At 53.9% G+C, this 124,152-nt stretch overlaps 7 protein-coding genes across 12 annotated transcripts; 4 read left to right on the plus strand and 3 right to left on the minus strand.

The window, feature by feature from the left end:
• Nucleotides 1-27,482: 27,482 nt before the first annotated feature.
• Nucleotides 27,483-30,060, plus strand: METTL27 (methyltransferase like 27). 2 transcript variants are annotated; one of them, XM_068415740.1, is made up of 6 exons: nucleotides 27,483-27,593; nucleotides 27,682-27,810; nucleotides 27,884-28,019; nucleotides 28,097-28,189; nucleotides 28,612-28,869; nucleotides 29,417-30,060. In XM_068415740.1, exons 1-5 carry the CDS (start codon nucleotides 27,483-27,485, stop codon nucleotides 28,848-28,850), a joined length of 708 nt encoding a protein of 235 aa, XP_068271841.1. In that variant the 3' UTR covers nucleotides 28,851-28,869; nucleotides 29,417-30,060. The 2 variants fall into 2 exon arrangements, with proteins under 2 accessions (XP_068271841.1, XP_068271840.1); XM_068415739.1 differs by having other exon boundaries at nucleotides 28,612-30,060.
• Nucleotides 30,061-30,658: 598 nt separating this feature from the next.
• Nucleotides 30,659-31,303, minus strand: LOC137671902 (claudin-4-like). Its single transcript, XM_068415753.1, has one exon. It carries the CDS (start codon nucleotides 31,301-31,303, stop codon nucleotides 30,659-30,661), a length of 645 nt encoding a protein of 214 aa, XP_068271854.1.
• A 3,037-nt stretch (nucleotides 31,304-34,340) lies between these two features.
• Nucleotides 34,341-34,970, minus strand: LOC137671865 (claudin-4-like). The gene has a single exon (XM_068415687.1). The coding sequence runs from the start codon at nucleotides 34,968-34,970 to the stop codon at nucleotides 34,341-34,343; it is 630 nt and encodes a 209-aa protein (XP_068271788.1).
• Nucleotides 34,971-42,344: 7,374 nt separating this feature from the next.
• Nucleotides 42,345-42,989, plus strand: LOC137671874 (claudin-3-like). Its single transcript, XM_068415697.1, has one exon. The coding sequence runs from the start codon at nucleotides 42,345-42,347 to the stop codon at nucleotides 42,987-42,989; it is 645 nt and encodes a 214-aa protein (XP_068271798.1).
• Nucleotides 42,990-44,420: 1,431 nt separating this feature from the next.
• On the plus strand, nucleotides 44,421-46,995 carry ABHD11 (abhydrolase domain containing 11). 3 transcript variants are annotated; one of them, XM_068415670.1, is made up of 6 exons: nucleotides 44,421-44,506; nucleotides 44,740-44,878; nucleotides 44,968-45,141; nucleotides 45,553-45,723; nucleotides 46,029-46,210; nucleotides 46,506-46,995. In XM_068415670.1, exons 1-6 carry the CDS (start codon nucleotides 44,421-44,423, stop codon nucleotides 46,642-46,644), a joined length of 891 nt encoding a protein of 296 aa, XP_068271771.1. In that variant the 3' UTR covers nucleotides 46,645-46,995. The 3 variants fall into 3 exon arrangements, with proteins under 3 accessions (XP_068271771.1, XP_068271769.1, XP_068271770.1); XM_068415668.1 differs by lacking the exon at nucleotides 44,421-44,506 and having other exon boundaries at nucleotides 44,561-44,878; nucleotides 44,968-45,172; nucleotides 45,557-45,723; XM_068415669.1 differs by lacking the exon at nucleotides 44,421-44,506 and having other exon boundaries at nucleotides 44,561-44,878.
• A 702-nt stretch (nucleotides 46,996-47,697) lies between these two features.
• LOC137671918 (caspase-1-like) lies at nucleotides 47,698-51,857 on the minus strand. Its single transcript, XM_068415787.1, has 9 exons — nucleotides 51,789-51,857; nucleotides 51,055-51,327; nucleotides 50,536-50,654; nucleotides 50,117-50,293; nucleotides 49,681-49,915; nucleotides 49,399-49,551; nucleotides 48,645-48,754; nucleotides 48,177-48,282; nucleotides 47,698-47,894 (listed from the first exon to the last, which is right to left on the minus strand). The coding sequence occupies exons 1-8, from the start codon at nucleotides 51,793-51,795 to the stop codon at nucleotides 48,190-48,192; spliced, it is 1,167 nt and encodes a 388-aa protein (XP_068271888.1). The 5' UTR covers nucleotides 51,796-51,857; the 3' UTR covers nucleotides 47,698-47,894; nucleotides 48,177-48,189.
• Nucleotides 51,858-53,279: 1,422 nt separating this feature from the next.
• On the plus strand, nucleotides 53,280-106,301 carry MTMR4 (myotubularin related protein 4). Of its 3 annotated transcripts, none has more exons than XM_068415736.1 (19): nucleotides 53,280-53,302; nucleotides 73,015-73,088; nucleotides 82,775-82,864; nucleotides 85,334-85,450; nucleotides 86,128-86,210; nucleotides 86,431-86,597; nucleotides 87,961-88,057; nucleotides 94,187-94,300; nucleotides 97,997-98,193; nucleotides 98,464-98,592; nucleotides 98,903-99,014; nucleotides 99,447-99,642; nucleotides 100,122-100,307; nucleotides 100,716-100,886; nucleotides 101,009-101,163; nucleotides 101,511-102,753; nucleotides 103,114-103,224; nucleotides 103,522-103,610; nucleotides 104,022-106,301. In XM_068415736.1, exons 2-19 carry the CDS (start codon nucleotides 73,086-73,088, stop codon nucleotides 104,197-104,199), a joined length of 3,438 nt encoding a protein of 1,145 aa, XP_068271837.1. In that variant the 5' UTR covers nucleotides 53,280-53,302; nucleotides 73,015-73,085; the 3' UTR covers nucleotides 104,200-106,301. The 3 variants fall into 3 exon arrangements, with proteins under 3 accessions (XP_068271837.1, XP_068271838.1, XP_068271836.1); XM_068415737.1 differs by lacking the exon at nucleotides 53,280-53,302 and adding an exon at nucleotides 58,421-58,478; XM_068415735.1 differs by lacking the exon at nucleotides 53,280-53,302 and adding an exon at nucleotides 72,290-72,431.
• Nucleotides 106,302-124,152: the final 17,851 nt, after the last annotated feature.

Genomic DNA, 124,152 nt, shown 5'->3' on the forward strand with positions numbered 1-124,152 from the left:
AAGCACTGGGTGGGCTGGGTCCTCTCCAGCCATGGGAAGACTGGAGCCATGAGGAAAATCCAGGATAGGGCCAGGTGCAGGGAACCCAGCCAGCACAGACCACATCTTCCCCAGGGCCGTGCCTGTTTAGAGGCACATCTCATGGAAAAAGTGACCTGTGCGGCTCCAGGTTTAGTTTCTCACCACACATCTTGTGCGTTTTTCAAGGCTACTTTGATTTTTGATCAGCAGTTGGGAAAAGAGTTACTGAAAACTGTTTCATTGAAGACTGTTTATATTGCACGACTCATTATAACCGAGCATCTGGGTCCTCAGCCTTACCCATGACTCTCTCCGTCTGGCAACAGTTTGGTGGAAGTCACTGCAAGGTCTCTCTCTGGTTCTCCCACTGGGATTTTCTGCAACCATGAGCAGAAGCCCAAGGACAGCAGCAGCATCTCTCTGGGTACCGCCTTGCAGCACCAATTTGGCAGCAGCCAGGGATCCAAACCCTGTGCTGTTCCGTCCCTGGGCAGCTGGGTCCAGACACATCCCGCAGTGCCTTGACACAGTGTTTTCCAACCTTTCCAGCTGCTCATTCCCCACATCCCTCTTCAGCATCAGGAGCGTGTCCCTTAGCACCAGCTCTTGTCTCAGCCCAACCTCTGCTTGCTGCCAGGGGCATCTTAGGGGGCTGGAGGTGGACCAGCAGTGCTTGGTCCTTCTGAGCATCCCATCCCACCCCATCCCGGCTCCGCTTCCTCTGAACACTGCCCATCCCATCCCGCCTGGCAGCCACTGCTGGACAATTTCTCATCCAGAAACAACTCCTGATAGTCGGGGCGACTCCTGGGCAGGCAGAGCTTCCTGCACAGCCCTTGATAGGCATTTGGGCCAGCCAAGGGGCCGTGGGAAGGCAGAAAGCCTGGGACATCCTCTTCCAGGCAGTCGTATCTCCAAGGCTGTTATCCCCCAAGGTCCCCTCATGCAGATAACAGTCTCCTCATCCCATTGCCCAACCCTGCTGCCCCAAAACCACCAAAAGCTTGTTGAGAGGGTCAAGGTCATGGTTCTGCATGTCCCATGTCTGCAGGGTGGATGAACAGCAGGGCAGGGAGGATTTGGGCACGGGCTGCAGGGCTACCTGAGGATGGAGAACAGCTTCAGGAAGGAGGAAGCAGCCCCCCACAGCGCTGGCACAGCCCTGCAGCAAGCACAGGGATTGCCCTGGTGCTTTATCATGCCCCTGGGAGAAGATGTTTGGAGGCACTTCCCATGTTGCCCAAGCACGGTTGTGCATTGCTCTGATGCCTGGACCACCCTCATGCCTGGGACATCCGTTCCCCGTGGGCTTGCACGCTGCCGAAGGAGCCGGGGTGGACAGCGGGCTGCACGCTGAGGTGGTGGGCGGCCAGGAGCCGGCGGTGCCCGGGCAGAGAGGGCAGGTGGGCTGCAGGCAGCCTGCCACATTCTCTGTCCCGGTCTGACCGGGCAGAGGGCCCAGACGGGCAAGGGGGGAAGGCTGCAGGAACTTGATAAAGGGTGTGGAGGGTGGGGAGCCGGGGCTGGCTCCGGGCTGCCCGAGGAGATCCCAGGGTCAGCAGCAGCTGAGGGGCACGAGGAGTCTGGCCTGGGGGGGTCGAAGCACCACAGGGTGAATATAGGATGGGAATAGGCACAAGCCTGCCTGGCCCTGGCAGGGAGGGACCGTGGTGTCCTCACCAAGCAGAGAAGGGGTCCCTGCAGCCTGGGCTGGCTCAGATGCACCTGCCTCGCTCGGGGAGCCGGGGCAGCACCAGCACTTGGGTCTGTGCATGAGAGATGTGAAGACACCAGAGCAGAGCAGTCATGTTCTGCTTGGGCACCACCTGTGCATTCGTTCTGGCCCTCCCTGCTCACAGGAGCCCTGTGTTTTGGAGCTGCAAGGGGCTTTGGCTGGAGCTCAGTGGTCCCTGGGCTGTCTAGGACACCAGAGTCCAAGGCTTCCTCCTGGGCTCCTCTGAATGTGCCCCCAAGATCTTCCCCAGCACCATGCTGCCCATGGCCAACTAGTCCACCAGTAGTTGGGTGTGCTCAGCCCCTCAGTCTGCAGGCAAAGGGACGGTCTGGCACCATCACAGTGCTGCTGTGTGCCTCAGTTTCCCCTGCCATCCTAGACATGGGCAGATGGGACACCAGGGCTTGAATACAGCTTGTGTGGCCCAAGCAGAGCAGGGATGGGGGGTGATGGTCTGAGACCCACAGGGCACCGCAGTGAGTCTGCAGCCAAGGTAGGAACTTGCTGGCACTTGCCTCAGGGGCTTCCCAGCAGGATGCCGCTGGTGGCCACAGCTGCCTGCCAGGACGTGCCTGCTGCTGCACTGCATCACCTCCCATCTCTGCTCCAGCAACTGAAACAACCGGCGCTCTCGGAGCCTGCCCAGCCCCAGCCCCTCGTGTGACCCAGACAGGCCCTGCTGAGAGGGAACAGGGGGTCAAGGGCCACGCAAACATCTGGAGGGAGGTGCAGCCCATCCCGCATCCGTGCAGAGGGGCTCCCCGCGGACAGGCAGCGCTTGGGGGTCAGGGGGGGTCCCCAGGGGCTGTGCCCCCAGCCCCTTGCCGTGTCAGGGGTGGGGTGTGCTGGCAGCATCCCTCAGACACAGCTGGTCCGAGGACTCCCGGCAGCAGCGCACAGCTGGCTCGCTGGCCGCCGGCACATCTGGAGCCGCTCAGGCAGGTCCAGGCAGCTGCCCATGGAGTGCACGGCAGCGAGGGCAGGGCTGCGTGCTGCCACGGTGCCGGGAGGCAGGCCAGGCTTGGGGCAATGGGGGTGCCACCGCACCCCACCACAGCCTCACCAGGACATGCTGCTATCCCCACTTGCTCCCCTGCCCCATCCCTGGGGGATCCCATCCCTTCTCCTCAGCACTGGGACAGCACACGAGGGCTGAGCAGCAGAGATGGGTCAGGGTGCTGTACGGCTCCCATCCAGGATGGACGGGCTGCTCTGCCAGCACCCCCTCGCTGCCCACGGGTTTCTCCTGGAGGGACAGACAGGAGGGATGGACAGGAACAAAGGACATGAGCAGACTGCAGAGGGAAGATGGCAGCAAGGCTTGGCCACAGCTGGCTGGGGAGGGCCAGCCGGAGCAGCCCAGTTGCCCCTTGTCTTGTTGGACCTGAGGGTTAGTATCAGCCATCCCTACGGACCTGGGAGTCCTCCTCACATGCAGCCTGTCTCCTTTGCCTGGGATTCTTGTGTGCTCCCAAGCAAGGAGCCAGAGGATCTCAGGCAGGCTTTGGAGCATCTCCTGGAGATGGTCACCCCATGGTGAGGGGGCACATGGGTGACTGGGGCCACCAGCACAAGGAAAACATATCCCAGACCAACTCCAGCCTAACATCTCCACCAGCAGCCCAGCAGAGAGCCCCAGCACAGCCCTCCTACCCCACCATCCCTCTTCATCCCTTTGGCCAAGACTCGCAGCCAGTCAGGGTCCTCCCATATCAGCTTCCACCAGGGGATGATGCAGCCTCCCAGAGCAGATACCTAGGTAGCCTCCTGGGGGCTTGAGGCTGGGTCTGTCAGCTCTTGTTGTCAGTGCCACGAGCAACGCTTCTGCATAAAACAGGCAAAAGCGCCAGTTACATTGAAATGGGGCACAGATCCAGAGGCGAAATCCATCCCCTCTCCTGGCTTTGCTGCTAAGCAAGCCCAGATCAGCCTGTTCTGCCTCTTGAGCAGATGAGCCAAGCGCCTTTGGTTCCCCCATGCATTTCCCTACCAGGCACCACCAAGTGCTGGCCCAGAGGACAGCTCGGTACAGCCAGTCCACCAGCACCCTGCTCCCCACCACCAGTGCTCACCGTTGGTGAAAGCAGCAGAGCAGAGCACGGCCACCTGAAAAAGGCATTCCCCCCACCCTCTCCAAGGCATGGCTGTCTGCTTTAGAGCAGAGGGGCTCAATCCATGTGGTTTCTCCATGGAAAGGGGCTTGATCCATGTGGTTTCTCCATGCGAGTTTGGCCAATTTCTACCAACCTACGAGCCCTGGGAGGCTCTTGCCTGTGCACGTGGTGGGGTCTGCTCTGCCTACTGCGGCAGCTGGACCACCTCCAGAACATCTGCTGAGCACCAGCCCTTCTCCAGCCAGGGAGGACCCACTGCTGCCCACCAACAAACTGGCTGGGAAGGGGAGAGAGGGAGTGGTGTCCCAGTGCTGGAGTAGAAAACATCATTAATGAAACATCAGTAGCTCATCAGGGGAAAGCAAGGCTATTCTCAATTAATTCAGATCTGGATTAGGCAAGAGAGGTGAGTAACAGCGTGGGCCGGACCCATGTAACATTATTGGCTCAAATAGCCTAAAAAATAAACTAAAAAAAAAAGGAAAAAGAAGAAATACCATATTCAGGTCTGGTTTGTTTATTCAGAAATAGAGAAAATTAAAACATAAGTACTAGGACAAAATATGCCAGCTCTAAATTCTGCCTGAGATGATGATTTTATTAGCAAAGAATCTGGATCTCAAGTTGTGTCTCAAAACAACACAAAACCAGATGCAGAGGTCAATACTCTCATGCCTAATAACAATGCTTTCAGTGACATTCTTAAGGAAGAGATGGACTCATCGGTATTGCAAGAGACTTTTCAAACAAATTTGGACAGCAAAGAAGACAGCAAGATTTCGCTATTAGAATCCGCAATTTAAGTTGAGACAGAGCATAATGAAAGCTCTGTTCCAAATGCAATCCCATGACATCACTAAGACTCAACAATTAACATCAGCTGCTTCCCAAGTAGTTTGAAAAATGGAGATAAAGTCGTAACTCATCAGCTAAAGTCATCCCATAAGAAAAATCAGCGGTATCCTGAAAAAAAAGGGTGCTTGAAGTCTCAACCTAAAGCAGTTCCCAAAGGGAATAACAGCAAAACTAGTAGGAAATAAAAAGTATGTGAAAGTCATACTGCTTGAAACATTCACAACAGAACTAAGACATATTTTTAAAAAAAAATATTCTTGCAGCAGAATCCAGTCCTGTGGGCAAAACACTCTCCACTACCAACCAAAGAAAAGATATCTCGAGGGTCAGCAGGAGCAGATCCCAACTTTTCAGGTTTGGAAGAGACTACCCAGTTCCAGACAATAATTTGGGCATGACAACAGTGTTGTCCACATCAAAAATGCTGAAGATACTCAAAAAACAAAACCTAAAGATTGTCACAGAAAAGGTAAGAGAACCTGCAACAAAAACAAGTACTGGGGGCACTGGGACCAGACGGCATCTGTGTTGTCTTAAAATCTTTTCTTCATTGCACTCGTTATGTGTAAAACTTTCCAAGCAGTCCTGTAAGGGGTGGCTGCAAAGTGACACACGGGAGGTGAGAGCTAACGATGAAGAATGGAGGTTTGGACAGCGAAGAGTCTGGCTAACTGGGTGTCTCCCAACTATTTGAAAAGTTAGGATTGATCGGATGAGAGCTATGACCACTTTGGCAGACACAGGTATATCCCATGGGAACAAAAATTGAGACAGATGAATGAGACACTCCACAGACTGACTTCTCATTGCCCATCGAGGGCAATGGCTCTGCATGGGTATGACACAAGTATCTCCTCCAACTCCTACAGGTGTGAGAGGCACTGCAAGTGCTGTCAGTGGTATCGTAGCTTGCTTTCAGCAAGCCAGGTCTCTAATCCAAAGCTGCAATCTAGACATGGCTCATGTCTGGCAGAGAGTCTCCCAAGAGGACTTCTTGGCTTTGCTTGCTGCTATCTGTCCTGGAGGAAAAGCTGATGAGGCACCACCACAAAAAATGCCACTATCAGTCCCTGCTCTTTACTGGCATTTAAGATCCCACAGCAATATGCCAGCGTTGGAGAAGATATTAAGACCTTTTGCAGTTTGGAATAGACAACTGCAACCATTATAAAGGCGCCCAGTGGGGGTGGGAATGGAGTCTCCAATACCATGGGGAACCCTCTCTTATCTTTAAAGCAAGCTACAAATACATGGCATTTGGTGCTTTAGAGCATGTTTATCAGCAACGCTGATGGTAAAAAGAAGCTTCTTTAACTCTTGAAAGACAAACAGTGGAAAAAACCTGTTTGAGACACTTTGTACTTAGAGCCAAGTTTTATGGCCGCAGTGTGGGAAGGTGAATGACTGAGATGGTTGGATGTATGATGACGAAATAAGCCATCATGACCTGAGGGCAGGTGCTTGCAGCACATTTGCGCCTGAGCAGAAAGTAAAGCACAGAAAAGCACTGAAGTTGTGTTCAGGGACTCTCAGAGAAGGTACAAGGCTGATCCCAGATGCGTGGATAGCAGGAACATAAAAGCAGAGGAAACTGAAGGATGTGGAGGTGAAGTCTGCCGTCTGCACTCATTCAGCTCCTGGGAGCAGAGAGACTTTCACACCCTGCACGGTCCCCTCTGTGGGTTGCTGCAGATGCTGCTTGAGCCCACTGGTCCCCCAAAAGCTGCTGCTCCGGCAGCTCATGCTCTCCTGGCTCCTGCTGACCATCATTTTAGGGTGGCCACAGGAAAGCACGTGTGGTGAGACCATGGGGCAGGCTCCTTTCCCTGCTGAGTCACGCTCGTAATTGTGGGTTTGGTCTGTGGTTTCGGTTTCCTCTCTCATCCTGGGCCCTCATGACTGCAGACAGGAGCTTCCAGCAGCCCTGTGCAGTGAGGAGGGTCCAGCCCCCATGAGACCCTGACCCATCTCTTGCTGCCCATGGATCTCCAGAGGAGTGACTGCAGGTTCTTAGAGAAAACCAAATCACCGTGGAGGCTTGGTCCCCGACTGGTGGCCTGGACTGAAAGACTCAAGCACAGAGGTGAAGACAGTGGTTAGCAGATATTGTGGCTTCTCCTGTGGTGCCCACAGCATGGCAATAAGGGAAGAGCTCATTCAACCAGGGACATGGTCTCTCAGTACTAGGTCCAGGTCTATGGATTCACTGCTCTCCTACTTCCAACCTACAGGCTTGGTTTTGACCATGCCCTCTCTAAGAGGAACATAAAGCCCATAAGAACCTTTTCCCACCTTAAATATACACACATTTTACCTGGGGAGGGAAAGAGAGCACAGAAGATGTGAGATGGCCACTGATGTGGTTGCTTGACTGCCTGGAGGCAACCAGGTGGCTCATGAGCATCCCTGAGTGGGAGCCAGCAGCACGGGATCCGTTACTCAGACCTCTATTATCTCAGTTAAAATATTGACCCACCAGGAGACACCCCCTTGGAAACCTTGTGCATGGAGCAGACATCCACCCCATGAGCTCCTTATCACCGGTAACAAACCGTCCTGCTTCTCCCATCCAGCCCAGCAGCCTGAGCTCCTGATGCTGGCTCCTGCTCCTCCGTGCGTGATCCCTCGAGCTTTGCTGTCATGGGAGGAACCCGCACCCCGAGGATGAGCAGGGACCTCGGAGACGGGCTCTCTGCCTGCACTGCGCTGGGATGCTCTCCCCTCCCTCCAGATCTGCGCATGCATCGCCGCTCTTGCAAAGGGGATTTTCCAGGATAAACACTTGAGATGAACTCATGGAAATCTGTGTCTTGTTAACCCTCGTTAACAGCCGTTGGCAGGAGCCCGGGGACTCGGAGTCCCCACGAAGGGCAGCCTGGGTCAGGGTTTTAGGGACAGCTGCTGGGCACGAAGGGCTGAGCAGGTGACCATGGTGGTGGGGCTGGTGGGGCTGGACATCATGTTCTCCAGTCTCTCAGCCCAATTATCATCACCTCAGAGAATGAGGTCATCGTAGCGGCCAGACAGTCTGGGAAAACACTTTCACAGCTCCAGGAGGATTTCCTTTTTCCTCTTTTCAATTGTTCCTCTGCGCTGCCTCCCTCCGCTCCCCCCTCCCCATCCATGTCCTCAGGCCTCCTTTGCACTTGGGCAGAGGCAGGCTCCTGGATGCTGTGCTCACATTATTCCTTGGGGGAGGCAGAAGGGCCGCATGGGTGCTAGGGGAGACCCCAGGTGCTGCAGTGGGTTCTGCTCTGCCTGTGCTGTTGTGTGGCCGTGGGAAGGAGATGGCTGCAGAGCTGCTCCTGGCTGCCTTTGGTCAGCCCCAACAAGCATGGCCCATCCCTGGGAGTGATGGGGAGTGACAGGGCCAGCAGCTCTGTCCTTATCCTCCTCTTGGTCACCTATTTAGGATAGTGATGTCTGGTCAGCGTGACAGGCAGCAAGACCTCTATATTTCATCACCAAGAATATGGAAATCCTCAAAGATGGAAGTCTTCAGAGTATGTCCTGCAGATGTGCAGGCGGAAAAGTCTGTGTCCCACAGCCACCATCTGATGCTCCACAAAGCATCCAGGGAAAGGAGATCTGCAAATCCACTTTTCCAAAGGAGCTGCCAGACTTGTCCATGGCTCCACCATGGCCCTGAGCTTTTGTACTCACAAACCACTACTGCCTTATCCTTTCTGTACCGCAATGTTTATTCCCATCAGCGCCCACCATCTCTCCTCACCTTGGAAAGTGCTCCCATATGCAGCACCGCTCTCCCCTCGAGCTCGCCGCCTGCCCTCTGCTCAGAGGGAGCGTTCCAGCGAGGGTTTGCCAGGCTGCCGTTAGACATGACCTCAGGCCAGTGTGCAACATGCTCCAGAGGTGCCTGTTTTTCTCTGGGGGGAATCCACAGAACAGCTCAGATGATACAGGGATACAAAAACCCTTCTGATATGTTCAAAGAATTACTGGGCATCTGCAAAGAGAGGGAAAGAAAAACAAACACGCAGATGAAAGGATTCCTGGAACATGACAAAGAGGAAAGAAAAGGAGACAGGGATGAATAAGGCCACCCAGACAGGTCCCAGGCTTTTCTGGGAGCCCACCATCCCCTTGAGGAGAGGTACCTCAGCACCTGCTCTGTGGCCAGACTGTCACCGCCGGCCTGTCCCCTCTGTTCCTCCTCTCTGAAACATGCAGTCAGACAAGCCATTTGGTGCAACTTCATTGGTGAAGAGCTCCTTTCTGCAGAGCAGGGACATTGCTCCTTAACTCCCCAACCTCTGCCCTGACCACTTTGAGCAGTTAATGGTTCTGCAGCTGTTAAATGGGCCTCCTGCCCCTTTTGCATCCTCCCCAAGGAGCTCTTCTTTGCTTTCTCTGCATGGAACATGCAGCCCAGGGCAGACTTTTCTTACTGCCCTTGGCACCAGTCACATCAGATGCATCCATGCATCTTCCAGTCTTCCAAGGCTCACTCTATTGACATTCAGAAGTCTCCCAGATATTGTTCCACAGCTTCTTTTCCCTGCCCCAATATCGAGCACGTAGTTTCATCCATCTGGAAAAAAAAAAGAGGGCAACCTGTGGTCTTCCAGAATTACCAGAGGAGCTGCAGCTAGAGCCCGTTGAAGGAAGATGCTGAGAGCAGTTCACATCCCTCAGGAGGTGTTCAGCACTGGTCTACAAACTCCATGCTGCAGTGCTGAGTTCCCAGGCAGGGATGACACTCCAGTTCCTGTGCTGTGGGAACCCCCATGGTCCTCAGCAAGAAGCAGGGATGGAGCTACAGATCTCTAGGAAAGCCATCTTCAGCAGCCTGAAGTCCTGCTTGCCCTGATGGACCTCCCATCTGCAGCTCTGCATTTCCCCACAGAGCCCAAATGCTGCTGAGGCAGGGATGGGTCTACTTGGTGTCACCTACTCTCAGGTGTCCTTAGTGCTCTTTTAAAGCACTGTCGGTCTCTCAATGAGACCAAAAATGGGAGCTGAAAAGGAGAGGTGAAGCACCAGGAAGCTGTTTGCTATCAGGATTGGTTTTCACCCTGCACTGTCTCGGTGTGTGATCGGACAAGGAGGTGCAGGTGGGATGGATGGGAAGTAGCAGGGAAACAGAGGTCTCCAGGCAAGTGAGGGAGACAGACCCTTTTAGCAGCTTTAGCCTTTGGACAGACAATGGGTCCAGCAGTGAACTGGTCTCCAGGGGATGCTGTGTGGCTGCAAAGCCTTTTTGCAGCTGTCCGTTGGGTGGTATTTGACCTCATGAAGGTGAGACCTCCTGGGGTCCTCCCCTGGGAGCGATGGGATGGGGAGGAATCATTCCTTCACGTGGTGTGCAATATCAGCCCGTGCCAGCACAAGGCACCCTGAGCACACCAGCTTGCGGGGACAGCACCAGGAGAAAGCAGGGCATGGTCGGCAAAAGACACAGACTGAAGCTCAGCGGCTCTTTCTGGGCTGCACAAACATTATTGCTCCTGGGTCCCAGGCTGAGCTCTCGAGTCAGCGAGCGCCAGGACCATTAATAGTGCGGTGACAGTGTTTAAATTGGAGCTGCCACCGCCTCAGACACAATAACTCCTCGTGCCCGAGGAACTGATTAGCAATGGCCCCGGGCTGCATTTTCCATCACCCTCTGCGGAGCGAGTGAGGGATGTGGCGGGAGGGTGAAGGGTGCAAAGTGGACCTCTGGGGCTACGGTCCACCCCGCCATCACCAGGTCCTGCTCTGTAGCTGTGCCCCGTGCCCTCTCCCTCGTGTCCGGCCACTGGAGCCCCTTCTGCAGAGCTTCAGGGCTGCGCTGCGACTTATTGTCGAGTGTTTACTGTCATTGCCGGGGAGACATTAGTTCAGATTATGTCAAAACAAAGTTATTCCAAGCTCAATCCTAGAGAAAAATATTATTGTAAGCACTGATTGGCGAGGGGCGGCGTGTCCACCGCCAGCAATCCCAAAGCCCAGGGGGTGGGGGGAGATAGGATCTTTGTTTTTAAGCCAGGCTCCCAGCCAAGAGCAGCCAAAGCCGAGGTAGAAGGGAGATTTTGTGAGGCAGCCAGCAATTCAGGTCAAAGCTTCATTTTCTCCAGAAAAAAAGAAAAAAAAATCCTTTAAACTGTAAAGAGAAAGTCCTGTTCCAGCCCCAGCCTTGGCCAGAGACCATATGTGCCATATTGTCCAGGAATTGAATGTAAGGAATCCAGATATGCCATGTTATCCAAGAATCACATGTAGGAAATCCAGGAGTGACTTGTTATCTAGGAATCACATGCTGGGAAGCCAGACACAGCCTGTTAGACAGGGATTGTATGCAAGGAATCCAGATGTGGCACATCAGATGGGGGCTGGATGCAAGGAATCCAGATGTGCTGCATTACCCCAGAGCTGGAGGGAAGGATGAGAAACAGGCAAACATGTGCAGGCTGCACCTAGCCTAAAAGTGCAGGTACCCAGCCGGCTCCAGCCTCAGCTCAGAAACAGATGAACAGCAAAAAGCAGCCTCAAAACCAGGGGCCGCAGCAGGGCCAGGCCAGGGACAAGGTAGTAGGGTGGGAGACCTGGTGGCCAGCTTGCAGTAGGGCAGAGAGGAACTGGATGGGGGCGGAGGCAGCTCTGTGGGTTCAGAGACTGGTCCTGGAGATGAGGGTCAGCAGGGAGAGGTGATGGTCCTTCCCACCCACACTGGACAATGGCCCCAGGGCCACCAAAAGAGGTCTAGGAGCAAGAGCGGCCTCGAGGGCAGCTGGCAGAGGGAAGGAGATGCACCAAGGAGAGGAGAAGATGCGAGGGTAGAAATGAGCTTAAAGGGGTGCAAGTAAGGACAGCAAAATGCAGGCAAAGTCTCAGGAGAAATTCCCAGACAGTGAGATAGAGCGGGCAGTGGACACCTCTCCCCGGGGCTGGAAGGGGATGGATGGGAGCTGTGGAGCTGGCTCCCCGGGGAGGACAAGGGGACGGAGCCGAGAGCAGCCCGGCTGGGCAGGGTGCCCGGCCGTGGGAGCCACCTGGCCTGAGCCCTGGGGAGCTGCAAGGGGACATCTGAGCGGGGTGGTCACCGGGAGCACCCCAGGTGCCATCCCAGGCCGGGTGGCAGGTCAGGGATAGCACAGCCCGCTCAGCCAGGGACATGGGCACTGTGGGAGGCTGTGTCCGCACAGGTGAGCCGGCACAGGTACTACCACCACCCCAGCACCCCGGGAGCCCTTTCATGACCCTGGGCAGTCCTGGGGGAAAGGAGACCTTCCCCAAGACGTGTCCCCTGGGACCACCACCTAGTTCGGCTGGAGGGAGATGCCTCTGCAGGGTCACAGTCCCACTCCCAGTCCTTCCCGTGCTGCCAGGACATCTGCCCAGGAGCCGGGCAGAGCTTCAAAGCAACTGGTACCAGCCCCTGGCAGTGGAGGCTCACCTGGAGGGAGCGACAAAAATAGACGCTGAGGGAAGAAGCAGATGAGGAATCACATCCTGAAGGAGAGGGGATGTGGTCAGAGCGACACACCTGAGCCCTGCAGGGCACTGTTGTGGGAAGCTCACAGCACTGGATCGCTGGCTGGCACCGAATCGCCCCAGCACTGGAGCAATGGGACCCTTCCCAATCTCCCCTAGGGATGGGACCAGGAGTGGGAAACTGCAGCTTGTTTCAAGGTTGGATTTGTCTAAATTAGATTTCCAGCCAGTGGACCATAGCATGCATTTGTCAACACTCCCAAAAGCTTCCCCCACCAGGAAACATCTTTATGTGTAAGTACCTATAAAAATGATCATGTCACCTCCCAGGCTTCTCTGAGTGAGTGGGATAAACCCAGCCTCACATCCTGCAGTTCATTTCCCAGCCCGTGGGACCAGGGGTCCGTGATGAGTGGACACCACGTCTGGTTGCACGTCTCTCTCCCTGGGCCATCAAGCCCTGGCTCCTGGCAGGTCTCCAGGCCCTCGGTATTGACCTGTCTTTCCAAGACTTGTTCAATGTCAGTGTCAGCATTTCAGGGACTCTTCCAGCAGCTCATTCCCAGCTCGAGGGTGTAAGTTAACCGGGCCTGTTGGTCCTCGGTTGCACAGCCTCCTCCTTTACAGATGTTAATTTCTTAACCCCTCCAGGGTTGAACATGTCTCTATGCTTTGACCCAAGTGCAGGCTGGAGTCATCTATTGAATACTTAATGGTTTTGCTTGTTACAATCTGGCTCCTTTTGTTCTGCGCAGGGCTGGGATTGTGGGTTGGCTTGGTTTGGTTGTCCTGAATGTATATTTTCAAAGACTTCTCACTGCCATTAGCTAGTGACAGCTTGTTGATTTCTTTGGCTTCCCCTTCCACCATCTGCACACTTTAACGAGCAGTTCTTTACATCGCTGCAGCCCTCCCTTCTCCCCATCCTCCCTGGAGTGCTCCAGCTTCTCCAGCCCATGGGTTGGACCTTGGTTTTCAACACATGCTAGGCTCTGGGCAGAAAGCCTTCTCCATGCAGGAGAAGCTGTCTCCTGCCTGCTCTGCATAAGAGGTGGCAGGACAGATGGGAGCATCCCATGGACCAGATGGGCTCTGCTTGAAATGCTAACCCTGGGTATTTCATTGCCGCACCTATAACCTTCTCCTGGGCTGCAGCAGAGCTGTGTCCGGTTTTCGGGATCTTGAGAAACTGAATTGCACCATTTTGGTGCTCAATAACAACCGACAGGAGTGACAGCCCCTGGATCTCTCCACAGCCAGCATACCAGAGTCCTTCCCAAGGCGGACAAGAGCTTGAGCCACAGCTCTCCTTGTCTGATCACATCTCTCTGGTGGGACAGAGCAGCCCAGACAGGAGACCGGTTGCTCTGCTGGGTCTAAGGGCAGACCCTTTTTGAGGTCTTCTCCAGCTTCCATCACCCTGCAGTTCCAGGAGATGCCACCAAGGTCTCTTTTCTTGTCCGTTGGCCACTCTGCTCCTCACCAGCAGCCTTCCCATCATCTAACTCTGGCTGTTCAGCATGAGTCACCCCTCCAAAATGCATGGTCGAAGCAGAAGAAAGAGGACGAGGAAGAGGAGAAGGCACGCTGCCCTCTCTGAGGCAGCGAAACAGAGTAAACGCTTCAGCCTTCGTCCAGCTTCCTTCCCTCTACCCCAGATGCTGGCCAGGCTCCTGGTTCCCACCTGCTGCATCACTCAGGGCAGAGCGGTCCTCCCCTTCCGGCTACAGGCCACCACGCTTACACATCCAAACCGCCTCTGACAGCTTCTTCCCTGGGAGAATTATTTTGGTCTATGAAATCATGGCTTTTGGGGCACTGTTGGGATGTCCTTGAACGAGTCCCAGTTTTCGCTAACACCTCCCACTCTAAATTTACAGCCCCAGCCCGTCACGCCAGCGATTGTTTCGCGTTTTAGCAAATTGACCTTTCAGATGTCCAAATAAACACTCTGTTCATTGATGTCCAAGGCGAGTGCAGCCACGCTGCTCTCTGGTGCCTACAGATCCCCCGCGCCGGAGCTGGGTAATTAGCCTGTCATTAGCAGAGCAGAGCCTGCTAGCTCATTACCCTGACAGTGTCCAGAGCTTTCCGTAACGACGGTCTCTTATCCGTGATTTTTAGAAACTCTCAAGGAGTTACGTTGCTGGCTGCACATCCGTCACGCCTCTACCAGGCATCTCCAGGGAAAGAGCTCTTTCCCTCCACCAGCCTTTCCTGTAAGCTGCGATCACGTTTCCCCTAAACGACCCTGTCTCTAATTAGAGAAGCTCGGCTCTCCGCGGGGCTGCGTGCGGATGCCAGGGCTACCAGCGCGGCAGCCAGGGCTACCAGCGCGGCAGCGACGGTGCCCGTTCCTCCCCTGCCCCTGGGTTGTGCCGGTGCATCTCCCCACGGCCGCTGTGTGCCCGGGGTCAGGGTGCTCATCAAACCCTTTTATCAGCCATTCCAGGGCTTGAACAACTCCTCCTGGCAACGGCGCTTCATTCATTCCTTATCCTGTTTTCCCTCTCTGTGAGGCAGTAAAATACTTTACCTTTGGGGTTTTTTATTTCGTTATTTGCCACTTTCAGCTCTGCAAACACCCTGAGTCTGGACTAGTCCTTTGCCACGTTATTGGCAGCCCCGGGGACCGAGTCCCTCCCAGCTGCCTTTGTTCCTAAGAGCCGGTTTGTTTGCCGTAACTCACACTATTTCTGGCGGCGGTTTCCCTCGACTGACTGCTGCCACTATATTTGTATCATCGAGTGTTGGGCAATAGCGTGAGGAGACCTCATGTTTCTAAAACCAGCTATTTTTGGGACACGTGCGTAGCGATGCTGTGGCTGAGGTCAGCCATCCAGCCACGTGCACACATTGACCTCCTGGAGACTCCTCTACTCCGTCCCACCTCGTGGGATGTGCTCTGACACCCAGGTGCCCCAAACCTGTGCCAAAGGGCTCAGCCCATCAGCACCAGGTCACTCACAGTGGGGACCATCCAGCAGCAGCTGACCTGGGGTCCTGTGCCCACCAGCCTCCCCTCACGCATGCATATGCTCCACACCAAGCTCCCGGGGCCTCCTTGATCTCCCAGGTGGTGGGATCACTTGCAAGAAGAAAGTTGGCAAGGTTTGAATGCCAAGTTTATAAGGTCTCCCATGCAGCTGGGCACACTTTGCTAGGCATTGGAGATTATGTGGGTTGTGGTCATTTATTGGTCACACAAAGAACTGCTGCTTCAGGAGGAGCCCATCCAGTGCTGTCTGCTGTCTCCCACCCCCACGTTACCCAACAACATGTGTGACTAGTCCATCAGCAGCAATGTGAACCTGGCTCCAAGCACGTTGCATGGACCATTCCCTCTCAACACACCTCCCGTGGTGTCCGGATGCCTCCACAGGGATCAGCCAGGGCAGGGGTATGGTCACCTCCTCCCCTATGGAGACACATCTCCAGCGTGAGGGTCTACATCAGGCCAAGCTTTCTGCACCATGGGAGAGGTCCAGATCCCACCACACCAAAATGGGCACTGCTGAGAGATGTTCCCACAGGCGGAAGGACAGAGGCCATAGCATCCCTTGGATCTTCTTCCCACCCAGGCAGAGGGGATGGGAAAGGCCATTGGCTCCAGCACAATGCTGGTCTCCTCCAGGAGACCCCTTGTCCCACAGGACAGACACTTCACCTTGAAGATCTGCAGTGTGTCACGCTGTCAGACTTGGGACCCTGGAAGGAAGATCCAGAGGACAAGGTGGCAAGGGCTGTCCAGGCTGCTGCTGGCAGCAGACAGAGATGTCCAAGGGGGCTCAGCGATCCCGACAGTGCCCACCTGAGCTCCCTGTGGGTGCGGAGCAGCTCTGCTCTGGGATTCCGTGGCACATCTGACACAGAGAAACCCCTGGTTTTGGAGGGTTTCGGAGGATTTTGGAGACGCCGGCAGCGGCAGCGCAGGCGTCGGTGACTCATGGAGTGAGAACAGGCAGTTCTGTGGGACCGGGGAGCTCAGGGAGACGACAACAACAGTCTGAGATTTATTCCACAAAGCAGCCTGAAAACAAACCCGAGGAATGTTTATTATTTTTCCTATGTGGCAGGGAAATAAAGCACGATTGTCTCTCGCCTGGAAATGCTGGCATCCCCACACACGGCTCCTCCGCTGAGATAGCGTCCGCAGCTGGACCCTCCCAGCCTTGAGTCAGGGCTGCCTCGCCATGGTCCGCGCCGCAGAGGAAGGGAGATTTATGGAGTGACTGAATCCCTGGGATGGAGCCCACTGGGAAAGGTCATCCCGAGCCGCAGGAGCACCTGCCACGGACGTGGCCGCTTGGGTTTTCTTTCCCACCAGCACAGCCCCCAGGCTGGGAGTGATGGATGTGCATCGAGGAAGGATGCCACCACCCCTTCCCCAAAGCTGTCTCACCCCTGACCGGGGGAATGTGCTGGTGGCACAAGAGGGCTGGGACCTGCTGTGGGGCTGCTACATCAGGATGCTTGTGTTGAGTCCACACCTTGCACGCCAGCTGTACCCTCCCTCTGCATCCTCCCAGCCCACAGCCCCACTCCATCCCCTCCCTGGCCCCCCACATCCCTCCACAGGCCAAGCAAGGTAACACTTGGGACATGGTTGGTCAAACAGCACCCACCCCAGCCCAGATCCTCTACAAAGAGCAGCCAGCAGTGCTGGAGTGACTGAGCAAGATGTTAGAGACTATGCAGACCAGGGCATAACCAGTGCTGGTGCCCAGACACCCCACAGACAGCACAGAATCACCCCACACCCCAGCTGGGCTCACTCTACAGCACACCCCATCCAGATGCTCGCTTTTGCTCAGCTAACACACCGCTGCCAAGAGGTGCCAAGCCTTTGCATCCCTTCCTGGGGTGCCATTCCCCAAAGCTGCCTCCTCCCTTTCCCGGGGTCAGGAATAGCAGCGCTGAGGCTGGTAGGAACGGGGTGTGAGTGGGGATGGGGTGCAAACACGGCTGGGAGACGGGCCCTGGGAAGGGAAGGTGTTAGCAGCTCGTCGAGGTGCTGACACATCTTAGTGCAGCCTCACAGGGCACCCAGGCTGGGGAAACAAAGGACAGGCTGCTCCAAAGGGTGGGCTGAAGTCACTAAAAGTTGATGTCGGGAAGATGAGGAATAGACTGGAGTCGTAAAACTCCCAGGTGAGCAGAGCGGAGACCATCAGCCCATCAGCAGCCCCGCTGCCTTATGATGTCCAGAGGTGGGAGAGGATGGAGAGAGGAAGGATGGTGGGCACCGGGCACCCACTGCAGCCTCCCCCAGCTCATGTTCTCCGCACGCCGCCATCCCCTCCACATGCTAGGCTCCCGCTGGCCAGGGGCCTTCGCTGCGATCTGGTCTTGCAAGTTTTTCCAGCTTTGACCTCAGTCCTGCTGCAGAACACGCAGCCTCGGCAGGCTGGGGAGGGCTGGAGCCCGTCCCGCTCCCTGCCCTGTCTCGCAGGGCCCAGCCCTTTACAAATCAAGAATGTTTATTTAAAATAATTGAAAAAAAAAAAAATAAAAGCCCATAACCAACCCTCACATAGAGCTAGGGAAGCCCTGAGACAACAAACGAACATGAGTGTGATAGTCAGCTTCAAAAGGGCAGCAGAACTGGTCTGTGCCTCGTAAAAGAACGAGTATTAGGAAAAGATCCTTAAATACCACAGATAAAAAAAGCAAAAGCATCTGGCGTGGACCGTTTGCAAAGAACTTCTCTTGCCTGAGAAACTTAATTGTTTTGTCAGGAAGAATTACAGGACGAGGCCAATTAGAGCTGGATTTTGGTTCCGTGCCTGGTCTGATGGCCCCAAAGATTAGCACCCACACGCATCTCAGTGTCCCGAGCAGTGTCACACCAGCTCTGGCCCAGCATACGGAGCAATGCCTGGGAACTACGGGGGGGGTACAGAGATGTGTCCTGGTTTGTGTGGTCACCAGCTGCCCTAGGAGGGGGTGCAGGGTCCGTTCCTGAGCCCCGGGGACACTGGGACCAGAGGGGCTGGACTGCTGTTGCACCGAGAGACGTGAGAGCAGCGAAGCAAAGCCCTTGAACCCCAGGATCCCACAGCTGGCCCACGGGGAACATCCTCTGAAGGGTCTGGGCAAGCAAACTGCAGAGAGTGGCCCTGAGAGCTGGAGAGGACAGAGAGGAAAGACGAGTCTGCCTCACGATGGGGCAGCAGGACTGTCCTCAGGGTACAGGCTCATGCTCACAGGCACCATGCCTCTCCCAGGCACCATGTCTGGGAGCAGCCCATCACAACCGGCTCTGGTCCCTGGGAGAGGACATGTGGTTCCATCAACACAGCAATGCTGGTGGCTCAGGACCATCCTGGTGTTGGGTCAGGTGCTGGAGCCAGGAGGAGGGTCACATCCCAGACAAGGACACTGGAAAATCAGCTTTAACCAGAGGCTGCAAACAGCCCAGGGCTCAGTAACGAGGTCAGGGTCCCAGGACATGCTCAGGGAGCAGCCCCCATCCTGCATCTTTTCCACCCCTTTTCTGCAAACCTCCTTTGTGGTTTGCCCCTTCTCTGACAGCCCCCAGTGGTGCCACCTCTGTGCCTTCAGCCCCTCAGGAACGACTGTCACATCGGCAGGGAAGTGTCCCTGGCTGCTATCAGAAAATATAAATGAGTAACTGAGGTTGGAAGGATCCTGTGGAGGCATCCAGTCCAGCCCGACTACCCCCAGCACAGCAGCTCCAACACGATGAGGTTGCTGGGGCCGTGTCCAGCCAAGTTCTGAACATCTCTAATAGCAGATGTCCCACCATCTCTCTGGGCCCTCGTTCCCATGTTTGACCACCCTCACGTGGGAAAAAAATTTCCATCAGGAAAAATTTTAATGACGATTCCCTGTATTGCAACTGGTACCCATGGCCTCTGGTTCTCCTGTTGCACCCCAGCAAGCCGAGGGTACCAGAGCACGTGGGGCAGGGAAGGGTGCAGCCCCCTGCGCCCCTTCCCTGCTGCTCCCCTCATCCTCCTCACCGCCATGGTCCTGCCTCATCACCCTGGCCAGTCTCTTGGCCGAAATGGACCCATGCCCTGATGAGGGTGGCTGGTGGGAACACTTGCCCTCGTGGCAGGTCTGGGTTTGCAGGTGCTGTGCTTCCCGGGGGCTTTGCCCTGCCCACGCTGCAGGGGCTTCGGGCTCGGGGCTTCGGGCTCAGGGCTTCGGGGAGCGCGGGGGTCTGGGAGGGCAGCACGGGAAGTGGAAAAGGGCAGAGTCAGGGCAAGCTTTGGAACAGCCCTCGCTAACGGAGACATCCATTCACGGCAGACAGCGACCCAGTGCGTGAGTGAAACCAGACCCTGGCGGAGAGATAACAGGATAATTACAGTGAAAGTGGAATTCAAACCATGGCTTGCTTGCTCTCAGCCCGGGAAAAGAGCAGACAAAATAACAGAAGACCTACCACACACACACGGCCCCGGGCACTGGGCACTGCCCCAGCGAGCTGGCCTGGGCGGGGGGTTGTGCCCACAGTTGGATGGGGCTGGTGGCACCCAGGGATGCTTTCATGGGGCTCCCTATGGGATCCGACCTCTTCAGAGCACTGCCAGCCTGGGGACTGGGTGAGCATCCCACCCCATCCTGGGGGCTGTGTCTGCTGGCCCTCCTAGGGTGGGGAAAAGAGGGGTCTGATGTGTCAGGGGGCCAGCACCAGTCCTCATCCCCCACCACGCTTTGGAGGCTCAGATGCGGTGGAGGTGGGCAGGCAGGGCAGAGCTGGGCAGGGTGCCTGCAGGAGCACAGGGAGGAACGCTTGCCCAGTGCTGCCCTTCACAGCAGGACTGCAAACAGTGCCCAGGGCCTCGCTTATTAATTAATTAATGGCTGGGATTTTCTTTTGCAAAACCGGCTGCAGTCAGGGGGTCTGAGCCCTGGCAAGACACATCCCTGGTGCTTCACAGCTCTGGCCATGGGGGGTGACCTGAGGCAATTCCCTCTTCCAGGTTGCATCCCATAACTGTAAAAATCGCTGCTGCTCCTTCCGCACAAGCGGGAGGCTGAGGGCCAAGCAGGGGGGAGCCAGGGTGCTGAGCCCCCCTGACAGCAAGGAGCGAGCAGGAGCAAGGGGGTGAGCGGCTGGGGTCTGACAGGGTGGGAGCTGGAGGCACGTGGAGGAAAGACCCTGTCCTGCACCCTGACCTCCAGCACCCAGGGACACAGCCCTGAGCCTGTCTTGGCCGTCCTGTTGCCTCACGCTGGGATGGGTGTCTGGCAGGGCTGTGGGGAAACAGGCTGCTCCCACCCACAGCCCCATCAGAGAGCTCAAAGTACCAGCAACCCCAGTCTCCATCAGATCTCCAGGCCTCGCCCTCTACCACAGTCCCGCTGCTGTGTCTCCACTCCCTCACCAATACCCGTCACCCTTGCAGAGGGCAGTCAGGGACAGCAAACCCACTTTCTGACTTTGCTCCGAGAGGAGCAGAACAACTGCTGTGGGTGCGTTGCTCTGAGCTGTACCTCACCGGTGGTTTTATGTGCTTACGGCACCGTTCAGGTCTGTACATTTGTCTCCACCACAGCGAAGGTCACTTGTGCAGCACATTACGCCCATCCCGGCAGTGACAGGGGTGCATGTTAGTGGTGGGTTTCCCTGCCTGGGCAGGTTTCTGGGCTGGGAAGCACCCGTCACACCAACCTGGGAACAGGGCAGCAATGGGGCTGAAAATTTGGGATCATGGGGTGTGATCCTGGGACATCAGACCCCTGGCACTCTCTTCATGGGACAGAGAACATAAACAGAAAATACATCAGGGAGGGGGGGTCTCTCATCACCCCCGACCCCGCAGGCTCCCAGGGTTGGTAGGAGGCTGCCCCACTCTGCCCACGAGACCCTGCAAGGGGACAGGGCAGCTCCCCGGGGCACTGCCAGCCCCAGACAGCCCTCAGCTCCCCTCTCTGCTGGGTGCAGAAGCACCTTGTCCCGGGATGTGCTGGTCGGGAGGAAGAAAGGAGACCATAAATCACCCCAGCTGGGTCTGGGCCATGACCGTGGCAGCCCCTCCTGCTCCCCTCGCCAAAGGGAACAAGCAGGGCACGGGGGTGCTGGCTGTGCCGCCGCCAGACGCAATCCGTCTGCAATGCTGCTTGTCCAGCCAGGGGGCTGGGCAGCTGCCGTGTGTATTTATATCAAATAAGGGGAAGGGTTGTATTATTTAATGTCTTTTTTTTTGCAGTACAGCAGGAAATAGCTGGGATAGTTACATACCTGGCGAGATGGCCAAGGGACCAGGCGCCAAGAAACATAGAAGATCTGGCATCACCCGGAGCATCTGTGCTGCACGCAGCTTGCGAGCACCCGGGGCTGCGTGTGTATCTGTGTGCCTGACAGGGGGGCGGTGGGTCACGGCGAAGACCCCCACGTATGGCCAACGCTTTGGTGGTGAGCAGCCAGCATGTGCCGGGTGTCCTGAGGTGAAGCACTGAGCTCCATCCGCCACTCTCCAGTGAGTTGCAAACAAGCACACAGAGCCCAGCCACCTTCCCACCTTGGGGCAGGTTGAAACACCTTCCCACATCCCCAGCACCTGGTGTATCTGCTGTCCCACAGCCCAGGAAGGGACCAGGCTCCTCCGCAGCCCATGGGGACCATAAGAGAGAGGTCCAAAGCAGGACCTGCAGAGCCTTTGTGCTTCCTCCCGTCCCAGCCAGGAGCTGGGACACTGCCACACAGAAGTTCACTGCTTCTGCTGCCCACAGCCCACCAAACCCCAGAACAGGACCCAGCATCGGGCTGGTCTCTGCTGTTGGCAGTAGTAGAGGTTGGACTAGAGACCTCCTGAGGTCTCTTCCACCCAGCTTTGCCATTGTTTGTCTCAGAGCCAAGGCACATTAAGCTCTGCCGTCCATCCCGGACACCCTGTGGTGAACCCCAGACCAGACATCCTCCTCCACGACCCACCATGCCAGCCAGAGACTCACTGCTTGCAGACCAGACCTGGTGAAGGTCACCTGGCTGTGGCACCAAGGGGTGACCTCCCTGCCTCAGCCTCATGGCAGGACAGCTCCAGCGGAGAGCAGACATGGTCTTCATTCAAGGGTGTTGAGGATGGGTCTTTGGGAACCACATCTGCACACAGGTTACAGTAGTCCCAGGTGATTCCTGCTCCCTGCTGCCCAGTCTGAAACAGCATCAAACGCCTCCCTGCAGTCAAGGGTCAGACACCTGCCTTTTCACTTGCTGCAGAAGGAGGTCTGCTGCCTTCCCCCTGTGCTGAAAGGTGGGTGCAGTGCCCCAAGGCACCTTGAGTCCCTGTACATCGCCACCAGCAGAGGTGAAGAGCAGAACCACAGGACCCACACAGGGTGACACGCGCTCAAATACTTCCCCAGCTTACAGCAGCTGGCAGTTCACGGACCTCCTGAGCCAGAGCTGAGCCTTTTTATGGGATTATGCCTGGTGGATTGTTCTTCCATGAACTTGAGCTGAACCCACCCTTTGAACCCACGTGAGCTCCTAGTTTACTTGTTCTCAGAGATAATCCACAGACGAGATTTCTTCAGCCAGTGTTCGAAGTGCCAATAAGACAAAAGCCCATCATCAGGCTTTTGAAAATACGGAGTTTATCCAAAGGCCCTTTACCCAAACCTCCAGCCCAGGCTGAGCTCTCAGCCCTGCCGGGAGGACATTGGCTGTGCTCCCCACCCAACGCCAAAGCAGAAAAGGAAAGTAACCAACCAGCCATCCCAGAGCCAGCCATGGTCACACCTCCCCAGGACCACCAGGGACCACCTTCACCTTCCCTGTAGACCCTTGGAAATACATCAGCCATCTCCAGCAGTTCGTGCTGCGTCTGCCCATGCACTCACGTTACCCTCCCTCTAATGATTTAATGTTTCCGCTGTCTGGGCCCCTCCTCCTTGTTCTTGAGATAATTGCAGAGATTTCCATTTTGCCAGATTCCTGGCCTCTCTCTGAACTTACTCCCTTAAAGCTGTTTCTGAAGGACCGGGCGGCTGCCCTGCCGTGTCCTCCCTCGCACGCGCTTCCCGGGAGTTATTACGTAGCGGTTCTCAGCCCGTAGTCTTCGTTTTGCTGCTCTCCCTCCTTCCAAGACATTAATTGCACATCCTCTTCCAGCTGCAACTGTGAGTTAGGATAGACCCACCACTAGACTGCCTACCCAGGTCATTTGGATCAACACGGGTTGGAGAGCGTTCAGACGAGCAGCTCAAGCCAGGAAATCCAAAGATGCAATCCTCCGGCAAAGGGAGGGCAAGACTCAACAGCCAGGAGTGCCTGGTTGACATCGTTTCAACCACAAGAGCACACGTCATCAAGCTCTAGGATGGATGAACCGTCAGTCCATGGTCAGCATCACCCAAACCGTTGTCACCTTCTCAGCCCATTGCTGTCTGCTGGTCAACCCAGACCCAAAGCCACTTCTTTCTCTTATCTTCTGTGCATGCTTTCCCTGAAAATGTTACACAGTCCATGTCTGGTGATTTGGTTCCAGTTGGAATTGGCAAAGCTCAGCTCAGGTTCAGCTCAAGTCAAGAAAATAATAATGGTTTGACCTATTTGGCTCCACTCCCACAATCCTCATTTGGGCAGGATGGGCAGGGGGGGAAGCAATTGAGGGATCCTCCAACCCTCCCACCAAAGGCGAGGTGCTGGGCTCACAGGAAAGCTGGGATTCACAGTGCCCCTGCCAAAGGAAGGCTGGGGCTCCAGGAGGTAATGCATGAGCCTGAGGATAAAATAAATGGGGGTAATTGGGTACAGCAGCCCATCGTCCTTCCTGAATACCTGTAGAGTTGGGTGCTGGTGGAGGGAATTACAAATTGTTTTTTAAGATTCAGATACCCAAATGCCACCTAAGTCCCAGTGTAGGCAGAGCTGAGATGGCTTGACCTCACCAAGTGTCCAGAAGTGCTTTAGGGGATCATCAAGACCTCAGTAGATAAGGTCCAAAATACCCAGAGCTCACCACGCTGTCTGCTTGGGCTACACCCAGCCTCACCAAAAGCACTGAGTCATCTCTTACAAGTCACAAGAAATCCTTTGTTTATTTATGGTCACTAATCTACTCATTAATTCCTGCTCCAGTGAAAGTTTACACCTCATTACTGAGCTGAACTTCACTGACTCCAGCTTCCACTCCCTGGATCTCATCCAGCCTGTCCCTGCTGCCTCCCAGGAGGTGGCAGTCACCTCCCGAGCTACACAGGCAAACCAGGGGAGTCTCAGGGATCAGATCTTGGAGCTGGGCTGAGGCTCACCGGTCCAACCTGGGCAGTCAGGCTGGTGGCAGGGGAGGTGGTTGGGGGGATTTGCACCCATGGGGTTGTGGTCTGCAGCCCTACCTGGAGTTCCAGGGACACGCTTCAGGATTTATACTGCGTGGTAGGGACATGATCAGCAAGTCACACTGCGTGAACGTGGGTGGGAACAGGGAGCTCCTGGGGTGTGCCTGGGGAGGGATGCCGAGTCACAAGGGTGCTGTCCCATGAGGGACACCAATTCACAAGGGTGCTGTCCCACAGGGGTGCTGAGTCACAAGGGTGCTGTCCCACAGGGATGCCGAGTCATGGGGCTGAGGTCTGCTGAGGTGTTCACCATGCGATGGCACTGCCTGTGGGCGTGGGAGAAGGGAGGTGGCAGCGTGGGGTGCCTGGCTGTGGGAAGGGCTGCGGTGGAGGGGAAGTGGGTACGGGACATGATGGGGTGTGACAGAGCAGGCAGGGGTGTGGGTGATGTCCCAACTGCCACCACACATGTTACCCAGGGGTCCGGGACTGGCTGGATGCAGGACCTGCAGGCATGTGAGGAGGCAGATGGCATTGCTAGAGCTGGCAGAGCCCAACCTGGAGGATCCAAACCCAGCCCAGACCTGGTCTTTCCCATTGCCTGTCCCAGTTCAGTGGCAGGTTCGAGGGCAAGGGACCCACCTAAGCTGCCCTTCTACCCCTGTACCATCTTCTCGGTGAGGAAGGTCACACCTGAGGTGTGGGGTGGCCAGCCAAGCCCCTGCCTCAGGGACACACATCCCCCCAGCCCCCCGCTGAGGGGTGATGGGGACACCCAGCCCCAGCTCCAGGCTGTTGGCAGGACAGGGCGACGCACCCCATGCAGCCGGCACAGCCAGGGCACAGCCAGAACCCCCTGTCCCCTGGCAGGGGACAAGGACAGCACCCCAGGGACTGCACCGCAGCAGCAGGACAGCACGTGCCCAAGTGGGAGCCCTCCAGTGCCAGGCCACGTGCCGGGACAAAGTCCAACCTCAGCACTGGCACCGGCCATGGGGAAGCTCCAACCTGCTGCAACCTGCTGCCACCATCACGAGGGTCCCCCCCGTCCCACCGTGGACCCTCAGGGGACAGCCCGGGTCCTCCAACATTGTCATTGGGTCCGGTCCAAACCCCGGCCAGCACATTCGGGACAGGATCCGTGCGGGTCGAGGCTCGGGGTGAGGGGGGGGAAGGCACGACCCAGCTGCAGCCTGGAGGGGCTGAGCGAGGGCAGCAGAGCCAGCGGCAGGGGGACACTGGTGGCTTGTCCTGCCTCTGGTTTATCTCCTAAATGAAGGTCAGGCTCCAATTAGTGGTGGAGACCATGTTGGGAGTGTGAAAGCCGTTATTAGAGGCTCGGCCACGACGCTGTCCGGTGGTCGGGGAAGCAGGTGCAGAGCTCGGGGGGCAGGATGGGACCCGTGCAGGGCTGCAGCAGGGACAAAGTGCCCGTGCGTGGTGGCAGGAGAGGTCGCAGGGCTGCAGCCCCCCGCGGACCCCTCCAGGAGCCGTCCGTGTGTCCTCGGCCTGGGTGGGGATGATCCCTGCTCTTGTGGGTCCCACCCCTCGTCACCCACCCCAGCCCCACACATCCCCTCTGCCACCCCCCGGGGGATGCTCCGAGGATGTCACCTGGGGTGACCCCGGGCTGCTGGGTGCCGGGGGTCCCGCGGGCGGAGGGCTCCCTCTCGAGGCCCCCGGCCCGCACTGCCCAGCCACGGGGCAGGGCCAGCCCCCACGCGTGACCGTGTCTGGGTCCCCATGGGGCTCCTGGAGCAGCTGGGTGGAGGAGAAGCAGCTACCACCGGAGTGGTGGCCAGGAGGACACAGGGACAACGGAGGAGCATCATCAAGCTGCCCGAGCTGCCAAGCGGGAGGTGATGAGAGCCACCAGCACGGCCTCAGGGCAGCCATTAGGGCGCCCTCATTTTCTTTCCATCATTAATTAGCAGTTGGATTTGTTTGGTTCACTCCCGGAAAAAGTCAGAAGCCAAGTGATGGTTCACAACAGTTGAGGGTGGTCCCACAAGGCAGAGCTTGTCCCATGTCCTCCACTACAAACATCAAAGGTTGGTTTAGCAGAAGACAAGAGTCACCGCCGATGCAGCAGAGACTCACCAAGCAATGAGTGTGCGACCTCCCATGGAGAGTACCTCCAGCTGGGGTCCTATCTACCCAAGAGCTAACGAACATCTCTGGTTAATCAGCTGGATACAGCACATTACAAATGCTGGGCACCTGGATCACGCATTCCAGAGAAGGATGACCTGGAGAAGACATCTTACCACCACCCTGTGCATCGTGTTGGCACTCAGTGATGTTTCTGGTCCTGCTTCCCATGAGCAAAACCCAAACTTAATATAGCCAAGATGTTCTTCCTCTTTCCCAGCCCCAAGGGTCCACGCTCTTGTCCTCTGTCCCCAAGCTTGCTGCTACACACCTTGTCCATGGGCAAGGGGCAGCGCAGAATGACCACCCCAAGGGAGTGGTTGGGCAGCTGGAGGTGGGCGGACACGTGAGGACATGAAGGACCTGCCTTGGTGGTGGGTGCCCTCTTCCCCGGGGGCTGGGAGAGCTGCTCAGTGGATGTCACCTGGGGCACTTGGTGCCAGCTCTCCCAGGGCTCTTGGTGTCCCCTCCCTGGGGCACTTGTTGTCACCCCCCCCGGGCACTTGCCCCATCCCTGGACGCTTGGTCACCCCACCGGGGCGCGTGGTCACTCCTTGGGGCACTTGGTGTTGACCACCCCTCCAAGGGCACTTGGTGTCACCCACCCAACACACTTGGTCACCCCCGTGGGGCGCTTGGTGCCACCCCGCAGGGCACTTGGACACCCCTGCGGGGCGCTTGGTCGCACCCGGCCCACTCGGTCCTTCCCCCCCCCCCGGAGCACTTGGTCGCGCCCGGCTCGCCGTTCCCCCAGCGGAGCGGAACGCAGGCGGTGGCGGTGCAGGTCCGGCGGCCAATGGGACCCTGGGGGCGTGGCCGAGGCGGGTGTCCGGAGCCAATAGAGCGTGAAGGGGGCGTATCCGGGGCGGTAGAACGGAGCCAATGGAGCGCTGGCGGCGTGGCCGGGGCGGAGGATGCGGCTGGCGGCGGGGGTGCGGGCGCGGGTGGCGGCGGTGCACGATGGCGGCGGGGGGCTGCCCGCGCGGCTGCGGCTGTACGACGGCTGGGCCGCCCGCTACGAGGAGGTACCGGGGGCACCGCGGGGAACGGAACGGGTGGGCACCGGCACCGGGGCCGTGCCGTTCCGGTCCGCTGACCGCCGTGTCCCCGCAGGATGTGGCGGCGCTGGAGTACCGGGCACCGCACCTGGCCGCCGCTTCGCTCGCCTTCGCCTTCCCCGCGCCGCCCGCCGGGGCGCGGCTGCTCGACGTGGCCTGTGGCACCGGGCTCGTAGCGCGGGAGGTACCGGAGGGGACGGGGCCGGGGAGGGCACGGGGCGGGCCGGGGGGGCTGACGGTGCCGGGTGTCCCCGCAGCTCCACCGCCGCGGGTTCCGCTGCCTGCACGGCGTGGACGGCAGCGCGGGGATGCTGGAGCGGGCGCGGAGCACCGGCCTCTACCGGCAGCTGCGGCGGTGCGTGCTGGGCCGGGAGCCGCTGCCCGCGCCCGCAGGTAACGGGCTGGCACCGGGAGACGGAGGGGGCTGTCACGGAGGGTCCCTCCCGGTGACGCCACGCGTGTCCCCGCAGAGCACTACGACGCCGTGACGGTGGTGGGAGCCCTGGGCGAGGGGCAGGTGCCGACCGCCGCCGTGCCGGAGCTGCTGCGCGTCACCAAGCCGGGTGAGGGGGTGTCCCCGCTGTCCCCTCCCCGCCGGGACCCCCGGGGCGGCAGGACGGGGACACCGGGTCCCAGCGGACGTGGGTCCCCAGCTGGGCGCTGGCCCCATGGCACAGCCAGGACGTGCCCTCGTCCCTGCTGCCAGGTGCGGGCAGGGACATGCGATGGCACCCGGGTCCCTGGCCCTGCTCAAAGGTTCAGGCAGGGGGACACGGCAGGAGGTGGCGGTGGCACTTCTGACACAGCCTGTGTTCAGGTGTGACAGCCTGCCCGTCCCCTCCTGCCCTGCCTGTCCCCTGCCCTGCCAGCTGACCCCTGGCAGGGTCTCACTGCCTCCCTTTGCCCCCCCCCACCCCTTTCTGAGGGGGTGCCATCCCCAGCGGGGGACGCTCGGCATCCGTGTCACCCGTCCCCTCTCCCGCAGGAGGTTTCCTCTGCCTGACGACCAGGAGCAACCCCTCCAACCTGCGGTACAAGGCAGAGCTGGAGGCCGTGCTGGAGATGCTGGAGCAGCAGGGAGCCTGGCAGAAGGTGCTGGCCCAGGAGGTGGAGCGCTGGGAGAAGGCCACCTCCGAGGAGGAGAGCACCCAGGGCACCGGCTACATCTCCGGGGTGGTCTATGTCTATCGGAAATGCCCCGTGCCACCCCTCGAGGAGGGCTGAGAGCTGACATGGCTGGGAGGTGACAACGTTTTTGGAGAGCGTCCCCATTCCCTTCCCTGGCTCCTTCCCCTCGAAGTCTGGGCCCTGGGGACCTTGCCTGCTCCTCAGCATGGGGAGGGTCTCCTGGTTTCACCAGGGTCTCCTGGGCACCACCATTAGCTCTGACATTCAGGTGCTGTCCCTGACACCTCAGCCCTCGCCGTGACATCTCGCAACCTACCTGGCTGTTCAGAGCCATCTCCTGTCCAGGATGTTCCCCCGTTCTCCCCACCATGCGCGTGTTCTCCCCGCCATACCCACCTCTCAGCCCTCATGGTCAAAATCTGGATCCTTCTTCATCCTCCCCACCCCAGACCTCCATGGTCTTTACCTGGGGACTGTTGGAGGTGGGTCCCCATCGCCACATCCTGTGATCCTCATCCTCCCCAGGAGCCCTCCCAAGTGACCATGGTCAATGTCTAGATCCATCTTCCCCACCCCAGACCCCCGTGGTCTTTGCTAGGGGACTGTTGGAGGTGGGTCCCCATCGCCACATCCTGTGGTTCCCCCATCCTCTTCCTTCCCAGGAGCTAACCCAGCACACCCAGAGGCACAGGAGACCTCCACGTCCAAACCAGGAGCAGCTGCGCCAGGGTGACACCCAGCCGGAGCAGCTTTCCAAGCGCCACATCGGCCTTTCATCCCACAACAGCTGCTTTAAAGTCTCTCATTTTCCTACAGCTTTGTAGTTCATGCTCTGGGTGGGAAATGAGGCTGTAAGGGACTTCAGGGACCGCTCCCTGCGCAGGAGCCGCCCGGCATCACCGGCCCAGCCTGCTCCCCCAGCCCCTTCCGTGCTGCCTCCACCTCTCCTCCCTTGGGAAGATTTTTACCCAAATTTCTTGCTGGGATATTTTCTTTTTCCCTTTTCCCCCAGACCTGTTCCTGCTCGTCCCGTTCCCATGGCCTTGGGGAACAGGTTGCTTCCTTCCCTGGCAGGAGGTGGTGGCTGTGGCTGTCCCTGTCCCCCACCCAGGGCATCCCACACCCTCCCCGTGGCTCTTGTAACCCCTCTGCATCGCCCCCCTCCCCTCAGATCATGGGGTCCCTGCACCCATCATTGGTAGCTGCCCTGCTCCCCTCTCCCCCTGTTTGTCCCCAGCACTGTCCCCTGGGCAGTTGGAGTCATGGCTGTCCCCATCCCTGCACTTAACTGTTGAATAAACCCCCCGCCTCCGCTGCCTGCCTGCCGTGCGTTGGTCCCGGAGCCGTGGGGCTGCGGACCCTCTGGGGTGGGCAGGGGAGGGTGGCCAGGAGCCAGGGAGGGGGGATTTGGCCTTTCTCTGGGGTCCCCTCCCAGTCTGTGGGGACCCAAAGGACAGAGCTCTGGGATCCTGGTGTCCCCCCATGCCCCTCTTGGCTCTCAGCACCTCTCCCTGCCTCAGTTTCCCTGCTGGGGGACACGCCAGGGGTGCCCTGGCTGCTGCCACATCCTCGTGGGGACACGGGGACGTGCCAGGCGCTGGGGCAGCAGCCCCCAAACTGGCAGCAGGCTGGCAGGGCATGACACCCCCAGGACATGTCACCGTCCTCCCCGCACCTCTTCGAAAGGAGCCCAGGCAGCCTCGGTGGCACCAAGATGTTTATGGTCCATCGCGAGCGCAGCCCCTGCGCACCGGGGAAGGGGACACGTGGGAGGACCGTGCCGGGGGGTGCAGCCAGCGTGGGGACGGGCAGGAGGAGGCAGCGTGTGGGCAGGGGGGGCAGCGCGTGGAGGCAGGACGGGGACGGCGGCGCTCTCCCTTGGGCTAGCGCCCGGGCGCGGTGGCTCACACATAGTCTTTCATGGGGTAACTCATCGGGGTGCAGGTCTTCACCGCTCTGTACTTTTTGGGGTAGGGGTCCGGCTGGGCCGGGGGTCCTGAGCAGCACAGGAGGCCCCCGCCGCAGAGCTGCAGGGCACTGGAGGCCCAGCCGATGTAGAGGGCGGCCCCCAGCTCTCTCTTGAGGGCCTGGGGCACCATGGGGTTGTAGAAGTTGCTGACGATGCTGTTGGCAGACCAGGAGACAGGGATGAGCAGCATGATGCTGGACAGGACGAAGATGATGCCTGCCACGATGGAGATCCTGGTCTTGGTGCTCTTGTCCTCCACGCAGCGGGTGCAGTCTGCGCCCGACATGGCGGCCAGGAAGGCGAAGGCGGCCGCGAAGATGGAGGTGACCACCAAGGCGCGAGCCACCTGCAGGTCGGAGGTGAGCTCCAGGAGGGAGTCGTAGGCCTTGCACTGCATCTGCCCCGTGCTCTCGTACACGCAGTTCATCCACAGCCCTTCCCAGAAGACCTGGGCCACCACGATGTTGGAGCCGATGAAGGCCGTCACCTTCCACATGGGCAACGCGCAGGTGAGGATGGAGCCCAGCCAGCCCAGCACGGCCAGCGTGAGCCCACCCAGCTGCATCGTCATCGTCGCCATTGACAGCACCTGCGGGGACAGGGCACAGCCGTCAGGGACACGAGCCAGGAGGGCTTCCTGCAGAGCGTGGCCTTCATGCAGGGTGCGCCCTGTTCCCCATCGGGGTGGGAACGGCTGCAGGACGGCATGGGGACACGTGTGGCATTGGGCATTGCTGCAGAATGGCATGGGGACACGTGTGACATGGGGCAGTGCTGCAGGACAGCATGGGGACACGTGTGGCACAGGGCATTGCTGCAGGACAGCATGGGGACACGTGTGAACTGAGCACCCAGGTCCCGAGGAGGCCGAGGTGCAGGACCCCCCGTGTGTCACGTTTTGCCCTACAATGTCCCCACGGCACAGGGCTGTCCTCTGCCATTGCCCCATCCCAGCTGGGCCACGCATGTGGCAAGTGCCAGGGAGGTGACAGCTTTCAGGGAGCAAGACAAGGGGCTCGCTGTGCCCATCCCGGCACGCCCCACAGCTCAGACCCCCCCGCCCCACGCTCACCCCACGTCCTGCTGGGGCAGCCACCCCACAGCACCAGCCTCTGCTCCACGGGGGTACGGGCAGGCGAGGCGGCCCCCTGCCCTCCCTGCAGCACCGGCTGCTCCCCGGCCAAGGGCAGGTCTCGCTGCGGTGCCCTTTGGACCTGGGATTTCCTCTCTGGAAATGGGTCAGAGCTCAGGGCTGCCTCCGATACGGCCGTGGCGCCCCGCACTTTCGGTGATACCGGCCCTTCCTTCTCACCAGGAGGGCAAACTCCCAGCGAGGGGCTACGGAGCCTGGGGTCACCGCAGGCATCACCCCATAACCCCCGCATCAGAGGGGTGGCTGGTACGGGGGGACACGGCAGACACACCGATGGCTCCACCGCAGTCATACATGGCCGTGGTGGCCCCTGGCTCAGCCCAAATCGCTGCTCAGCCCCGCACAGACCAGAGCCCCCGTACTGCCGTGGGGCAGGTTGCACCCATGGGTGCTTGCACCCTCACTTGGGGCCGGGACCAGCGGAGTTTTTATGAGCCCCGAGCCTGGTATTGGCTGTGCCTGGCACACCCCGTGGCGCTCGCAGGAGGTTTCACCGTGGCTTCTCCGGTCCCGGTTTCGGTTTCTCCAGCCCTTCCCATGGCCTCCCCACTCCTTCCCCAGCACCTTTCATCCCTCAGCAACCCAACGGATGCCCAGTGCTGGGCCTTCGCCTCCCCAGTCCGTGAAAGCCCCTTCGGGCCAAAAAATAAAGTCTCTCTCTCCCAGAGAAATGGAGATCAGCCTCTGGGAAGTTGGGGGGCCAGGACGATGCGAGCCATCCCGGGCACCCTTTCCAGCCAGCCTGGACCACAACAGACACCCAGAACAGGGCACACGATGGCCTGCAGCAGCGATGGGTGGTCACCCCACAGACCCCAGCAGGGATGGGTGGTCACCCCACAGACCCTGGCAGGGATGAGTGGAAACCCAAAAACCCCGGCAGGGAAGTTCACCAGGGCACCACGCTCACATTCCCACCCAGCCACCAGCACCATGGGTCCAGAGGAGCATTTTCCACCATTCCCACTCCCAGCAAAGGGACGGGGGGAACCCTCAAGCCCCCAGCCCCGGATGAGACACCCACAGCCTCGCGGTCACCGGGCAGACGGCGTCACCCGAGGTCCCCGCGCACCCCGAGGCACGAGGGAAGGACGTTCCCAAGCGGGTGTAGCACCGGCTGCGCCCCGGCGCATCTTGCCGTGCAGGAAGCGAGATAGGCAAAACACCCGGCGTTGCCCACGCCGGCCTCAGGGTGCTCCCAGCCGTGGCTGTCAGGTGGCCCCAGGGCCAGCGCGCCCCGACCCGCCCTCACCAGCGCCCATCACCTGCTGGGTGGGAAGATGGTGCCGGGACAGGCATGGGGCAGCCAAGACGCCGCGTCTGGCACCGCCAAAGCATCGTGCCGTGGAGGCAGCCGATGCCACCCCTCCGGGGAGCGGGTGCCTGGGGTGGCCCGGGGAGGGGAGTGATGGGTGATGCTGGAGCAGGGGTCGGGGAGCAGCTGGGATCACGGCTCCGGAGAGCAGATTTGGGGGCTCTCAGGAGGAGAGGGGTCTGCGGCACAGGAGCACCGGGCTGTCCCACCACCGAGGCGGGTGTTGGAGAGGGTAAAGAAAACGAAGCACAGCGGGGTCTGAGCAGCTGCCATTTAATGTGGGAAGGCTGCGACGTGGGGCTGGACGGCGGCACAGCTCGGGGGGAGCACCACGAGCCACCCCCTCCTGCCCCCAGCCCGAGCACCCCCCTGGGAGGATGCCGAGGGGGGCCATGGGGCTGGGCACATCCCTACGGGACAGGGTTGGGTCCTGGGAGTCACCCCGCTCCCAGCGGGTGCTCAGCCCCACTCCTGCCTCCCCGACCGGTTCTCCCAGCCCAGCCGCTGCCTCCCCACTCCCGGGATAACGATGCCGCCGCCCCGGGGAGCCGCCGCGAGCCCCGAAAGTAGGTCAAAGCCAAAACTGAGGGAACAGGCAGGCGAGAGCCCCCGCCGCCCCTCGAGACCCTGCCGGGGTGTGCAGAGCCACAATGTCCCTATGACCACATGGGACAGGTTTGGTGTCCCCACCAGCACCGCTGCCCACCTCGAGGGACGCATCGTGGGGGGTTTTACCCAGCGAGAGCCCTGTGCCACCCGCGGGACGGGGCCCTGGGAGCTGCGGCACACCCCGACCCCGGAGAGCCAGGAGATGCTCGAGGGGGGGTCGGGTGGGTCTCAGAGAAGATGCCGCACTGGGTGCTCTGGGGGGAGCGGGACCCTCGCCGCGGGGGCAGCCGGGACAGGATCTCCCTGTTCCCCGTCTCAACCGAGATTAAAGAACCAGCTTCAATCCCCCGGTGAACAAAGGCAGCTCTGTCTGCCCTCCCTCGCACCCCCCCGGCGCCCGGCCCTCCCTGCCCCGGCTCCCTGCCCCGGCTCCCTGCCAGCCCCCAGCCCAGCCGGGGGGGGGTCTGCATGCCAGGGGCACCCCGGGAGGTCCCAGCTCCCCGGAGCGACTAGGGGGGGTCCAGGTGGGCGCAGCGGCTCCTAGACGTAGTTGCTGGCTGGCAGCGAGCGAGCGGCCGTGAACTTGGCGGAGTAGGGCTTCTCGCCCCGGGGGGGGCAGGTGCAGCAGAGGATCCCCCCCCCCAGCAGCAGGAGCGCCGAGGCCGCCCAGCCCACGTAGAGGGACGACCCCAGGTCCCGCTTCTGGGAGTTGGTGACCAGCGGGTTGTAGAAGTCCTGGATGATGGTGTTGGCCGACCAAGAGATGGGGATGAGGATGAGGACGCCGGCGACGATGAAGATGACGCCGGAGAGGATCATGACCTTGGCTTTGGCGGTGTCGTCCTCCACGCAGTTGGTGCATTTGCCGCCGGTGACGGCGAGCAGGGTGCCCAGGACGGCCAAGACGATGGCCACCACCACCATGGCGCGGGCGGCTTGCAGGTCCTGCGGCAGGGCCAGCAGCGAGTCGTAGACCTTGCACTGCATCTGCCCCGTGCTCTGCACCACGCAGTTCATCCACAGCCCTTCCCAGATGATCTGGGCCACCACGATGTTGTTGCCCACGAAGGCCGTCTCCCGCCACATGGGCAACGCGCAGCAGAGGATGGAAGCCATCCAACCAATGACGGAGAGGGCGATGCCCAGGACCTGCAGCCCCATGGAGGCCATCGCTCGCTGCCGGTGCCCCTGCCTGCCTCCCGCAGCGCAGTGCCGCCCGCTGGGACCATGGCAGGCGTTATATGCCTTCGCCGAGGGAGGAGCACCGCCGCAGCCGCCGGCCTGCCGCCGGCACCGGACAGAGGGGTAAAACCAGTTTCCCAGGATTCCTCCGCTTGCATTTCTCCCTGCAGCAATGAGACTTAATATCCAGGCTGCTCCCACGGAGGAGGACGCAGGGGACCGGGATCAGGCCACCCAGGCAGAGGAGCATGTCCCACCGCTGCCCGTGGGCAGGTTGGAGATGCCAAGGGCAGCTGCCAGGGCTCAGCCCACAATGCTGAAGGGGAAGAGCCGGTGTCCGGGCATGGGATGTCCCTGCCGTCGCTGCCAGCACCTCCTGCTCCATCACCCAGACGGGGTCCCTCCATGCTTTCGTGCCTCAGTTTCCCCCCAGCTCATGGGGTGGCTGCTCTGGCAGCAGTCCAGCCTCCAGCCCCCTGCAGCCCCATGCCGGGGGAGCAGCAGGCCGTCCCTGCCCCGCTGCTGGGCTCCGTGCCCGGCAGGACACAAGCAGCCCTTGTTTGTTCCTTGGCGTCCGTACCAGCGCTTCCCAGCCCTCCATCGGGCCTCGGGCGGGAGGTGTCACCGCCCAGACCCACAAACCGGTTGGAGCGGCTGCCGGCTCCCCGCGGAGGAGAGACGGTGCTGCCCGGGGCGAGGGGGGGGCAGACCCCAAACCCCCCCCACACCTCACGCTCCGCCACCCAGCCGGCGTTCACATGGCAGCCCTGGGTCCCAGCCCTGCCAGCGTCCCGCTGCCTGCGCTGCCAGCCAGGCTCGGCAGGTCGGGGCTACGGGGGGGCAGAGGTGGCCTCGAGGTGTCCCAGTGCCACCGCTGCCCCAACGGGGACGGGGTGCCAGGAGCAGGCCAATACCAATACCAATAGTGATGCCGATGCTTTGGGTGCTGCCCAACCTCTCCTCCTTTAACCCACGAGCCCCCCGCCACACGTCCCCTCCCCGCTCCCTCCGAAGACCCCCCCCACAGCACCCGCAGAGCCGCAGCACGAGGCCAGACAGACCGCGAGGACGGACAGACGGACATTGCACTGTTTCACCACCCCAGCTTAATCCCGGGCCTCTGGAGGAGATAAGAGGGCCTGAGATTATCTTAAGTTTTCCTGAGCGCCGGGGTTACCGATACGATCCCATCACTTGTGGTAACTTCGCGGTGACGGGCTCTAGAGCCGCCGCTGCCCACGCCGGGATGTCCCCGGGCATCGTGCCCTGACGCGGTGGGACGAGCCGGGCGGTCCGGGCACCGCAGTGCCATGAGGATGCCGATGGCACCTGGGCTGGGGGTGCCTGGCGTGGCAGGAGCAGGCAGGGCAGAGCCCGGGCACTCGGGGACACTCGGGTCTCACCGCAGACCCTGACCCGTGGGGACAAGCTGGGGTCCTGCCTGCCTGACCTGAGCCAGAGGAGCCACCCAGGCACCCTGGGATGCTCCGTCCGTCCTTCTGTCCTGCTGCAGCGCCCACATTGCTGGCATACCAGCGTGCCCTCCCCGGGGCCGGAGCCTCGTGGTCAAGGGCTCCCTTTAATCTGCGAGGCTCCAGAGCATCCCTGGACCCTGCCCGGGGCTGAGCGTGGCTTTCACCTCCCAGCCACCTGCTGTAACCACCAAATAATTTGGGGCTGGAGAGTGGCACGCGCCCAGGTGCGTGCGCACCTAACGTGGGCTGGGTCCCCGCGGGGACATGCCTCTGGGCTGGAGATGAATGGCAAGGTGGGGACGGGGACACCAGCATCAAACGCCTGAGCCACTCACGCTCCCCCTCAGAGCCAGAGCAGGCGCCAGCGCGGCCCTCCGACAGCCAATTACTGTAATTAAAGCTGGAACGTGACATACATTCAAACTGGCGGTTGCCACCCAGAAACAGCCCCCCTGCCCTTCCCCACGGCCCCCAGTGACACCTCCGCCCAGCCAGCACAGCCAGCTCCGTGTCCCTGGCACCACCGACCAGCAGGACAGACGGACACAGGCTCGGCAAGGAGCGAGAGCCCACCCTTGGGGCAGCACCCTGTCCCCAGCGCCCACTGAGCCAGAGGGTGCTGGTGCAGCACGGGTACAACCACGGTACGCGCCGTTCGGGGCCGTCACCGCATGGACCCCAGCCCCACAGCCCCATCCCATCTTGCAGGACCTCAGCCCCGGCTCTGTCCCAGTGCCACCTGCAAGGAGACACAGTGCAGGGACGTGTCCTGATGGGACCACAGCCCACCTGCTCAGCAGGGAGCTCCTCCACCTCAAAACGGGGTGCTCGCCCCATCCTGAGCCTTCGTCAACCAGCACGTGCCCCAGCACCCAGCTGGGTATGGCAGCCCTGCCCCAAATCCAGTGGGATTTGCAGGATGGGGGGATCCCTCCAGTCCCTGCTCCGCTGCACGCTAACGGGGTCAGCATGGGCAGAGCTCCCGTGCCCACACATCGGCCACTGGCCCTTCGTGGCTCGGGAAACACCCTCCACACATCGCCCCTGCTTCATCGGGATGGGGACATGCTGCAGCCCCATGGCTGGGCACCACGGCCATCCCTGGCAGGGAAGTGGCATTAAATGCAGTATCACCACAATGCTGGGCACCATGGCCATCCCAGGGTAGGGAGGTGGCATTAAACCCAGTGTCACCACGATGCTGGGCACCACGGCCATCCCCGGGCAGGGAGGTGGCATTAAACCTGGCATCACCGCGATGCTGGGCACCATGGCCATCCCCGGGCAGGGAGGTGGCATTAAACCCAGTGTCACCGCAATGCTGGGCACCGCTGGGTGCACGGTGGAGGCTGCACCACTCTGACCTTGCTCAGGGCAGAGGACATCCCATAGGGAGAGCACTCAGGGCACAAATCCTCTGCCAAAGGGCTTGGGGACATCCCCACGCGGGACACGAGTGACATTCCCACCTCACACACACACCCGGCACCGGTCCAGCCCCACACCGCTGAGCCGAGAGCCCCTCATCCCCCAGCACCTGCGCACGAACTCACCACCCCGGCTACCTCGGGGTCCCCAAAAGGCGGGCGAGACTTGCCGGCGAGCGGTGATCCACCGGGATCTCCAGCTTCACGTCCACGGGGCCGAGCAGCCTCTCAGTGCCGGCGGCCAGGGATTAGTTATACCGGCAGGCCGGAGACTGAATGTTCCCAAAAAAAACCCTCTTGCCCAACACAAATCCCCCCCAACTGGCTCAAATATGCCGAGTCAGGTTGTTTCCGACGTCTTATCGGCTCGGCAGGCGAGGAGCCGGGGGCTGCGGGGTCCCCGGGGGGAGGTAGCCAGCGGGTGGCAAGTGCTGTGGCGAGAAACGGGACCTTTGGCCTGAAAATAAAAGCCCTGCCTGATTTGCTGAGCAAAAAGTGGCTCCAAAGGGGGCAAATATGCTGCCAAGGTGGTTGTCAAAGGGATGGGGGAGACGACGGGCACGGCTCAGGAAGGGGGACGCGAGCGATGCCATGGGGGACCACCGCGGGCGATGCTCAGGGGAGCCGGCCCAAAGCCGTCGGGGTGGGGATGCCCCCGACATGCTGAGATTTCGGGTGTCCCGGCATCCCCCGGGCGAGCTGCCAGCCCCTCGCCGGGTCCCACCGGTCCGTGCCCCCCACCGCCCCCCAGCTCCCCACGTCGCCGCCAGCCCCATCCCCGCCCCGCCGGCACACAGAGCTGCCATTGATGCTCGGAGCTGCCTTACCTGCTCTCCTCCACCGCTGAAGGGGCTTCAACAATGGGCTGCCTGTGTGTGCCCTGGCCGGGGCAGAGCCAGCAGCCCCGCGCCTGAAATATAAGCAGCCGAGGGAGCGTTTACCGCCCCGGCCCCGCTCCCCCGGGGGGGGGAAACGCGCCGTCACTCCCGAGACCGCAGGGGAAGGGGGAACACCCCAAACCCCGCGCCGGCTGTCGGGTGCACGTGAGCGGGACGCGGCCCCGCGGCACCTGGGGCAGTTTCTGGTGTCACCTCCTGCTCACCCCACCCTGGGGTGCCCGGGTACACGGTGGGGATGGGGGGATGCCTGCAGTGGGGTGTCCCCCCTGCCACCAGCACAGTGTCCTTCCCACGGCACAGGGCCACCAAACCCATGAACTTTGGGTCTGACCTTCCTCCGTGGTCACCATGTCACCGGTGGGGGGGGGGCAAACCTGTCCTCATGTCACCAGTGGCCCCATGTGGCCACCCTACCTTGTCCCCATCCTGGGGACCTGCTGTGGACGATGCTCCCTGTCCCTTCCCAGCTACGAGGGGAGAGCAGAGGGGCTTCACCAGGGTGGGGGACGCAGCAGTGGGAGGGATGGGGGTGCTCCCAGGACCCCCGCAGGGATGCTGGCCCTGCTCGGCTGTTTCCGGTAAACACCAGCGAGCCGGTTTGCTCGCCACAAGAATGCGAAGTGCGCACCCCGAAACCCCGGTGGTTTGCCCCTTCCTCGGCCATGAGTCAGGCGGTGGCCGCTGCCCCGGGCCGGTGGCAGCACCGCGCAGCCTGTACTTTGGGCAATTTGGGGTGATGACGTGGGGACGCGGCGCGTGGGGCTCTGATTGCAGCGTCGGGGGCTACAGAGCTTCGCCTGCCCTGGCTCACCCCGTCCCTGCCCCAGTAGCCCCTACCCCGGGGGTATCCCCGCTGCCCCATACACCTGCCTGGGGTACCCCCATTGCCCCATAACCATACCTGGGGGTATCACCACCACCCCACACCCCTGCATGGGGTATACCTATTGCCCCGTAGCCCTACTTGGGGTATCCCCCTTGCCCCGTGCCCCTGCCTGGGGTACCCCCATTGCCCCACATCCCTACCTGGGGTTATGCCCCCCTGCCTCACACCCCTGCATGGGGTATCCCTATGGCCCCATAGCCCTGCATGGGGTACCCCCATTGCCCCATACCCCTGCCTGGGGTATCCTCCTGCCCCACACCCCTGCCCCACAGCCCTGCCTGGGGTACCCCCCTGCCCCACAGCCCCTGCAGCCATGTGTGTCTGTGCAGCTGCGGGTGCACGTGCTGGTGTTATCTGCAGCCGTGGGCGCATCGTGGGGTGCACGTTAGTGCACCCATACTGCTGTCGTGTGCCTGTTTGCCTCTGCATGCGTGTGTCTGTCCCTCTGTCTGGGTGTGTCTGTCTCTCTGTCTGCATGTGCAGTTGTGTGTCCGGGTGTCACTGCCAGCAGAGGGGGTGTGGGTTTGTGTGTGTGTGCGCCTGTGCGCACCCGCACCCCTGGGTACTGGCACAGCCCTGCCCGAGGTGCGTGCTGCCAGCACCCTGCCTGCAGAGCTGGGGGGCCCTGGGCCAGCCCGGACCCCGCTCTGTTTGGGGATGGGGGGTTTGGTGCCAGCAGCACCCCAGCAGGTCTGACCCTGTACCCGCTGTCACCTGCCATCACCTGCACCAGCGTCATGGAAACCCCAGGGTGTCCCCAAGGGCCGGGACCCCCAGCACCCCCCAGCAACAAGGGCACAAGGTCCTGGGATGCTGTTTGTATGGGCTCCCCCTTGGCAGCACATATGGGGTCACCCCTGGGTATCCTCACAGCCACCAATCCTGGCCAGCTCTGAGGGGCTTGGGGTGCCCTCGGCAGGGTGATCGGGGTACAATGGGGTGGCAGAAGGCCCCCTGGCCAGATACAGGGGGTTTTGGGGTGCCCTTGATGGGGTGATAGGGGTACAATGGAGTGGCAGCAGCACTTCTGGCCAGATACAGGGGTTTTGGGGTGCCATGGGGTGACAGAAACCCCTCTGGCCAGATACAGGGTGTTTCAGGGTGCCATGAGGTGGCAGAAGCCCACCTGGCCAGATACACCGTGTTTTGGGGTGCCACGGGGTGACAGAAGTTCCCCTGGCCATATACAGGGTATTTTTTGGATGCCATGGGCTGGCAGAGGCTAACCTGGCTGGATACAGGATATCGGGGTGTCACAGGGTGGTGGAGCTCAGATACAGGGTGCTGCAAGGGGCCAGAGGCCAACTCAGATGGATATGGGGTGCAGGGGTGACATCGGATGACAACAGCTGACCCAGCCAGATTTGGGGTGCTGTGGGGTGGCAGAGGCTGACCCCATTGGCTGTGGGGTTCAGGGTGCTGCAGGGCAGCAGAAGCTGACCCAGCCAGATACGAGGTTTCAGGGTGCTGTGGGGCATCCCGAAACCAACCCCCCCTGGCTATGGGGTGTCGGGGTGCTGCGGGGTACAGCCAGGCGGACGCGGGGCTCCCCCCATCGCAGATCTCAGGTGTCCGAGCGGGGAGGTCCCCCTCCACGGCGCCAGCTGCCAGCATCCCGCCGCGCTCTTGAGTAGTTAATAAGTTGTAGGGCAGATTTCGGCGCAGGCAGGAGCAAGCCTGTGTCCTGCTGGGGGCCGGCAAGCACATTCCTTGGGGCGGGGGGGACACCTTACCACTGGGGGGACAGTTGATGGAGGCCACACACACACCCCACAGCCATGGGGCTGTCGCTGCCAGGTTGGAGGGTGACTGCGGGCAGCCTGCCTGCACCTGCCTTGGTATTTTATTTTTTTTCCCCTTTCGCTCGCTGCCTGCTCGGGGTGACGACGCTGCCGGGGCGGTTACATGCGTTATCTGCTTCCTTCAAGGCCAAAATATTTGAGGAGGATGAGTAAAGATATTTATTATCGGTCGGGGGATTCCTGCCGGCGCTCCCTGCTCGGCAGGGTGGGAGCAGGAGGGGGCCGGGCGGGGGGCCCCCCGCCCGGCCCCCTCCTGCTCCCACCCTGCCGAGCAGGGAGCACCCATGGGTGCCCTGAGACGGCAATACCGGAGCAACAAGCATCACGGCACGGCGAAGGGGTTGCACTTTGCACGGTGATGCAAAGGTGCCCGGCGTTTGCCGGTGAAACGTGAGCGCTGATAAGACGCTCCAGAAATAAACCAAACCCTGACCCGCTGCCACCTCCACTCGGGGAGGTGGGAACGGTGAAGCCGAAGGATTTCCAGGTCCCCTCGGTGGGGTCTGGATGAGCACGGTGGTTGTACTTCCCGATACCCATCACCCCGAAACCAAGGGGATGGCCGTGACGGGTGGCGTCTCTCCCCCCCCTCCCGCCCTTCTCCGGTAACCGACGCCATCTCTGCAAACAAAGGGGAGGGTGTGGGACGTAGGTGACGGGTGACGGAAGAGCCGAGAGAGAGAGGAGCGTCCAGCAGCGAAACCCCACCCCGGGCGGGCGCTCGAGCTGGCCCCGCCAGCCCTTATAAGCGCAGGTGCACCCAGGTGTAAGCTGATCCCCCCCGGGCTGCGAGCGGCGAAGGGTGACGGCGACGGTTTCGGTCCGTAGGTTCTTCTCCACCATCGCCCGGCAAGCAGCAGCGAACCAGCCACCATGTCGATGGGGTTGGAGATCGCTGGGGTGGCTTTGTCGGTGCTGGGTTGGTTGTGCAGCATCATCTGTTGCGCGTTGCCCATGTGGAGGGTGACGGCCTTCATCGGCAACAACATCGTGACGGCCCAGATCATCTGGGAAGGGCTGTGGATGAACTGCGTGGTGCAGAGCACGGGGCAGATGCAGTGCAAGGTCTACGACTCCATGTTGGCCCTGCCGCAGGACCTGCAAGCCGCCCGCGCCCTCCTCGTGGTGGCCATCGTCTTGGCCGTCCTGGGTTTAATGGTGGCCATCGTGGGCGCCCAGTGCACCCGCTGCGTGGAGGACGACAGCACCAAAGCCAAGATCACCATCGTCTCCGGCGTCATCTTCCTCCTCTCCGGCGTCATGACCCTCATCCCCGTCTCCTGGTCGGCCAACACCATCATCCGGGATTTCTACAACCCGTTGGTGCTCGACGCGCAGAAGCGGGAGCTGGGCACCTCGCTCTACGTGGGCTGGGCGGCCTCCGCCCTGCTGCTGATGGGGGGGGCCCTGCTCTGCTCCTCCTGCCCCCCCAAAGACGACAGGTACCCCACCGGCAAGGTGGCCTACTCCGCCCCGCGCTCCGCTGTCACCAGCTACGACAAGAGGAACTATGTCTGAGCCCCCTTCGGGACCCCCGACACCCCCTGACACCCCACACCCCCCCTCTCCCACCCTGGGACCCCTCATCACCCTCCACGGGGACCGGGGACGGCGGCACCGGGGCGGGGAGGGGACGCGAAGGAGGGGACAGCGGTGGGGTCAGGGCCGGGCTGTGTAAATAGAGACGGTTTCGGTTAAACAAGAGGCGGTTTCGGGTCGGCGGGAGAAGCGGCGCCCGGCGTGGCCCTGCCCGCGCGGTGGGACGGGATGGGGACGGGGACGGTGTCCCCCCTCCCTGGGTGTCCCCCCCTGCCGTCGCTGCCGGCCGGGCACTGTCTGTCCCTGTTACGCGTGGTCTGTACCGGTTACATTTGTCAATAAACGTGTCCCGTTTTGGTAGCCCGAGTATCCTTGGCGTGGGGGGGGCAGGATCCCACCGGGTACGGGGAGGGGGCGTCGGGTCTACACCCCCCCGGAGGAGCCACCCCACACCCTCCGCCACGGCAGCACCGGCTTTGGGGACAGGGTGGGGGGGTGGATCTCCCACCGCAGCCCCTCTCCCCCCTTCCCCTCACCCCGGGGGTCGGTGCTGGGGGAGGCCCGGCCGCCCCCCCGCCCCTTCGGGGGCCGCGGCGGGGCGGGAGGCGGCGGAGCGGCGGCTGGAAGGCGGCAGCGGCACTCCCTGCCTGCCCGGGCCAAAGTCTGCCCCCGCCGGGGGGAACCCGGGCCGCTTCCCCCCCGCCTCAGAGCAGCGCCCGGGGCGAGGCCGCCTTGCACAACCGCCTCGGCACGGCTCGGCACGGTGCGACATGGCACCCGCCTTCCCCGCCACGCTCCACCGGGCAGGGACAAAGCGGGGAAGGAGCCGCTGCAGGTGCACGGCCACATCCTGCGCGACGCGCACCTGAGCAGGCAGCGGGGCTGGGCAATCCCCCGGCTGCCCGCACCCTGCCCGGGGGGCTGCCCGCACCCTGCCCCGGGGCTGCCTGCACCGCTGCCCGCTCGGAGCCGCTGTCGGGAAGACGCTGCCCCGGGGCAGGCAGGAGCGGGAGGTTGGGTCGCCCCCGGCCTCGGAGGCAGCTGCAGGCAGGAGCAGGCAGCGGGAGCCCGCCCGGCCCCAGCGCTTTGTCTGCCCGCAGCCCCCCTCGCAGGCGGGTGACCCGCCCGCCCCACGCTGCCCCGCCTCGCCCCGCTCGCGGCAGCGATAACGATCGGCACCGCATCGGCGGGGCGGCTCTGTCCGGGCCGGGGGGCGGCGGGCGGTGACCGGCAGCGCGCGGCGCGGGGTGACCTTGCCGCCCCGAGCCCGGCAGGCGCAGGCAGAGCCCGACACCGGGAGGGAGGAGGGCCGCCCTCCCGCCGCCAGGGGGCGCCCGCCGCCGGCAGCGGGGCGGGGCGGAGCCGCCCGCGCGCACTGCGTCACGGCCCTCGCGCGCCGCCGCCGCCGCCATGATGCTCCGCCGGTTGCCCCGCGCCCCCGCCCCGCCAGGGCGCCCGCGCCCGCCGCCCGCTGCCGCCGCCCGCTCCGTGGTGACGTAAGGGCCCGGCCGCGCGTGGGGCGGGGGCGGTGGGAGGGGTCCCGAGGGGAGGGGCGGGGCCGGTAGATGGGGTTGGGCCCCGCCCCCGGCATTAACCCCGCCCCCAGCCCCCCTCCACCCCTCGCCAGCCCGTGGCCCTCAGCCCCTGACCGCGCCCCCACCCCTGAGCACGCCCCCAACGCCCCGGCCCTGCCCCTGGCCCCGCCCCCATCCGACCCTCTCCCCGGCAGAGCGGTGCCGCTGGCCCACGTGGAGGCGGGGGGCGGTGGCGGGGACCGGCCGCCCCTGGTGCTGCTCCACGGGCTCTTCGGCAGCCACGGCAACTTCCAGACGGTGGCCAAGGCGCTGGTGCGCCGCGGGGGCGGCAAGGTGAGACCCTGGGGGTGGGGGTGGGGTCAGCAGCACCCCAGGGAGGGGGTGCGCGGGCCGGGGGTGACGGGGTGACCCTGCCCACGCAGGTGCTGACGCTGGACGCCCGGAACCACGGCGGCAGCCCCCACAGCCCGCTGATGACCTACGAAGCGATGAGCCTGGATGTGCAGCACCTCCTGACCCGCCTGGGCATCACCAAGTGCATCCTCCTGGGACACAGCATGGGGGGCAAGACGGCCATGACAATGGCCTTGCAGCGGGTCGGCAGGCGCGGGGCTCCTGGGCTGGGGGGTGAGCGGGCTGGGGGGCTCCTGGAGTGGGAGGCTGTAGGAAGGGGGGTGGCACCTGTGGGGGCCCTTCACCGGTGCCAGCCTTGCCCACAGCCCTGCGGGAGGTGGCTTTTTGCTGTCCCGCTCAGCTGTGAGATGATGGGATGCGGGAGCAGGAGCAGGTCTCTGTTCGCCAACCCACATCTGCCCTGTCCCTCTGGCACTGATTGCGAGGGAACTTGGAGATCTCCCGTGCCAAGGCACAGGGAAACAGGGACTTGGGGAAGGGCACATGGAGTCTTCGCTGAGGCAGGAGGGAGCTAAAAGCCCTGACTGGGAGCGGAGCCCAGTCCCACTGGGGAGATCTTGGCTGGTATCCATCTGCCCTGCTTGTGTCCCCAGCCAGACCTGGTGGAGCGCCTCATCTCTGTAGACATTAGTCCCGTCTCAACCGCGTCTGTCTCCGAATTCTCTGCCTACATCTCTGCCATGAAGTCGGTGAAGATCCCAGGTGGTGTGTCCCGCTCTGCAGCCCGCCAGCTGGCTGATGATCAGCTGCGTCCGGTGGTCCAGGTAGGAAATCCTTCTCCTTGGAGGGGGTTTCTGCTCCCAGCCTGTCCTGAGGACCGGAGCACAGGGCTTTAGGGCCACAGTGCCAGCGGGACTCAGTCCACCCCTGCTCACTCGCCACTGTCGTGGGCAGCTGGAGGACATCTCACCAGGACTGCAGGGCCCATGGGGAACGTGACAGACATGCAGCATGGGAGATGGTCAGAACCGTGTGGAGGGGAGGACGGAGGGTGCCAGGACATCTTAAGGGCTTGTTGCTCTTACTGAAGAGCATACAATTTCCCTGGCACATTCCCCTTCTGTGGCAGCTCCCGCAGCTGAGACAGTTCCTCCTGACCAACCTGGTGGAGGTGGAGGGCCGCTATGTCTGGCGGGTGAACCTGGAGGCTATTTCCCACCACTTGGCAGATATCATGAGCTTCCCCGTCTTCCACAAGCCGTATCCTGGCCCTGCACTCTTCTTGGGAGGATCCAACTCGCCCTATATCAGGTGGGACTGGAGAGAAGCAGTTCAAAGTCTGTGGTTTGACCCCTTGTGCTCTTCTGCAGCTGTCCTGGGTGGGAGGAAGCCCCTGAGATGGAGAAGGTCCTGAAGCAAGCTCTGTGCCTCCAGCAGCCAGTGACACCAACGTGCTGGAGAGCGACGGGGAACCTGGGGGCAGCCCCAGGCTTTCCCAGCAGGAAAGGGGATGTGGTCAGACTCCCCTCTTCTTGGGGAGGGTGAGGGAAGACACCTGGATGCACCTCTGACCATGCTTCCCATGGCGTGTTCCCTTGTCCTGCAGCTCTAAAGACTACCCAGAGATCCAGCGCCTCTTCCCCAAGGCAGATGTCCAGCACATTGAAGGTGCAGGCCACATAGTCCATCAGGATAAATTCGAAGAATTCATCACTGCTGTCCTCAATTTCTTGCCACCACTGTAGCGCTGGGGACCAGGGTTTCTGCAAGCACCGCGTGGGACCTGAGGAGCTCTGTGGGCTCTGTGAGGAGGGGCTCAGGTGGACCGGCTGCCCACTTTGCAGTTCGATTCTGTCTACAAGGCCTTCTCCCACCCTGGGACATCTGGAGCCGGAGTGGAGAGGGACCTTCATCCCGTTGAGCTGTCCTGCCACCTCGCAGGGACATGGGGTCCACTGGCCCAGGACACTGCCCTTGGACACTAGGAGGGGGCAGGAGAGCCCTCTCCTTTTCCTGCTGCCAGACCACTTGGTTGTGGATCTGGTTGTGACTTTGCAGGACATGCAATAAAGCTGAATCCATGTCAAGGCAGAAAATGGTTTGGATGTGGCCGTGGGGGGACAGGGAGGGCAGTGGTGGGCACAGGAAGGGGCTCTCGCTTAGCAGCAGGGATGCTGGTGGGAGGTGACAGCTGGGCTGGGCCTGTGACACACCGAGCTGTGGGAGCAGTGTGTGGAAGATGTGGGTTTGAGGACCTTTCATGGCTCCCAAAGGGAATCGTGTCCTTCCTCCACCTCAGGGGCAGCGGGGGGATCGGGGAGTGGGGGAAGCTGCCTCCTGAGCAAGGAGATGCTGTGAGCCTGCAGGAGGGAGGCACGGAAATCCCCCCAAGCATGTGTGCCCAGCCTGCCCCAAAGATGGGCGTCCCCTCCTCCCTGAGCTCCTTCTATTTCTCACCCCCCACCTACTCGCAGCATCCCCCCAAGAAGGCAACGTACCAGCAGCTGCTGCCGGCCGTAACGACCACCCACGGTGGGCTAAAGGCGGAGGAGTGGTGCCGTCTGCTGTGAAAATCCCTTTATCAGATGACAGGTAAAGCCAGAGACGGGGCAGAAGCGGCTCCGGGGGTGATGGATTGTCTCTGTCACAACTGCGGACAGGCTCTGTCTGGGGGCAGTTAGAGAGGCACTAACTGGTGTCTGCTGCTCCCTGGGAAGAGTGTGCTCAGTCTGGGGTTGTTTGGAGGCCACAAAAGGAAAGGAGGAGAGGAGACCAAGGACTGTTTTATTCCAGGTCTGTTTGTAATTGCCTAGCAGAGGGGGCATAAGTAGCTGGTTTGGAGAGTCACTGTACTTCTGCAGAGCTGTTCTTGGCTTTTTCTCTCTTCCGAAGAAGTGCATCTCTGGAGCAGGGCTGCATTCGCCTTGAGCTTGAGCTTTCTGCTGTGTTACCCCCAATCTCAAACACTTTTTCTGTCCGGGTATTACTTTTTCACCTGTGAAGAACATTAGACCAAGAAGCTCCTGAGATGCGGGCTACTGAAACAAGTTCCTTGAGCGCCTGCCTCTCCTACAGCCAGCTGGGAGATGGGGATGGAGTCAGGCCGCTACGCCACCCCGGCTACCAGCACACGAGGCCTTTGGCTATCCTGTCCGAGCCGCGAGTGGAGCCCAGGAGTGGTGGGGATTTTCTCTCCCCGCTCCTCCTTGCTGGCCAGGTACCGGGTTTGGGGCACAGACAAAAGGCTGCTGCAGAGGTGTGAGGTGAAAAGACTCACTGTGGGCAGGAGATCAGTGGCCTGGGAAGAGGTAGAACTTCCTGAGCATCGTAGTCCGTTCCTGTGATGGCAACTGCCGAGGGAACTTTCCAAAGGAATATTGGACCTGGGGTGAGAGAGACAGTGGGGAGAAATGAGAGCAGCTCTGGTCCCAGCACGGGAAGGGTGCAGGGAGTCAGGAGGCATCCCCAGGGGCATCCCCAGGCACATGTCTGGTGGCACAGCGGATGCCACAGGCTGTGCCAACACGCCGGGCTCTTGCATGCCCACCACGTGGAAGGGTGCTGGTGCCTCCAGAGGTCCAGCTGACTTTCCAGGCCAAAGCAGACCCCTTTTTGACACAGCCTGCTGCAGAGAGGCCTGCCGAGAAATGGCCTGCCCTGGCCCGACCTGTGCTCTGAGCAGTATTTGTGACCAGTGGCGTGGCCTAATCTGCCGGCACGCCTGCAGTCACCTACAGAGCCTCACCTTTCGGAAGAGCTCCTGTAAGTCGCTGCTACAGGCGTGGTTTCGGAACTGCTCTATCAGGCGCTGAATGAAAACAGAGCCTGTTACTGAGCTTCTCCAGGAGACAGTATCTGGGGAGACAGAAGATGCCAAGCGTGATTTCACTGGTCTCCCTCACTGCAACAGTGCTTAACGCTGGGTGCTGGAGCAGGAGACTGGGGCACCTTCTCTGAGATCATTATATTTGGCCCATCCAACCCACAGCATGGGAAAAGGACAGGGCATCCCAGGGAAGACAGAAGTGCTGTGAATATTTTCTCCAAACCTCTCTGCTCTCCCATGCCCCCAGCCATGCCAGCTGCCAGGCTGGCCTGGCCTGGAGCCATCTGCAACCCAGCAGGAGATGACTATTTCCCCTGGCCAGCCAGTGCAGTGAGATAAATCAGCTGGGGAAGGAGTGCAGGCAGAGCCAGTAGGGAGGGCTGAGCCGGCAGGGAGGGAAGGCAGCCAGACAGGGGCACAAAGCTCTGGCCCTGGTGCTGCTAAGAGGGATCTGTGGGTGTCGTGGAGCAGCCTTGTACCCTGGCATCGGGGGACATTGCCTTCTCCAGCGGCTGTGTTGGAGCAATGCCCAAGCAGTCACTGGATGGACGGGACCCCTGGTGACCTGCCCCAAGGAGGCAGAGGTGTGGAGGAGACCCATGGCATCAGGAATGGGAGTCCTGTCGCCCTCGCCTGCCCTCAGGCAGAGCAACTGTCTCCAGGAACTGCTTACCAGGCGTGGAAGAATGTAAAGTGGCAAAATCACTCTCCAGGTGGACTTCACAAATTGCATCATCTTCCAGCCCTGCAGGGATCGTGGGAGCCGAGCTGGGAGTGGGCACGGCAGGGTCTGCGGAGTAGCTCACCAGAACAGAACCAGCCTTGCCTAGGAAGGCAGGGCCGGCCATCAGCCATGATGGGGTGTCCCATCCCCACCCTGTGCTCGGGGCTCACGTGCCCTGAAAGAGCCTGGCCAGCTCATTCGCCTAGCAGGCACCTTGTAGCAGGGACTCACCTCCACGGCAGGACTGGATGATGACCACTTTGGGTTTGCCCAGCAGCGCCTGGCAGTGCTTGTTGTTGAATGTCTCGTAGATGGTGTTGAGGGAAAGGATGTCTGTGGTCTCATCTCTGCTCTTGGTCCCACAGAGCCCAGCCCTGACCCCGTGGGACATGAAGACCAGGAAGGTGCTGTCAGAGGTGCAGTGGCCTTTGTGACCCGCAAAATCCTTCATGACCATAGCCATCTCCTACAAACCAGCACAAGGAGAGAACATCAGCCACCTGTGACCACCTGTGTGGAGATCCAGACACCAGCTGTGGGCAGGAGCCACTGCCACTGGGGACAGATGTGTCCCTGTGGTGCCTGAGCCCCCCATCACCAACGCACACAAGGAGGGTCTCTGCACCACTCCTGGGGCCGGTGGCAGCTGCTTTGTGCAGTCCTTTACCTGGGAAGTTAAGTTGCGATGGACATCCACCACATAGCCCAGCCCTTCCAGCAGCCTCGTCATCCCCTCCACGTCCACTTCAGCCCCACCCCGCCACCTCAAGTGCTCAAACTCAATGTTGCAGATGAGCAGGGCCCTACGGGTTCGCGTCTTCTGCGGTAGATGTATGGGATAGATCTGTGAGGAGGGAAAGAGGCAGCGCTCAGCGGTGGGTGGGTGCAGGGAGCTTTTCTTGGGAGGCAGAGAAGGCACATGGGTGCAGCAACCACATCTCCCTCTCCCTGGGGCATCTCCCCACAACTTGTGCCCTGCTCCTGGGCCAGCGAGGACCCTGGCTCCCCTCGGCAAGCCCCTGCCCGTGCCGGCAGGGCAGCCGGGCCACGCTCCAGCCCTCCTCTCATCTCCTCTGCCCACAGCACCTGGTCTCCCTCTGTGTCCCTGATGCGCTGGTACTCGCTCAGAGAGCACTGCTGGATCCACTGCTGGCCCTGGATGCCGACGGGGGGCCCAGGGGAGGCCAGCTGTGCACCGGGGGGCCCTGCAAGCAGAAAGCCCCACAGTTACACTGGGAAGGACCTGCAGCAAGAGGGGCCTGTCGCAGAGCACGGACAGGTGAGTAGAGCTGGGCTCTGCCCCTTGAGGCTCCCTGTTCAGCCCCACGGGGGACAGCCACCCCTGAGAGCCAGGTCATCGCTGCATGGCAAGGGGGACTCAGTGTCACAGAGCAGTGACATCAGGGATGCCCAACTGCCCCTTGCCTTCAGGCCTGGGACACCTGCCAGGGCCAGGCCCCCTCCTCCAGCACCCCACCAGAGGCACCGGGAGTTCCAGCATGGCTGGGAGCAGACCACGGTCCCGGCCCCCTCCTCCAGCACCCCACCAGAGGCACCGGGAGTTCCAGCATGGCTGGGAGCAGACCACGGCCCCACATCTCTCACCCAACTCAGCGGCCAGACCCAGCTCTTCCGCCAAGGTGCCATCGCGCTTCCTGAGGCTGTCGATGAAGATCTGGCTGGCCCTGGTGCCCTTCAGGCGCACGCTGTCGATGAGGCAGCGGGCCTTGTCAGCGCGCACAATATGTCTGTCCTGCACCTCGTCCACCTCCTCAAGGTTCAGCACCCTTTGGGCCAGCAGCTCGTCCAGCAGCCCAGAGATCACCGCCTTGCTCACACGTTCCACAAAGGCTGTTCGCACGTTCAGGAGCAGCCGGTCTGCAAGGTGGCCCCGTCAGTGCCCAGAGCCGCCACGCCACGGCTTCTGCTGCCCCACTGCCTGCTCCGGGGGCTTCCTCTTCCCCATCGCCCCCGCGAGTGCTTATCCCTTCCCTATTGCCCCCCCGCAGCTGTTGATCCCTCCCCTACCATCCACCCTGTGTGCTCCCCCTCCCCATTGCCCACCCGGGGTGCTGCTCCTTCCTTCATTGCCCACCCCGGGGTCTTCCCCTGCCATCGCCCACCTCCCGCTTTTCCCACACACCCCCAGAAAGTGCCCCAGGGGACACATTTGCAAGGAGCAAGGCCCCAGCTACTCATGGGTGCAGTGTCCTGGGACCCAGCCTGCGTGCCGCACCGTGTCCCTGTGTATCAGGCCAGCCAGGGCAAGCAGGACCCGGGCAGGACTCAGGCAGGACCCGGTCCCACCACCGAGCCCCAGCACTGCTGGTCGTACTCACCCGCCATCGGCCCTCAGTCCCCGGCCTGCTGAAGGAACTACAAAGTCTTTTCGCTGCAGGGGGAAAATGAAAGCAAGTGTTTGTCACCGTGTCGTTTCCAGTTTCCTACTCAGGCCCCACCCTGGGGCTGTTGTCATACCACGCACAAGACCCCACGGTCACCTAAAGCCAGCACAGGCTTGCAAGCCCACCAAGCAAGGGGCCAGAGCGCCTGCGCCCTTTGCAGCAACTCCTGGACTTCCTCCTGCACGCGCTCAGTACGTCCCCATGACACTGGGACATCACGAGCGCATGTAACTGCCCCAGAGCTGCAACACCCAGCACCCACGGTGCAGGGCTGTTTCACAGGGCAGGTTGAGTGTAGGGTGAGACTCAGGTGGGAATGGCAGAAGTATTTGTTGGCAACATGGACAGTGGGATTGGGTGCGCCCTCAGCAAGTTTGCCGACGACACCAAGCTGTGTGGTGTGGTTGACACGCTGGAGGGAAGGGATGTCATCCAGAGGGACCTGGACAGGCTGGAGTGGTGGGCCCGTGCAAACCGCATGAAGTTCAGCACGGCCAAGTGCAAGGTCCTGCATGTGGTATTTGTAATCCCAAGCGCAAACACAGGCTGGGCGGAGAATGGATTGAGAGCAGCCCTGAGGAGAAGGACTTGGGGGTGATGGCTGACGAGAAGCTCACCATGAGCCAGCAATGTGCGCTTGCAGCCCAGCAAGCCAACCGTATCCTGGGCTGCATCCCCAGCAGCGTGGCCAGCAGGGCGAGGGAGGGGATTCTGCCCTTCTGCTCCGCTCTCATGAGACCCCCCCCTGCAGTGCTGTGTCCAGCTCTGGGGCCCAACATAAGGAGGACACGGAGCAGTTGGAGCAAGGCCAGAGGAGCTGGGAGAGCTGGGGCTGTTCAGCCTGGAGAAGAGAAGGCTCCGGGGAGACCTTCTAGCACCTTCCAGTGCCTGAAGGGGCTACAGGAAAGCGGGAAAAGGACTTTTTACAAGGGCACATAGTAATAGGATGAGGGGGAACAGTTTTAAACTGAAAGAGGGGAGATTTAGATTAGATATTAGGAAGAAATTCTTTGCTGTGAGGGTGGTGAGGCACTGGTCACCGGGCGGTCACGTGAGGGGATGCCCCCCCGCCCCGGTTATGCCCCCCCGGTTATTTTCGCCCCCCCCCCGCGACGCCCCGGTGACTGCCCGCCCTTCTCTGAGGGAAGGGTTAACCGGCCGCGATTGGCTGCAATGGGACGCGCTGTGAATTCTCATTGGGCGCTGACCGTCGGGTCCCGCCCCGCGCCGCGCGGCGCGCCGCGCCGGGTCACGGGATAGGCTTGCGGGCGAGGAGAAGGGCGTGCTCCGGCGGCCGGGTGCGCTGGGCGGGGACGCGTTCGCTCTGTTCATTGGCCGGCGGTGCCGGCGGCGCCGGGCGCTGATTGGCTGCGGCGCGCGGGTCGGTGGGGGGGCGCAGGGCGGGGAGCTGCACGCGGCAGAGGCGGGAGCGGCGCGGCCGGAGCCAGGTGAGACCCCGCCGGGTGCCCTCTCCCCTCCCGCCGCCGCCCCCCGGGCCCCGAGCGCGGCCCCTGCCCCCGGCCCTGCCCGGGCCCCGCGGCGCTCCTCAGGCTTCTCCCCGCCGCCCAGCCGGGCCCCGCTCCTCCTCCGCGCCGCCTCCCGGTGAGCGGGGCCTCCCCGGGGCCTGTCTGTGAGGGGCGGTGCGGCAGCGCTGAGGCGGCGGTGGCGGGCCCGCGACCCGGTCCCGGTGGGGCGGGCGGTGGCGGCGGACCCGGGCCAGCCTGTACTGCTGCCCGCCGCGGCGGGGGGTGGCCGGTGATCGCGGGGGGCGGCCCCGAGGTGCCGCCGCGGGGGTAGAATCTGGTTCCCGTTAAGAAGAAGGAAGGAGGGAGACGCGGGGCTTCCGCCGGGTCAGGCCCGGGGCGGGGGCAGCCTGCCCGCTGTCGGCCTTGCAATGGGACAGCGGCTCGGTCCGGCGGCTCCGCGGGGCCTCCGCTCCGCCGTACCGGGAGCGGCAGCGGGCGGCCCCCAGGCACGGTGAGCCGTGGCCGCCGGCGGGAGACCTCGGGCGCGGAGCGGAGGCTGCGGGCGCGGCCCGGGAGCGCCTCCGCTGCCCTCCTGCCAAGGGCCCTCCCTGCCTCCCACCCGGCGGGAGCCGTGCGGGCAGGGGGGATCCCACCTGGAAGCACGTCGCGGGTGGGACAGCCTTGTGCCACCCCGACCGCGGTAACGGGGCGGAGCTGGTGGCTCTCGCCCGCATCCCGCCTGGTGGGGTTTGCCCGGTGCCCCCGCACACGTTGCTGTTTTTTTGAGAAGGTGCCTCCCCTCCTTGTTGGGTAGAAGCCAACGAAGCTTTCTGTGGTGGTTTGAAACTGCTGGTGGCTGAAGTTTGGTGGTTTGGTGTGGAGCCAGTGTTGTTGCAGATTTGACATTTATTTAAAAAAGAAAACAACTCGAACAACTGCGTGTTGCAAACATAGGCTTCCCTCAATCATTTGATAGGATGCCTTTGGGTTTTCCTGGTGAATTAAGGGGGATGAGCTCAAAATAACCCATGTTAAATTGGTGGCTCCCAGGACATTATTGGAGATGTTATCTTAACAGTCTTGTAAGGATCCTGCTGTTGATTTTGTCAATGACCTGAAGAAAGTTTGCAGCTAAAAGCTGATGAAGCACACAAGCAACTCGGAGTGCTGAGCGTAAAATAAGAGCTGAGCATCTGATACAGTGGTGTGGTTAGTTTGGTGCTGTACTTCTGGTGAGGCCACACAGCTACTGCCAGAGGAAGCAAACTGCTCAGGAACTGATAGCCTGTCCCACCAACAGAGGAACAAGGGAGAAGGAGCAGAGGGTGTTTTAGCTCAGCTCTCCCTGGTGCAAACGCTCCTGCGCTGCTGCCCCCAGGTTTGGTGCCTGCGCGTGGTGCGAAGGCTGGTGGAAAGCTGGGTGGAGTTCAGAGACGATGTATGAGAGTGGGATTAAAGGTGAAAAAAGCTGCCATGTGGTGACGAGAACTCCATCTGCTTCTTTCAACGAGAAGGTCTGCGTGGACCTGTGGAGGACTGAAGTTGGACTGTGGGAATTCAGTGTGGCTGGTGGTGGTATATGGGTGTGTATGTGGAAACCAAAGCACATATTTTTAAGTGATAGAGATTCAAGCATGAGAATAAACTTCCCATAGTCAGTGATGACTTTGTATTTGCTGGCAACTTTTACATCAAGCCTCAATACTTTTTTTTTAATAAAAAAAGCAATGGCAAGTATTGCAGCTTGGCTAACAGTCGGGAAGTTCTTTGGGCTGTTCTGCTTGGGAGTTTGTAAGGTGGCCATAATGTCTTTCAGGGTGTTCACTGTAAGATAAATATCTAAATAAACAAACTGAGATGAAGACTGGGAAATAAATTAAAAGTTTTCCCTATAGTTGTTAATTTCTAGGAACATCTGTTTTCCCCTTTCGTTTGCTGTGTGTGCAGGAATCTGCTTACGCTGGTGCTGACAGTTATTTGATTTTTCTGAGAGAGCCTGAAGAGGGAAATTTCCTCAGATGTATCATTGCTGTTAGTTTTGTGGCAATGTTCTTCCAGCCCTTCTGTCTTGCTAACAGGGTCACTTAGCTGTCAGATTTGTCTGCAGCAAGCTAAAAGGAAAAAAAAAAACAAATTCAAGCGGAGCTTTAGGACTAGATCTTACCATGATACGGAGGCTTTGGAGAATGCCGCTGTGCCAGCTTTTATTGTTATCTCGATCTGCCAAAGTATGCACTGGCTTGCTTTTGTTTTTGTGTTCACGTGGGGCTTTTCAAAGTCGCCCTTGTCCCGGCTCTGGTGGGAGCGAAGGGATGATGTGTGCAGTGATTCCCCTTCCTGGCGGGCTGCGTCTCGCTGAGCTTTGCTTACCTGAAGGCAGGCACCAGACCTGGATGGCTCTGGTTAGCCCTGTTTGTGAGGATTGACCCAGGAGCTGGGCCTCCTCCGCTGAGAGATGCTGCTTTAATCTGTGCTGTTTGAGACAGAGCTATTTCCACTCCTGTTCTCTGTGGTCAGCTCGTCTTTAGAGGCTGTTGTCGTCTGGGGGAGAGAGTTGTTCTCAGTAATAAGTTGGTAAGTGAAATAAATAGAGGCTAGAGAGAAAGAGAGATTGTTTCTTAGGGGGGGTGGTTGCATTGAAAGAGTGTGCAGTTGCATTGGGAATGACTGAGCATTGTTTTACAAGAAAATCAAGCAGTATAATCTAACCCAGATTATTTTTATCAGGGAAAAAGGTGAACAGGAGAAAAAAAAAATCAGTGCTGTATACTTGCACATCACACTCAACTTCCCAGGGCAGGAATGTTCCCTCAGGAATTAATAACTGGCAAGCAACTATGAAAGTTCGTACCTTTCTCTTCCGTCCTTGCTCACGCACCCTCCAAGGTAGCTCCATCCAGCCACAGTTTTTTGCTTGTTGCTGTTTCTGGATTTCGATGCAGGCTTTTATTGTGAGACTCCACTATCGCTGCTTGTGGGAAAACATCAACATTTGCAGAACAGATCAGAGCCCTTTTTAGATAACGATGAATGGAGAGGAGAGCTTTTTAAAAAATTACTTTGCTCTTAGCAAATTAGCGTAACGGATTAATCCCTGTTCTTAATCCCTGGCTTGCTCTCCAGGAGGGTGCCAGTGCTGTTACGGAGCAGGGAGGAATTTTGTCCGGGCACTTTGAGTGCACTCCTCGCTGATATAATTTCTTCCCTTCTGTTCCTCCCTAGCAGTCCTGGGAGACTGTGCAGCTACGTGCGCTCTCGACATCCCGAAAGGATAGGATTTCCCTTAGGAGGGATCAGATGATTAGCTTATAAATAGTAAATGCCCGGTCAGGCCTACTTTCGAGTGCGTGTTGTTTGGTTCCTGTCTTGCTCTCTGCTTTGCAGCAAGTACAACCGCGTCTGCACCTCGCAGCCCAGAGAATCCAGGGAAATCAGGCGTACTTTCTTCCATCGGAGATGATGAATTTCTGCGAGGAAGGAAACTGCCCCGGTGCGAGGTGCTTCAGCTTTGCAGGCAGAGCTGTAGACGTCGTGATTGATTTGAAAGGCTCTGGCAGCAGTACCGCACTGTGCTGCTGTGCACGCCGCGGTGGTGCGTGGTTCCTTGCCTGTGCAAGGAAATCAGCTCTTTTAATTGGGAACGTGAGCTGAAATGAAACCGAAACGCGTTCAGTGGTTAAATCCCGTTTGAAATGAGCCTGTTTTCCTGCCAGAGAGCATGTGCTGGTAGCAGGGAGCCCTCCTCTATAAGCCTGAGCTCTTGGAGTCATTTTTGGGGCGCACACACCCGTCCCCCTTACCTGCCATCTATTTCCCTCCAGCTTTGCTTCATTTATCTCTGGTTTGGTGAGTGTGATGGCTGCTGAGAGGGTTTCACGCGCGTGGAGGTTTCGGGTCTATCGAGACTCCTTCCGACACAGCTCCCCGACAGCTCTCCTGCTGTGTGTATGCTCAGCCCTCCTCCTGCTGAGGTTTTGGCATGGAGCCTCCATTCACTGCTGTACCTGGGTTTGCCTCTGGGCTGGAGGAGCTCCTTCCCCAGGGCGCTTCCCCGGGGATGGGGATCGAATCATGGGAATAGTTTTGCATGGGATTTGTTTTGCAGCATCTTTCTGCAGACCTGGGTGATCTGTGTAGGGTCTGTGGAAGCCTTTCCTAGGGGAGATAACATTAATGGGACATAGCAACAACAAAACTAAACGGGTGGTCCCTGCTCTTAGCAGTGGTAATGACTTTGTTGTTACTTTTTATTTTGACTTTGTTTCTCTGTTGAGAGATGCCCTCAAATTTCTTCTTCACCAGGGAGAAGCCTGCCCAGGGCATATCCCAAGAGAGGGGAGTTACATGTCTGTATATTCTGTTTCAACACGTATCAAGTTGCCAGCCTGAGAGGCTTCCTTTTTTGTTGTGTGTGTTTGTAGGTGCCTTATTGCTTTTAGTCTCTGATTTAGAGCAATACCAATCTTGCTTCCCTCGTGGCTCATAGCGCTTATCTTCTAGGTGGAGTGTTTGCTCAGCAGCGTGTTTGATACAGCTGATCTCGTGCACTATAAAACACGTGGAGGTCGGTTGTCCTGGGCATGCACAATAGAGCTTTGCTTTTGTCAATATTGATTTTCCTGGGGGAAATATCTCTCTGTCTCTTGCAAGGGTATGGATCTGATCACACCGTGGAGGACAGGCACAGCATTCACACCGTGGAGGGCTGAGATTTACCTAAGCCTTGGGAATGGCGTTAGCTAGGAGTAAAGTGGATGGGACTGTTCTGATGGCAAAGTATAAGCTATACATCAGGCACCTCTGCCTGAGACCTAGCACGAAGCCAGATCTGGTGACTTTTGCTGAGGCTGCTAAGCGCTGTCAGCTCCACCCCTCTTTGGAGGAGTCTGTCCTGGCAGCAGAGACATAGGTAGACACGGCTCACAACTTATCTGCTCAGGGGCAAAGTCTTGTATCTGAACTTAAGCCCACATTCATGGCAGGGTATTCTCTAGAGCTCAGCTTTCTTCCATTCCATGGCTCAGGCAGCACTGACTGGAAAGCAGAGTCATTCCTTTTCCACCCTGACCAGTTCTTCATTGCAAAATGAAATTGTGGAATTGTTCTCTCTGGCAGAACGTGCTTGGACATGGTGCTGCTTGTGAGTGACAGCTTTATGGTAAGGACCCTCAAAGCATTTCTACTTTACAGTCAGTTCAATTGCTTAGACTCTGCCAGTCTTTCTCTGATGGTCTCTGTTGAAACCCAGGACTGCTCCGAGTGAGGGGTGCAGTTTGCATTGTTCCTTCTGGAAGCTTCAGAGGGTTTTGTTGTGTTTTATTCTAGAAACTTGTTGAAGTAGCCAGCTTTCTGTGAGTGGATGAGTGCCTTGTGGCAATCCAGCATAAATCTATTCAGTTGCCTCTCTTATTTCAACTGTACTGCCTGGATTCACAATAAGTTTGTTTTTTTTTTTAAAATCTTTCAAAGTAATCGGTGGAAGTGTACTTTATTGCTGGAGCATGACTGGCACGTAGCACTCGGTACCACCAGCACCGAGTGTGACAGAGCCAGGTGGAGCTCTGTCTCACTATTTTAGTGTGAATGAGACAAGCGGTTGTCCTGTTTAGTATCTCGTTTATGAGGCACTTGCACCCAGTGTTGAGAACATCTCACCGAGGGTACTTGGGGCGAGCGTGGCTGGCTGCCAGCCCAGAGCTGGGGTCGGTGCCTGTGCTTCCTGCAGCACTGCTTGCCTGCCAGTACTGCCTGGGAGCATCGTCACCCGATGGGCTCCCTGTGACACGGGGCGTTTAGGAGAACGTAAGGAGCCCTGGAGTCATTGCCTGTCACCCCACTCAGCGTTGTCTGGGCTTGTACTTGCTTCTGCTTTCTGGCCAGACTGCACAGTCCCCTTCCTGCCTCCCACCAGCTGCCCCAGTGCCAAAGGCACTTCTGCCTTCCTTCCCTAATGGTAGACTGAACTTCCCAAAGGCTAAAATGTTCTATTCTTGCCAAAAACTTTGGAGCCAAGCCCATGGTGTCTGGGTGCAAACTAAAAAAGCGTGTGCTGCCCTGAAGGTCAGGCTTGGGTAGGTGGAAGTGAGTCTTTTCAGGCACGAGGCTTGGGGAAGCTGAAGTCAGATGTGAAACAGAGCAGACTGCATGTGGTGAGGCCGAAGGCTGTGTTTGGGTGGGGGAAGTACAGCTGTAACGTATTGGGGGGGGTTGGTGGGAAGGTGCACAGCGAAGTGGCATTTGGTGAGCTCGTCTGGAAGCATCAGGTATTTTTTTAAGATGCTCTATGTAGCACTGTGTCCGCTGTACGTTACCAGCGACCTGGGATGTTAGATTTTCCCTCTGGCTGTGCTGAAGTACAGTTCATGTTTTGGAGTCCCCTTGTCAACTTTCCTGTGCTCTTGGGAAGGTCTGGACCCTTGTCAGCCCCTCATTCCCTCTCCAGTGCTCCTCCAGTGTGACAAGTGGTGTGGCTCCAGGGTTTGCAACAGCCAAATACTTTTATGTCCTCTGTATGTGGGAGTTATTTCCTTTAATGCTACGGTTCAATGCTGCTTGTTTTGTTTTGGGTTTGTTTGGGTTTTTTTTTTTTTTTTGAAAGCTGAGGTTCTCGTGACATGGGGAACCGCTGCTGCGTTCCGGTGTGATGAGCATCTGCCTGCCCCTGTGCCTGCCGTGCTGCTGGGCAGCCATTTCCCCACAGTCCCAAAGGGTTAGAGAGCGTAATGGCTGGGATCCCTGCAGGGCGATTCACTTTGTCTCCTCTTTCTGGGCTGTCAGCTTTTCTTTCTGTGTATTTGAATCCTTTGTGCTTCTAGCCAGTGTGCCTGGTTCTTCTCAGTACTCTGCAAACATTTCTCTCACCTGCACAAGGCTGTTCATCACCTGCCTGGTATGGAAGGGAGATCTGCTTCTAGAAAGTGCCAGCGTTTAATATTTCTCTGTCAGGGGAGCTACTGGCTTGTGTTTTTCTTATCCACTCCCTTTTCAAGCAGCTGACAAGAGGCGACTACTCTAGGAAAGGAAAGCTCCCAGTGCTCCCTGTTTCTGCACACCTTCTCCAGCAACCTGATGATATCCTGAGGCCATGGATATATATGCAAACCCAGCAAGTAGCTGTGGATATAGAGGAGGGGGGTCTGGGCAAAGAGAAATCTCCTCTTGCTTGCAGCAAGGCAGCTCCTCTGTCTGTGGACCTGGTTTCCACAGGGTGCCGGGGGCTCTGCGTGCTGCCTCTTTCCCTTTGCAGGAAGAGGGAATAACGGCGTGTCCAGGGAGAGGGACAGAGCTGAGGTCAGCGGCGGCTCTTCGCAAAGAACTTGTAGCCTGGGTGAGCTGGTGGTCTGTTAACCAAGTGGTTGTGAGTTTTGGTACTGATGCCAGCTCTGACACTGCTAGGCTCGGACTGGTGCTAGAGCTCGTGCAGTACAGTGCCTTTATAACGTAATTTTATTACTAGATTTAGGGAGTTTTATCCCCCCTGGCATAACCCGGTGCTGTGTGTCCTTTTCGTTCCTGCTCCAGCTCCCACACTGCTGCCCTGCTCAGGGCCTTGTTGCCTCTAACTCAGGCAGGTGAAAAGTATACTGGGGTCTGAATGTCTGTTATTGAGGTACACGGGGCTTTCGTGTTTGGGTTTAGCTGCCTATGGGAAGAGAAAGTACCTTGATTTCAAAGGAGAAGTACTTGTTTAAGCTGTGAAGTCCCTATTTTCCAGGGGGTTTTGAACCTGTAGTGTGTCATCGTAGTGACAGTTGCAACTAAAGGGCACATAACAGCAAGAATACACAATCTTTTTGTTAGGAGTCCTGCGGTAAGGGAAGGGGCTGTGGTGGGAGACTCCCAGGTATTGGAGGTCAGTGCAGGAATCCCCAAGGGGACCTAAGAGCAAGTCCCAGACTTTCCCTGTAGCTTTGCCAGATTGCACCATCTTATACGACAGTGTCAAGTGCTCCTCTGCCTGCAGTGGAAACAGTACATTAAGCAAAGTTGTTCCTGCAGCAGCTCTGCTCTGATCCTTGTGCTGATGTTGGCCCGACGGCTGTGACAGCTTCGTTTCTGTTCCTCAGCCTGGCAGTTGTGATCCTTCAAGTGGGTGCCTGCAGTGCCTGGTGAGAAAAACGAGTGGGAGCTTTGGGGAGGCAGTGTCTTTCGAAGAGGTGACCTGGCAAAATTAGTCTTTGCCTTAAACAGTAAGCGATGACGTTGACTCTGTTCCTGTATAATGTCACGATACTGTGAGTTATCAGAGTGCCAACCCTAGAAGAGCGGATGCTTTCTTTTTGTAGCACAGCAGGTTGGTAGCATGAAGAACTGTGTTGGAGAGGAGCTTTTCTGCTTGCTGAAGGTGAGGATGAGACTTGGTGCAGGAAGCGATCGATAATTAATGGAGTTGCCTCACGCTGAGATTTCAAGATGGGCTTAGAGAGGAGATGGGCCTGCAGGGAAGCCCTTGCAGTACTTTTAAGACGAATAAAAGATCTGAAGAAATGAATGACTGGGCGTGCTTTTGTCTGAAGAGTTGGTAATGTCCTTTCTTGTGCCTGTGGCTGACACACCGCTGAGGGCTCCCTTTAGGAGAGCCGGTAGCTTCTAGCATCCAAGGTACTGTGCTCATTATAGGGCGGCCTGGAGACATATTGCAGGCAGCTGCTGGAGGGAATGCCACGTTACCGGCAGGCAGCCAGCACGAGCTGGATGCGGATCCACAGGGGGAGTGGATGCCAAGGCTGGTATGTGCCAGCAAGCGACTCACAGCCCTCCCTCCTGTCCTTTGCACTTCCTTGGACTGGCACGAGATAATTTCTTACCTACTCTGTGCTTTGCTCTTTCCCCTTTCTGTAGTTTTAAAAGTTAATCGATTCTGTCTGCTAGCTCTGCTCTCTGGGGAGTGTCACCCCTCCTGGCATGCCAGCAGACAGATGGGGACCTTTCCACTGCCTGTTCTCGGCGTTTCCATTGGAAAGAGGGCAGCCAAGCACCTTTGGATGCTGGATAAGATGATCCTAGACAGAGCCTGTTTTGTTTAGCAAGGAGAGTAAATGGAGATTATTTTTTAATATAAAACTGTTGAACGCGGAGGTTCTGTGCAGATCTTCTGCCTCATTAGGAGACAGTCTGCAGAGCTTTCATTGCTATTGCTAAATGAGGCAAAAGAGGAAGCAGAAGTGTTTTCGTCCTGCACAGTGTACTAACAGTTTTGTTTTATTATAAAAGACAGACTTGATGAAAAGTAGAACTCCCTCCCTCCCCACTGCATCTTTCCTCCTTCAATAGGTGTTTCTACTAGAGGAATTTCCAGAAGTATGTGAGAAGCTGTTCCGCCTGTGGGCTTGCTTTCTTTTATTGAAATACGAGAGGAAGTTACTTAGACTTCTCAGAAAAGGTTCAATAGGTCTCATAGCAAGAGGAAGTCACATTTTCAGCATGTTTTACTAATGACGAAGCAGTCAAAATCGAAGCTCAGACGAGCAGCCAGTAGGAGTTTCCTGGGGAGCAGGGAGCCCAGCGGGCAGGATCCCACCGCGCTTGTGCTGCGGATGGCTGTGCCGCTGCTCCTGCTTCCTCCCACCCCCAAAAATCACCGAGCAAAGGGTCGTTACTGGAGGAGCAGAGGGCAGGCAGCAGCGACTCTGACTTCTTTCAAAGACGCAGCTTTTGGCATTGCTTTTTCTCCATTACTGCCGGCATCCAGAGCTGTTGCGTTGTGGCCCTGGGTGCTGGCTTGCGTTGCAGCCTGTGTGCCGAAGTAAATACATGGTGCTGGGGAAAATCTGGCTTCAGCTGAAATGGCTTGATAGATCTGCTGCTTGTTTCAGTGGCCATGGGACTTCGTCTGTGTGTGTCAGTGGTGTGCTGATGGGAAGAAGGTGACTATCTTATAAAATCTTATAAAAATCCCCTCACCTCCTGAGGTTTATCTCTGTGTTTAGATACAGTAGGTCTGATGCATTTCATTTTTGTCCTAAACCTCTTAGAGGCAGGAATTTGATCCTTAAAGAGTTTTAATACAGTCAGTTATTTAAGGGAAGAAATCCCAGGCTCCGTTCCTAGCAGTTTGTGTGAGTTGCAGCAGATATGAGTATAAATCCTTAGGCTCCTTTCAGTACTGACTTGTCGTGTGGCCACCTTCATACCCTGCCTGGGTGGAAGCTGTCAGCAGGGAAGGGACAGCGTGTGTGAATTTGTGCAGCTCTTACCACGAGATAAGCAGGGGCCTTGCTATATATATCGAATTGCATTCTCTGTCCTTTTATCGATCGGCTGGGGATTTCCCTTCCGAGGGGTGCCTTTGGAGCAGACATCATGGACACCACTGTTTTTAGAAACAGTTAAGCTCATGGTAGAGAGCAGAGATGGTAGCAATTAAGCTCACGTGAACTTGCTGTCCTGCCCACCTTGTTTGAGGTGAATATTAATGAAAGCAGGTCTGTGTGCAAGGCAGTCCCTTCACACGATTTTCCACTGCTAAAGTGCAGAACATTTTTGAAGGCTCCAGATTCCTAGAAATTAAAGACCAGAGGTTCCAGTTTAACTTTCTTAAACCAGAGCTTTTGGGAGCTTGGGGAGGAAAGGGGAATTGTTAAAGGCCAGGTTAGGTATTGCTTGGTGTTGGGAGGGAGCAGTGTGATACCACCCCTAGAAAAAGCCTCTTGAGGTGCAGGTTTCTGAGTTCATTGCTGTACGTGCCTGGTTGGGAAGAGCAGCGGTGACAACACGAAGCTCTAAGAGGGCTCCTCTCGCAGTGGCACAGGGAAGGAGGATGTCCAGGCTGTCATCATAACGTACCATTTGGAGAAGCTGCCCGCAAGCCTGGCCTTTCCTCAGGGGCTGACAGCTTTGACTGTTGGATGACTGTGCTCAGCAAAAACCAAGAGATTTCAAGTTGACCATGTAATCGAAAGTGAGCTCTTAACTTATTAATAACAACTCTCAAGGGTTTTCCTTTCATCTTGTGGTCATCTGTCTTCCTGTAGCTTGATGGTAGAAACCCCAAGCAGATGTTTGTTGCTCTGTTTTAGAACGGCCTTCCTGTGGAAGGTGGAGTTGTGTACTTAATGTGATAATGATTAAATTATTGTGAGTTTGGGAGCAACTGGGTTTCCACCAGGAGCAGGGAGGAGCGTTCAGCAGACACGTGCGTTCCCAGGCACGTTTCAAGCGGTTGGACGTTGCTCTCAGTGCTGCAGACCCTGGCGCAGGATCCTCCTCTTCTTATCGGTGTGGCTGGTTATGGGGAGGCTGCTGGGGAAACTGGGCTTGGTTTGGGTGAGTCAAGAGAAGAAATCTCAATGCTCTGTTGTCCTCTCAGACCTGCTCTGCTTTTGGTTGTAGCTTTTTCGTGTACATGTTTATGCAGGTAACTAAAAAATGGTTCATTTTCTTCCTATGGAAGAAAATTACCCTTGGAGAAAACACTCTCCTAGAAATTTTATATGCGAATGGTGATGGCACGTGGGCTCTGGCCCGGGGTCTGCCTCTGGTCAGCAGCACGTGCAGAATGACCCCAGGGGTTTCAGCGCTGAGGAGGCACAGCTGGAGCTGGAAGTGTGACCATCTCAGGGCTGTCAAACCCAGTAGCATTGCAGGACCATTATAGGGCATGTGATCACCTGGAATAACAGCAATATTTTCTTCTTTCAGACACTGTTTCTGTTGAATCCCAGGGAGGATTCAGATGCTTGCAAGCAAGTACCAGTTTAGTCTGCCTGGCTTCCAGCTGCCTTTACTGAAGGGTATGGTTCCCTTGTCAGTCCTGTCCTCTATCTGCTGCTGCAGGCAGATGCCTTAGAAACCTTGGGACTTCTAAAATAATACCGGATGAGTTTGTTTATGCACCTGTATAAAAGAATAATAGAAGTTATATTTGTAATAGCAACTAGGCTGCTGTTTAGTTGAAATTATTTAGTTGAAATTATTTTAAAGTCTGCAGATGGTGAGTACGAGCATATTGCAGCTGGGTGCTCTGAAGGGCCGTGAGCTTACTTGGGAAAGTTGGAGCGGGATGGAGAGGGGGAGCGGCACACTTCAGGACTTTCCCTTTTGATTTCTGAGCCTCCTGGTGCATTTGGGTCACATATTTCAGGCTTTTTTTTTTCTGCAGTCACAAAGACTGCCTTTCAAAGGAAACTGTGGCTGTCAGAGACTCCGCAAGTTGACAGGAATTAAAAGGCGAATTCTCCCAATGCATAAGAAGTAATGAGTGTTTGCACAGAGACCGGTTTCGACAGCACTTCTCCAGCCTGGAGGCTTGGGATGTGACCTCAGTAGCGCAGGCACCATTTCCTTGAAGCCGTTGCTGCTTCCTTCCTGAGATTGAGTTAAAATCTGCTCACGGCATGGTGTGGAGAGAGGTAACGGGGCTGGCAGCAGCAGAGTGAGAGGCAGCCGGGCACCCCCACGTCTCTCTGGGGCTGCAGGCAGAGGACTGGGAGCAGGCAGGAGCCTGGACTGCAGCTGGGATGGGCCCATCTGCACTGCTTTGGGTAGGGACCAGGCAATTGTTTGTACTTGAATAAAGGCTTAATTGTGACTTGAAATGTCCCAACTGCTTTTTTAAAGAAAAGCAGACAAAGCTGGAGAACAACGGGCTGGAGTTACAGGGGGTTTGGAAATGTTTGCCAAAGCTGTGCTTCCTGTCTCTCGTAGTCTGGTGGTTATGAAGTCCAGCTTGGAGCCTTGGCTTCGAATCCCATCTCCCGCCGGCTTGGGATGAAAGGCCTGGAGGGTGGGGATGGCACAGGGGTGGCGGGGGCTCTTCAGGTCCATGATTTTTCCATGTGCCACTGAAATGAATGAGGGGCCTGTCTCGCTCCCTGCTGGTGTCTCAGCTTCTCACTGGCTGTGATGGGAAATGAATCAGCGCAGCGATGGCAGCGCCTGTGGCATGGCGCAGAGCCTTTGCCAGCTGGTTAGGAAGATTAAGGAGGAGGCAGAGGCTGCCCTGGCAGGGGAGCATCCCTGGTGTGCTGCTGCCACCTGGTGCCACCGGCTGGCCCCGGCCCCTTGGCTGCTTCGCCTGCAGAGCAAGGTATTTAGCTGCCACAGCCCTGGTAAGAGAAAGGAGATGGTCTTGAGCAACGCACGCTAACGGTCTTCGCTCTGCGGTATGTGGGGCTTCCTTTGCACTTACTGGTTTCCACCTGAAACTCCGATTTCACTGTCATCAGTGTAAAGAGTGGTGTCAGCTGGCAGGCGGGCTGCTGAAGTTAATTATGCTTAAAATCATTGCAGTGATGGATAGCAGTGCTCATCAGGGGTCTGGCAAAGTGCTGGGCTCTGTTCTCTTCTCTCATAATCCTGCACACCTTGATGACATCTGGGTGGCACTGCTGGACCCTTCTTGCTGAAGGCGTCCTTGGAGCTGGAGTCTGTCAGAGTCTGTCTGCCTGTGCACTGCCATCTTCCACTTGGTATGAACTGTTTCCTGGCTCCTCTGCGTATCCCTCTCTCCTGACTCCTGGCTGAGCGAGATGTGGCAGAGGAAAGGATGGGACAGACAAAATGGTGCTGGAGAAGTGGTCCTGCAGCTTGGATGTACCATAAGGATCTCCCCCTCCCCTTTCTCTTCACTCTTCTGCAGAACAAGTTGTCATTAGACAGCTTTGATATTGTCCCCAGGCTAAGCTATCCCCTGGGCCTGAAATGCAGAGATGGGCAGCAGCTCCTCACTGGATGCGCATCGCTGGCCCAGCCTATCGAGTTAGGCATTTTTCAAATTCTGGTGGTATTTTCCTCCCCTGAGCTCTGGTCTTGTTTGCCCATTTTCCCCTCGAGCTTTCTCCACACCCTTTTCTACCTTCCTGCCTCCTTCTTTCTACAGCTACCACTTTTGCTGTTTCTTCCACCCTCGCCTCCTCAACCCACCTTACCTGCTGTACTAGAACTGCTGGTGCAAAAACCTTGAGCTTGGCAAAATCTCCAAATTATTCTCACCCCCTTTGCTGGTTGGGATGTTTGACCCCGTGGCAGTTGTGCTCCTGAAATCCCTTCCCTGAACTCGCTCTGCCCATTTTCTCCCTCGCTCTGCCATTCCTTCAGCACTTCCTTCGGGGTTTGCTCTCCCAACGTGGCTCTGGTTTCTGTCCTCCTGTTGCTCTGCGCTCTCTGTAATCTTATCCACACGCACACGTTCAACTACCCTCCTTTGCAGCTGGCACACGCATATGCTGTTTCTCTCCTCCTCGATGCCTAGCTATCAGTCCAACAGGGCTGGATAATCTGTCCCGCTATTACCCGTGTGACTCCATGCCTGATAACGGTGCTGGCTCGGAGGGTGGCCTCCAACATCTTCACTGTACAGCTGGTTAAACTTGGACTGAGAATGTGCATGAGGACTAGCAAAGCGCTAGCCAAATCTGGGCATGTTTTTGAGGGCAAAAGGTGAATTTCTCCTCTAGGATGGTGCAGTGTAGTCAGGAGCGTTTCTGGGTACAGCAGCTTTCCCTGGTCTCTTTGTAGGGCTGCAAAGAGCTGCTTTACGTGTCCCGGTCTGATCTCTCAGGTGCAATCGCTGTGTTTGAAACCGAGATATTCCTTAGTTGAACACAAGAGGAGCCTAATCATTTTTCAAAGGGAGTCTCAGTGTTTTAGGTTTTAGTATGAAGGGAAGCCCTTTGAGGGCATTTTAATCATGAACTGACAATTAGACTGGGGGGCCTGGAAGGGTTTGCAAGCTGTTACGCTCTCCCAGCTGCCGCAGTGGCTGTGGTTAAGCCGGGGTGGTTCAGCTCTCGGGCAGTATGTGGTTCTGTGCCGTGGGCTGAGCGAGATGGTGTCCATGTCTTGCTCCCTGTTGGTCCCTGAGACTGTCCCCTGGTACACAGGATGGGTAATGCCTGTGCAGTGATGCAGTGCCATGGCAGGTACCCCCCTCTGCTGGAAGAACGTCTCTCACCCTCACCATATCTCCCAGGTAGGTTGACTTTGAACATGAGATTCAGTCTGTAATCCCAAGTCACCGATCTCCTCAGGAGGAGCAGCCAGAGGTGGGGTGTGCCGAGGGCATCGTGGGCAGCTCAGCTTACTTGGAGGCTGGTGGGGATTCCTGTATTCAAACCTGGACAAAAAAAAGAAGTATCTGACCTGTTGTAAGTACTCTAAGCAGTAAAAGGCCAGCTTTTTTCATAAGCTTGATGGAATTTGCCCAACTCTGAAATTTCATCTACCAGTAATTGGATTGAGTTATATCCCTGTCAGCGGAGTTGCCCCGAGCTGACTATACTTTGCATAAATACTTAAACATATTGAGCAAGTCTTCTCTGGGTTTTTGTTGGGTTTTTTTGTTTGTTTTTTTAAGCTGCAGATGCGAGCTCGGTTTGCTTTGGATCACTAGATGGGTTTTGTCTTTCTGCTTCAAACTCACTCTCTGAGCTCTGACCACCTGGAGGCAGTTGTAGCCGAGGCCCCAGCACCACTGGGGACAGAGATGCCACCAATTCACTGCCTTTGCCACTTACTACTTTTATATATTATCACGGTAGACTTTTTGCCTGCTCCTTGTCCGGCAGCTCAGGCAGAGGCGACTGTGGGATCCTCTAAGGTACACGACCTGGAAAACAACACCCCTTCATCTTGTGGGTAGTTCTGGATCTCTGAATTCACACCTTGCCTCTGGTTATACCCACATGCAGTTAAATTACGATCGCTTAGCCTTGCAGAGCAATCTGAATACTTTGGCAACTCGTCATCGTCATCTGGTATTACTGTGACATTCCGAAGCTCTGGTAGCCCAAGCCTTTCTTTTAATAGTTTTTCATCAGTAAAAGTTTGTTGTTGAAGACCAGCTGGTAGCGGCCTTTGTTAGAAACAGCCCTCAGACCTGTAATTTTGCTTAAAATAACAAAGACCGTTCCATACAATCTGCTTTGCATGAAACTATGTGGTCTGACAATTATATTTTTAGCCTCTGATTAGTTGAGAGGCTTGAGATGGCTGTTCTGTTTCATTCGGGATCAAAATAAGGCTAATAGGGTTCCTAGTTGTTTCTTTTAACATCCCCTGTTTAATATTGGGACTTGTTTTTCCCCTTTAAGTACATCAGGACTAACTCTACCATTTTAGCTGAAACTAAAACAAAACCTCTGCCTGGGGCAGGCGCTGAGCACAGAGCGCTTTGCTCCAACTGCAAACAATCGGGGAGGTTTTATAAGCAATTAAAACCGAGTCTTGTAGCAGAAAGCGTGGAGCTGCCAGAGGGGCCACCCACCTTGCCTGGGGTGCGCACCGAAAGCTGCCTCGCAGCCGCGGTGACATCTGGAATACCCCTGTGCACCCCGGGCACCCTTCCTCCTCCCGAAGGACCTCTGCTCCCCGCAGCGTGCCGGCAGGTGATGGCAGGGAGCAGCCGTGCTGTTCTCTATTACTCAGCGTTTCCTCCGCCTGGCTCGCTGTCGTTCATCAAGCCGTGCTGAGGACAGAGCGTTTAAGCTTTTCACAAGCTTTTCTGGGAGGCTGCTGTAAATACACGCTGGTGAAGCGGCGATACGCTTTTGGGGCACCTCTGTAAGACGTGGAGAGGCAGAGGGACAGGAAATGTTTCTTCTGTTTTTTTGATGGCCTAATTGCTTGGAGAGTCGGGTTTTCCTGCGCACGTACAGTTTATATCGCACCTTGGCTTGGCTCGCAGCTGGGTGGTGAGCCGGGTGTTTGAGTCCAGAGCTGCAATTCAGAAAATGGAGAATAGTCGCTGTCTGTGAAATGTTTGGCTCAGGTGGTGGCTGAGTGTCCTGGAGGAGGACAACGGGTCCCTCTCTGCAGGCAGAGCTCGCTCCTTCTGTCCAGGCTCTTTTCTCGCAGCCCCCATGTCTTTTCTAGCATCTGCACCAAACAAGGGCAGAGGTTTCACGACAGCCACTGCTTTGGTCCCCGCTGCTCTGTTTTGCACTGGGAGAGGCAAAGATCCCTGGAGGAAACAGCGCGGTTGCGTAAGGAAGGTACAATAGCACACGTGAGTCGTGTGGGCACGAGGGCCATGGCGAGAGCAAATTAAGATTTTTACGAGTGTTCTCAACTCTGACCCTTCCTTATTATCTGAGGGTTTGGCTCTGAGATTAATAGTTCCAGGGTAGGATACAGGCTATAAAAATGTTGAAGTGAAGTGAGTTATTTTCTCTGCTTCCCCCAGCCCAGGGGTGTTGGGCAGCATCACCACGCTGGCCTGGTCAGCAGGACCGGCACCGTTGGCACTGTCCTGCGCCTCCCTCCAGCCCAGCGATGGGGAGGGCAGCGGGCTGCTGGCTTGGCCAGCCCCCAGCAGTGGGGTGTGAGCCCCGTGCTCTGCCCGTGGTTGCACAGCAGCAGAACAGCCTGAGGCTCTGGGCTGTGGTTTCCATCCATGCGTGAAAGGGCATCGTGCTCTTTTATCTTCTCTCCAGTCTCATTCTTTTTGCCTTGTCTGTCTCTGGTCTCCTCTTCATTTAATTCGGCAGCATCAGCCTCTGCCTTGCCTGGGCATAGCAGGTGGCCAGCTCCAGGAGATTTTAGTGGAGCTAAAAACCCACAGAGATTTTAACAGAGCTTCTGACCTGGATTTTGGGAGAATCCAACCTCCTGCATGGGAAACAGCTCCTGGAGCAGCTGCAGAACCTTATGAGTGACTTCCACAGGAGAGGTGGTAGGTGCCAGCCCAGAGAGGTGTCGGGCAGTGGTGCTGGGTGTGTGGGGCAGCTGCTGTCCTCCCTCCCGAGGGCTGGAGACAGCTTGGCTGGAAGCCACAGTGGCAGAGCCAGCAGCCAGTCAAAAGCAGCCTTTGAAAGGAGGACGACCACAGCCAGCCCAGAAATGGGGGGGATGTTTGGGATGCCAGCGGAGGAGCACGTGGAGCTGCACAAGCGCATGACCAAAGTTGCCTGCAGATGGCTGGCCAGGTGTAATTCAGGTAGTGCTGGAGGGCCAAGGCTTTCCTTGGTGGTACAAGCAGCACTTTGTTTTTTGTGGTATCTCCTGGCTTCCTTCATCCCATAAATCCTCAGGAGCACCTTCAGCTTCATCCCTGCTCTGGCCCGAATGAGGAAGCCCTCTGAGGCGGAGGAGCGGCAGCATTCCTGCGGGCTGAGCTAATGCGGCTGTGGGAGCCCCGGCTGCTGTGCACTGCCTTCCTCTTGGGCAACTGGCTTTGGAGAGTGGCTTGGGGGATGGGAGCGAGGAGGAACGTCCTCAAACATGACGTAGCCAAAGTGAGTTGCAGTTTGTAGCGATTCCCGACTTCTCCTGCAAGGAAGGAAGTGAGAAACTGAAGTAGCTGTTAGCAATGATCTAATAAATTGGTACAGAGTGTACTGCAGGAAAAGCACTCGTGTGTCATTCGGTGTTATCAATAATTCAGACTAGTGAACAAAGCACACTTAACATCTTACTTCCCTGGCTAATTGTGCCTTCACCTAATGTGTAAGTCACCAGTTGGCAGTGACTTTTCCTGGTGGCATGGTAAGCTGCTACTAGATTTTTTTTTTCTCTATATGAAGTCTGATATCTGTGATCATTTTGCTAAATAACAGGGAAAAGGCTTTTATAGTTGCAAAGAGACAGGCTGGAGCTGGGTTTGCAGGGAGATATTGCAGTATTTGGCTTTTTCTGTTTTCCTGGGAAAAACATTGATTCCCATTGTGTTTTTTTTCATATTTTCCTGAAACTTGGTCATCTGCTTTTAAATATAAGGTAATATAGTGCACAAGTTTTGAGTCCTTTGTGAACTCAGATTCCTTTCTCCTGTCCTTTCTTGTCGAGCGCATGGCAGGACATGAGAAATTAACTGAAAGTACAAGGGTAATTATTCATACCTGACAGCACTGCTCCCTCCCGCATCGCGCAGCGGTGCTGAAGGACTTGTGTGCTGCTTGCTCACGAAGAAGATTACATTTCAAAAATGAAATGAATGCCTCAGTGCTGGCATTTAGCTTGGCCTTCTGACATGTGGGTGTCAAACCTTGCTTAATTCTGCGCTGGGATAGAAATCCTTGAGTGGAAGGAAAGCCTTGAGTAGATTTTCAGAAACTCTTCTGTAGTTGACCTGATTCCTCAGTGGCAGAAGGAGGATTTGAAAACCTTGAGGAAGGGTCTCTTCCTCCATGGAAATCCCAGGATCACCTGGGGGACCATCCAGTGCTATTGAAAGGTATTTTCTCAGGGCAGGACCTTGCTCAAGTCTTGCTGCTTGGCTTTTCCCCTCCTATGAAACGCCTCCTGTGACCAGTCCCCCTGCTGGGGGGGGCAAAGCTGGCAGAAGGGGCTGCTAGTTTTTGCATGGTACTTTGAGCTCTTGCATCCTGCCCTACCTCCTAGGCAGGACATGATTTGATTTTAGAGGTGATTTCCTCCCAAGACCACAACAATCTTCTCCAGCACTCGAGTTTCCTGTGAAGAAGGATCCTCCCCAGGTCCTTGCTTCCTTCAGCTCCCTCCCATGCTGTCCCAAGATGTGTTTTTCATACCTCTGGGGTACTGATTGGTGTGTGCTGATGGGTCACAAGTCCTGCATGCTGTGTGTAGTGGCTGACCGAAAGGATTTGGTGTCCCCCCTGTGATGCTGAATCTGATTTCCAGCAGCTTCTGAAAAGGGTGCTAAATAGAGGGTAGCAGTGATAGGTACAGGGTGCTGGCCTCTTGGGCTCTGGATTTTTTTTTTTGCCTCTATGTTCATACTGAAGTATTACTGTTGATCTAAACTACTGCTCTGTGTTGTCTCTACTTTACTGCAGGTGAGACTAGTGGAAGAACAAGAAGATACTGAGCTGTGATTAAACCAGGAGATTTTGGACGGTGTCTGAGGATGGTGAGTATATATTCTGGTCTGCCTCTGTCCTCTGTGGGTGGTTTTATTCTTTCTTTGTGTGTCCAAGTCTTGTACTGCTGTGAAATGGATGAGAATACAAGAATGGGAAAAAAGAATGCTATAGCATTGAGTATTATATATAGTAATATAATATAGAGAGCTTTGAAGTATTACTGTGGCCAAGATGGTGTTGGTAGGGTGTTTACCCCTAAACTTTTTATTGGAATATACTGGAAAAAAAGTAAGTAGGACTGGAATCCCCTTCTGCCTCCTTGGACTACTGACATAGTCATCCAGTTTTTGTGGCTTACTGATTTGTTTTTACTTTAAAACTTAATGCTGGGGTTTCTCATTGTATTCCTCTGTCACTTCTCAATGAAGATTTAACACTGTGTTAATAATGTGCTCTGATGCCACCAAAGTAGCAGAAATTTCACAATAATTAGTCACAGAGAAATATGGTATAAAAGAATCTGGAAAGACTGAAACACAGCCAAAACAGCCAGATTGCTGATAAACTCGGATAAAGCGCCTCTAATGCCTCCAGCAAGAAATAACCCAAAATACGTGCGATCTGATGAGATCGCTGGAGACCAGGAATGTTGAAAGATATGCTGCAAGTGGCGTTTGGGCGGTAGTTTGAATGGGGGTTTGAAGGTGACGTGGTGATCTGCATATTGGGCTGTGGGTAGGCAGGGAGCCTGAGCGTTGCTGCAGTAACACAGTATTACCATCAGCTTCGTGCTCGCCGCTGCCAGAACCGTATCATTGGGTTGGAAGGAGTGCAGAGAAGAACAGCAGAACCAGTCAAAAGGCTGGAAATTCAAATTGAGGACTTGAAAGTTTAGGTTAAACATGTTAAAAAAAAAAAAATCTGGTAGACTGCTCAAGGAAATAGTGACATCTCCTATGGGGTTGTCCCCCATGTCATCTGTTAGCAACTGGAATAGAAAAGGAAATGTGCTGTGCTCTCTGCATTAGTTGAACTGTCAGCTCTAGTAGTTATGCACGCAGCAATTTTGGTGTAGTCCCTATCTTCATGCTCCCTGGTTTTGCCTCAAGATCTTCTGTGCCTTCTGTTGGAAGAGCTTCTTGGTGTGCTTTGGGTTGAGACGCTTCCTCTGGAGTGGAGAGGTGAAAGTATGCCCTTGTAACCTGTTAAAGTGTCTTACACTTCAAGTTGGACTTAGCCCGGTGTCAGATTGGAAGTGTAAAAGACCCAACAACTTCTCTGTATGGGATTGAGATGAGTGATGCAGATGTATCCAGATATGAATGAAAAAAAAATGAATAAACACATAGAAAATGCATCAAAAATCCCTCCAGGTGACATGGAAAAGGCCAGGCTGGGTCTACCCTAGACCTGGCTAATCAGATACCCCCTTGACAGGGGGCCACCGGTGAATGCTGCAGGGAGAGCCTGAGGAGAGCATCTCTGGTGTGTGCCCTCACCTGTCAGGATCTGCAGCTCAGCAACGTGGTAATCTAGAAACTATTTATTGATGTTTTATGAGCCCTTGGTAGACTTTTCTTCCATGAATTCATCTAGCTGCTTTTTAAAACCAAGTAAAGATTTGCAGTTGCGACACGTTGCAGCAAAGAACTGCGCTGCCGAGTTGTGCGGAGTAGCCCTTCTTGCGTTGTTTTTGAACCTGCCCCATCCTGTTTCGGCTGATGGTCCCCAGTTCTTGTGTTGGGAGTAACAGGGAAGTGCGGTGCTGCCTGCGAGCATCTCGTGCCCTGTGGGATTTTGTAGATCTCTCTCACATTCCCCTTAGACATCTGAAGAGCTCTAGTCTTTTAAATTCTTTGCTGTAGAGAAGCCGTCTTTAATCCTTGTCGCCCCTCTCTGGACCTGTGTTCCTTTTGGGGTGCGTAGACTGGAACTTTGGACTTATTAAAACATGGGAGCCCTTGCTTTCACTGTGCTCGTTCCTATGTCTTGACAGATACTTATCCTGACCTGGCCCTGGCCTGGCCTTAGTTGTAATCACGGATGGTGTGGTTTCTTCTAGACAAGAGGGTCTTCTGTTCCTTGTGAATACCTGAAGATGACTTTACAATTTGAAAGGACCTTCTGAAAAGAATTTATATTTTTATAGTTTTTTCATATTTTATTAAAATGTTCTGTTCTGGTTTTGGGGTTTTTTTTGTTTGTTTTTTTTAAAAAAAATTAATTTTTCCTTTTTGGGAAAAAAAAACCCTCAACCAACCAACAAAAAATCCCCACTTCCCTCACCCATTGTTTCGGGAAGAGAGTATAGACGTTTTGTCTCCCATGGCAAGGGAGAGAAAGCAACTTCTAATTGTGAGCTGTAGAAATAAGCACTTGCTTCCACATACTTGCCTGAGCTTCTGTCAGCAGTTGAAGGTAGAGCTGATGTAAACTCTTGACAACCTCCTTTGAGTCCTTTTGTGACCTCTCTGGAGGGTTGTGACTTCTGGGTTAAACACGTGTCTGCAGGGAGGGATGGAGGTTGCTGGTTAATGGATGCTCTGCAGGGTTGTCTTGCTAACCCACAGGCCATCTGGGGCTGGACTTCTCCAGCCAGCTGCTGGGAGGGTGGGTTGGAAACCCTGTTCCCTGCAGGCATGCTGAGTGCTTAGTTAATTACCTGTGATCACTGCAGTCAGAGGGCACAGAACCAATGCCCTCTGGTTAGCAAGGGCATGCCCAAAGGCTTCTGCCTTACTCAGCAGCACCTCAAACGTGGATCACCACGTTCTGCTGCTACGAATGCTTGGTCTAGTGTTGGTTAAAAGCTTTGTTTGCAAGACTCTCCTCATTTCATCCCCAAAGGCTAGCTGCTGACGAAAATGACCTTGAAGGCAGCAGTGGTGGTGGTTTAATCCTTAACTCTGGCTAATGGGAGTCCTAACGAGCACCCAGCCTCTTAATACATTACTTAAAACTAACCTGGCAGGTAAGTTAGTGCCAGCTGCTGTGCGGCTCTGCCAGCAGCTCGGGGCTCGGCTCTTGCCGCACACCGTACAACTCCCACGGCAGCGTTCCTTCTTCTTGCTGCTGGGGACACTGGGACTGTAGACATCTGGATTTCCACAATGGTTCATACCCTTTGGAGGAGACCATGACTGTTAGTCCAGGTGGGGTTTTGCAGGCTGGCCATCCCTCGTCCCCTCTTGCTGGCATGCGGAGTTGATAGCCCTTGGCTTCTGTCCTTTCGTCACTCTTCTCAAAGGCTTCTTTCCATTAGTGCACACCTCTGGGCAGCTTTCTGAACACATATTCAATGCAGCATTGCAGATTTCCAAGCTCTTCCGTCATCTTGTAAAGATGAAAAGATGGCACTCACAATCCCCGTCCTGATTTACGGGGTATAAAATAGTAACTTCTCTTCACAAAAGTTCAGGGGTTTATTTCTGGGAGGCCACCTCAGTGGCTCAGCAGCCTTTCAGTTCACCCAAGGACCTCCTTAAGGTTTGAGGAAATGAGCTATTTTTATAGAGGGACCTCAAACAGATGCCCTTCGTGCAACAAAAGTAGAGAAGGCAGAACAAGAAGCCCCACTGGCCACAGCTAGTTAGCTCTCTGCATCAGCTTATGTAGATCCCCTGCCTAGGCAGTGGAGAGGAATAGAAATAGGTGTGTGAGTGCAGTTCATCTCACCCTGATGTAGGTATGTGTGAAGCAGAAAGGATAAATTTTAACTCTTAGGATGAGGTGAATGATACAGTTCTCTCCCTTTCCCTCCTTACCTGTAAAAAGATCTAGATAACCAGTTTCTACTTGATGTTCATCGAAAGTATTCAGACCTGGACAGATATAAACTGGAGTACCCTGATAACACCTCTGCTGCTGGCAGCATCTCAGCCTGCAGCAGCCGGCGAAGGCTCAGCAACTGCCGGAGCCCCAGGCTGTTGGGCAGAGCTGCCATGGATCCTGTCGATTTCCTTCTGATGTCCTCGGAGTACCTGTGCTGGCAGTCACCTTCTCCTGCCAGTTTTCCTGTGTTTTTTCTCCAGCTGGACGCAGGTTAAGGCAGTCTGTGCAATGGCACACGTGGGACCAGACGGCAGCTCGCCCCTGTGACCCCCCATGCTGCAGGCTGGGCTTCTGGTGCGTGCAGGAACGTCTCGCTAGGGAATATCGTCTCCCTCGGAGGCTGCAGGATGCCCCCTTGAGTGCCAGTCCTACCTTTGCCAAACACCATGCTATCTTAGAGCCTCCAAATCTCTTTTGGGATCTTAAAGAAAGGTTGCACACTGCTTACCGGTGGTGTGCAGGCAGAGATGTATGGAGGGGTGGGAGAAGCAGCACAGGAGAGAGCCACTTGTAGCATGAACAGTGTGCATTACTAGTGGGAGGAAAAAGGGTTAATTACTGCCAACTTGGCCTGAAGAACATGCTGCCCATGTTGTATTCACCTCCTCTACCTCAAAGTACATGAGACCTTTAGGATTGGTGGGATTGGGAGAAAATGAGGGAGGTTTCTCTCTCCCCCTGCGTGAATGTGCATGTGCACGACACTCAGAGGAGCCCAGTTATGTGACAACAACCTTGTCTTCCCTGTTCAGCTAGTGGTAACGGAGCGAATGGCAGCTGTTCAGCTGGGGAGGCATCTGATGGGGCGTTTAGGAAATCCCTCTAGCTAATCCAGCTAAACCAGGCTGCGAGCACTTGATGTTCCTGTGCCTGGCCACCCAGGCTGCCTGGCACCGGGCGGTCTCACTGCCACCTCTCCTGTCCTCTGGCTGATTGCATGGAAAAGAGAGCAGGTATTTTGTGAACTGTTGGAGGAAGAGGCAAAACCAGTGGCATTTGCTTCCGCTTCCTCCTGAAATGCTGTGAGCCTCTGAGGTGCTGCTGAACTTAAGGGCAAGGTCTACTTCTGTTCTGCACCAGGCTCAGCTCTTGGGCAGAAGTATCAAAGCCACATGTGAGTCTTTTTCTAATGCTAAAAGTGCAAAAATATTTCAGTGAAAGCAGAAGATCTATTTGTGGATGTTCAGGTCAGCTTAGGTTGGAAATTCAAAGTAATGATCTGATGAGCAACCTTTTAACTCTGCACAGCTGCAGCTTAGGGTTACAAAGGTCCTGCTGCAACACGAGCTGGAAACAGTCCCTGTGCCAGGCCCTGAACTGAGCTCTGGTCCTAAAAATCTCACTGTGGGTTGGAGCAGACCTCTTACCTGCCTTGTCTGTGTTTTTGTACGTCAGTCATGTTGTGTGCACTTAATATGTTAAATAGTGATGTATGGTCTGACTCTGCCTAAGAGACTTCTGTGCTTCAGCTGCTATCGACAGACGTGCTCTGTTGCTTGTCTCCTGACACATGTCAGGAAAAAAAAAATACCAGTTTTACAATTTTTATAGCTATACTTTTTCCAGTACAAAAAGGTTCCTCCCATGTTTTGCTGCTCTGGTTTCTCAGCAGACCTCTGGCATTCACCCCAGAGGAGAACCTGTGGGGAGCAGGGCACCTCTCCTGCCGCTCAGGTTTGGCCAAGACAAATCCGTAACCTCGTCCATAACCCTCTGTTCTCGTTACGTGGTGACTCTGTGTGTAACACAAATGCGTTTTGGTTTGTGGGTGCCAGCTGGAGTTGGGTGCCCCTGAGGCTGGGCAACGCCTGATGTTCACCCACCATGCATCACCTGAACGGTGGAGTGGGACAGAGCCGAGGTGGTGATGGGATTTTATGGCTTATCTCCAGCTGTGGTCACGTCTTCTTCTAGAGCTTTTACCCTGAAGAGTGAAGCCCGCATGGCCGTGGCCTGTGGGGCAGCCTGGTTTCTCAGCAAGGGAGTTCATGGGACAGCTTTTTGCCTGGGCACCGCTGTCCTGCAGTGACAGCGGGCAGCAGGTCTGGGTGTTGCAAAGCTGTCCCTTGGTCAGAGCAGCTCAGAATAACCCTTAATGATTTTGTGGAGAAATGCCCATATCTTTTACCTGACTTGAGAAAAATCTTTTGAGATTCTGTTGGTATTGCTGTGGTGTCTTTGGAGTGACCACATCTAAGAGGAGCTTAGTGGCTACAGGCTGTGCTCTGTTTCGATGGTCCAGGAGCAAAAAAGCTGGTATGATATGAGCAAAATAGTTGGGCCTGGGCCTTGGAGGATTGATAAAAATAAAGGGCTGGGTTTTAATTTTGCGTTTTAAGAAAGAAATTCTCACTCTGGCTCAGTGGTGGGAGGGCAGAGAGCGGCAGCTGGTGATAGGAATGGAGATGGCATTGCCCAGGAGGCTGTTGTCCTGTGGCTTCTGGGCTGGGCTGTGACCTGGGGTGCTTGGTGTTTGCTCATGGACTTGACGAACAACAGGCAGTAGCAGTCAGCTCCGGGGGAGCTGGGTGTTCAGCCCACAGCGTTCCGGCACCCGAGGTGTTTCCCCCATGTCTGCCAGCATTGCTACACCAGAGGTGGTGAAACGTCCCGTGGGAGCTCATTGTCCAAGCGGTCAGCGAGGGGAGCAGTGGCCGCAGGGCCAGGCTTGGGCACACGGGTGCTGGTGGGTGCTGGGACATCCAGCTGCTCCCTGCACGCACGGGAGCTCCTGGGAAGGAGGACTTAAAGGCTCAGGAGCATGAAGCAGCAGGGCAGCCCCTTTGTCCTCCCCTCCCCGACCAGCAGTGAGGACCGTGGGCAGCTCCCGGGCCGGTGGGACGAGTGCAGGCAAAGGTTTGGAGCCGGAGGCTCCCGGCTGAGCATCCGAAAGCCCCAGCCGGGCAGAGGGCTCGGTGCTGGGGCACAAAGCCCCCTCACCGCTATTGTTCCCAGCGCTCCCACGAGGCAGGTGCCGCCATGGGCCCGAACTGCATCTCCCGACAAGCCGCTCCGCTGGGCCGCTCGGCGAGGAAGGGGACGCACCGCTGGCATCCACCCGTGGGCGAGGTGCCGGTTCTGCCCGTGTGGGTACCGGAGGGGGAGAGGCAGGGTGATCCCTCCATCGCTCTCTCCATTTTCTGTCTCGCCTGTCAGGGAGACACTTAGATGGCAGAGCCGTGCTCGGCGGCCTCGGGAGGTAGGTGGAGTCTGGGCGTCCTCCGCCCTCCCTCCCTCCATTGTCAGCGGCAGCGAGCGGCGGTGGCGGCAGCGGTGGTGGCGGGCACCTGCTCCAGCCGCCGGCAGCAGGGATGCTCCTGCCCTTCGCGGCGGAGCGGGGAGGCTGCGGCAATCCCGACACGAGGGTTTCGGAGCCGCTGCCGGCAGCAGCAGAGGGCCGGAGGAAGGAGATGCTGCTTGTGCGTGCCCGGCCCAGCTGCCGCCTTGGGAAATGAACATGAGTCTGCCAGGCCGTGTCTCCTGCTCCATGCTCAACTGCTTTGTAAGTGCTGCTTTTTTCTCACCCTTCCTCTCCTCCTTGCAAGCGGGGCTGTAAGCCAGCTTCTCTCTCCAGCTCCAGCTGAGCCGTCTGCCCCAGATCAGGCCTGTCCTTGAGGCCGGGCTCCATGTGGATCCTCCTGCCTTGGATCTTCTCCACCTGGCTTGCAGCCCCCCTGCAAAGGGGGATCCCCTTCTCCTCCCTCCCACGTGCTGCCGGAGGACACCATGGCCCCTGTCATTGCTGTGCTGCTGCCCTGCCCAGGCCCAAGGGCACGGCAGCGCCCGGCACCGTGGGCTGAGGCGGCCAGAAGGCCCCGGCACACACGCAGGCTCCGGCTGGTCCTTGCCTGGAGCTGGAAAATTACCGTGTGAGAGCAGCCGACCTCAGGGGAGCTCTGCGCTCCTGCCATGGCTGCAGTCTGCAGGGCAGGGGTGTGCAAGACCCCCTCCTGTGCTGATGCTGCCAGGATGGTGCTGTAGTGGGAGGGGGTCCTGAGCTCTGCATCTTTTATACTTTTGGGGAAGGGAGTTTTCTTGCTCAGAGGAGATGTGATGCCCCTTCCTGCAGAAAGCCCCTTCTTGAAGGACTCATGGCCAAACAGGCTCTGAGGTCTTCAGGAGGTGGCTGGCTTGTGAAGAGAGCAGGGTCCTGAGCCCCCTGCCCCGCTGATGCTGTAGGACTGGGCTGTGGCAGGAGGAGATGCTCAGCCTCCTGCCCATCCCATGCTGCAGGCGAGGAGGGACTCAAGGACACCCGGGCAGTGGAGAGACCTGTTCCAGTTCCTGCTGCTCACTGGGATTTCTTTGTGAGCTGCAAAGTGGTGATGGGAGAGGAGAGTCTCTCTGCTCCCCGCTGCTGCACCAGCATGCAGGCACGCACCTTTCCTTTGTGCTCTCCTGGGCTAGCGCCTCAGCCTCGGAGCGAGCCGCTGCAGGAGGTGTCCCTGAGCCCCCCGTGGTCTCCAGTAACCGGTGGCTGCTGGAGCAGGTGCTGAGCCCTGTGTCCCTGACAGTGTCACACAGGGACCTGGTGAGTGGGTGAGGAGGGGCAGTGCCTTGCCTGCAGTTGGGCTTGATGCTGAGTTTTATGCTAGCCACAGGCAGCGTGTGCACGGGTAGCTCTGGACCCGGGAAGGTGGGCTGCATGGGGTCTGGCTGCCCTGCTCTGAAGTCCAGGGAGCGCTTCAGGCCGGGCTGTACTTGGGGGTGCAGAGGCTTGAGCAGCTGTCGGCAATATAAGGGGATTCAGCATCATTTTAAATATAACCAAGCCAAAAGGGTCAGATTCTCATTTTTTCAGATTGAAATTTGGGGTTCTGGCTCAGGTGACTTAACCAGAAAGATATTTCATTTTAAAATATTATTTAATGCTTACAGAACAGAGTATTTCCTAATAAATGCTGGAGCCTACAGGAGCTATAGTTAGGGAGCAAGAGGCATTCTGAAGAAAGCATTCCCCCACTGAATACCTGTGGAATTAGCACCATCCTGGGCTCCCAGCAGGCAAGCATCCTCCGCTGAGCGTCTGGGTGCCGCTCGTTCATACAGCGAGCCGGTGGCTTGACGGAGCGTGGGGTGAGGGTTGGTGAAAATGAGGACTGAGATTTCATGAGTGACTGAAGATTCACACATCCCAGACTGAGACACTCTCTCCACTTTTCCAAGGATGGTGTGTCCAGGCTCCCTGTGTCCTCTCAGACCACTTCTCTGAGGCCTCAGTGGGCTTCCCAGGGTGCCTGTCTGAGCAGGCTAGACACCTTCAGCTGCCCTGAGGACGAGTGCCCTGCTTGGGTGCTGTCACCAGTCGGTAACACGTGTTGAGAACTGGGTGTGCTTAGATGCAGTTGTTATGGAGTTATGATGTTTCACACTTGCATATTCTTGAAAAGCTTCAGGTTCTTTCCAGATTTATTTGGGCTAAGAGTGAAAATGAAAACTCCTGAAAGAAAGCAGTTATGAACATAAGAGGAGGAAGAGTAGGTTGAAGCTGGACTGTAGATGGAAACCCTCTGTGTTACGGTGTTTCTGCTGTGGTGCCATAGTGAAGGTAACAGGGTAATGTTTGATGTGACATATTACTGTCACATCAGTCCAAGATCCTGTGAGTGGTCAAGGTGTATCTGCTTGGCTTCCAAATACCACACGGCTGGAAGAGACAGGACTTGGAGAGCTGCTTCCGTCTTTCACTGTGCTGTGGGTATTCTGCAACAGGCGGAGGAACTGCTGGGGTCCTGCAATGGAGAAAGTGTGGTCCAGAGGCAGAACAGGTGTTTCCATGCACAGGTCCAGGGGATCACCAATGTATTGGGGTGCCAAGAGTACCCAGCAGCCTCAATTTTTGCCTTTTCATAACACATGCTGGCTGGGGCCTGTCTCAATGTGTGTTTTGTTTGCAATGCAGGGTGAGGAAGGCCCTCCCAGTTTGGAGTATATCCAGGCCAAGGACTTGTTCCCCCCAAAAGAGCTCGTAAAGGAGGAAGAGTCATTGCAGGTAAGGAAGTAAGCAGACCAAAACAGCTTTGGGATGCAGCAGGCTCGACTCTGGTAGTGTGAAACCTGAGAGCAGTTCTCCAGTCCAGGAGGTGTTCTGGAGGCCGCGGGCTGGCTGGTGCTGTAGGTCACATTTGAACCGGCGAGTCCTTCCGCATGCGTGGAGGCTGCTGACGGCACTTCTGTACGCCCTGGCCCTGCCTCCCCACCCCTGCCAAGGCGCCGGGATTTGTACAGCATCACGTCTGCCGCTTGGAAACACGGCTGGAGCATGATGCAATACAGAGCTGTCCTGGGTATTCCCTGTCCTCCGCCTGTGCTGACAGGGAGAAGTGGTGACGCTGCCTGCGGAGCTCTCTGCAGCAGGTAGATGCTCTCTGGGACAGGTCGAATATCAGGGCTAGGCTGTGCCCTGTCTAGCCATAGCCTGTGATTGCAATGGCTGATCTGGCCCTAATACACGTTGCTCCTGGCATTTTCCTGCTGCAGAGCTGTTGGAAAGAGAAACCTCCGTAAGGTGCCAGCCTCCTGCTGCAAAAGGCCCTTGAAAGAGACCCGGGTGCTGTTGCTGCTGTGCAGCAAGGGCGGTATTCTGAACGGTGGGAGCCAAAGCCTCCTGGTGTTTGTTGCTTCTTTTAACATAGTCCGCTGCCACCTTGTCCCAGTGCTCATCATCCTCCTCCCGTGGCTGGAGCCAGGCTCACGTTGTATGTTCTCACTGCTGCTGCAGTATTTGAGTTTGCTCTGTGATCGGCATCGTCTTGATAAACGGTGCTGATAAAAGCAAGGACCGAAATGTGGCAAAAGGAGGATTGACTTGAAGCAGCAGACATGGGCTGAGGAGGTGCATGGGGACAAGGCTGCAGGTCTGCGGCCAGCTGGAGGTGAAGCCACTGAGATGACTCTGAGCTGAGACTACCTGGGGAAGAGCAGGATCTCCTTTAGCCATCTGTGTGGAGGACCGTAAAGTTCACCCCTCCCAAAGGGAAATTTGCATTCAGTAAATTGTTATTCTCTTAATGTAAAGTGAAGTCTAAAAGGATGCCATTGGCTTGACAACAGGCTGTATTCAGGCACCTGTCAGTTTATTCCAGGATTTCCCTCTGTCAGTTCTTGCAGTTTTACCATCCCATTTCTAATCTCTCTCCCTTCTGTTGCTGTGTGAAAGAGCCACGTAAGCAGCAGAAACACACACCAGCTAAAAACAGCTCTGGCAAGCGTGCCTAAATAAACGGCAGAAGTAAACAGAGTATATTCTCTTCATGTCAAATAATTAATATTTTTAAAGAGTATTCAGGCAGATGCCAGTCTAAGGTTGTTATTTTTGTACAAGTAACTTAAGGGAGAAGTTGTTAGTAAAATTGTCACTTGTACATGACGTCTGAAATCCAGGAAATTCAATTTTTAGGCAGCTTATACCCAAGCCATAGAAACAGCTTAGAAGTACAGGGTCGTCTGACTTGTACTAATTACAGTGTAATGAATTGTTTCATCAGATGCCCTGTCTGGCAAGGAAAGGGCTCTGGCTGAAATGATAAATCATCATGACATTTTTGCGTAATTGGTTACCAACATCACCTGGTGTAGGTGGCATTTGGGGAAGAATGAGGAGGCTGCTTAGCTAAGGAGAAAGGACCTGATGAATTTTAGACTGGTCCACCTTGTTTTTCTTTTTTCATGCAAGGAAAGGAAAGTCAAACATGGCTATCTGCCAGAATCCCCTGTTTTAAAAATAGCTAGGGCATGTCAGGGCTGATAGGCAAAACCAGAAAGATTCTTGATTATCTGGATTTTTTTTTTTTTAAATTCTAATACAGGTAACTTCACACTTTCCTCAGTCATACAAATAAGTGTACATAGAGATTCCCTTGCAGCCTTGTCGGCAGACATGTGGTAGAACTTTGATTCGTTTCCTTACCTGGGTTGGGACCAGTGAGTCTCGGAGTGCTGCTAAAAGCCCCCTTCATTTAAATGACGCAGGAGGATCACGTATGTGACGCTCTGCCTTGGGGCAGAGGACTCTGATTGTATCAGGCTCTGCCTGGAGTTGTGCAGAGCACGCCCCAACTCGTGGCCGAGCTGTGCTTGAGGTTATGTCCTTTATTGTGCCACTTGCACCCAGGCTGCATGTACACTCTCCAAAAAGCAGTAACCGTAAAGCCCTCTGCCCCCACGCAACACCCTCGCTGCCAGATGCCCACGGTTGGTATATGCAGCATTTTCTTCTCAAGTAAAATCCATCAGGAGGTGCTTAGTGGCTCCTGAGGCATCCTTGGAAGAAGATCCATCTCATGAGGCTGGGCGGTGGGTACCAGTGCTGTTGTCTGCTCTCAATGCACCAAGAGCACGTTGCTGTGAATGATTTCACGCAGGAGATGCACTGCGGAGGCAGTAGGAAGAGTGGCTCTTGGCATTTATGGTGTGCAAAGTGCTCTGCATGTGTCCTGAATTAGTGATGTCTCCCTTCCAGGTCCCATTCACTGTGTTGCAGGGCGAGGGAGTGGAGTATCTTGGCCATGCAAATGATGCTGTGATCGCCATCTCCAACTATCGGCTTCATATCAAATTTAAGGATTCTGTGATCAATGTAAGTCTGGATCTGCCTGTTCCTGCTGCCTGAACTGTATCTCTCGCAGTATTTCGGGGGGGGGGGAGGCATAAGCCATTTCTGTGGTGTGGGAACTGTGCCTCTTGAAGGATGCCAAGCCTGATGCTGTCTCCAGTTACTGCTGGTCATGCAGTTGCTATTTTGCTGCTGCATTTTGGTGTGTGGATGGGGTTTTCCTTTGGATAACAATTAGTTCTTTCCTTTGCTCTTCTCTTTAAATTCAAGCATTAAACTTGGTGGGTTTAAGACTGTTACGGTCTCTTGTAGGCCAGCTTTAACGAGACTTCTCCTACCTGGAGACTAGCAACTGAGACAGTGAGAGCCTGAGGCTTTCTCTTGCTGTCTTGACTTGTTGTCTTTTATTGCAGCTTTTGTTTGGCTCAGTTACCTGTGCTTGTCTGGATGTGATTTAGTCAGTAACTGGCCCCAGGTGGGAGACTACCCAGGGACAGTAGAAATCAGAATAGTAATTGTTGAAGAAGGCTCTTCGCTGGGTCATGAAGCTTCATAAACCTCAGAGTGGGATTGTAGTTTAAACTGGAAGCTTGTGATCGTTGATAGAGCCATGACTACGCATGATGGGCCTACAGGCAAGGCTGCTCTGTCTGCTGTGTTATGTGGTATGTCTTGTCATGCCCTGCATCTGTCCCTCGCAGGTGCCTTTGAGGATGATGGAAAGCGTGGAGTGCCGGGATATGTTCCAGCTTCACATCGTCTGCAAGGACTCCAAAGTGATCAGGTATCTGTTTTATTGCTGTGTTGTAGATGCCACTGCACACCAGTTGCTGTGGTCGGCTCTGGTGTCTCTGTGCTGCCGTTGGAATTGAGCTGTTCATGGCCAAGGTTACTAAGACTTGGAACCTTGTTCCTTTTCCTGGTTAAGTGGAGCAGAGCTCCCATCCGTGCGTCTTGGCTGGATGAATGTACCCACTGAGGATGATTTGCATTTGGGTTTGCAGGTGCCATTTTTCCACCTTTAAGCAGTGCCAGGAGTGGCTAAAGAGGCTAACTCGAGCCATTGCCCGCCCTGCTAAGCCTGAGGACCTCTTTGCGTTTGCCTACCATGCATGGTGCTTAGGAGTCTGTGTTGATGAGGAGGATCAACATGCACATCTCTGCCGTCCAGGTAAGCTCCTGGCCTGATGCCTTCTTGCTCTTCTGTCCAGAAGCACTGCAATGCAATTTGAACTGTTGTTCATAAACTGGTGTCTGGTTATGTCTTAAGCTCTGCTGTAGCCATAGCCCAAATTCATCTTGCTGAGGGGCATCCTGTACCTGGCCTAGAGGTCCAGCTGATGGCCAGATGTGGCTGGATAACAAGCACAGTAAAAGGAATAATAGTAATAAGCACAATAAGGAGCCAGCAACACATAAGCAGCTTTTCCCTTTCTCCTTGTGAATGAAGAAAACATCCCATACTTTAGTACTCGTCATAATGATAGAGAGCTCAAGCAGTCTTGTCCCTGGATGGTTAAACATCATCAGCTTTGGGGCAGCATAATTAGTACGAGTCCATCTGCATCTCTTTTCCAACACCTAGAAATGCCGTGGCATTCCATGATCAGGAACTGTCTGGCTCATCCTTACACAGGCACAAATAAAATCTTTGAAGCCATGAAGAGAAAACCAGAGCTGTGATGGTGCCCTCGTGTGGGTTGGGAGTTTCCCTTCTCTAGGAACACAAAGTTCACTTGCAGTTGCTTTGTCTTTCAGCTTCAGCATGAATAAAAGGGGGTTATGAGTGACAAACCTGGCTTTAAACTTAAAAATGTGCTGGTATTAGAGGAGAGAATGTCCAAACACAGGTTGGGATGGAGGGATGTGGTTCAATAGTGTAGCTGAAAGAAATACCGAAAATAAACTGACAGAGAAAAGTCAAACTACATGTACTTACCCTGTCCCAAACACCAGCAATTAGGAGATATTTGCCATCTCTCCTTTAGAGGAAGTGTTATTCTATAGTATAAACAAACTTACCTGTGGAAATTATTGCTGCAGGTTATGAATGAAGAGCTTTGCAGTATTTATTTATTAACAACGTTTGACACTTGAGCCACAAAGACATCCAGGATTTGTAAGGCGAGGCTAAAACATAAAGGAGCAAAGCCTGAGTCAGCCTCCAAGAGAGCAGTGTGGAAGAAGGGGAACTGCCTGGGGTGGGTGCTCGGTACTCCTCTGCCCTGAGGTTCCTGACATCCACTTCGGAAGGGCAGAAGTGGATTAAATTAACCCCTGCCACTCCACGTTGATGTGGGAAGGCTATTCCCATGCTGTGCCCTCAGACTGAGAGGTGATCTGGCTCGACAAAATAAGCAGAGGAACCCCTGAGGGACACATCATTTTTTTTTCTGAAGTACGATCCCTGCCATCCAGCTGTCCTGTGGTTTCTCTCCAGGCTATGATAGTTGCCATGGAGGTGCCACTAACACGTTTAGATTTCATCAGTTCTGCTTAGCTGTCAGTAAATATCCTGTGCTCTGCTCTTCCAGGAGACCATGTGAGATATCGATTTGAGATGGAGCTGGTGAGGATGGGCTTTGACTTGCAGAATGTCTGGCGCGTCTCCGACATCAACAACAATTACAAGTGAGTGTTTCACCGCCGGGCTCTCCCTGCTCTCCTCTTTCCTTACCTTCTTCCCTTTGCAATCCCTGTGCAGAGCAGTGGATGAGTCAGACTCCAGCTAATCCTCCTTCCTGGCCTTGATAACCCTCAGGCAGACCAGCACATGAGCCAGATCCCTTTTCTTCCCACCTTTCACATGGTGGAATTGAAGAAGGAATAGAGCCCAAACATCAGAGCTAGCAGCAATTGTAAATGCTGACTCAGGTAGTGGCCGTAATTCATCCTTGAAGACATTCTGGAGTCTTGGAGGAACTGTCCATTGTAGGGTTGCCTTTCCGGTCAGTCATTCTCAAATGCTCATGCTGTTTGAAATGAAAAATACAGTTTTCATAAGGTTGGGCAGCTATTCTGCTCTGAGAAACGGGGGGTGAGCCAGTGGGGGGCTGTCAGGATGCTCAGAAATCTGGGGAATGAGCAAGGCTTGTTCAGTCTGGTGCAGAAGAGGCTAAAGGGTGATCTACTTGCAGCCTACAGCTGCTGGAAGGGCAGTTACAAAGCTGATGGAGTGAACCTCTTTTAACAGTGGCAGATAACTGAGCAAGGGGCAATGGCCACAATTTGCAGCTTGGGATGTTCAGACTGGATGTGAGAGGGGAAAAAAAAAAATTATTCTCCGTGCTGGGACAGATCCCAAGAGAGGTGGAGGTTCTCCATCATTACAGTGTTTCAGGTCTCAGATGATCTAGTGTTGGAGGTGGTCCCCTGTGAGTTGGGTGGTTGGAGATCTCTAGAAGGTCTTTCCCCCCTGCATGGTCAGTGATTCCAGCCTGTCTTCTACTCCTAGAGAGCAGAGGAGCTCTTGGAGAAGCGCTTCTGCGTTCTGTGCAGCAGGTGGCATTAAGCCAACAGGATTTTATTAAGCTTTGACAGACGTATTCATTTCTGTGTTCCCTATAATCCTTTTCTTGAAACGCCCAGTATTCCCTCAGTCTTTTCTGTGTCTCAGCCAGTAAAGGCATCCCCATCACCTCTGTATCGAACAGTTCCAGGTCACCGGTTTCTTGTGGAGACTGTGAGAAGCCTTCGGGCACGCTGGCCTGGGGAGATCCCGGTGGAGTTTTGCAGTTTGCTGCCTTTTCTCATCTCTCTTCCTTAAGAATTTGGGCAGCAAGCAGTACATTTGGGGGTTGATGTACAGTTTCTCCTTGGCCATACTGACCGCATCGTTGCTTTTGGACCATTAATGTGACTTTAATGGCATTTACGCAGTTTCTCCAAGGATGTTGAATAAAAATTATTTTCCTGAACTGCTCAGTTCTGTAGTGCACAACCTGTAGGTCCCTGCCCTAGGCAGACTCTCTGTATGGCTTTGGGAGCAGTCAGGCTTTCTCCGCTGCTAGATTTTGGGATGTGGTTCCCTCTGACTACTCCAGAAGGTTCACCTTAGATTGACTATCTGTGGTTCTCCTCCTGGCCAGTAATACACAGCAGTCAGCCAACTTCTCTAGAGACAGATGTGTTTTTTTCCAACCAAACCAGGGAAGAACGAGCTTGAAACAAACCTCAGCAAGCTGGGTGCAGGCCTGGTTTTGCTTTCCTCCATCTGCTGAGTTCCTACCTGGGGATCCTGGCAGGTCGCAGCTTCCTGCAGACATCCCGAAATCTCAAAGCTGGTGTAATTTGCTTGTGCAACTCAGAAACCAGTTCTCTCTTGCTCCTTCAGGGAGTGTGTCTTTAAATCCTGCCTTGGCTTTTGATCATTACCACCTGCCTCTATTCACAGGAATCGGGTTACTTTTTAACTGTTTATAGGCCTTTTATCTTTTATTTCCCAGCATTGGCAAAACAGTGTTGTTAGAGACAGGATACTCCAAGGTAATGGCTTTGTTCATTGTCTTTCAAGTCTGTTCTGAGATGTCCTTATCTGGAAACTATTATCTTCTTCCTGGCGACAGCCATCATAAAATTAGAGCAATGCAAGCATATAATAACCACTCCTTCGGTCTTGATAAAAAGTACACTATTTCAGCATACAATGACAATAAAATTATTACATGATCTCTGCACGGCGCTCACAGCTTCAGTGCTCTGTATACCCAGAGAAACGGATGCGTTCTGGCGTTCCCAATCTGGTGCACCCGTGCTGCCCGAAATAGGAGTTGTTTCCTATCGGCCTTAATGCTGGTGGGTTTGGTGCACGCATAGTTCCTTCAAAGAGGAAAAAAACTTTCACCTTTCCTTCACTGTTGATGCTCATTTTCAGCTTTGATCTTTTTACAATTGTGGTTTTATTTATTTTTGATTTTATGAGGAAAAAGCTGTCTGGAGTTCTGTGTTACTGCTTTAGACAGCTGATGTTTCCTCCTTGTCTCTGTGAGTGCTCTTAATTCATATTTTGTCATATTTTGTCTTATTTTGTTACAATTCTCTACAAATTTTAATACTATCCTTCGTTTTTATTGGAAAAATGATAATTAGTGTTCTTGCCACGGGTAGACAATAAGTCTACAAGGACCGTTAGGGATAAACCCCATGTTTTTGCATCCCATGAGGGAGGATCTCTCTCACTGGACTGGCTGTTACCTTTGTGGTCAGAAGACGCTTCGTTGGTCCTTGTCCGTAGGTGTGGCTTGTGCCGAGTTATGTGTTTGTGTTGCTACAGCCACCTTTGTCTGGGATCAAACCTCACAGTTTCAAAAATGTTTCATGCTGTGTTCTGGGTCAGCGTGGTCCCAGGGGTGTTTCAGGCCACCCCCTGTGACCCGCATTGCTTCGCTGCTTGTCTCTTTTCCACGTGACATGTGAGTGTATTGCACAGCACAGGGACAGGCACGGTTCCCCATAGGACTCCCTTTATTGTGAAAAATGACCACTGAAGTTCTGTACTATTCATCTTTTCAAGAGTTACTGTTTCGTAAGAGGAGCTTCCTTCAAGTCTTCGGTAAGCGACCTGTAACAGAATACACACACACAAAAAAATTTAAAAAAAAACCCTTCTGAAAATCCAAATCCAGCAGCCACATGAGCTGTATCTGCTCGTTCAGGGATGTTTCCAGCAAACCCTACATACACGATGTGCGACCTCCCTCCACAAAAGCTATGTTGACTCTTCCCAAGCGCACTGTATTTACCCTTGCACCGTGACAGTCGGTTGCTTTGTACAGAAGTCAGACTTAAGTGGTTTCCCATGTTCGCCCCAGAGACCTTTTTACAAAATTAATATCGTGTTTGCCACCTTTCGTTCCTCTGGCACCCAAGCCAATGTCAGCAATAGCTTACACATCTCGGTTAATCATTCACCTGGTGCGTGTTTGAGTTGCTGTGGAAATGTTGAGCATTATCTAGTCCTGGTGATTAGTTACTCCTCGTTCCTAGCAGATTGTTCTAAAACTTCCCCTGCAGAAGTTTCCGTGTTAATATCATCTTGTGCTGTGTCCCCTTGTAAAACAGGGTTAGGTCTGGCCGCTTCTCTGTGCACTCTTCTGCTGAACACCAACACAAATACCTGTGATTTTCTGCTGTGATCTTGCTGATCTTTCAGACCTTCAGATTTGGTAGCAGGCTGATATCTCCGAGACGTTTGATAAAGGGCTTCAGAGTTTTAATCTTTTAACAGGTCATTTCTCAAAAACTGCACGACGTGTCTCCTTTTCAGTTTTTTAAATTTTGGTGCACATTTGGCTCCTCTCAGGTTTGTGTCCTTTGGAAACACTTCCCTTCTTTGAAGGATATCCTTTGACTTCTAAAATCCTTCTTTTGTTCACTGTTTAACTCCACCAGATCTTTCTGATGCATTTATATTAATAGCATGTTTAAATAACCATCATATCATCTGCAAGCTTCCCCCCCGCCCCTTTCTGGAACTCATTGTTACTGTTGTGGGAGGCCCCTCTAAAAATATTGTTGCATTCTGCTGTGTGATGAATACTGTAACAAAGTGATTTTTCGGTTATTCTGTTTTGGAGCAGTTTAGGCCCAAAGGAGGAGTTATGTGCTTTTGTATTATTTGGCTGGTAGCATCAAGAAGCAGCTGATGTCGTGATGCTCATGCGTTTTACGTGGAAGCAACACAAGTCGCCCATGGCAATTTCTGCCCTCGCAGCCTTTCTGCTTCTCTTCCAGCAGCTCGTGGATGTCGTTACTGTCGCTCCAGTGGTTGGTAGCGTAGCCCCGATGCTATCCTGTTTCTCTTCAGGCTTCGTATTTGAGTCCGTGCACATTCTGCATTGCTTGTTGATGCTGGTACCTCTTACACTTTTTTTTACCTTCACATTTTCCTGGAACATACCACACTTTGTTCACTAGCTCAGTCTCTTCTGGTCTTCCTAGAAGCTTGTACTCTGAAATTTAGGGTACCACTAATAATCTTCCTTCTGTCAAGTTTGTAAGATGCTGTTAAGCCAACGTACTCATTAATCCTGGCTTTTCAGTTCCTCTGCTTTGTTTTTTGGGATTCTAGCCGAGAAGCACAGGTCTGTTTGTCTTGACCTCGTTGCCTGCTTTTACGCATCCTGCTTAAATTTGGCTTAACTTCTTGAGGCTCTCCTGTTTCCTACCTGAATTTTATTGAGTCCTTATTGTTTTCCTAAGGCTGCAGAGGTTTAGTGACTTAACTCTTAAATATGCTCCTGAACCTCTCTGTTACTGACTGTCCCTAATTTTTAGTTCAAGACATCTCCCAGTGCCAGGGAACTGATTCTGTTTTCATTTTGATGAAGCTCATTCTTCTTGCATAGACTCAGCTATTCCAAAAGTTCCTCCAGGTCTTAATAGGTGCAAACCCTCTTTCACATACCTTTATTCTCAGTCACACTTCAATGCTTCTTTAATTTCCTGACCAACTTTACACATGGAATCTGAGGCATTTCAGAGACGTCCAAGACTAGACATCCTACCACACATATCCTGGTCTTCAGCTTCTTACCTGACAGCTTTAATTTTGCTCCCTGGATTCCCCTTCTGTGCCCTGTTGTTTTCATCCCAGAGATCAAGCTTGTCTTCTGCCCGGGGCTTTCTGAGCAGCTGTCTAGACACCACGTGAAGTGCCATCCTCTAACGTGGCAGGCAAGCCCTTGCTAGCATCACAAACTAAATAATACCAAGCGGTGTATCGTGCCTATCGCCATCAGCGGGGATAGCCTGGATTCAGGGGAACACCAGGCTGCCCTCCGGAGCTTACGGCTGGATAGTTTCACCCCCCTCAGTTTGCTTCCCATCTGCCCTGAAATTCCTTCTAAATGATGTGGGTTATAGCCTAGAGCCAGAGCTGCTCTTTGATGTTCCTTGTCATGTAGGGCTTTGTCTGCCTGAGCTGCTGGAGCTCAGCTGGTCCAGCATCCAGGCAGTGCTTTGTCTCTGCAGCCTGTGACGTGCCCTGCGTGCAGCCCTGTGCTGCGAGCGTCAGGGGTGGGAGAGTAGCTGCAGTAACCAGGATGCTCCTGGATTTTTACCTGTGCTTCATTTTACTCGTATTGCTCTCTCCCCAGCGCACGCTGTGAGCTTCTTCCCCAGGGGACCAGACTGGAAGGGACTTGCCCATCACATTCTTCTCGCTGCTGGCATATGTTCAGATGTGTATCAGGAATCTGATTTCTGGCACCCCACCAAACAAGATATTCTTTTAGATCTCCCTCAAGTCATTTCATTGTAGCATACATGGAATCACCATTGGCATCTTTCTGGGCAGAGTTCAGTCTTCCTTGCAGAGAAATGTGTCAAGCTGATAAGTGGTGGCCTGTTTTTTGCAGGGCAGAAAGTGGCAGATCATCATTTACCAGAAGCTGTGTGCGTTTTTGGGGTTGCCAGTGCTGCAAGAAAACCAAAACCCCACATAAATTAAGGGCTGTTCCCCTAAACCCTCATGAATTCTTAAATCCAGAGGATATTCCAAATACACCCTTGGGAAGTACTGAGGTATTTAGTATGGGAAAGGAGGTTGTGTTCTCTCAGCTCATTCCTGACAACATTTTTTGGGTCACTTTTCCCATGTTGAGACTGTGCCGAGACAGATATGATGAGGAAGAGCCAAAGTCCTGCATGCTGCACGTGGGGAAATGTGAGCTGCTCCTGCCTTCTCTCTGCACTGCTTCTCTGGTGCAGATTTTTGATTGCCGAGTCCTCATCTTTCCTTCATCCTTTCTTTTTTTCCAGGCTTTGTTCCAGTTATCCCCAGAAGCTGCTGGTCCCTGTCTGGATCACCGATAAGGAGCTAGAGAACGTGGCTTCATTTAGATCGTGGAAAAGGATCCCTGTTGTGGTGTACAGGTAAACACAAAACCAAAATAGCGCTCTTCCCCCAAACCCATGCCCTCTTCCTCGTAGTCTTGTGCAGGGCGCTGTGAAGCCAGGTGAGCAGAGCGTGCGTACGGGGCTGTGGAGCGAGGCGACAGCGATAGCTGCATCCTGGTCCTCATGCTGCCTATTCCTTTTGCTTCCCACCTGAAAACGTGCCGCTCTCAGGACTCCTTCTCCTCCCAGCACACACTTCAGCCTCTCTAGGTGCTCAGTCTGCAATGGTAACGCAGGGTGTTCTCCAGAAAGGAGAAACAACATTCTGGTAGCTTCTTCCCTGCTTTCGGTTAGATCTGAAGGTGTGGGTGACTTTCCTCCTATGGAAGATGCAGCAAGAACACTGTTGAATTAAGATTCTCTTTCTTTGAGTTTCAAAACTTTTTCACAGATCAGTACTTGCCTAGCTGCTACTTTGAAAAGAAGTCTTGGCCAAAATGACCCTGTGTATGGCCCTGCTCTCAACTAGGTATTCAGGCCTGGAGGTTTAAGTGCAAATCACTTCCGTTTTGACTGAGCTCTGAGAGTTTGACAGCATTTAGATAACAGAATGAAATGTTTGCATGTGGCTGAACTTTGTTGATCCAATAGCTAGTAAATATACAGAGTACCTATTCCCTGGTCAGCCTTTCAAAAATAATCTCTTCAGGGGGATGCAGGAGGGTAGGCAGCAAATCAAGCAGGGCTTTTCAGGGTAAAGAAGTGGTTTCTCATCAAAAATGTCTTGTAGGAGACTGACGTGTTTGAAGCTAAGAGGAGACTGGTTGAATAGGTGCACCCAACCAGTGAGCATGCTGTAATATACATTATGGTTTCTAGCCTTAGACTCTGTGTTAGCAATTACTAAATCCAAATATAAAAAGCTTTTAAAATATCCAAGCTGCACAACGAAGGACAGCCCTGGGAAGTATGAAAGCCAGGAAACAAAATCCAGTGAATTTATGTGTCCCTTAATTCTCCATCTTCATGTTAAGTGGTTTACTGTTAGATGATGGCAAAACACAGAGTATTACTTCTTCTAGAAGAACTAAATTCTACAGCAGAGTAGTAACGAGCACTGCTTATCATGTGGAGCCTTTCCCTCTTTGTAGCCCAGTCAGCTGAGATGTTAATTGTATTTGTGATTACTTTTGCTAAAAATGGCCTGGTGCTGGAGACTGTCCCAGTGTGCCTCCCCACCCGAGGGCAGAGCCGTGTCTTTTTGCTACTCTAACAATTATTTTGTTCCTCGCTTTATAATATCACTGTAGTGGTACCCAGTAATTTACAAGCTGAGCTGCAACCCTGTGCAGCCTGGGATCAGATTAGAAGATGCTGACAAGTGATATTACAAGACAGGACAAGTGCTTGCCCATATGTATCTCTCATTTTCATGCACTCTTTAGCCTTTGCCCTCAAGATTGAAGTCTTTTGGCCAGGAGGGTCTGTGAGAGCCATAGCTGCTTCTGGAGTGCCTTGTGCTGTATGGAAGGGGAAGGGAAGAAATGAAAAGCCTCACACTCAGCTGCTCCTCCTCACCCATAGTTCAGGAGAGAGTGGATGAGTGGGCTCAGGTGTGTGCATCCCAGGGGGTTGGTAACTGCAGGGCTGTTTGGTAGACCTCAGAGCTTTTGGAGAACAAGGCTGAATTCATTGGGTCACAGTCAGATCTGTAAAACACGACACCAATGGTACCACATTATCAGCTTTCTTTTAAAAAGTATGATATAGCTGTTAAGCAAAGCAGAAATTTGTGTCTCCATCTTTGAGTCCTCAGTGGAGATGCACAGTAGAGATGCAGGAGCCTCCAGGCACAATTCACTTTTAAAACAATGCAAAGGATGCAATTAATTATTTAGCTGACTACAGAGGCAAACTGGCATTGTATGCCAGCCGCTCCTCAGCGTTACTCCCTGTATACACAGTAACGCTGCTCAGCGTTACTCCCTGTCTACACAGCCACCTTCAGAAGACCTTGGGACTATGTTAGCAAGAGAGCTCCTCACAGACACGCTGCATCACCTTTGCCTGTGTTCATGCTGCTGCCGCTGTCACGGAAGGTGCAGGCAAAGAGTGGACACGGCTCCAGCCCCACGGCTGAGCACTTGGTCTCAGGCTTTCAGATCATGCTGGAAGCTTAACCCAGAGACTGGGGAAGTTAAAGCACTTGCATACATGCATCTCAGCTGGGAACCTTTAGGTGGCAGCTCTGTAAACCCTCTCTCAGCTCGCTCTTGTGTTTTAAGCTAAACTGCTTGACTTTGCGTAGTGGATGAGCACTCTTATGGCCAGAAAATAACAGAGAGGGGACTTGAGAGGTATTAGTTGATGCTTTCTGGGTGATTGTCTGGGTTAAATGGCATGTACTAACAATATCGGAGGTGCTTTAGCCTTGTGCTCTGAATGAATCTGGTTGTAAAAGCTCAACTGATAAACTAAACGGCACCTCATACTCCAGCTTTGGATTCTGAAAGGGTCTTGAGTCATTAAAACTAAACTGAGGATCCCTAAAGAATAATTTTGTCGACATAAGTTAAAACACTATGGTATCTTCTGCCATTCCAGTTTCAAGAAAGGAGCTTTTTTTCTTTGAAAACCTCCACAAAAATCCCCAGTAAGAAAAGAACTGAAATGCTTCATATTGCTTGTGCTGGGGAGATCAGCAAGAGAATGCAGAGTCAAGCTATGGGTGCTCCTCTGACCTGGGGAGCTGCTTGCAAGCTCAGTTGTGGTTTTTGTTTGTCCACTGGCACCTGCTACACTTTCTGCTTGCTGATGACTTCATGCTCATCGATGCTGGCCATATTTCCTTGTGTTCATTGGCACGTCACTGTCCCTTGAAACTGGCAACCTCAAGGACGTACACTGCCCAGCATTTGTGGCAGTGCTGAGAAGTTTGTGCTACCAAGAAGTTTTCTGAATTTCGTATGATGCTTTGGCAATGTTTGTGGTATTGCATGAAGCAGGCTACCGTTGACTTCAAGTGGGCTACACAGCTAAACTCTTGTTCTACCCTCTGCACCCCAAACCAGTGCCATCACATCCACACAGCCAGTTGGGAGCAGGTCCTGGCACAGCACCTGTGTTTCCCAAAAACGTGCTCAGGCACTGTCTGGGGAAGTGCTGGTTGGCGCAGGCCAAAAACTGGGGGTGTGCTAACAAACAAGCTTGGATGATCACAGGCTGGTGCTTAAGTCCACACCTTGGCTCTGTTTCATTTACTAATATAAACAAAGCCTTTGCTGTCTGCATTAACCATCCTTCAGTGATCCTGAAGACAGGAGTAGATCTCCTGGGAGTGACCGCTCTGTAAGTCACCTTGCAAAACAAAACAGCAACGGAGGATGGCACCGAAAGAAAAAGGACCTCACAGTATTTTGACTTAGCTGAACAAGTGGAAGTCTTCAGTTTAAAGTCATCATCAGTATTTTCTATGAGATGTCATTAATGATAATCCTGTGCTACTCACAGCCATCTTCTGTTCCTCACCACTGTGATGCAAGTGACAGCCTCCGTGTCACCGCTGTTGTTATGAATAATGGTTATTTGAAATGTTTCACTGCTGGAATGCAAGAGGAAAGGCAGTAGATAAGCAGTGAGGAGGGTTGCACAGGTGCTGACTGCAGGTGAAGTTTGCTGGGGTTGCTCCTCACCTTTCCAGGGGGCTTCATTAGGCTCTTGCTTCCTTTGCAGACACGTGCGCAACGGGGCGGTGATTGCACGCTGCAGCCAGCCTGAAATCAGCTGGTGGGGCTGGCGAAATGCTGACGACGAGTATCTTGTGACATCTATTGCCAAAGCCTGTGCCTTGAACCCCGGCGTGAAGGTATCCAGTGGCGTGCCGCACAACGGGAGCAGCGACGGCAGCGAGGCCTGCGATGCCGACTTCGGTGAGACACCTCCCTCCCTTCCACTCTCTCCTAAACGTGGGAATTATTTAGTGCTTCCTACGCCTCAGTGTTGCTGGTGCTGCTGACGGGGCTGTTACAGTGCAAGGTTTAAAGCCAATATCCAGATGGATCATCTGGGCCCTGTCACGCCTTGGCTGCGGTGTGTGGGACGGGTCACTGGGCTCGCTCACGGCCAGCGTTGGGTGGCACTGGAGGCCTGTCGTAGGAGGGAGGGAGGCACCGGGGGCTCAGTCAGTGCTGTCTCTGCAGACTCATCCCTGACCGCGTGTTCAGGCGTGGAGAACACAGGAACTCCTCAGAAGCTGCTGATTCTTGATGCCAGGTCCTACACGGCGGCTGTGGCCAACAGGGCGAAGGGAGGCGGCTGCGAATGTGAAGGTACAGAGGGCTGAGCACATCCCAGAACATCCTCTTCTTGGACTTGCTTTGTTGAGTGGGTCCTAGAGCGCAGCTGGGGGTGGGGTCAGCATTTTGGGTACTCAGTCTCTGGGAGCATGTGCCCCTTCTCGCTCGTGCAAAGTCCATTGTTCCAGATGTATCGCTGCTGGCCCATGAGGCTGTGGTAGAAAAGCTGCCTCCGTGGAGAGCAGCAGTGGTGCTGGGAGGGGACAGCTACACTAAGCGTACGGAGGCAGTCGCTGCAGGGGCAGCAGCTCTCGCTGAATGTTTCTGTCTCTGTTGTGTTCAGAGTATTACCCAAACTGTGAAGTCGTGTTCATGGGCATGGCCAACATCCACTCCATCCGCAACAGTTTCCAGTATCTGCGTGCTGTCTGCAGTCAGGTGCCGGACCCCAGCAAGTGAGTGACTCTTCTCTAGCTGAGTTTGATGCTATATCTGTTAATATCCTGTTGTTTTTTTTTTTTCCCCTCTCTTTTCCTTTTTCCTATCCCAGGTTTCTACCTCAGAAAATGAAGGGATAGGAAAGTGCTCACAGTGCTTGAATGCTGCTTATTTTGATCCCTGGTAACCCAGAAGGGATTGCAGCGTTGCCTCAGTGTCACTGGGTTGTGTGTGTCCTCGGAGGGCTTCCAAAATGTAGCTGTATCTGGGAAAAATTGAAATTAGGGGTTGGATTCTTTGCACTTATTCCCAGGCTGTCTGTCTCCTATTGAACATGTTTTAGAAAAGACTGATTTCACCAAGGAGTCCAAAAAGACTTAGCTTAAAATATGTCTTTTTTTCACTGGAGAGATAAGTGACCATGTTCTTGCTTTTTGCACACCTTCTAGCTGGCTTTCAGCCCTGGAGAGTACCAAGTGGCTGCAGCACCTCTCAGTCATGCTGAAGGCAGCAGTGCTGGTCTCCAGCGCTGTTGACAGAGAAGGGCGTCCAGTGCTGGTTCATTGCTCAGACGGTTGGGACAGGACTCCACAGATCGTAGCGCTGGCAAAGATTCTTCTGGACCCTTACTACAGGACCATGGAGGTATGAGTTGTGCTACGCTGCTAATTTGTGTCTGTTAAAAGGCAGCTTTTGTCTCGGAGTCTCTGGAGAAAGGAGCAGGATCGCGTTTGGCAATAAGCTGAGTGGGATTTCAGAGCTGCTGCTGTGGGTGTTGGGTTTTTCCATGTTCTCTTTCTGCCCGTTTTCATTGAACTGGCCCTCACTCCTGCCCAGCTTGGTGAAGTACTGTGGTAAATAACCTCTTGCGTTCAAGGTTCAGCTGCTTCCCTACTCTCAACTGTCCATATTCTCCAGGCTGTTTGTTGGATAGAAATAACAGCTGTTAGTTTGTGTTTGGAAACCTCTGACACTCGGGTAGCTTTGCTCCCACACCGAGCGCCGGTGCAGCCTCCCTTCCAGCCCTGCAGGAGTCCTGAGCTTTCCTGGTGGATGGGGCTCGCCTTGCCATGCTGCAGGCCTATAGCAAAGTGTCTGCAGTTGTTTCTTCTTTTTATTCACAGGGTTTCCAGGTGCTTGTTGAATCGGATTGGTTGGATTTTGGTCACAAGTTTGGTGATCGCTGTGGTCACCAGGAGAAGGTAGAAGATCAGAACGAGCAGTGCCCAGTTTTTCTCCAGTGGCTGGATGCTGTTCATCAGCTTCTGAAGCAATTTCCTTGCCTCTTTGAATTTAACGAAGCTTTTTTGGTAAGAAATACGCAGGCAAACATCTCTTTACCCCTTGCCAGATGTGAGCAGAGGCAGAGGGAAGGCCATGATGTTTTACAGTGTTGTAGTTGAAAGAAAACAAAAATTGAATTCATTAAAAATGGGAAAATGTGTGGGTAGGGCTTGGGCTCTCTGCTGGCATTCCTGACGTACCTGCACTGTGGGGGTCCAGCTCTGCCCCTCCGGTGTGGTATTTTGACTTTCATCTAAGTGATTCCTGTTGCTGTCCCTTCTCTGTCCTGCCCTCCGTGCAAAGGACAGCAGCGGGGTCACCAGCTGGGTAGGAAGTGCGTGAGCCATCCCAGAGGAGTGGAAGACATTTCCCCTGTAGACAGGAGACACCCTTTCCTGGTGGTCCTGACAATTGTTCCCCTTCTGATGCTGCAGGTGAAGCTGGTGCAGCACACGTATTCCTGCCTCTACGGGACCTTCCTTGGGAACAGCCCCTGCGAGCGAGAGATGCACAACATCTACAAGCGTACCTGCTCCGTGTGGTCCCTCCTGCGGGCTGGCAATAAGAACTTCCACAATCTTCTCTATATGCCAGGATCTGAGCAGGTCAGCAGAGCTTCTGGCCCAGCTTTCCAGGCTCTCTGCCTGCTGGGCACCAGTGACTGCGTGGGGAGAGGTTGGAGGGGTTTCCTTTTGCATTCATCTCTGATGGGAAGTGGTCCTTGCAGGTGCTGCATCCAGTGTGCCACGTGCGAGCGCTGCATGTCTGGACAGCAGTGTATCTCCCAGCTTCCTCGCCGCATCCTCTGGGACAGGATGACATGGACATTTATCTGCCCTCTGGATCTCAGAGCCAGGACTTCAGTGGCAGATGTTTGGACAGGTAAGAGCCTAGATCCCCAATCCCAGGCCACCTTTCCCTCCTTGCTTATTGTAGTTCTTCAGTTTTACCTGTTGTTCTCATCTTTCCCATGGAGAGCAAGAGCTCTGCAGCATTGTCCCAGCTACTTGGAGAAGAACGTGTGCAGCTCCCTGCTGCACCTAAAAAGGCAGGCTGCAGAGGCCACGCCATAGTGCCATGCATTTCAGCTCATGCTGCTGCACCACCCCTCCCCACCAACCCCATGATCTGTAATTAGGAACATTTCCCTTCCCTCATCTCAGTTTTGACTGGAATGAGGGAAGTTTCGGGAGTTTTGTTGTGAGATTTGCTTTGCTTTTGGGTTCTAGATTACCAAAGACAAGATCTATGGATGACCTGCTCTCAGCCTGCGACTCCAGCAGCCCGCTGACCCGTACCTCCAGTGATCCCAACCTGAATAACCACTGTCAGGAGGTCCGGGTGGGCCTGGAAGCCCGACATGCCACCGCTGACGGAGCCGAGCTGCACTTGGGCGAAGGCAGTGTGGTGGCTGCGGGAGAGACACGGCAGGCAGAGGAGCAAGATCAAAACGCTCCCCTGCGAGCCAACGGCGCTTGTAGCAGTCGTGCTGAGCAGGAAGGGCATAGCCAGCAACTGAGCAGCTGGGCTTCTGTGCCAGCAAGCAGTGTCTCTCTGGAGGCAGAAGAGGGAAACGGAACGTACACGGAGGAACTGGATGGCACGTGTCCAGCTCCAGATCCTTCCGGACAGGAAAATGTTGACAGCGTTTCCACCAGTTCCAGCAAGCAGTTAGAAACCTGTTCCCAGGAACCTTTGAAGGCTACTGGCACGGTGTGCGATGGAGGAGGCTGCCCCAAGAGAAACACCTGCCCAGACATTCTCAGCCAGGAGTCCCTGGCACCAAGCGCCCCTTGTCAGGACATCCCAGGCCCTGCCCCGGGCATCCCCTGCTCAGATGAAGACAACGGCGAAGGAGATGCTGGAAGGAGCGTGCCCTCTGAGGAGCCTGGCCGGCTGGGGAGAGTCCAGCTAGAGCAATGGCGCAAGCCCATTTCCCAGAGCCAAAGCAGCGAGTTCTCCTTCCTGGGGTCCAACTGGGACAGTTTTCAAGGAATGGTGACATCGCTCCCCAATGGGGAGCCTGCACCCAGACACCTTCCCTCCTATGGCTGCTGTAGCAAGAGGTTGAGCAGCAAACCTCTGCGGGCCCCAGGCCTGTGTCTCAGTGGCCAGTGGTCTGCCAGAGAAGGTCCAAAACCCTCCTTCTGCTCTGGCCACCTCGGCATGCATTTTGCAGGCCCCACAGGGAAGCCCAGCCGTTCGTGGCTACCCTGCCACCTGAAACAAGCGTCTGGTCCCAAGCACATGCCACCAAAATGTCCTTCTCCTGTGCCTCCTCTCTACCTGGACGATGACGGGCTCCCCTTCCCCACAGACGTGATTCAGCACAGGCTGCGGCAGATCGAGGCCAGCTACAAGCAGGAGGTGGAGCAGCTGCGCAGGCAGGTTCGAGAGCTGCAGCTGCGCCTGGACATCCGCCACTTCTGCGCCCCTCCAGCTGAGCCTCCGATGGACTACGAGGATGACTTTGTAAGTAACTGCCTCTAACACCCCATCTCCGGCAGTGCGGCTCTGCACCCCCTCTTCAGTTCCCTCTCCAACGCACAGTTCTCCATCTCTTACTTTTGGAGTGGGCAGTTAGGATTGTTCCTATGCTTCCTCAGCCCTGTTCCCCTACTGCCCATGTGCCATGTCCTCATGCCACCCAGAGGTATCTCTGCTTCGTGAGGGCCAAGCAATGGCTTCTATGTGGTCATGAATGTTTTACCCCCTTGTATGGGGAGCTGTGGAGCCACCCACGTGCCCCTCACAAGTACTGAGCGCGGCCAATGCCCTTGACTCTGTGACTGAGGCAGCTGAGGGGATTTGTGACTTGGTCTCTTTTTGCAGACGTGTCTGAAGGAGTCGGACGGCAGCGACACTGAGGATTTCTGTTCTGATCATAGTGAAGACTGCTTGTCAGAAGCGAGCTGGGAGCCTGTTGATAAGAAGGAGACTGAGGTACGTATCCTGTTCTGGTAGCTGTCATGAAGCAGGAGAGAATGTCCCTTTGCAGCTAACTTTGGTGGTTATGGCAGCAGAGAGTGGGCTGGAAGCAAGGCAGAGAGCAGCCACCCTTGTCCTTCAGCACGTCCTCTGCTGCTGCTGTGTCCGAAAGAAGGGGGCCTGTGGGGTGGGCTCGCTCTGAGCGAGCCTGTTGTTGCCCAAAGCCACATCTCAACCTGCGCTGGGGTCCTGAGACCTGCTTGTTGTGGTGGTACAAACTGGAAGCTGATGAGGTTCTGCTGTCTGCCCTAGGTCACACGGTGGGTTCCGGACCACATGGCCTCACACTGTTTTAACTGCGATTGTGAATTCTGGCTGGCCAAACGGAGGCATCACTGCAGGTAAACAATATTTTCGCTGTAGTTCCTCTCCTCTTCTCAGCCTGTTTCTCATGAAGCTCACAAAATGCCTGTCTGCGATGTTCATTCCCTCCAGTTCCCAGGAGAAAGTTTTAGGTCTTTCCTTTATTTGCCAGGCCTCATAAATTCCCTGCAGATTTCCATTCTACATTGGCCTTGTTTCTATTTTTCCAAGGCCTTTGATCCTTCTCCTGTGTAGTAATGCCCGTTCATCCCTTTTTAGTGCTACCCAGTTAGCTTGTGCTGGAGACCACAGTATCTGCTTTAAGAAACATGTTGACAACTCCTAAATAGGGCTGGTGCTTTGCCCCTGAACTGGATCCTTTGCGCTTGCTGAACATTTGCTGTGGTGTTCCCAGCTCTCTCTTCACTGGTTTTCTTGCTCCTTGACAGGAACTGTGGGAATGTGTTTTGCGCTGGTTGCTGCCATCTGAAGCTGCCCATCCCTGATCAGCAGTTGTACGACCCTGTCCTCGTTTGTAACTCCTGTTATGACCACATCCAAGTGTCTCGTGCCAGGGAGCTCATGAGCCAACATCTGAAGAAACCCATCGCCACAGCTTCCAGCTGAATGCCAGACAAGGGACCGGTCTAAGCCCAGCCTTTTCTCTCATGGGTTTGAAGGGTGACTCTGCCTCCACTGGAATGGTGAAGGCCGTTGGTGCAACACCTGAACACCAAGCTTGAATGCACTGTCTTCAGCAGTCTTACTATCAGTCTGGAGCAGAGGAGCCCAGATTATAGAGGATGGTGTGTTGTCCCCACTCTGATACCAGTGGGCCTGTGCGTTGTAGTCTTGACTACCTAGGGCTAAAGAGAGGATTGTAACCTCTTTCTTCCGTGGGCTGGAAAGCAATGTTTTCACAGATCTTGCCTGTGCAAAGTACCCCCAAAGCAATAGAAAGGCATGTTTAGAACCAACCCCCCTACAAAGGCAGGCTGCTGTAGGAGAAGGAAGAGGGCAGGCTCCCAGTGGTACCATCTGCTTTGGAAGGGCCTCAGCCTGGAGCAGTTCTGTAGATTCTCTTTCCATGAGTGTGATTTGCGATCAGCTTGGTGAACAAGACTCATTAGCCATCACTAATTGATTTTTCTCTTGAGCATCGAAGAGAAATTCATTCTGGCTGAAAATGGGCCGAGCAGACTTTGCCCGTTTTCACGCCCCGCTGGGATCGGTGAACGCACTTGGCTCTGCCCCGGCCCCTCAGCACTGCAGGGAGATGGGAGGTCGGCGTTTTCACTTCTGCTCTGCCCGTCTGCTTTGTCTGCGGTGGTGTCACAGCCTGGTGCTGACACAGGAGTGCCACCCTGATCCTCTCCTGGCATGGAAACAGAACTCGTGTGTTCCTGTGTTGCTCCTCCTCCCCTTTTCTGCCCTCAGCTCTCCACTTCTACTGCTCTTTATCCTGAAAACTTGATACCTTGAGGGTATAGGCCATAACGTGTTGTTTTACCTCCTGGAATGTGCTGTCTGGTGTATGTGAGGGTTTCAGTCCAAATGCTGCTATATATTTCTGTGCACTTAATGTAACCCGAAGAAGGGAGAACGAAGCATCGATACCAAAACAGGAGTGGGGAAGGACACTGGCTGACGTAGACACTACGGTCTGTGCTTTTCACTTTAGGATGTTACACCCAAGCTGCAGCGATAAACGTGACGTGTGGCATCTGTTCAGTGGTGGAAAACAATCTCTCTGACTTGCCCCAGCGCTACCTAAAATGCCTCTTGAATTTGACTTCTTTTGTGTCTCCTGTACGGTGGTCAAAGTTCGGAGTTGCCAACTTATAATTGTCCCTCTGCTTCTGCTGTAAACTAGAGAGCAGGAATCCCAACTCATTCTAAGGAAAAGGAACTGGCTTTAGAAAGGTTTAGGAAGAAGGTGGGCTTCAGGTGGGCTTTTAATCCCTAGATCCCTGGGGGAGTATCCATCCTGCCTCCTCTCTAAGAAATCTGTGGGTATTGGTGAGGAAGAAGAGTTTGAACATGGTTTGAACATTGAAATGCAGGTTTTCTTTCCAGCTAAATGAAAACATCTGATGTGTTCTGCACCTCATGAGCTGAGACTTTGTGTGTGTGGGGAGGACCTGTGAGGGCATTTGGTCTACTAACAAGGCAAAGTACTTTACACTGTTGTGATCTCCCAATTTTTATATTTTTTTTTTTGCTAATGGTTTGTCATCTCCGTCAGAGGGAGTGGAATAATGACCCTTTCCTGCACTTTGGTATGTCAGCCTCTGGTTTTGTAAATCCCAGTAGTGCAAGCAAAGCTAGCATCATCTGAAGGCCCTGTACTTCCTTGGACTCTGCTTCTTTTCCATACTGGGAACAACCAATATGGCTTTGGGAAGAGAAGGCACCTTGCTTCGGATTCTCCCCTGCCTTGTACCTTGCAGTCATTGCCAGACATGGAAGAGTGACCATTGAGCTGGCAGAAGAAATTGGATTTGCTCCTGTTTTGCACGTGTTGGAATGACTGCAAGCAATGAGGAAGCCAGAAACTAGGTACTCCTGGCCCTTCCGTTCAGGCCGTTAGTCCAAACTGCTTTTAGCTCTTGTGAGTTTCAGCGTCACAATGTGCTGGCCAAAAACTCTAAAATCAGTTCGATAGCATTGTGACAAACAAACTGTGCTGTACAACTCAATACAGGCGAAATAAAATCTCTATATTAGTGCTGCTGTGTTTGGAGCCGTTCTTTAGTCTGTGCTGAATTCTTTTTGCACAGTGTTTCCCAGGCTGCTGTTCCTTGCTGCCTTTTCCCTTGATTTAAGGTGTGTTAAGAATTTAATATCCCTTCTCACAAATAACAATCAAGGGTAGGACACAAAGGTGTGTCTATGCTGTGGTCTCCTACTTTGAGGCCCTCTGCTCTTTTCCAAAAAAAACCTGCAGCTGCCCAGGACACCAGCCCCTTCCAGCCTCTCCCGTGATGACTCGCTGAGGAGTTTCTCTTTTTCCGAGGAAGAGCTGTGAGGCAGGATTCAGGAGCTCTTCACCAGCAGGTTTATACCACTTTTTGCCTGGTAGGCTGTAGGATGTGTTCTTTTCTGCAGGGTGACAGGCGGGGACTGTTCTGCTCGGTCACCCTGATGATGTGCCAAGGGTGACGCAGGTAAGTGATAGTTTGTGGTGGAGCTGGAGAGAATCTTTCAGAAAGCCTGAAACTGTCCTCAGTTTAAAGCATCCACGGATCTTAAAATTGAGCAGATCCCTGGTTTCTGATTCCTTCTCAGCAAGGGTCATTAGACACTGGAAGGGGCTGCCCAGAGAGGTTGTGGAGTCACCATCTCTGGAGGTCTTTAAGAAAAGACTGGATGTGGCACTTAGTGCCCTGGTCTAGTTGACATGGTGGTGTCAGGGCAATGGTTGGACTCAGTGAGCCGAGAGGGCTCTTCCAACCTGATTGATTCTGTGATTCTGTAAACTGCTCCCATCGTTCAGTGTTCACATCAGACAGGTAGTACCTAAACGCTTTGTTGTATTAGAAATGTTAGGAGCAAGATAGCTTGTCACGTTAAAAAATCAACCATTGCTTCTGGAACAGCCACACAAAAGGAGGTCATCTTTGGAGGCAATGGTGCTGAATATTAATCATGAACAGTGTTTTTACAAGGACAATCTACTGATGAACTTCCAGGCTCTGGTCTTAACACTTCCCCTGTCCTCTTGCCAGGCTGTGGCAGGCTGGCTGCTGGGGTGGTTGGGTGGCCCTTGGGCTTCTCAGCACCAGCTGGGATGATGCTTTTGCAGGATTTGCCCCTGTGCATTCAAAACTCTGCTGGAGATGCTGATGACTGGTGATGCCAGCGAAGGGCACTTACTGCTCAGGATTACTGAGCACAGAACAAAGCATTATCACTTAAAGAATATAAAGCCATAATTCACCAACACGTTCAGCCTGAGCTAATCCCTGTGTGCCCTGCAGTGGGGCTAAACCCAGCACAAACAGCGAGATCAAAGCCTTCCCCTATCAGTGCACTAACTGCCATGAGTTCTTAGCCAATTAACAACCGGAACTGCTTATGATGTGCTATAATATCTCATCAGCCACTGAACGAAATAAACATAGATTTAGGTGTAGTGAGAAGCCGGGTCAAGCTTGCGGTGGTTGGTATCGTTCAGCTGCGAAACCATTAACAGACGATGCTAAAACTGCAGGAGATGTGAAGAGACTTGTTAAGCCGTGGTTATGAAACAGTTCCACGATTCTATGACAATTTTTATTATTTTTTTTAATGGCTTCAAAGACGCTTGCCAAAGGAAAGCATTTGGCACAGCTGTGTCAGATACAGACTGACACATGGCTTAACAGATTCAGGATACACACTGTGCAGAGCATCTTCCGCTTGGATGCACGGTAAGTAAACTTAGGACTAAGAAATCTTGTGACAACTCTAAGGTAATGTATTGAAGGCCATGAAACATGCAGGTGCTCAATCTTCTCACTGCTTTCTTGCTCTGAGGGCAGCCAAGATTGCAGAATGCCATCTTCTTCTGTCACTGCTGGTGACCCAGGGCTAGGATGCAAGCAGAGAGAGAGATTACCACCCTCTTCCTTTCCCAGCTCCTTGCTGCTCTTCCCCTTTTGCTTCATAGCAGATTTTTGCTCTAAAACAGTCAGAATGGTTATGCAAGGCTAGGAAAATAAAGTCCCTGTGGTGTGCCTGCAGTCACAGCTAACCGCAGAACCTCGAGAGGAGTTCAAGGGGCAGATATGTGCTAGTCCATCTCAGGTGTGACCTCTTGAGCTTCCACCAGTGCACAGTTCAAGGACTAGCAGTGACAGGTGCCACCTTTAAGAGCTGTTCTTTGTGAATGTAGCTAACCTATTTTCCCCCCCGCCCCAGCTAAATCACATTTTGGTACCCAGAACATCCCATGACAATTGGTTCCCTGGTTTCCCTGTGATTAAGTACCTGATTTGATTTCTTCTATTTTATATGCTCCATTAGTCATGCTTACCTCCTTTATACTGCCTACAATTTTACTACCTACTGTTTGATGTAATAAAACCCCCTCTGAAGATTTCTTCTTCACTGTTTCCTTCTGTTGAAGCTAGTTCATATCCTTGGTGCTGGTTCTATTGCATTCTAACTCTACCCAATCTATTCTGGAGTGGGGGAGATCAGAACTGCACACGTTTGGGGTTTTTTTTAGGGTAAATGTGACATGCACAATTCCTGATTTGTTCTGTATTCCTCTTCCTATCCCTTCTAAACTCCTTTTCCCTTTTGTGAACAGCCAGTGAACTTTAGGCTGATGCTTTTGAATATCTGCTCTAACTTCATCATTTCTTTCCTGAGTGGGAATCATCAAAGATCATCACCATGTACACGAAGTTAAGGTTGTGTATCATGTTTGTCAGCACTGCATTCCGCCGATGTTTTCCCCAGTCAGTACCAGGAGGTGGATCTGCAGCTCTTCACAGTGCTGCTGTCCCAAAGAAGTGACGATCAGCAGAAATCGTCACCTCATTCACCACCCTCTTCTCAAGAAACCCGCTGCTGCTGCCCTCAATGCTAAGCAAGGCCAATAAGCCCAGTGAGATGGGGTGGGCAATGCGGGGCCACGGTGGCTTTGAGAAGTGCTGGGTGGCATCAGATTTGAAAATCAGCACTCCGCTGAGGGAGGAGTGCTACCTGTCCTTGCTGGTGGCCGCTCAGTTCACCCAGTGTAGGAAAATGGTTGTTCGTGCAGGTAGATCTGCTGCCGGTGAGCAGGGTAACACGGTTCACCTCTGTTTCAGTCTGCCTGTAGTCTACAATACAGTCCCCATTGTGTACTGCACTGAGAACACCCTCACCCCATCTCTGTGGAGCTGCCACAGCTCTACCAGGTGACTGTTACTCCTCCTTGCCCATCAGCAGGGATGCTTAAGAAGCTCTCCTTAAACCTGTGTGAAACGGTGGGTCGTGTGAAGTGACAACTAGAGCATCCTGTCAGCTTTGTGCAAAGGAGAAAAGACCTGGTAGTAAGATTTGTCAGTTGTCTCCAGAAAAAGCAGCTAGATAGTTTTCAAAGAGGATTGAATGAGTAGGTGAGAGCTAAATAGAAAATACGATTGTTGAAAAGCCCCAGAATGTGAGGTTTTTTTCTTTCTAACCCTCCTCGATGACACTAGTCTCCCTCACTGGAGTTAGAAAGGTTTAAAGAATAAATTGGTGATGTTGTACAGGAAAATCTGCCAAAGGGGGAGGTGGGGGGGAGAGCGTGATGAAAACATACCAAATTTTGCAAGGTATAAAAATTAAGGTGTAATTCAAACTAAAATAGAGAAACTTCTGGAATCTGAGGCTTTTGAAAACTCCATTAGTAGTTCTGAGGAGATAAGTTTAACGTTTCACTAGAGAGTATTACAGATCTTATTTTCACTGTCACTTAGGACTGTCTCAATGTTTTTACTTCTGTTCCTGTGTCTCTCTCTTAATCTCTCCGCTGTCGTGTCTTCTGTATATTATAACATACAGAATGCTGAAAGCTTGTTTCTTCATAAGTCCACATGAAAAAGTCCGCTTTCCTTCATCTGGAGAGCACAGCACCAAAATTAGCTTATTTGGAAAGTCAGTTAATCTTAAAACAAGTATTTCATAAGTGAGGGGACTAAAGAATGTATGTTCAGTCTTATTCTTGACTCTTTTCATTTCACTTTTGAAAGTTTCATTAAATTAAATCAAAGTAGAACTTTGTCAGAAGATTTCTTTTTGTGTATATTCAAACTTCTTTAACTTCAGCAGCAAAAAGATTTCCCTGGTTTTTCATTGTGATTCTTACAGAGCGGGCAGTAAAATAAAAGATGCTCATCTGGATCTTTTTTCCCCGCTAGCATTAGACCATAATTATTTTCAGGATTTAGTTTTGTTTGCTTTCAACTGCAAAACTTTTGATAGCAGTAGGATCTCATGAAAGCCATGCAGTGAAGATTTATTATCAGCAAATATCCTAATAATGAAAAATCAGTCAAGGAGGCTGTGTGAGAAAAGTTAGTTATTGGTGCCACCTGCCATTGCAAGTCCAGTCATGCCTTTCAAATACAGCTGTGGCTGTAGGGTTCACTTAGGTATGATAACCTTTCTGGTGAGTGGTAGCTTAGGAGGAGTCATGTTATTCTGAATGATACACCCTCTGCTAAGGTAAATAATTTTCTTTGTATGTAAGGCTTAAAATTCACATGGTCAAAAGGGGATTCTTGAAATAAATGAGCAGCTGAAAACATCTGTTTTAACACAGCATGAATAACACTGTATTTTCCCTTGAGAAAAGCAGACTAGATGCATTAGTAATGCACTTGTAAAACTAGTTGTAGGATTCATCTTGCCTAAGATTCATCTGAATGTATAATAGTGAGTTGTATATGCCTGGGCTTGTCACCTACATTACATACATAGTCAGGAGAGAGAAACAGGCCCCTCCCGGAGGGTGAGTCATTCCACCTTTCTTAGACGTACGCCTTTGGAGGAGAAATCATTTCTTTCTGACGAGCTTATTTGTTCATTGACTGTGCAGAGAGTCGACAACTGCTAGACATCTGAGTCCATGTAGCAGTAAGGCAATTAATCCCACCTAAATCTAAGTTCAATCAATGTTGTCTTTCCCATTTTCCCTTATTGAAGAGACCTTGGGTATCATCTTCATTTTTATCAGTCTTTTGGTTGGTAAAGGATCAGAACTTGCATAGTTTTTGTATTCAGGCCCATTCCGATGTGTTCATTGATCTGGCAGGAAGAGGCACAGCTCCATTCCCTAATTTCCTGCACAGCTTTGAATACTGTTGACCCAGTTGTCTAATGAGTAACTAGCTTCTCTTAGGCATAACTTATGGACCTGACATGATAAGTTCACACTGAAAGGATGGTCTTAAGGTTCTTGCTTGGTATTTCCCATGTGTGTGTGCTCGAGTGGAATGGAAGATGCTGGAGAGTGTCAGTCTCATGCCCTTTGGCCCAGCTGAGCTGCTAACAATGCTTATTAATGTCCGTTGCTGTCCTGAGTGCATAGAGATGATACATATGTTCCTTCAATTTCCAACAGATCTTTGGAGAAATTATGGTGGTTGTTCAAGCTTGGAAAAGATCTGCTGCTGATCATACTGGGTTTGCCTTTGGTTTTGGGCTTTCAGCTTTCGTGAGTTTGCCTGTAGTATGGGAACCTGTAAAAAGCACGCAGTACCAATGTGTACCCAGCGAACTGTAGGCGTGGAGGGAGCTTTTTTGACGTTCTTAGATTTTATATACATTTAGTTTCCAACTTCCAGAGAGGTTTGGCAAGATACATCTTTGCTAAAACCATGGCTGAGCTCAAGCATAGCTGTCTGTGTCTGTGCTACTGTACTAGACCTTGCCAGGAAAAGTGCCTGGGTGCCTTGATCACATTAGATCATTAGCCTGGGTAGCAGTCTCCCCCAAAAGCACTGCACTTAGCTCAGCGGTTGGCGTGGCCTTGGGACTGTTCCCAACAGGCTGTTTGGATGTTTTGACTTGGAAGAGTGAGAGTTTTTAATAGTATTAACAGACCCTGTGCCAGGGAATGGATCTGGATGCATTTAGTTTACTGGTAGAGCTGTGGCCTCCATGTCTTCAGCAAAGATTATGATTGATTTGAGCTCATGGAGCTCACAAAATAATATTGTCTCAAGAGGAGGAAGATGTATATAAGAATGTGATGTTAATATTGTCATCCCTCCAGCTAAGTTTCACATGCTTATTTTTATACAATTCATCCAGTTTTTCCAGAAAACAGGATTTAGTGAATGCCTCAATATTTCTCTGATAAATAGTTCTCTGCTTTGGAGATAAGAATACTAGCCTTGAGCAGACCAAGTGTCCATATAGCTCATCATTTCCTCTGACGGTAATGCCCAAGGAGGAGTGCAGGAGTACAGCGAGCATGGACTGATGCTTTTCCAAAATCCTCCAACAGGGTGGGCTCAGGGAATTAATAAACCATAACAGGAGTTGTATTTAATAGCCCTCAGTGGATTTCACTTCCATGAACTTGTCTGTTTCTCCCAGGCAATGTACACTTGTGGCATATACAACATCTGTGACAAGGGCTTCATTTCACAGCTTAATTGCACCTTGGGCAAAGAGCCGCCTTTTCTTGTCTCTTTTGACCCTACTGCACAGTCATTAAATCTCCATTTGGTTTTTGTGTGAACGTGTCTATATCCATATCCCTCTCACCACACTGTTGAGTTTAAACACTTCGATCTTAGTTCCCTGTGTTGCATTTTCTCTGGAATGGAGAGTCCTGCCCCACTTAGCTGCTCCTTCAGGAAAGTGTTCTGTACACCATCCATGTTGCCTTCCCCGTAGCCTGTTCTGTTATTTTCTTATTGAGATGTAGAGACCAAAAATACATACGGTGGTCAAGGTATGGGTGAATCATGGATTTATACAGTGGAGTAATAATGTTCCTATTTCATTCTCTGTTCCCTTTTGTATTATTTCCTAACAATCTCTTCCATTTGTGGCTTTGGAGGTCTTCTTGACAGCTGTTGAGTGTCAAGCTGGTGTCTTCCTGAAACTATCTGCTATAATACCAAGACCTAGTTCCTGATTGTTGATTGATGACTAAGAATCCGTCATTTTCAGTGTGAAATTAGTTTATTTTTCCTAAGTGCAGAGCTTTATCTGCTGGGTAGTGGCTTTGGGAAACTCATAAGGGGTTGTTTTTTTTTCACACCTTTCTTAGACGTACGCCTTTGGAAGGCTGATCGCTGCGTTTGAATTCTTGCAGCTGCACTGCAGCGTTCACCACCTGCCCACACAGATCCTCTGACTGGCTGTGCTGGTCCTACAGCTTCGACGTACACCCACTGCAGCTTCTTCCAGGCGAGTGTAGTGTACCGAAATCAGGGGAAAGCGGAGGAGGTTCTATGAATGAGCTGTAGGTTTATGGACTTCTGGAGTGAAGGATATAAATTTGAAAAGTGATCTGCTTGAGAAAGTGAAAGTGATGTGGTTTACAAATATCTATTTCAAAGAACCACTGAACATGAAATGGGTACTTTTGTAATTCAAGTTAGGTTTCAGGATAGCAGCATAGTGGCTGTCCTCCTCCGTGGAGTGTTTTTTTTCTGTATAGGTTTTTTGCTTGACTTAACGAGAATGCGTTTTAGTTAATGAGTCTGCATTTATCTTTGAAGACTGTCCTTGCCTGGACAAAAAAAGATTCTTTAATATTATGAAAATACTGGGAAACAGCTCCACTGTGTTGTCCCAGACAGCTTTCTGCAGTCCTGAGTTTCATTTGATGAACGAGAAAAACTAAATTGACTTTTGGAATTGGCCCCACCTCAGAGGTGTCTTATTAAAGGTAACTACAGTACTTACTGTAAATGCTTTGTATAATTCTGGTGGAAACTGCACCTCATTTGGAGGGCCTGGCTTATCAAATATCAAAAGATCTGTAGTAAAACTGTGAGCTCAGGTACAGCTTCATACTCTTTTTCATTTGGGTTCTCTGGAAGTGGGGCATGGATCAGTGTGATGAACCAGTATCCTGGGACAGGAATGAGTCTGGTGAGAGAAAACTCCTGCTATCATCTTCTGCAACAGCAGGTCTGGCACTCACAGCCATTACTGCAGCATTTCCCTGCTGCTTTATCAGAGGTGTGAACCAAAGCTACATGTTGGATTTTACTGATTTTTTTTTTCTTTTTTCCTTTTTTTTCTTTTTTTTTTACCTAGCAGCCCTGCTGTTTGACTGTTGCTGTTAGCATTGTTATTAAGCTGTCAGTATTTCCTCGTGGAACTGAAGCAAGAGGTAACTGGAAATGGAAGAAATAAATGTTGGGAGAAGAAAGGAGAAGAGAAATTTTCCTGACTTTAAAAGCAGTTCTAAGTGGTTTGCTTTTATTTGTAATAAGAATGATAATCAGCCATATTATTTCAGAATGAAACCGAATCTGAACGACTTCTGAATGATTGCCCGAGCGCTCAAGCCAGACTGTTTTGGTCCCAGCAGCCCCTGAAAAGGTGTGGTTGTGCTTTACTACCTGTGTACGCTGTGGTGACCTTGTAAGTGAAATGTGCATCTTCCTTTTCGCTGCTTTTGCTAAATTAGACCATTTTTCCTCTTGAGGTCAAATGACCAGCAAACTATTAGTCTTTTCAGTCCTGACTTCTTCATCTTTCATCACTTTTCATTGTTTCATTCCTGCCTCCTTCCCATCCTTGTCTCTCTTATCTTCTCTAGATAAACTAAAAGGATTTAAATTGCATCTTTGTGCGGGCACTTTCTCCTACTGAAAATGTGTACGAGATCCTATAGTGCATCCAAGAAGATTATATGTGTTACAACAGCTCCAAGCTGAGGTCCCCTAAGAAGAGGCAGAAGAAGTTGCAGCATGGGTTTGTTTGTTGCTCGTTTTGACAGGGATGATCTCTTCCCTGGACGGTTGACTTGGTAACCCAGATCTTACTTAAAATCCTGGCTACTTAAGACAACAACCAGGCAATGCAACAGAAGTGAAACACCTTGTTAATATTTAAAAAAATACAACTGAAAAAAATATTAAATGTAAGGAACTATGTTTAAACCTGTATCATAAGAAAATAAAGGTGGCTTGCCTTTAATGAACAGACTTGGCTTAACTTAACCTACATTTCTCAAATTCCAGGTTTTCTCTTCCCCTCCCTTTCCCCCCACCCTCCACAGTTTATGGCTATCTGCAGACTGGCACATCTACATGAATCCACAACAGGACTTGACTTCACACACCCGGAGGAAGGGATCTCATCTCTTTGTGGTATTTCCTTCAGGGCCTTCTGATGTTCATGCTGCTGAGAGACCAAGTCCTTCCCTGGCATTTGGTCTGATATGGCTTTCCTAGGAGGTGATCCTGTGGCTTCCTGTTCTCTAATTTATTCATCTGTGCAAGTAGCTTTTTGTTAACCATTACCTCAGCCAGAAGGCCTGAGGATATTCAGGCACTAAGGACTAATCCTTCATACCAGATCTCTTCTAAAATAAGATTGTATTTTAAATACACATGACTTTCTGTTCAACATCATTGTATGACTTGTATTTGTTAGAAGAAATTACCCTTCCGTGTCCTTTGACTCTGACTCATCTCCAGAAGAAATAGCAGTACAGACACCGGCTGTTAAAATGTGATTTATCATTTCATTTGGGCAGGACTTGCTGCTTTTGAAAAACTCTGCATTGTCTTTTTCTGCTTTAAACGTTCTTTGATTTGTATGAATTCTACTGAAAAATTTATCATTGGATTGCTGACCGTATCCTGTCATCTTGTGATGTCTTTACAGAGAAATATTTCAGGAGCATTCAGACCTGCTTTGGATGATGGCAAAGGCAGCCTCTACAGAGTCTTCAAGAAGTGTTTCTGACCTGAAGATCTATAGGGCTTTTATACAGATTTATGTAGACTTTGAGTCGTGCATTTATGGGATGCTGTGCTGTGACAGGAGCGTCCAGATGTGAGGCTGTGGCAGACAGGGCAGTTCTCCAGTATTTGTTTCCATGGGTATCTGAGCTCCCGTTCATTTTGGCACCGGAGCATCCCTAGGAATCACCCGGTGTGTGGATGTGCATAGGGACAACCACTTGAAGAGGAAAAAGATGTTATTGGTGAGTTCCTCAAATTGTGTCATCCATGTGCACATTTACAGCGTACACACCTTTTTCTCTTGCTTAAAAATCTTGCGGTTTGTGTTGGTTTTATACACAACAGCAATGCCTGAGTTTTAGAAGAACTGAAGGCAGGTAGATCTGCTCTGTCATTTTCTATTACATACGTGGCATGTGAAGGGGGTGGTTCTAGTGTACCCCCCGCAGGTCCTGCTAAGGCTGGAAGTCTGTGGTGTGAATGCTTGGGTGTGCTTACACCTGCAATGCCAAGGGTGTGCAGGCAGAGCATCTGAGCGAGTACACAGCTGCTGGTGAGGAACCTTCCTTTCTCTCCAGGATAGTCAGTGGACAGAAGAAAGCACGTGTGCCAAGAGTAAGGTGGTTAATGAAAAACAAGACAAAGTAGTAGCCTTTTTTTTTTTTTTATTAAACCTGCTGTTTTAACTGAAAATAACAATCTTTCAGGCTTTTGGATAAACGAACACTTCAGTTGATGCCTTACAGCACCAATACACATCCTGTCACTGTTATTTTTTGATATAAAAGTTTACTGGATTTTGTTTCCCCCAGAGCCCTCCAGTGCAATCACCTTAGACAGCTGAGTTTCTGCCCTCTAACTGGCCATGTAACACATCTGATGAAGACAAGAATATGGAAGTAGATCTTGAAGCTGTATTTCAGCCTGTGGATGAGATGAATTCACCACCCAAAGCTGAAGCAGTGAAAGTGGAACCTGTGGAGAGCCAGTGTTCAACCCCTCAGTCTAACAGAGATCAGGCACTGCTGGTTAATGGGGAGAATGGTGATACGCCACCTTCAACTGAGGAAAGCCAAGAGGAAAAGCCATCGCAGCCTGAATTTGTCTGTGCTACCCATACCACTGAGTCTGTAAAAAGTGCTGCTGAAATACTGCGAGAACGTGGGACCAGATTGGAAGCAGGTGAAAACCTGAAGGAACTTCTAAACCCGTACCTGAGTGCTCTGTGATGTTTGCTCAGGAAGGACCATTCGTTCCAGAGCAGGTAAGGGGTAAAGGGAGAGAAAACATCATCTCTTTTGAGGTAACTGTATTGGATAGTAATGCTAGGGTCTGGAGTGATAGCTTTTTAATATTCTTGCCTGCTTAAGAAATAAAGACTGCTTTAATTAAGCTTTTAATGGACAGTGAAGAGTTTGCTTGATAAAGCAAGATTTAAAAAAGAAGAGGGAATGAAAAAGTATCCCATGTTAATGAGCATGAGATGTGTTAGCCTGTGTTGGCCAAGTTAGGGTGCTCATTTGCATGGGAAAAATACATAGTGCAGGTGTATTCATGGTGGTGAAGTGGAAGGTAGTTTAGGTTCTAACAAACTATCTTTAATCTTAAATAAAAAAGACTATTTTGAGAACTGCTACAGGTGGCAAAGATTTTTGTTTAAAATTTAGATAAATGGTTAGATGGTTTCTGATAAACAGTTATTAAGTTGCTGTTTTCTGTGGAAAGTATAATTTATTGACATTTGAATGATATAAAGCATTTGTGTGTGCTTTGTGGTGTCTGACAAGGTGTAATTGTACTTTGGTTTACCTGTGCCTGCTCTACCCTGTATACAAAATTGGAAGTCTCACGTGCAGTGAGGGGCATTCTGGATGTTACTCTGTTAAGGCAGCAAATGCATGTTCTCCTTTTTTTTTTTTTTTTGTTTTGAAAACAGAGTAAAAGCAAGAGATTGCCTGCACCTGTTTGTGCTGCACCAGACCTGCCTTCTCTTTGTTTTTGTGCTGAGGAAGGGGTTTTGGCTCAGGTGTTAGACAGAAGGCGTTGCTGGCCAAATGGGTTTCACATGGCGTTGTTAATAGTACTAATGCAATACAGACAGACAACACACTTCAAAGGACAAATACTAGAGTAAAGTGAGTATCTAGCAAGTGCAGGAGGCGTGTTGGGGGGAACTAGCTCTCCCTGGAGTATTCTGTTACTCTGTTCGCACAGGCCTTTTTGAATATTATTCCATAACTTTGTCAAATAATGTATATGTATTTCTATTAATATGCATACACATTGCCTTTTATATATTTAACATCGAGTAACAACAGACTCGAGGTGGAGAGTGTGATTTTTGGAATTACTAATATCTTATTACCAGGTGTGATGTCCTTTTGTCTTCCGTAACCTCACACATAGCATTTTTCAAAAGCTTTTTTTTTTTCCTTAATAGAAGGAAACATTGCAGGCTCTGAACAATCATTCATCTTTAGGGTGTTGATTGCTAGGATATTTGCAGAAGAGATGAATATTCTAGAACAGGTGATAGTGAGAACATCTTTCTGCCCAAAGGTAAACTCCACGTGCTTAACTTTGGGCCTTCTGCGGTGGAAAAGAAACATAAATTGATTTTTTTTTTTTTTTTTAAACCCACAGATTTTTGCCATGTGATTATGGAAATATCCCAGGTCAGTGAATGGTTGCCTGCAAGATACATATGGAGCAGCAGCAGAGGGCTCCAAAAAGCAAGCAACACATTATAATTTAATGTCTTAACAATTGGGTGGGGTGAGATTTCCAACCAGAAACGTGCGGCTCGCATGTGTGGTTTTGCATCACACAACTCCGTCGGGTTGTTTGAGCTAGATCTGTCATTACTAATACACGTGTGGGGAACAACAAGTGCACCTGCATTTCTTCTGGCTTAGTTCTTAGGGCTAGTTTGATAACTGAGGGCAAAGCTCAGACTGGGAGGACATGTACCCTAACTTTGTACATTCTAGTTTTCAGATTTCATGTCTTGCTTAATATGACGTTTTGGAAGAGCTTGAGTTTCAATTTGCAACCTCAATTCTGAGTTAAAAACACTCATTATGTAAACTGTGTAGGCAGTGCTCAACACTTGCTAGATGCCCTTTTGGAGTGGAGAAGAATAGTTATTATTTTGTCCCTACAGTGATTACAAGAAAATATTGAGTGATCTTTGGTTTTATTTCTTTGTTTGTTTTTAAGGAGATTACTAGTGTTATATGTGAATCCAGTATGTTAGAGGCGGAAGAGAGACAATTCCCTTCAGGAACGGAGCCTGTAGAAGAGACAGATTCATCTGGAAAACAATGCAGGAAAAGAAGACGCAGTTCAGATGACAGCAAGTCCCCTGGTAAGAAGAAAGTCTACATTTTTTTAGAGATTACTGAGACAGCTACTCTGCAACTGTTACAGAAAGGGGAGTCCAGAATAGTTGAGTTACTGTCTGCAGCGTAAGTACTTCATTGTGCCTACATTCATTCACAGAATCACAGAATCAACCAGGTTGGAAGAGCCCTCTGGGATGATCGAGTCCAACCATTGCCCTGACACCACCATGTCAACTAGACCACGGCACTAAGTGCCATGTCCAGTCTTTTCTTCAGTAGCAGCAGGAGAAGAACAACTATTTGTGAGTCCTCTCAGGATTCAGAGGCTGCAGCAGAGGGTGAGAACTTAATTCAGCACTAAGATACATCATTGCAAATGAGTATAGGCTGTGTCATCTGTTCCCTTCCCACTCTTTTCTTGAGAGACAGTGGGTCCGGCTCTCTAGTTCTCGTGTGTTTATCACATGGAGGTGTGAGGGATAGTTCACCTTTCAGGGACTGCTTCTTTCAGCCCCAGGCTATTTCTTAGGACATAGATTTGAAGGTGCTGATGATGCATCTTCTTTCTCCGCTACTTCCTAGTTGAGCTCATCTATAAAATGGGATTTTTGGAATAAATCTTGTCTGCTTACGTTGGCAGCATCCACACTTGCAACAAGAGTCCTTGTGGACTTCAGGAATGATTGATAGGAACTCTGTGAATTCTGCACGTATCCTTCCCCATCCCCTCTGCATTGTACTCCACAGGTACACTCAGCTAGTGACTATAGCTGTGCTGGACCTAATGTCTGTGGTTTGCACTTCCCCTTCTGGAAGAGTACATAAGAAGGACCAGATTCTGATGGGACAAATTTTTGTTTGCAGCCCTTCTTTCTGGAAATAGGGATCTCAGTGCAGAGCAGGTGTAATTTGTTACTTCTGGATTTAAGCATTTAAGCTGATACTGACACATTAAAGAAAAAACTTTCTTTCTCAACGGCTGGCCATATATTTTTGTGAGTTGTCTAGTCCTTCAAATAATCTGGCAACTTCCTCTATTTTTTTTTGCTACAAGAACACAGACAATACTGAGATGCTACTGACTCGATTGAATCCATCATTATCATGCTGCATGGTGCTCTAGACATTTCCCACCCACTCCCACGCCACTACAGTTGTGTCACTACGCATTCCCTCTCATTCACTGCAAGGTAAATAGATTTATAGATGCAACTGCTAAGGGCAAATCTTCATTCAGGCAAGGTCTCCCATGCTACTATATATTCATTTGAACTATTTTCTACACCTTCCAGACAAAAATAATTTCGTTTAGTTCATTAGTGTTCCTGATAGGTCACAGTGAGATCTTCTACAAAGGTGTTAAGAGTTAATGTGGGGACAGGGCTGGTCCTGGACTCTGCAACATCTCCTGTCTGAAGCTCAAAGTGAAGCTGCCCGCAGGAGTTTGAAGTGCAGCTTCTCGCTCCGGCTCAGTTGCCATTACCTTTACTGCATTCACTATTCAGTGAAGGACTTCCAAATCCTTCAGTACTTGCAGTGGTAGTGCTGTTGTGACTGTATCAGGGTACTTGTTCACTTTCTTGACCTGCAAGGTCTGGCCGTACATTGGAAGTATCTCCATTTTGCTGTGGATCAAGGTGATTTTTACAAAAAAGAGCCTCTTGGTTGTCCTGGCTGTGACACCACGAGTTTGCTTGAGGATCTTGGCACCAGCTGTGGCATACTTTGATCCAATATGGGTAAATGAAGGTGTATGTCACAAGCAGAATGGGCATTTCTGTAGAGCCTGCCAGGGTTTTATGGTAATTAACGTTTGGCCATTGGTATCCATGGTAGGGAGTGCACATATAAATAATGTATCTTGAAGAAGGGGAGCACTTATAATTGGTTTTGTTGTTGGATTATATTTAAAGTTTTGCAAAATTAGAATAATTCTTATTCTTCAAACAGTAGGTCTTGAATTCTCAAGTTATAGTCTGCCTTTCAGGCCATATTTTATAGTACCTGATAGAAGTACAATTGCTGTGCATGCTGCCAAGTGAAACACACACAAGGACTGGTATTTACTCAGTGTTCCCTTTTCTTCCCAGATCTCCATGTGCAGGTAGAGGTACCCTGCAAGCAGGGGGTGCTTTCTGAAGGAAGACACAAGAGAGTGAGTAGGGGGTGAGAAGCACAGCAGCTGCCAGCTGGGTTCCCTTGCCAGCCTCCATCGGCAGCTCTTTGCACACACAATGAACCCGGGATCATTTCAGCTCTGGGTTTTAAAAAGCAAAAAACCCACCCTGTTTCTTTTCTTGCATTTTAACTTCGTAGGATATTAGTCGTTCTATATTTTACACCTTTTCCATTACAATTCTACTACTCGGTCAGTCAGTAAATAATAATAAACTTCTGTAATAAGATGTTTTTAACTATATTTTTGTTAACAGGGATTTGTTTTACCTCGAGGATGTTCTTTTGTACCCCTGCTAGGGCAGCATAGTTGTACCAATCTACCTTCGATAAATTAAAATTTTAATAATGCATTTATATTTTCTCTGGATTTTAAATTACAAATGAAAGAGTATCATAGGTGAAAAAAACCCTTCATGTTTCAGTAGTTCTTACTGACACTTTTATCAACCAATAACCATTACCACATGGACAAGTATTAAGAAAAAGTTGGACCGATTCTTCGTTTGTGTAATTTATTCATTTTTGTGGTGTGACTCCGGGGATTAGTTTGGTTGCAGGTGTAACACCACCACCCTCGTTAATCTGTTCACTTTTCCGTGAGCACGGGCAGCGAGGGCGAGCGGCTCCCGGCCCCCCTGGACGGCTCCTGTGCTTTCCGCGCACGCTGCGTTGTTTGTGCATTAATTTCTGAGTGCCCTCCTCGAGCACCACTCCATCCCATGCCGCCTCACGCATTCCCAGTGCCAACCTTCCTTCGAGGTTATGGGTCTGACCTACGGCATTATTCACCTCTCGGTGATGTCAGAGGAGAAGAACAGTTGAATTCCAGCCCTCTGACATCAGCCTGACCTCAACCCTCCTCGCAGCAGCAACTCCGAGAGGGCGACTGAATCTAAATGAGCTGGGGACGGAGGCAGGGACGGCCGCGGCCCTGCCCAGGCCCGCGGGCACGGGGCTGCCGTCGAGCGGGGCGCGGGCCGCCGGGTGCTGCCCCCCCCGGTACTCGGTGCCCCGCTGCCGGTGCTCGGTGCCCCCGTGTCCCCCCGGCACCTTGCCCTGCCGCCCTGCCCCGCTGGCCCCCCGGCGCTCGCTACTCCGGTGCTCGGTGCCCCCCGCCCCGCTGCCCCCCGGTGCTCGGTGCCCCCCACCCCGCTGCCCCCCGGTGCTCGTGGCTCCCCCTGTCCCGGCCAGCCCCGGGCGGCGGGGCGGGAGGGGCAGCCCGCGGTCGCGGCCCCACGGCGCGGGGGGGCCGGTGGCTCCGCCCGCTCCCCCCTCACGGTGTGTCAGCAGGTCGGGGAGCGCCGGCCGCCCCGGGGGAGGAGACGGCCCGCCGCAGCTGCCTGCTCCGCGGCTCCGGCCCAACCGAGGGGTTTTTAGGGTTTATTTCTCTTTTTTTCCCCGGGCAGAACGGCGTTTCGCGGCGGCTCCCGGGGCTGCCCGGCGGCTGGCAGCCCCTGCGCCGGCCCGAGGGGATCGCCGCCCCGGGAATGCTCGGCCGGCTGCCGGGCAGCGCTGCCGGGCGCTGCTCCTGCTCCCGGGGTTATTTCCCTCCGTGCTCCTGCGTCTGGAGCCCAGACCTGCGGGTGCTGTAGCGAGGGGAGAGACTCGGGTGATTTTAAAGGAGTTTTTCCGAAGTGTTTTTGGGTCCTTGCTCGGCTCTGTCGGTCACATGCGGACGCTTCGCTCTCAGCCGTGCCTGCCCCGGGAGCTCTCTGTCTGCAGTAATTTTCTCCCTTTGATCTGGCTGGATTCTCTTTCGGGCTGTGGAGCTCCACTCGCACCTACCTGCCTGCTGTATGTGTGCCAGAGAGAGTGCTTTCTCTTTTTTAAACTTTTTTTTAAAAATTATAAATAGCAATTTTTAATTATTTTTTTTTTAAAAGACCGAACCATCATCAGACCCACACAGTTTTCTGAAGCTACTGGAAATAACTTCTACCTGGGATTTACAGCGACATTTCCACCCGGCCCGGCCCCTGCGGACTCCAGCAGACACACTGCCTCACAGGTTTGCAGCTCTTTTTCCTTTTTTTTTTTTTTAAAAAAAATCACCTTTTCTCTTCATACCTGTGTGATCACTGTAACTCTGGTTTTAATTGAAAATATCCTCTGTCTGAATTCTCCCAGTTATGAAGACTCCTCGATACGTTTCGTGTGACCTTTGGGCAGACCATGGAACTTTATATTTTATTTTGTGGGGCCTTTAGTCGGGATCTTCTTAATGTGTGCTTGGAAGTGGTCATACCGGAACTGAGGCGTGCGAGAGAAACCAGATACGCTGCAACTTTTTTGCTTGATACCTGTTTGGCTCGGTATCTAAACTTTTAAAGTGTTTTGGGGCCTTTTTTATTTCCTGGGAACTTGAAACTATGAAGAGAAGCTCTGTGCTTTATTAATTATCCTTGAGAACTGCACCTGGAGTCAGACTCTGAACGTGGATTGCTGGGAGAAAAGTAAAGCTGATCTCCAAATGTGAATGAAGCTCTTCTGGCATGAGGGGGATGGAAGGGATCGACTCGACCTGGAAGAGAACGGTACAGAAGCAAACTTTCTTTTCACCATAAATTCAAGAAATCCCTCCTGCGTGATTTGTGAGGATACCGATAACTGCAGCTAACATTCAAGGTGAAGAGCTTGAGCTTATGGTGTGGGAA

This window comes from Nyctibius grandis, chromosome 18 (genome assembly GCF_013368605.1).
Source record: "Nyctibius grandis isolate bNycGra1 chromosome 18, bNycGra1.pri, whole genome shotgun sequence".
Classification (NCBI taxonomy): domain Eukaryota; kingdom Metazoa; phylum Chordata; class Aves; order Nyctibiiformes; family Nyctibiidae; genus Nyctibius; species Nyctibius grandis.

Excerpts from the sequence above, each read along its gene's own strand:
- METTL27 (XM_068415739.1), top strand. The coding sequence starts at position 27,483 with ATGCGGCTGGCGGCGGGGGTGCGGGCGCGGGTGGCGGCGGTGCACGAT. Across the intron at positions 28,020-28,096 it reads GCCGCTGCCCGCGCCCGCAG|AGCACTACGACGCCGTGACG; the intron begins GTAACGGGCTGG and ends GTGTCCCCGCAG. Across the intron at positions 28,190-28,611 it reads GCTGCGCGTCACCAAGCCGG|GAGGTTTCCTCTGCCTGACG; the intron begins GTGAGGGGGTGT and ends CCTCTCCCGCAG.
- LOC137671902 (XM_068415753.1), bottom strand. The coding sequence starts at position 31,303 with ATGGCGACGATGACGATGCAGCTGGGTGGGCTCACGCTGGCCGTGCTG.
- LOC137671865 (XM_068415687.1), bottom strand. The coding sequence starts at position 34,970 with ATGGCCTCCATGGGGCTGCAGGTCCTGGGCATCGCCCTCTCCGTCATT.
- LOC137671874 (XM_068415697.1), top strand. The coding sequence starts at position 42,345 with ATGTCGATGGGGTTGGAGATCGCTGGGGTGGCTTTGTCGGTGCTGGGT.
- ABHD11 (XM_068415668.1), top strand. The coding sequence starts at position 44,576 with ATGGGGTTGGGCCCCGCCCCCGGCATTAACCCCGCCCCCAGCCCCCCT. Across the intron at positions 44,879-44,967 it reads TGCGCCGCGGGGGCGGCAAG|GTGCTGACGCTGGACGCCCG; the intron begins GTGAGACCCTGG and ends CTGCCCACGCAG. Across the intron at positions 45,724-46,028 it reads AGCTGCGTCCGGTGGTCCAG|CTCCCGCAGCTGAGACAGTT; the intron begins GTAGGAAATCCT and ends CTTCTGTGGCAG.
- LOC137671918 (XM_068415787.1), bottom strand. Across the intron at positions 50,655-51,054 it reads GGGTCTGGCCGCTGAGTTGG|GGCCCCCCGGTGCACAGCTG; the intron begins GTGAGAGATGTG and ends TTCTGCTTGCAG. Across the intron at positions 50,294-50,535 it reads GGGACACAGAGGGAGACCAG|ATCTATCCCATACATCTACC; the intron begins GTGCTGTGGGCA and ends CCCTCCTCACAG.
- MTMR4 (XM_068415736.1), top strand. Across the intron at positions 88,058-94,186 it reads GACATCAACAACAATTACAA|GCTTTGTTCCAGTTATCCCC; the intron begins GTGAGTGTTTCA and ends CTTTTTTTCCAG. Across the intron at positions 100,887-101,008 it reads ATATGCCAGGATCTGAGCAG|GTGCTGCATCCAGTGTGCCA; the intron begins GTCAGCAGAGCT and ends TGGTCCTTGCAG.